General features: G+C 38.7%; 6 protein-coding genes, 3 long non-coding RNA genes and 1 pseudogene across 16 annotated transcripts; 4 read left to right on the forward strand and 6 right to left on the reverse strand.

The window, feature by feature from the left end:
- Positions 1–12,424: 12,424 nt before the first annotated feature.
- Positions 12,425–14,486, reverse strand: LOC121049144. Its single transcript, XM_040505722.1, has 4 exons — positions 14,424–14,486; positions 13,501–13,824; positions 13,120–13,191; positions 12,425–13,006 (listed from the first exon to the last, which is right to left on the reverse strand). The coding sequence occupies exons 1-4, from the start codon at positions 14,484–14,486 to the stop codon at positions 12,815–12,817; spliced, it is 651 nt and encodes a 216-aa protein (XP_040361656.1). The 3' UTR covers positions 12,425–12,814.
- LOC112164591 lies at positions 14,345–17,358 on the forward strand. 8 transcript variants are annotated; one of them, XM_040506415.1, is made up of 5 exons: positions 14,347–14,969; positions 15,286–15,367; positions 15,901–15,940; positions 16,038–16,087; positions 16,967–17,358. In XM_040506415.1, exons 3-5 carry the CDS (start codon positions 15,920–15,922, stop codon positions 17,271–17,273), a joined length of 378 nt encoding a protein of 125 aa, XP_040362349.1. In that variant the 5' UTR covers positions 14,347–14,969; positions 15,286–15,367; positions 15,901–15,919; the 3' UTR covers positions 17,274–17,358. The 8 variants fall into 8 exon arrangements, 5 of the variants coding, with proteins under 5 accessions (XP_040362347.1, XP_040362345.1, XP_040362349.1 ...); XM_040506414.1 differs by having other exon boundaries at positions 14,352–15,367; XR_005799859.1 differs by lacking the exons at positions 14,347–14,969; positions 15,286–15,367 and adding an exon at positions 16,257–16,326 and having other exon boundaries at positions 15,374–15,940; positions 16,745–17,358.
- A 17,363-nt stretch (positions 17,359–34,721) lies between these two features.
- On the forward strand, positions 34,722–35,800 carry LOC112164595. The gene is made up of 2 exons (XR_002922393.2): positions 34,722–35,254; positions 35,583–35,800. It is a non-coding gene; the product is annotated as an uncharacterized LOC112164595 (long non-coding RNA).
- Positions 35,801–36,031: 231 nt separating this feature from the next.
- Positions 36,032–38,235, reverse strand: LOC112203156 (wall-associated receptor kinase 3). The gene is made up of 2 exons (XM_024344165.2): positions 37,977–38,235; positions 36,032–37,398 (listed from the first exon to the last, which is right to left on the reverse strand). The coding sequence occupies exons 1-2, from the start codon at positions 38,050–38,052 to the stop codon at positions 36,191–36,193; spliced, it is 1,284 nt and encodes a 427-aa protein (XP_024199933.2). The 5' UTR covers positions 38,053–38,235; the 3' UTR covers positions 36,032–36,190.
- Positions 38,236–48,984: 10,749 nt separating this feature from the next.
- LOC112165415 (wall-associated receptor kinase 2) lies at positions 48,985–52,022 on the reverse strand. The gene is made up of 3 exons (XM_024301901.2): positions 51,123–52,022; positions 50,754–50,939; positions 48,985–50,268 (listed from the first exon to the last, which is right to left on the reverse strand). The coding sequence occupies exons 1-3, from the start codon at positions 52,006–52,008 to the stop codon at positions 49,247–49,249; spliced, it is 2,094 nt and encodes a 697-aa protein (XP_024157669.1). The 5' UTR covers positions 52,009–52,022; the 3' UTR covers positions 48,985–49,246.
- Positions 52,023–52,940: 918 nt separating this feature from the next.
- LOC112165416 lies at positions 52,941–55,622 on the forward strand. The gene is made up of 4 exons (XR_002922840.2): positions 52,941–53,198; positions 54,412–54,587; positions 54,799–54,903; positions 55,104–55,622. It is a non-coding gene; the product is annotated as an uncharacterized LOC112165416 (long non-coding RNA).
- Positions 55,623–70,560: 14,938 nt separating this feature from the next.
- LOC121049535 lies at positions 70,561–72,084 on the forward strand. The gene is made up of 3 exons (XR_005800664.1): positions 70,561–70,744; positions 71,134–71,241; positions 71,797–72,084. It is a non-coding gene; the product is annotated as an uncharacterized LOC121049535 (long non-coding RNA).
- Positions 72,085–74,510: 2,426 nt separating this feature from the next.
- On the reverse strand, positions 74,511–90,557 carry LOC112203157 (annotated as a pseudogene).
- Positions 90,343–92,425, reverse strand: LOC112203158 (wall-associated receptor kinase 3; the record flags this gene model as incomplete). Its single annotated transcript, XM_040505723.1, is given in 2 exon segments — positions 90,343–91,676; positions 91,679–92,425. Coding segments are annotated over 2 exon segments (1,053 nt in total), but the record flags the coding sequence as incomplete, so codon positions are not given.
- Positions 92,426–109,787: 17,362 nt separating this feature from the next.
- On the reverse strand, positions 109,788–112,774 carry LOC112165414 (putative wall-associated receptor kinase-like 16). The gene is made up of 3 exons (XM_024301900.2): positions 111,876–112,774; positions 111,557–111,736; positions 109,788–111,052 (listed from the first exon to the last, which is right to left on the reverse strand). Exons 1-3 carry the CDS (start codon positions 112,771–112,773, stop codon positions 109,839–109,841), a joined length of 2,292 nt encoding a protein of 763 aa, XP_024157668.2. The 5' UTR covers position 112,774; the 3' UTR covers positions 109,788–109,838.
- Positions 112,775–133,913: the final 21,139 nt, after the last annotated feature.

A 133,913-nucleotide genomic window follows, 5' to 3' on the forward strand; every position in this document is an offset into this window, starting at 1 on the left:
GATCGAATTCGAAACGAGAACCAAATTGGTTGGATTTTCTACAACCACCATAAAACATTACAATCTCTCCATCGAGCGGTTGGTTTCTCCGAATTCATTTTCCACTTCATGGTTGCTTTAGAATGAACTTAAACAATTTAAAAGCAATGTATAAGTCATACAACTTTATGAATAAAATTGGTATAGTCCAATGTGTTTGTAATTAAAATTAATTTTTTTATCTTATGTCCACGCACATCCATTGATGGAATATATACAAACGTGATGTGAAAAAATAAGCACGTTTCATGGTTGCCACGCCATCGGTCAACCAATAAAACATATAAGTGACTGCGGTTGACCAATCCGATTGGATTCGAAAATATGGTGAAATTGGCTAAATTTTTTACCACACTAATAATTTATTGTAATAAACTCATCCAACGGTCGGTTTTTACATTTTTTTTTGAATTGATAGGGGTTGCTCTTTGGAGTGTATGATATATAAATATAGGTTTATAAGAGTAACTACGTTTGACCTAGTTGATCGAATTCGAAACGAGAACCAAATTGGTTGGATTTTCTACAACCACCATAAAACATTACAATCTCTCCATCGAGCGGTTGGTTTCTCCGAATTCATTTTCCATTTCATGGTTGCTTTAGAATGAACTTAAACAATTTAAAAGCAATGTATAAGTCATACAACTTTATGAATAAAATTGGTATAGTCCAATGTGTTTGTAATTAAAATTAATTTTTTTATCTTATTTCCACGCACATCCATTGATGGAATATATACAAACGTGATGTGAAAAAATAAGCACGTTTCGCCGTTGTCACGCCATCGGTCAACGAATAAAACGTATAAATGACTACGGTTGACCAATCCGATCGGATTCGAAAATATGGTGAAATTGGCTAAATTTTTTACCACACTCATAATTTATTGTAATAAACTCATCCAACGGTTGGTTTTTCCATTTTCTTTGAATTGATAGGGGTTGCTCTTTGGAGTGTATGATATATAAATATAAGTTTATAAGAGTAACTACGTTTGACCTATTTGATCAAATTCGAAACGAGAACCAAATTGGCTGGATTTTCTACAACCCCCATAAAACATTACAATCTCTCCATCAAGCGGTTGGTTTCTCCGAATTCATTTTCCACTTCATGGTTACTTTAGAATAAACCTAAACAATTTAAATGCAATGTATAAGTCATATAACTTTAGGAATAAAATTGGTATAGTCCAATGTGTTTGTAATTAAATTTTTTTTTTTTTTATCTTATGTCCACGCACATCCATTGATGGAATATATACAAACGTGATGTGAAAAAATAAGCACGTTTCGCGGTTGCCACGCCATCGGTCAACCAATAAAACATATAAGTGACTACGGTTGACCAATCCGATCGGATTCGAAAATATGGTGAAATTGGCTAAATTTTTTACCACACTCATAATTTATTGTAATAAACTCATCCAACGGTCAGTTTCTCATTTTCTTTGAATTGCTATATGTAGCTCTTTGGAGTGTATGATGTATAAATATAGATTTATAAAAAATTAGTGTCTTTAAAAATTTATTTATCAATAAATTAGTATCTATATATAAATATAGATTTTTTTGGTACAATATAGTTATATAAATCTATTATCTTTGGTTGTATTTGATCATTATCCATTGAATTTCCAAAGCTTGATTAAAAAAAAAAAATACTTGTGTCTTTAAATATTTATTTATAAATAAAGCCCGCAAGGCCCGGCCCGAAAAAGCCCGCAAGGCCCGCTTTATATGGACGGGTTTGGATCCTTTGATTTTTAATAAAGCCCGACCCGCAATTATTTAAAAATATAGCAATGCCCGGCCCGTTGACGACCCCTATGTGTGTGTGTTTATATATATATGTAGATATGTGTGTGTTTATAAATATATATATATATAGACACATATAGATATATATATTTGTGTGTGGATATATATAACACACACACAAATATATATATCTATATGTGTCTATATATATATAGAGATATATATATATATATATATATATGTGTGTGTGTGTGTTTATATATATGTGTTATATATATATATAAATATAGATATATATATATATATGTGTGTGTGTGTGTTTATAAATATATATACACACACACATATAGATATATATATATTTGTGTGTGTGTTTATATATATATGTGTGTGTGTTATATATATATATAACTATATGTGTGTGTGTGTGTGGAAGTTCTTATACTTCTATATAAAATATGTGCTAATGTGCATATATATATATTCTACATATCGGTTGACCAATCCGATCGGATTCGAAAATATGGTGAAATTGGCTAAATTTTTTACCACACTCATAATTCATTGTAATAAACTCATCCAACGGTCGGTTTTTCCATTTTCTTTGAATTGATAGGGGTTGCTCTTTGGAGTGTATGATATATAAATATAGGTTTATAAGAGTAACTACGTTTGACGTAGTTGATCGAAATCGAAACGAGAACCAAATTGGCTAGATTTTCTACAACCCCCATAAAACATTACAATCTCTCCATCGAGCGGTTGGTTTCTCCGAATTCATTTTCTACTTCATGGTTGCTTTAGAATGAACCTAAACAATTTAAATGCAATGTATAAGTCATACAACTTTAGGAATAAAATTGGTATAGATCAATGTGTTCGTAATTAAAATTAATTTTTTTTATCTTATGTCAACGCACATCCATTGATGGAATATATACAAACGTGATGTGAAAAAATAAGCATGTTTCGCGGTTTCCACGCCATCGGTCAACCAATAAAACATATAAGTGACTACGGTTGACCAATCCGATCGGATTCGAAAATATGGTGAAATTGGCTAAATTTTTTACCACACTCATAATTTATTGTAATAAACTCATCCAACGGTCGGTTTCTCCTTTTCTTTGAATTTCTATATGTAGCTCTTTGGAGTATATGATGTATAAATATAGATTTATAAAAAATTAGTGTCTTTAAAAATTTATTTATCAATAAATTAGTATCTATATATAAATATAGATTTTTTTTGGGTACAATATAGTTATATAGATTTGTTATCTTTGGTTGTATTTGATCATTATCCATTGAATTTCCAAAGCTTGATTAAAAAAAAAAAAAACTTGTGTCTTTGAATATTTATTTATAAATAAAGCCAGCAAGGCCCGGCCCGGCCCGAAAAAGCCCGCAAGGCCCGCTTTATATGGACGGGCTTGGATCCTTTGATTTTTAATAAAGTCCGGCCCGGCCCGGCCCGCAATTATTTAAAAATATAGCAAGGCCCGGCCCGGCTCGGCCCAAGCCCGGCTCGACCCAAGCCCGCTATGAATGGGCCGGGCCGCGCCCGGCCCGACCTGTTGACGACCCCTACAAAGAGGAGGAGAAGAAGGAGCCTAAAGTTGAGGAAATCATCGTAGGATGGTCTCAGACTTGGCATTGTGGAAGAACTACGGATAGTTCATAGACTGTGTCTATGTGAATTTCCAGTTCTATGTGGATTGTCCCCAGAAAATGGGTTCTTCATTCTAGCATGACCCAGTTGCTCATACTGCATTCTGGCATTGGTTCCGGCTAGAGGTCAGCTGGTGGTCCCCACCATTATTATATACAAAGAAGCCACACACAAAATTGAACTGAGACAATTATTGTAGAAAGCCACCCCTCTACAGGGCACTGACCCTATTAAACGTGGAGATAATGACCACTTACCCATAGAATACCAAATACAACCCCATACACTCCACCAACTCATTTTCAACCCCAATCACACAAAAGTTTTCTCTTTTTCTCCCAACTATTCTTTTCACTTAATGTTTATCCCATTAATACCCCTCTCTCTTACTTTTACTATTCTTTTATTTTTTTAATTTTTTTTTTGATGAAACGTGGTGGGCCCATCTTGAATTTATTTGTCTAGATATAATTGCAGCTAAATTGCATCCTCTATTCGACGGTAAACAGTTAAAACCTTACTATTCATAATTTCGATTGTTGACATACTTGAATTAAATGCTATTTGTAAAAACACTAGCAAAGAATTGAAGAAAGAAAGAGAAAAATTGAAAAAACTGAAAGACTATAGAGAAAGTCTTAACAGAGAAACTCCCAACTACTGGAATATTATTTATAGACTCCAAACTAGGATCTATAAAATAGAAGAAGATATTGACAATCTCTTATATATACTTGAAGAGGAACAAAAACCTCTTAATTATTTGAGCATTGGTTAGATCCGCACATCACTGGTATCAGAGCTCGTAAAATAGCTCAGTAGGGGAATTCCCAATGGGGACAATGTCTAATTTAATAATAGAGAGACTGAATTCTCTATTAAAATCCTCTGATGATATCAGAACCTGCAGAAAGAAATATCTAGATATCAAGATCATCTAGAAAAAATACCTGTTATAATCCACCAATTAGAAAAATTGGAAAACAAACTGGATTATATCAAGGAACTTCCAAAAACGGAAGAAGAAAGACTAACAAGTGTTAGTAGAAAAATCAATGAACAGCAAAAAACGCTGGATTCTATGAAAAATATACTGAAGGACAAGAAAGTGCCTACAGTAAAAACAAAGAAAACTAATGGACCAGAAAAGAATCCTGTTCCAAGCATGATATTTTTCTGGATCCATCAGCTGGTTCTACTAGTAATCGGTATGAAAATCCGAAAGAAACTCGAGATGTCAAAATGATGAGCATCTTCAGGAAAAAGAAAGGAGTACAACTCCTAAATGCTGAAGAATTCGAATTCAACAAAATTGAACAAGAGGTAAAAAACGCCTCAATTCCAAAATTAGATTTCAAGCAAATCTATAAAAGGGGAAAATTTGATGTGTTGGACAGCCACCACTTCAAATTATTGGAATTTACAACCCCCTCAACAACAGGAGAGACAGATCTTCTGTTGATCACTCCTGAAGAAGTTGCCCGAGCAAGAACAAAAAATTATCAATTTATGCATATTAGAGCAGTCCAAGTAGGCATAAAACTCTTGGCTCGAGAAGGCATAAATTGTTCAGTCCTATGTGTCTTACAAGACAATAGACTAACAGATTTTCAAGCTAGTCTGTTGGGAACCCTTGAGGCATCTCTGTGCAATCAAGTGGCTTATTTCAACTGCTTCCCAAATTTCTCAACCAGCTTGAAAGATGCAGCTCACTGTCTAAGACTGAGAGTCAAGACAGATGGCATATCCATGAAAAAAGATATGCAAGAACTGGCTATAGTATACAGAATATACTATAAATTGATGAGTACCACAGTAGAACCTAAAACCAGGATATCAAATATCCCAGGTCTTACTACTGGTTTCCTCACCAGCCAAAAGAACCATTCACAACAGATTCACAAGGTTACTTGGAATGAAGTAACTTTCCCGATTGAATGGAAATTATCTGGTCCGAAAAAACCAGCAGAAAATGCCAAAGCGGCAATATATGAAAGCAGAAAGACTGGAGATATCAGTCTAAAATTTGACAATCACAGAAAAAGTGACGTCTGTCCTGAGAACATCAGGATAAATAATAACCTTCTTAGAAGAAGTTACAGCACTAGAGAAGCTAGTGTTAGTGGTACCAAATACTCTGAAGAACCATCAGAGTCCATTACTGAAGAAGATTTAGAAGCTGATCTGAACAGACCAGTCAATATGCTTAGAGCACAAAAGCTCTATGAACTATATGCTGAAGCAGAAAACTGCGAAAATCCTGAACGATTAGAAAAACTAATCGAAGAAATGAAAAGGTTCAAACTTGGAAGGGAAAGAAAACTCCTTCCCTATCAAGATATTGAAATGGAAGATGGAGAAAGCTCCAATTCCAAAACAGTCATCACAAGAGAGAAAGGAAAAGTAAAACTTCCTTTTCAGAAAGCCCCTACGGGCAAAAATGGAGAAAGAAATTCTCAAAGATTTGTCCCAGAGGACAAGATACCCAGAGTACCAATTTCCAATTATGGAATATGGCTAGATCTGGATAAAGCTCTAGACAAGAGAAAAACTCTTGACCAATGGGTAGACAGCCTGATGATGGCATCTGCTCTTACCCTCGAAAAATTTGAAGCTCCCGATCTTCAAATGTACTTCGAAACTACTCTCACAGGAGTAGCAAAAAAGTAGTACTTCTCTTTCAAAGAGACAGCCAGAGGAAAAGAATGGCTGGAGGATCAAAACTTCGAAATCTCCGTATGATTTTGCAGTACCTCTGTACGATCAGTTCTGTGGAGATCTTTCAAATCTGAGTGAAAAGGCTAAAGAAACGGCCAAATCAAATATCTATGCTCTCAAAATCTGTGACATGAGATATTTTGAAGAATACTTGAATGAATTTCAAGAATATTACTGTACAATTGGTGAACTAGAAAATACTGATCTAGTTAATCTGTTGCATAGAAAACTCCCTGAACCATGGAGAACAGCTGTGAGAGAAAGCATAGCTGAAAAACCAATTGAAAGATTTTCAGTTGGAGGAATTGCCAATAGAATCAGGCAATTACTAAAAGAACAATGCAAAGCCAATCTTAGAGCTAAGATGGCCAAGAAACAACTCAAAGGAGTTGAAAATTTCTGCTATGGAATACTGGATATGCCGACCAACTGGGGATGTCATGAATCCAAATTCCACAGAAAGAAGAAAGAAAAATACTACTCTAAAAAATTCAAAAAGAGTAATCAGAAAAAAGATTGGAAATTCAAGAAAAGTTCCAATTACAAGAAACATTAGGATGAAGATCCTAAAAAGAAATTCTTCAAGAAAAAGAAGAATACTCATCAGCATTAACAACCAAGCAAGAAAGCTTGCAGATGTTGGTTATGTAAAGCTGAAGGGCACTATGCCAACGAATGCCCGGAAAAGGGTAAAAGATCTACTAAAGCTCTCTTTGAAGAATATGAGCATATAGTAGAAATAGCAAATATGAAAGGCTACGAAATAGCCTATTCTGATGATGAAAATGACGACATGACAGTTTACTCTGCCTGGTCTGAAGAATAAGAAGAAGATTCATCTGAATCTGAGTCAGATTCTGAAGTAGAATACTTCGAATCAAGACAGATGAATGTTCTAAGGATCAAAAACTGGGAAGAAAGTAAGACAGAATCTTTAACGTCTTCTTATCAGGTGAACCCTGGTACATTCGTTTGTGACTACTGCCTATGTCATGAAAAGAATGGTCTCCCTATGTTTTGTGAAGAGTCAAAAAAGACTTATCACAAAGAATGCTTCATAGCTGAAGCAAGAAGGAAAACCAAGAATGGCCTTGTCAGCCAATTGGTAGAACAAGAATATGAAGAATATTTCTTTGAACAAAAAGAGAAAAAGGTAGAAGCCTTGTTCCAAGAAATTATGGAACCATCTTCCTCAAAAATAAAGGAAGAAATCATCGATGAAGAAAAAATCGATGAAAATGAAAATTTTGAATTGGTTGAACCACTAGAAATTGTTCCAGAAGAATGTAAACCGTTCATTCCAAAGGAACAAGCTCAAGAAAATGAGCTTCAACAATCGAAAGTCGTCTCTACTAGTAGATACAGCAACTACATAGAGATTGGACTAAAATTCCCTGATCACAAAAAATATCATCTACATGTCTTTGTAGATAATGGGTCAGGCTTTACAGTTGCAAAGAGATTTGCAATTCCAGAAGAACTCTGGAAAGAAGATAAGAAAAAGACAGCTACTGGTGTTACTTTTGATGGAAGCCATCTCACCATGAATAAAGTAGCAAAAAATGTTCGTATCACCATTGGTGGAGGAATATTTATCATCCATAATGTTTGGCAATCTGAAGGCCAAGGATCAGATTTCCTGTTGGGAAATGATTTTATTCTCCAACAGAGATTCATTCAGGATGAAGAAGCGATAGGCTTCAGAAAAAGGGAACGAGTGTTCTGGGCAGACCGACTTACACAGGCCAAAAGTGTAGTAAGTCCTGGTTTTACTACTCAGTATCAGAGATCGCAACCGAATAGTGGTGATCTTACCCCCTACAAACCCAAATTCGAACCGATACTCCAAATCAAGCAACAAGAAGAATTACTTGTTGAAGAACCTTCTGAAGAAGAAGAAGAAGAAGAAGAAACTAGTGAAGATGAAGAAACTAGTTTCATCCATGAGCATAACCTCAAGCATTTTCAGAATAAGCTTGAGTCTCAGAAAGTTCCAACTCTTGAAAAAATCAAGAAACTACTCTAACAGAATATCGATGTAGACCCTCAGAAGTTTTGGGAAAAAGACCCAGTGGTCTGTGAATTAAGATTACATGATATGAATGCTATCTGTCATATTAAAGCCATTCCTCATTACAAAGAGGAAGATCAAAAAGAATTTAGAAAAGATATTAAAGATCTCCTGAACAAGAGATTAATTCAACCTTCCACTAGCCCTCATCATGCTCCAGCATTCTACGTGAGAAATCATGCAGAAACTCTAATAGGAAAAGCTAGAATGGTGATTGACTACCGAGATGTCAATAAAAAGACTGTCAAAGACGGTTATCAAATTGCTCAAGTAAGAGTACTAATCAACTAGCTCAGAGGAGCTAAAGTCTTTTCGAAATTCGATGCAAAGTCGGGTTTCTGGCAAGTCAAGATGCATCCTGAGAGTATACCTCTCACTGCATTTGGAACACCTCAAGGACATTACGAATGGTTAGTAATGCATTTTGGTCTCAAGCAAGCTCCCTCAACTTTCCAAAGAAAAATGGACAACATCTTCAAACATGTTGCGGAGTTCTGCGTCATCTACATTGATGACATCCTTGTCTTCTCCAAAACCGGAGAAGAACACATGAAACACCTCCATGAGGTTGTAAAGCTGATAGTTCAGCATGGAATTATCCTAGGTGAAAAGAAAATCTTCTTTATCCTTGATGAAGTTGATTTCCTAGGAATAAATATCAAAAATGGAGTGATAAAACTTCAACCTCATATCCTTGAGAAGATCTGGAAATTCCCAGATAGAATTCCTGATGCTAAGAGTCTAGAGAGATTCCTTGGTATCATAAATTATGGGAGAGATTTCATTCCCAAAATCTCAGGGTTAACAACAATGTTATCTCCTAAGACAAGTTTCAAAAGAAAATGGAACTTCACAGAAGATGATGAAAAAATTGTGAAGCAGATAAAAAATCTCTGCAAAAACCTCCCTCCTCTACAACAACCAGAGGAAAATGATGAAATTATCCTCCAAACAGATGCAAGTGATAATTACTAGTCCGGTGTTGTTCTGGCAAAAACACCTGAAACTAACATTGAAAAGATCTGCAAATTTTGTAATGGCAAGTTCAGCCCTGCAGAACTAAACTATCCCACAGGGGAAAAAGAAATTTTGGCTGTCAAGAAAACAATTTTAAATTCTCCAGCTTTTCTTGGAAAACCCTTTACTGTCCGCGCAGATTGTGCCAGAGTAAAGAATTTCAAAAATTTTAAACTTGATAAAGCTGCTGATAGAGGAAGATTAGCTAACTGGCAATTGTTTCTTAACCTATATGATTATATTGTTGAATTAATTGCAGGAAACAAGAACTATCTTCCGGACACCTTAACTAGAGAACTGGCAATGTTCAGCCAAAGAGATGACGACGAAGGTCGCAATCTCAGAAGCAGAAGAACTAGGAAAGAACATGAAACTAATGAGGATCCTAAAGAAAAAATCCTCAAAAGGTTCCTGCTAAGTCCGAAAGGCTTGGCCTCAACTGATCAATCTCAGGGTAAAGAATTGGCTAGCCCGTCTCAAACCGCAGACGGTAAAGGCTCATCAAGACCGTTGACGGTTGCTGCTTTGCCAAAAAGCAGACCAACTCCAACTGGAGTCATAAATGTTTTTAATTATGAATTAAGAACCTTTGATGCTCCTGTGTTCAGAACTGGCAGGAGACTAGCTTACCACCAAAAGGCAATCCTAGATAACCTTTTATTTGCCTTTCAAGAAAGAAGCAGTGGTCTGATGTTCCCAGCTCTCTTTGCACTAGCTGAAGAACTCTATGAAAATGCAAGGCCACAGTTTGAAGAACTACAGCAGAGTGCTGTTCGAAAAGAAAAAATCCACTTCCTAGAAAATCCAGAAAGTGCTAGAATTCCTATCATGGCACTTAATGAATTAGACTGGCATGAATTCCATAGTCTGATTGGAAGTCATAATTCTGAAGATCGTATTCCTCCAACCCTCTTTATTATTGCAGGACCATATGTTGGAAGATACTTAGTTAATGTTCAGAGTGAACATCCTCAAGAACACAAGCTTTGGCTTGTTGAAAATGGTTTTGTCCATAATCTGTGGACTAAAACAAATAATGATCTCAAAGGCTTGCCCCCTATCATTGTCAACACAGTCAAAAATATTAGAAAAAATGACTGCATGCTTCGTCTGAAGTTTAGATCCACTCCTCCAGAATGGATCCAGAAGACAAATGGTGAGGTTGAGTATATTTCTCCATATCATTATGTGAGAATAATTCAAAGAAAATATCTTCAGCCTGCCTGTGTTGGGTACAATGGCCAGCCAAACTCAAGCATCCCATGGATGAAAGCCATGGCTCTGGAATATATCAAGAAGATCATCTCTGAAGATATCAACAATACCTTCCTGGCAGCAAGAGAGAAAACTATTATCACTGCTTACGATCATCCTGACGTAGTCAGCAGTGACCTGTTCCTATCTCTCACCAGAAAAGAGATAGACTCGACACTGGCATGCTTACAGTGGGTTGAAAGGCTTGAAACAGACAACCACTACAAGATGTATGTAGATACAGATGTCGAAGATAATGCATCAACTGCTCGAATGGCCCAGGCAGACAACGACTCATTTGTCCTTGGTCACAATTCAGAAACAGACGAGAATATGTGAAGCAGCAAGTGTAGAAAGCACCGAAAGTACTTTTGGACTTTTCCCAAAAGTTGCTTTTGCTTTTCAAAAAGACAGGTGAAAAACATTTCACCTAAGGAATCTGCTTTTCCCCCTCCGACCTCCACCAGCAGGAGCACTCAGGAAAGCAGGAAATCACGGAGTCATTCTGTACATTTTGTTGTTTTCAATTGTAATTTGAGTTCCGCTCCCTATATAAGGAGCTTTAGCTTCCCTTAGAAGGCATTCGAAAATTGAGACAGAAAAATATTCTCTCAACCAAGAAAGCCATAGTAGCAGTGTGCTCTTCCTTCCTGTCTAGTGAGAAGTAGTGTGCTTTCATTTCAAGTAAGTACTGTAATCATTCTTATGGATAGCTAAACAGCTTCTTAGCTGTTTACCTGAGAATGAGGCTCTGAATTCTCAGCTTGTAATTATGTTTATATGAATAATTTCAGTGTGTTCACCCACTTCATCAAGTTTTTTTTAGCAAGTTAGTTTCTGTTATCTTAATCATGTTCGGCCAGTATCTTATACTATCTTTAGGTTCAGATTTCCTGGTTTTTAGAAATTTTTGCCTCAGCTTAGGATAGAAACAAGCAGCAGTGATTCCGCCTGTTAAAGTAACCGTTAGGTGAAAAACTTGGGCATGTTGAAGGCTAGTTTTGTTTTTCTCAGAAGTTGGAACAGGGTTTTCTAAGAAAAAGTAGGGCTGGGCACGGTCCCAGACCGGCACTGCTTTTACAGGGATCGGGACCGAAACCGGCAAAGCTAAACCCGGACCGGACTTGCAGATGCAGAGAATAGGGACCGGCCTAAACCTGGACCGGTAATTGTTTTACAGGAACCGAGACCGGGACTGGGACCGGCAGTCTTAATTCGGGCCGGGACCGTAGTTGCAGATAACAGGGACCGGGATAAACCCGGACCGTGACAAAACCTGCCCGTTTTTCGAGTTTCCGGTTCCAGTCAATCTTTGCAGCACTGTTGCATTTTGCTGCTTGACCTGCTTCTGTTTAGAGAGTATAAAGAGTAATGTAATATGATTCTATGAACTAGCAACAAGGCTGAAGCGCAAAAAATAAAACCAATAAACCATTCTGCAAAGTGCAATCTGCACTAGCAGCAAGGCTGCAAATAAATCCATCTTGCAAATAACAGTCATTCAATGATTTCAATCAACATAGTTACACAGCAAGTTCAACAACACATATTGTCTTAACAACATAACAAATTAAAAACGAAAACAATGTTCGACAAGACAACAAGTGAACAACCAAACTTCCATCAGTTCCATGCTGCCATGCAGCTGCTCCTCCAGTCCTCCGTCTTCAAATTTTTTTCCCTACACATTTCAGTTTAAAAAGACATTGTATTACACATTTATACATTATATAGTTATACATTTATACTTTGCACCAATGCAACATCATAGAAATAAAAACCAAAAAAAGGCAGCAAGGCAATAAATTGATATACCTTTAGCTTTTCTTGGTGGCAATAAATCCGATGAGGTTGCCATCTAGTATTCAAGTCTGTAAAATGTCCAGAAAATACAAGCTGGATGATTAAATAATGGTTATGAGATTAATACACTTGCTAAACACTTTACATTTCAATACATATTGGTCTTTTCTCGTCTTTTCACTAGCCTTTATTGTTTCAATCTCTTTCATTTCACTTGTCAAAGAAATAAACAAGACGCTATGTCACAAAACAAAAGCCAATGAAATATCTGAAACCAAACGTTGAGTGTAGTCTCCAAAGCTAAGAGAAGCTAATATGCAATCACAAATTATACAACCAAACCAACACACAGCTTTATGGGATCGAAACCAAACCAACCACAACTCAAACCCCGACTTGTACATATAACCCAAACTTCGATTCCAAAATCTCATACCAACCACCAAAATTCAGCTCATATCAAACAATGTCTCTTACTCAGTATATTTCTGTTGACAAAAACACAATCTCTAAACTTTCAGTCCACAAGATCCAAAGCAATGAAGCACAAATTCTTACCTGCAACTTATCTCCTTGTTCAACTATGTCAATCAGCAAAATCCAATCCACCTCCGCCTTCTTCAGATTACAAACATTCTCTGTAATCTCAATAATCTGATACTCCGAGATCTACCTCCAAAAAAAAAAAAAAAAACAAACAAACACCCACAATCAAATTCCACAAGCCATTACTCAACTCCTCAAACAAAGCCAATAGAACAAAACCCAGATGATAAAGCTACCTTCTTGGGTTCGACCTCAGCTCTCTTATTCTCAACTTGGTGGTGCAACTGAGCTGCAAGCTTCTCACAGACCCGAGGAAAGACGAGATATAAGACGGTGCAGATTCTGCATAGCTTCGGTAAGTAATCTAATTTGCCAAGCCACAGGTGCAGAGTATCCTAAAACAATAAATGAATCTCGTAAACATCAATCAACACACCTAAAGTAATTCCTCAAATCAATCCAAGAGTTCAATAATTTCATTAGCCCAAATCTTCAATCAATACTCCAAAAACCAAACACAGCATAACATAACAACAAGACATAAAATAGCTGCATAACAACTGGTAATGCTAGAAACCCAAAAAAAATATACAGTGAAAAACTAAGAAGAAGAAGACCTGAAATGATGATTGAAGCAGCGCCCACAGAGATTGAATCTTCAATCGGATCGAAATCGAAATCGAAATCGATTTCTCAATCTTCAATCGGATCGAAATCGAAATTGAATCTTCAATCAGATCGTCTTTCTCTAGAGGTGAGGGCTGAGGGCTTAGGAAGACCGATTGTGAGGAACAGAGGGGCTGACTGGCTGACTGACTGAAGGTTGAGGAAGATCGATTTCTGGGAGAGAGTCGAGAGACCGAGAGAGTTGGAGGCGGACTGGCGGAGTCTGCGAGAGCTGAGGAAGATTGACTACGGGTTTTAGATTTTAGGTCTATTAACTAATCACATGTGATGGTGTCCATACTAACACAATATACTTCGAAAACAAACCAATAATTGTACGACACGTACATAAGCTCGGGTTTTCCGGTCCACGCAGTCACCTCTAGTCAAGAACCGAACCCGGACCGCCAAGGACACTTAGGAACAGAACCGGCCCGAACACACTTATTTTCAAGAACCGGGACCGGACCGCCACACTGATTATAGGGACCGAACCGGCCCGAAAACACTTATTTTCCTTCTAAAATCCGGATCGAACCGGTCGGTCCGGATCGGTCCCTTCCGGTCTTTTGGTCTTTCGGTCATTTTTGCCCACCCCTAAGAAAAAGTGAGTTTTGGACCCAAAAGTCAACATAAGATACACTAGGCACTACTTTAGAAAGGACTACCCTTATGAGTCTTTTCCCTTAAAAGTTGTGTAAATTGGCAAAATACAAGGATGATGGATTGAATGGGCAAAATACCATGAGTTTTTGGGCAAACGGGCACAACCCCTTAAACGTGGCTGCACAGTGGCTATGGCTGGTAGACGCGCACATGTGTGTCCTTTGGGGTCATTTTGTCACATATCTTGTGTGTGCCTTTTGTCTATAACCTCTGAAAGCCTCCCAAAGGAGGCGGCGCTAGGGTTTTGAGAGAGAATGCTCTCCTTGGCCATCGGCGATTTTGATTATGACAACAATTATTTGTTGCTTCTATAATCTGTTGTGGAACTCTCCTTTAAATAATGGATATGAATTTATGTTGTCTGAGTTTTCACGCTTTTTGTTCGACATTGCCCTCCATCGATCAACACCACTTTCATTTTGCCCGCCCATTTTTTTGACCAAAAATTAAACTTCCCCTACTCCCCTCGATACAAAAATGAAAACCCAGAGACCAGGTCTCGAAGGTGGACGACGGCGGCACGGCGGGCGGAAGCTTTATCGCTTCTCTATCTCCTCGAACAATGGTCTTGGTCTCTCCACATCACTCGAGATCTCGGTCTCTCCTCGTCGTCTCTCTCTCAAGTCTCAATCTCTCCTCGACGGCTCCGGCCCTCTCCTTCGCTCCTCAACGATCGAAGGTCTTTTTAATCCTCGTAAGTTGACAGCTCTAATCGAAAGCAGAGAAATGGAGCAGATCCAGTTCAATCCTGGAGGTCTCTCTTTTATCTTTTATCCTTTCTTCTCTTTCAATTCATATATCATTTAGTTGTTTGTTATGCTGCAATTTGCGAACACCCAGAACCAGAAATTGGTCCAACGTAGATACAAATAAGGTAGGACAAAGGCTTTATGTGCCTCCTGAGCTGGAAACGATAATTCTTTGTCCGTCTGTCTCTGTGCGACTGTTGTTTGTTTTATTTTTGGTATCTTTGATCCTCTGCTGTTAGGTCTTGTTCTTCCTTTTCTTCCACTTCTCTGCAAATCTTCATATCTACGCGGATTGACCATCAAATTTTCGCCAACGTTTGGCCCTCTGGGTCAATCACGCAATCTCAATTTACATTGGCTTTTGAATGGTGGCTTGGTTTGCTCATCAATCCTAGTCTGAAAGGTAATTTAGCTCTGTTTCTCAGTGATACGTATTCAAATTTATATAATTAGCATTCTTTGATTTAGAAATGTATAATTTCCTATGAACAAATACGATGTTCATAAACAATTAAATTTGGATGCTCTATCTTTTCTGAGGTTCAATTGAGTTTTACACCATTGAAATAAGGAGGCCTGCACAGCTGTTGTTCATAATTCATGTGTTATTGGCTGCTATGGGATACTGGGGATTAGATTCTATTGATAAATTGTCAATTTTTCGGGTTTGTTGTGAAAGTTCTGATAATTGTGCTAGCTATTGATGTTTCAAAGGTGAATTTAGTGTCATGGCTTTGTTCACTTTCTTAATTAGAGCCAGATACTTGGATAACATGTCTATGTCTATGTTGTTAGACTAGTTCTGTTTGTAAACATATACCGTTTTATTGAAGGTTGGCTAAAGAAGCCTGAAAATTATAAAGATTTAACATTCATTATGTGATATGCTCTCTCCCAATGCTCTTCACTAACAAAGTATATGGGTTTTTGAACTAGTTTGGTGTTGAACATCAAGATGGGAGCTTGTGCGTCCAAGGTCAGTGTTCTTTTCATTCTTCCGATCCTTATGTTTTCTTCAGCGGCTTAAGACTTCTCATATGTCAATTGATAGTAATAATATATCTTCCTCCCAGGAAGTTTGCGGGCAATTGTTGGACGATAGTTCAATTTCTATGCTTAAAATGTATGCAAAAGAAGTCTATTCACTTTGATATTTCTCCTCTGTACTTCCTAGCTTCTTTTTTCCTTCCTTTTTGTTTTATACTGTGTCTTCCTTCTCTTCCACATTATATTACATTCGTTGCAGATATAAAGAGAAGTTTACCCATTTATTCTCACTTCATACCTTGCAGATTGCGCCAACAAAATATAGGGGTTCATTGGGAACAAAATGTGATTTTGACATAATGTAAATGGAATGCGGTAGGGCACTACGAAAAGTCTGAATCATTGGCTAAAAGCATCAACAAATCAGAGAGAGAACATGAACTTGTAATTGCTGCAAGTTGTATATATCTAGAACATCTATCAATTACAAACTTGATACAGAGTAGTTTTTTTTGTGCTATAATTGAGATATTTCAGTCTATATCATCTAGGACATCTTTCAGAACATCTGGAACATCTTTCAGTAGTTTTTTTGCTGTTAGTTGTATATATCTAGAACATCTTTCAGAATCAGGCATTTCTTATTCTTTTCTTACTTTTGTGGTATTTTTCTTCAGTTAAAATTTTCTGTTATATATATATATATATTAGATAATTGTTTTATTTATTGTTATTTTTGTTTTGTTTGATAATTATTAAGAGATAAGAAGGATTTGGTTTTGGTTGTTGACAGTGGGTGAGAGAAATGAAAGAGAAAGATAGCAATCATGTCCTTCGCCAAAGCAATCATGTCCTTTGCAGCAATCATGTTCTTCCATTAGAGAAACTCAAAAAAGATTTCTAGTAATCTGAACCAATTGAAGCTGCTAATTGAGTTTGTTATCTTGTCTGCTAATAAAACTAGACTAGTGTTTCGATGAGGTACTTAATGAGTTTGCTCTACTTGTGTTTTCAGATTTGGTCAAGAACCTTGGTACCATTGCAAGGTTTGGCACCAAGAAATTCATGGAAGCCGCGGCTCTACTTGTGTTTTCAGATTTGGTCAAGAACCTTGGTACCATTGCAAGGTTTGGCACCAAGAAATTCATGGAAGCCTTGGCAGCGTGGCTGCTGGACCTGATTTTAGCATGATTGGTCAGTTTGGTGTTGGGTTCTACTTTGCATATCTTGTTGTTAAGAAGGAAGAGGAAGTTGATGAAGAGAAGGAAGTGGTCATGTTTCTGGCCTCGATGTTTTTGACCTTTTTGTTTAGGCAGGGTTAGTATGTTCATGTTGGGATGATGATGGAATGAATTGGTTTTGGATATTTAATCAATTAATGGATATGTTTTTGGATGTGTTGATCAATTAGTTTTGGTTAGATGCCATATGCAGAATGTATGTACTGTGACTCTCTCATACCATTTCATTCCAAATACAAACTGTTGTTTAACAATTGTCTTACAATGGAATATCATGACATGGAATTCAAAAACTGTTGTTTGAACAATTTAACTACAATACTTATCAAACAGTTTCAATTGCAGTTATTTAGAGAAATCTGTAGTATTAAATATAAGCAGACAATCTTTCTTCATATTTCGATTGCCTTGTGTAAATCCACTCAACAGTTAACAACTATTCCTTGATGTTGAAGATTCATAGAGAACACTTTTTCTAAAAGCAATGTTCTCTGACTTGTCCTCACAAGTCTCCAGTCTTCATCTTCTGCTGACTTAATTTGTATTCCACAACAGCAATGGTTTTCTACTATTGTTTTTTCTAGTGTTTAGAGAACAGGTATTTAGACATCTGCTCTTGTACTATCTTTCTTCAGACGACAGTTTTGTCCTGTTGTCTGACCACCCCCATCAAACGGCACAAGCTTTATCAACAGCACCCAACCTCATCAGACGACAGTCCAAAACTGTCATCTGATGCCATTACTGATGTAGTGGAACCTAAGGAAATCAAAAGAAATTTCCTAAAAAGCTGCAAGGAATAATCAAACACATAGAATGATAAACTCTAGTTAGTCAGTTATTTCATTGGAATTTCTCCTTGTGATGAATCTCTCTCTGTGTTTGTGAACGCCTTTCCAAAGTTATCAAACACATTTCTAGCTAGATAGTTCCATGTATTCCATCAATTCTTTGCCAGTATTAATGTCTACTTCTTCCACTCTATGATTATATAGTAACGCATATGTCCGGCCAATATCTGCACTTATTTGGAGTGTTGGCTCAATTTTTTTTTTGGAGAGTGCATGCCTCAATATTCTAGCTCCATGCATGGCTACATCTTTCCTTGTAGTCCTTTCACCCCTTTTTTAAACTTGGACATCTTTCCTCGTACAAATCGGGACTTTTTCGAGATTTTTTGTGCCGTCACTTGAAACAAGTGTTAAATACCATTATCTACAAACTGTGATATTATGACTTGAGAAAATTTCAAGATTAGCACTTTGGAGGTGACATGTCCGGGAGTATTCGAGGCATGTTAAAATGTGTCAAACCTGCCAGCACCATTTTTTCTTGAAATTCTCCTCAACCATAATCTTATTATTGAGAATAAATAATTTTTAGGAGCTGCTCTAAGAAATGGATCGATCCTTCAAGATATTTTGGGCCGGGATATCCTTGAAGATATTTTGGGCAAGAGTTGTGATTGGGAAAGGAAAATATCTTTTCCCTAAAAAAAAAAGCGGGAGACCATCAACGGTCCACCAACCCGATTAAACCCTCCACATTCTTCTCCAGTCCTCCGTCTCCGGTAGCCGCCAATCTCTTCAGAAACAGGTTCGATTTGTCTACTTTCTCTGTGTATTACCACTTTGGTTTCCCTTCTCTGTATATCATTCTACTTCATTTCTCTGCTTACAATTGAAAAATTTCCTGAAGACGACCAAAATTGTTTGTACTATCAAGTTGGTGGACATTGATTCAATGCTTACAGTTTAACTTCAGTTTAATTCAAAGGTGGTCACTTGTTTGTGCAATTCAATTTCATGAAGTTGAATTCTTATTTACTTTTGAGTAGGTGTTAAAAACTTTGAGTAGCATTATTCCAGTAGCTTCTTTGGTTATACTATCTGCAGTATCATTTCATCCATTCTAAATGTGCTCCCATTATGTTTTGGAGTTTTTCAACTATTTTTGATTCTCTTAACAAGGATTACCTTTTGAAATTTGGAGGCTCGAAGAGCTGCCACTCATGTTGTTTGAAATTTACAGAGGATACAACTTTACTCGTGTCTTTTGCCTCCAGTATGCGTTCCCAATTCGACAGGCAACTACTTGATATCTGTAAGTCCTTCACTATCACTAGAATTATAAACTAGATTGGAATTTCTCCTTGTTATGAAAGTCTATATCTTTAATTTTGGACGTTTTTGAAATCTGATTATAATTTCCTTCCCGGAATCAATACAATTATGCCTTCTTGCTTTAGCTTAAAGAACAAATAGTCATATTGTTAACGAAGAAGATTAGTTTTTCTGTTAATTAGAGTTAATTGTTACTTAGTCTGTTATTTGCATGCTTATGTGATTAAGTGGCCTACAGCTATTTTACACGTGTCACAATTATGCTCATTTGTATAAATAGCTGTACTCTCTCTTGCTTTGAGTTAGTTGAAACAGAATCACAGTAATAGAAAAATCTCTCTTCATTTCTTCTCTCATTTTCTCTCTAGCTGTTACCTCAAGAACCCTAGCTTTCATGGTATCAACAGCTCAGATCGTCACCTAGGGTTTGCTTATACTTGCGTCTACTTCACAAGCTCACTGTTCTTGCTTACTTCAGTGCTCGACGTGCTCTTTCTGCAATCTTCAGATAAGTTTTTGTGTTCATCAAGAAGAAAAAGTTTGATCTACAATTTTACAGAGTAAATTTCTTGCTTTGAAGCTTCGATTTGGTATATGGAAGTATTTAGCTAAATGATTGTGTAGCTGTGAGGATCTTTATAATTCTTGTGGTTTCGAAACCCTAAATCTTGAAGATTGTTAGTCTGAAATCATTTGTGAACTATAATTGCAAAATTGAAATCGTTATCAGTTGGTATTACACTATGAAGTGTCAAAATTTCTAGTTGTTTGAAGGATTGTGAAGATTATTGAATCTCTGCTACTTTGTGAGGTTTCAAAACCTGATATCTACTAGTATTACATAGATATACACTCGATTCCTAGATTGTGTATCATTTCTTAAGCAAGATGACTGCATCCACACCACAAGCCTCTACAATTACCACTCAGACTACTGTGTACCTTCCAAATGTCTTGCTTGATGAATCCAATTATCCTATATGGCTGTTTCGATTAGAATCCTTTCTTAAAGGTCAGAATCTGTATGGATAAGTTGATGGCTCAAATCCATGCCCCACTCAGTTTGTCTCTGCATCCGATGGTTTTGGAAATATAGTATCATTTGAGTATACTAATTGGAAAATACAAGATCAGAGTATTGTGAACATGATAGGTCAAACACTTAGTCCTATGGCCATGTCATGTGCAGTGGGAAGCAAATCTGCACAAGACATGTGGAATAGACTGAAACTCAAGTTTGCTGCACCAAATAGACAAAATATTTTGCAACTCAAGTCTAATTTGCAAAATTTGAAGAAAGGAGGTGATGATATTGAAACTTACATGGATAAGATCAAGGCTGCCAGAGATGCACTTGAAACAGTGGGAGTGTTTGTTGATGATGAGGATATTGTTGTTATAGTGTTGAGAGGTTTGCCTTCAGAATATGCTGCTATCAAGACTGTTATCAGGGCTTAGTTTGTTGCTTGTTCTGTTGGTGAGCTTAAGACATTACTTAGGGCTGCATAGATTAATATAGAAACTGAAGTTCAAGCATCATCAACTTCATCTCTTACAGCAATGATGGCCAAAAATACTATTTCTGTCCCTGCATTTGACAACACTAATTAATGGTGCTTCCACCTCAAGCTCACAGTCTCAAGTTCCTACTATGCCACCTGGCTTTGGTCCTCTATTAACTACTTCACCCAACAACAATATTCACCTGTCATCACAAGCTCCATATGCTTCCATTCCAGCTATACCATATGGTGGCATTCCTCAGATCAATTCATTCTTCATGACTGACCCTAGCCAATCCATGACTGGTTTTTATGTTGGTAGACCTACTGTTTTTTTTGGCAACAACAATGCCAGGTTCAATAACAACACTGGAGGATACAGAGGAAACTCCAATTTTCACAATAGCATGAATAAAGGAAATGCAGGGTTTCATAATACCTTCTTCAGACCAAATGCAGGAAGGACTGGACTCACTTGTGAACTATGTGGCAAACCAGGTCATGGTACCAAAACATGTAGGAGTCTACCAAATTTTCAAACCTCTCAGCAAGACAACTCAAGCATCACTGGATGTCAATATTGTGGTAAACCAAATCACACTGCAGACAGATGTTACTACATTTTTGGCTTCCCTGGTCAGCAACAACAGTCTGCTCCACAACTTCAAACTATGCAAACCATGCAAACTCAACCATCTCAACAGTTTCAAAATGCTCAACAAGGTTTCCAGCAGCAGGGAGTAGCAATGTTTGCTTCATCTTCAAGTAACAATACACCTCAATATTGGTTAGCTGATTCTGGTGCAACTAATCACATGACAAGTGACGTGCAGCTTCTCAACAACCTTGCTCCATATAATGCTACAGATTCTGTGTAGATTGGTGATGGTAAATTTTTAAATATCACCCACATTGGTAACTCATATCTGGGAAAATTGAAACTGAATAATGTGCTTCTTATTCCTGAACTTGCTGCACGTTTACTCTCAATATATTAGTTGTGCAAACAGAACAATTGTTCTATTTGGTTTGATGAGTTTATGTGTGTAATATAGGACAAAGTGCTGGGAAAGGTGCTGTACAAGGGACTGAGTAATCAAGGCCTATATCCAATACCTTTTGATCTGCTACTGATTCTTCAAGAACAAGATGGTACAAATAGCGGTCAGTTCAATCAACAAAATAAATCTACTAACCTTGGAAGAATTGTCAAACATTCTTTGTGGCATCAAAGGTTTGGACATCCTACAAATGAGATAGTTAATAGTATGTTAAATAAGTGCAACATTTCAAGTATACCAGACAAGGACTCTTCGGTTTGTGAAGCCTGTCTTCTTGGAAAATTTCACAAGCTACCTTTTCCTTCATCTCAGTCTAGAAGTCAAGTTCCATTTGAGATTGTTCATTCAGATGTTTGGGGTCCTTCTCCTCATCTTTCTATAGATGGCTACAGATTCTTTGTATTGTTCATAGATGATTGTACTAGGTATACTTGGATTTTTCCAATGAAAAATAAATCTGAAGTACTTAGCTATTTTCAGTCTCTTTGTGCTTTTGTTGGCACTCAATTTTCTACTTCAATTAAATGTTTGAGAAGTGATGGAGGAGGGGATTTATAGGAAATAGATTTAAAGAATTTCTGTGTAAACAAGGCATTACACATCAGATTTCTTGCCCCTACACTCCACAACAGAATGGAACTTCTGAAAGGAAGAATCGACACATTAGAGAGACTGCTATCACTTTATTACAGGATTCTCGTCTTCCTTCAATCTTCTGGTACCATGCATGTGCAATTGCTGTATACTTGATAAATAGGATGCCTACAGCAACATTGGATATGAAATCGCCATTTGAGAAACTCTACTGTAAAGTTCCATCACTAGAATTGCTTAGAGTTTTTGGATGTGCCTGCTATCCACTCATGACTCCTTACAACAGTAACAAGCTTCAACCAAAGACTACAAAGTGTGTGTTCATTGGCTTTGCAGCAGGATACAAGGGTTACATTTGCTATAATATGTCAAGTAAGAAATGTATTATCTCTAGACACGTGTTCTTTGAAGAAGATCAGTTTCCATTTGCAAATTTGCAGACTACTAGCTCTTGCTCTAATATTGCTCAGTCTCACAATTCTCAGCATCTTACAGCACCTGTCCTATTCAGCACCACCTTACATTAGGTACCTATCTCAACCACTGTATATGATCATAATCATCATCATACTAATTCATCATCTCCAGTGTCTGTTGCCACTCAATCTCCTAGCCTCTCACTTGTTTCTGGTCACAATGAAAATGTTCCTCAAAATGCTTCTCCTGTTTCTTTAATTCCACCATCTATTGGTTATGATCAGTCTATCAATCCTGCATTTCATCCTGAGTCTAATACTTCCATCAGTTTTGGAGAAGATACTGGTACTATTACAATTAATACTCAACCAGGCAATGGTTCTGTCTCTGTTCTTTTTTACTGTGCTCCAAATAGTTCCACTGCACAAATCTCCAGCTCTAATATCTTACATCCAATTCAAGGTCTCTCTGAGTCTACAGTCAATGATCATACTATGCTCACCAGAAGTAAGAGAGGAATTCTGAAAAAGAAGTGTTTCTTATCCATCTTGAATAATACATCTTTTGATGATCTACAAACCTCAGAGCCTCAGAATTATAAGTTAGCTATGCAATGTCCAGTTTGGAAAAAAGCAATGCAGGAGGAGTATGATGCCTTAATGAAACAACAGACCTGGACCCTTGTTCCACTGCCTCCAAACAAAAATTTGGTGTCCTGCAAGTGGATTTTTAAGATAAAGCGAAATGCTAATGGTTCAATATCTAGACACAAGGCTCGACTTGTAGCCAGGGGGTTTAGCCAGGAATATGGTGTTGATTATAATGAAACATTCTCTCCTGTGGTAAGACACACTACTGTCAGATTAATTTTGAGCCTAGCTGCATAATCTGGATGGTCTCTACACCAAATGGATGTAAAAAATGCTTTTCTACATAGCCTTCTTAATGAAGAAGTTTATATGACTCAGCCTGGAGGATTTGAAGATATCTCTCAACCTCATCTTGTTTGCAAGCTCGAAAAATCATTATATGGTCTAAAGCAAGCACCAAGGGCTTGGAATGAAAGGTTCACTAATTTCTTGCCTAGTCTTGGCTTCAAATGTTCATATGCTGATCCATCATTATTTGTCAAGACATCAAGCAGTTCCAAAGCCTACCTTCTGTTGTATGTGGATGATATAATTCTTACTGGTAATTGTGAAGTTCTTATCTCTGAAATCAAGTTGGCTTTACAGGCTGAATTTGATATGAAAGACTTGGGTAGACTTCATTATTTTCTAGGTCTTGAAATAAACTACACTTCTGATGGCTTCTTTGTCTCTTAACACAAGTATGCTATGAGCTGATTCATAAAGCTGGATTGGATGATTGTCACACACATCTAACTCCTTGTCAATCTGGTGTGAAGTTGTATAAAGATGGCAGTCCTCCTTTGAATGCAACAGATATTCCATACTTTAGAAGCTTAGTGGGTTGTCTGTAGTATCTCACTTTCACAAGACCTGATATAGCCTATAGTGTCAATTCTGTATGTCAATTTTTATACTCTCCAACTGAGGCTCATATGTTGGCTACCAAAAGGATTCTTCGATATGTCAAAGGCACAATCAATCATGGCATTTATTTCAGGAGGGGTTTTCAACAGCTACAACAGTTTCATCTTCAAGCTTACTGCGATGTTGATTGGGCAGGTGATCCCAATGATAGGAAATCTACGACTGGTTTTGTCATTTTGCTCAATCATTCTCCTATTTCCTGGTGTAGTAAAAAGCAAACAGCTGTGTCTCGCTCCTCAACTGAAGCTGAATATCGAAGCATGACAGACACCACATCTGAACTTCAGTGGCTACAACACTTACTTCATGATCTTCACGTTGAGCTCCATAGCATTCCAACTCTTCATTGTGACAACATCTCTGCTCTAGCTCTGGCCACTAATTCTGTTTATCATTCTAAGCTAAAACATATTGAAGTTGATGTTCATTTTACCAGAGACAAAGTTAAAGCTGGTTCTCTTCGTTTACAGTTTGTCACTTCCAAGGAACAGCTTGCTGATTTGTTTACCAAGGGCTTGTGTTCTCCTCAACATCTCCACTTGTACTCCAGCTTGTTGTCTGCTCCCATCCATCAAGCTGAGGAGGGGTGTTAACAAAGAAGATTAGTTTTTCTGTTAATTAGGGTTAATTGTTACTTAGTTTGTTATTTGCATGCTTATGTGATTAAGTGGCCTACAGCTGTTTTACACGTGTCACAATTTTACTCACTTGTTCACTTGTATAAATAGCTGTACTCTCTCTTGCTTCGAGTTAGTTGAAACAGAATCACAGTAATAGAAAAATCTCTCTTCATTTCTTCTCTCATTTTCTCTCTAGCTGTTACCTCAAGAACCCTAGCTTTCACATATAACTTACTGTGGCAGAACAAAGCAACCTGTACAAATAGTTCCATCAATTATTTGCTTGTATTGATGTCTAATTATTACACTTGATTATAATGGGATGGCAATCTATTCAGTATCTGCACTTATGTGGAAAGGGGATCGAGTGTTGGGTATATTCTTTTGGAGAGTGCATGCTTAAAAATCCATAAATTATGGAGAAGACCAGGTTAACCTTGTATATATATACACATACACACAGAGAGCTTCCTCTCTAGACTACTAAATTTCTAATCGATCTATATGCTGTGCTAGGCAGGGGCGGATCCAGAAATTTTTTTTAGGTAAGGCAAGTCAATGGCAGGAGGGGAAGGGAGGAAAATTAGAGAAAAGTTGCAGATTTTGGAGGCAATTGTGAAGATTTTGCCTTGGTCTTGCCCTGTTTTTGTCTTGATTTTGCCTAATTTCTGTCATTTTCTTCCCCAATTCACCTTGTTTTGCCCTATTTTTCCATTTTCACATCCCTTGCCTACACCAAATCAATGTAAAATCAAAAATCCAGTCTAGGCAAGTGCCCAAGCTGGGCTCTATGTGGATCCGCCCCTGGTGCTGGGTCATCCCTTCTATATCGGAGTACTAGTCATTAGCGTCCCAAGTCAAGCACGAGTGGTTGCATATATCGTTATTTAACTAAGATCTAGTCCATTCCAAGCTTAATTTGAAAACATAATTCATATAATCATGTTTTTCTACTTTGCACTATTAAAATAAGCCTCATAGGATACATATTTTTTTCTGTATCTTTTGCTTTAAAGAATATGGATAACTGTATCAAAAACTCATTAGATACGGTGCAGTCACGGAATGAAAATGTGTATTCTCTATTGGGGGTTCTACTTTCTAGTAATCAAAGGATACAGATTTCATTTCCGTATCTCTCCAATAATATGGGTCCCGTCATATTTATTTTTATTCTTATTAATTCTTTTTTATTGGAATAATAATTCTGTTTTTTTTCTTGAAAATTAATATTAATTATTTTCTATTTTCAGAATATTGTTATTTCTTTTTTATCTTTTTGTCATCTTATTATTTGTTCACCACCGTAATTATTTGTATTTGTAGTCTGAACCGTATTTTTTTAGAACTACACGTAGAATAGCAAATGGGAGATCCCAGATCTTGTTGCCAATCTCGCTGCTGGCTCCAGCAACCAAATACTCCCCTAAGGCCCACCATATATACCTTCTCTCTCTCTCTCTCTCTCTCTCTCTCTCTCTCTCTCTCTCTCTCTCTCTCTCTCTCTCTCTCTCTCTCTCTCTCTCTCTCTCTCTCTGTTTTCTCTTCATCTTTGTGCAAATCCATATCAAGAAACTGAGTCGTGGAAGTGCCCTACCCTAAACCTAAAAGTGCCCTACACATCGCCACCACGATCGACTCAAAAATTACGAACCCTCCGCTGCTTCACGCCTTCACCGCCTTAAGAAAATGGTCAAATCCCAAAACATGCCGACCCACCGAGATGACGTTGATTGCCGATTTGATATCCCCATAGACATAAATACAACCTGAAGTCAGAATTTATGTGTGTCTTTTACTTGACCGGTAATGTACCTTGGGTTGATATGTTCTGTTCTTGTAATTTTGCTGAATTCTAGGTCCTAGCTGTTAGGCTTTTAGTTTCATTCTCTGAGCTGGCTACTCAAGCATAGTTTTACTTTGTCTCTAAACTCTTCCATTTTAGTTGTTTGTTCACTTGTTGCCTTCTCAATCTGCAGCAAAAGCCTTTTTATTTTTTTCCTACTTCTTGTCCATCACCACCAGAGGTTCAGACAAGCCAAGCTAGAATAATTAAGGCATATACATCCCAATTTTATTAAACTTTGAACTCTAATATATCCCTCTGTATGTTAATTTCCACTTGAAGGTATGATCGATAGTGATTAATTTTGCATTTGCAATTTGAAAATCTGAAGTTCACTAGAGAAGCTAACAACCAATTGCATTCAAAGCTCTGCGTATTTTGGTGACTGAAAAACATAAAGCAACTGAAGGCCTAACAATTGACCAAATTTTTCACGGTCCCAACAAAATATCAATACCAGAGCCCTAAACTGAAGACACTTCTACTACAGAAATTATCTCAGCATCGCCTAAAAGGCCTATTGGCCGTGCCTTTGATTAAGACCGATAAATATTGTTTTAGCATACTGATATCTAGCTAGATCTACATTACAAACACTGCATCAATGTTAACGAGTCAAATGACTATCGCCCATCAGCATATGAACACATTGACATGTCTATTCGCATGCTAGACCCACTGGCAGTACCAGGACCACCACCAGCATCAACATTCACAGAGTAATCCTTGGAAGTATTAGGTGATCCGAGCAAGTGCTTAGTCTCTTCTGGAAAGTAATGATCTGCAGAACCCCATGGATGCTTTGTCATAATCATTCCTTCTAGCTCCACGGCTACTTCTCTCATGGTAGGCCTTTCTTCCCCTTTTACCCTCAAACATCTTCTTGCAAGTTTGGCCACATTTTTCGCCATCTCAATATTTCCTTCATTCACTATCTCATCATCAAGCACTTGATTTAAGCAATCTTTTTCCATGGAAGCAACAAAGATGCTTGCTAAGAATTTATCTTTAGAAACTGCCACTTTGCTTGTTAAAAGCTCAGCCAAGAGAACCCCAAAGCTGTAAACGTCACTCTTTTCTGTTAGTTGGTTTGATTGCAGATATTCAGGGTCCAGGTTGTTGAAGGAATATCGATTTAGTGTGCCTTATCAAACTAGGAGTAGCAATAGGAGAGAAGGTTCTAGATTTCCCAATCCTACACGGATTGGTATTCCTTGTAACATTAGAACTAGTACTTTGTAATCCCTATATATAGGGCTCCTATTCTCAATAATATGACACACAATTCTCTCATCAATCTCTCTCAATACACATATCCTTAAACACGTTATCAGCACGACTCTAACCACAAAACAGAAAACCAAAACTCATTCACAAAGCAGCCCCTAGCCCGAGCTAGCCGAGCCTTCGCTGCAGCCCGCGCGCCCGTGCGCTTGCAACCTTGCACAGCAGCCCCTGCTGCCCCCCTTCCTGCAGCCCTGCGTTCCAACCTGCTGCCATCGAAGCATCACTGCTGCGCAAACAAGCCAACGCACACCCACTGCATCTTTTTCCCGTTCCTGTGCACATCCGTCTTCTTGAAAGCCTCGAAACGTCTAGTTCGGAAGCTCAGATCGAAAAACTTTCTTCATCAAAGTTGTTCGTCTCTGTCTCTTCCATCTAAACACCGAATTTCAGCCTTATCGGAGTTATATTGAGATCTGTACACCAATCGAAGTACAAGCTGTTCAGAACAGAATCTGCTCCGAATTTTTCAACAAGTAAGTATTCAAAAGAGTAAGTTTTGAAGTTCCTATAATTCGAAATTTAAATATTTCTTCTTTTCTCGGGACTTGAAAACCTCCCTTCTTCTACATCCCACCTTTCTTATAACGTGGGTTCGATTCTTGAAAAGCGGAATCGTGGGGATTCACGCAATTAACGAACTAAGAGCGTTCGTAAGACTTCGGACTAAGAGCGTCCGTAAGCATCGATTTAACGAACTAAGAGCGTTCGTAAGCTACGGACTAAGAGCGTTCGTGAGCATAGATTTTGACCATTTAAACATCATTGTTTCGGTCTAATCCAAATATTCTTGGAAATCGATTTCTTGGTAGCATTAAGGCTCAGAAATCTTATATTAGTTTTCGTGGAAGCATTGACTCCGAAACTAATACGTTCTTGCTTTCCTTTCAGGATGTAAGACTTGAACGAGCTCGATTTTACTCCATTGGATTCAACGGGCACAGGATATTTATTTGCCTACAATCCAAGAGCCCTGTTCTAAAGGAACCGCTCAAGACTCACAAACTGAGATAGAAAATTCCAGGGCATTTACCCTGATGAAGAGCCACATGAAGATGGCCCTCCAGTTTGAGTACATGAATGAGGATAACGCTAACAACCTTTGGGTTGCGCCTAGTGAACGTTTTAGTAACATTCACAACTTTCCGAACATAGAAGCACGATGGAATAATATCTGCTTCACTATAACTTTGAAAGAGTTATGAAATATTGTTCGGAGGCTCTCTGCATCATATTATTTATGCATGCTTGTGGAAAAACACAAAATAACAAATTGATTGAGAAAACCCTAACATGACCATAGGAGTCATGACGTTGAGGGTATAGGGTTGGACACCATGGCGCCATTTTTGGCCATGATTGCACTATTCCAACGCCATTGGTTCTAGGGACCATATGTATTGTGTCAATACACCTCAATCAAGAGAGCATCCTCTTCATGATATTTTATGGAGTACCTGATCAATGGTAATACATCGAGCTATAAAAGACTTTAAATCTGGCGATGAAGATAGAATGCCGCAGATTTTTATTTAGAATAGTCTTTTAATTTCCAAGAATTATGTAATGGCAATTATGCCTTAATCAATAAAATGACTTATTGGATTATCTCTTTTCTTCTAGGCGTACTCAATTAAGTATGATGTCTAGGAAAGTAATTGAGATTAGTGGTACTTAAGAGAGCTTTGCTCCACCGACATCTCTCTCTACTTCCCTGGTCATATTTAATTGGAATTACCGAACGAATTGAGTGACTACAATTTGTCTAATGTTTGATTTTTCTTTGGATTAGATTATGGTCACGAAACTTTGATGTAATCATTGGCTATTATTAATAAAGTATCGATTTATTTTATCTCATGTCATGGACATATTTTTTGAACTTTATTACTTCAAATATATAAGAGCCAATGGTTTTCATGCGGAAACGCATTGTGAGAATGGACAAGAGTTCCTTTGCATCACCTCTAATGACTACGGACGTAAAAGAGTCTTAGAGAAACTTATGTGTCGATCTAGTGGGTTGTATGCAACCACTATTCGCATAATTGAATCCAATCATGTTATGAGAGATGATTTATGGGATTCTGACACATATAGGCTTTGGCATGACCGTCTGGGACACCTAGGTCGTGATATGATGATCCGTATATTAAAGACTTCACACGGACATCCATTCTTCAGAACGAAGAGAAGTAAAAACCAAAAATTGGTTCGAGGAGATGCACCTGCGCCTCACGGCGCCAAGACTGTGCAAGACCGGCCACTTAGGGCCGGCGCCGTCTACCCCCTACGGCAACAACATGGCATTGACGCCATGGATCATTGTTTGACTCCTCCTTCTACTTCTAAAGTCAATTGTGACTTCATGGCTAAACCAAAATCCTCATTGGTTGTCTCTAAAGCCCATCATTCGTTCTGCAAAGCCTGCTCTTTAGCAAAATTAGGATCGAGACCATCCTATGCAAAGGACACTAAAGAAAATATACCATTCTTGCAAAGAATCCACGGTGATATTTGTGGACCTATTCAACCACCATGCGGACCATTTAGATATTTTATGGTGTTGGTTGATGCATCGACACGCTGGTCACATGTCATGCTATTGTCCGCAAGGAACGCTGCATTTGCTAAACTCCTAGCACAAATAATTAAGTTAAGGGATCACCACCCTGATCATCCTATTAAGTCTATAAGGTTAGACAATGCTGGGGAGTTTACATCAAAGACTTTTGATGATTATTGCATGTCCATTGGGATAGAAGTTGAACATCCAGTTCCTCATGTTCACACCCAAAATGGTCTCGCAGAAGCCGCCATTAAACGACTACAAATGGTCGCTAGGGCATTGGTAATGCGCACCAATCTCCCTATTTCTGCTTGGGGCTATGCAATATTGCATGCAGCTGTGCTTCTTCGTCTGAGGCCCACTGCCACTCAACCCTTTTCTGCGTCCCAGATGGTGACTGGGTATGAGCCTAATGTCTCACACTTACGCATATTTGGGTGTGCAGTTTATGTGCCTATTGCGCCGCCACAGCGCACCAACATGGGTCCTCAACGACGATTAGGCATTTATGTTGGATATGATTCTCCAACCATTGTCCGCTATTTAGAACCCTTGACAGGCGATCTCTTTACCGCAAGATTTGCGGATTGTCACTTCGATGAGACAATCTTCCCGTCGTTAGGGGGAGATAAGAACATAAATGTTCAACAGGAACGACAGGAATTGTCGTGGTCTGTCCCCACTCTGTCTCATCTTGATCCCCGAACCGCACAGTCCGAAATTGAAGTGGGAGAATTCTCGATCTTCAGAACGTAGCAGAATCGATGCCTGATGCGTTTTCTGATATCGCTAAAGTGACGAGATCACACATACCTGCTGCAAATGTGCCTGCAAGGATTGATGTCCCTAAAATTAGAGGACATGACGCCACCTCAAGGGCACTTGAGCATGGCGCCAACGTCCACAGTGGTAGTGACGTTGTGGCTAGGCCCACGGCTCCTGCCAGGAAGCGCGGGAGGCCAATAGGTTCGATGGATTCTCGCCCAAGAAAGAAAGCGAGTTTGGCACAAAATAATCCATTAATCATCGATGTAAATAATCCATCTCATGAGAACATTCCGGATTATGGTTATGTCCAAGAGACATCATTGGGGGATGCTCCAATGTCAAAACCAACTCCAGAGAATAGAGAGATCTCCATAAATTACACTAGTGTACATGAGATGATGGATAGAAATTCTATGGCGATTGATGATGCATTTGCATATCATATTGCAAAAGGAATCATAGAATATGATGATATCGAATCTCGCTATGTCGAAGAATGTCAACGAAGAGCGGATTGGCCTAAATGGAAAGATGCGATCCAGGCTGAATTGGATTCACTAGCAAAGAGACAGGTATTTGGGCCTATAACGCAGACACCCCCAGATGTAAAACCTGTTGGCCATAAATGGGTCTTTGTTAGAAATCGTAATGAGAAAAATGAGGTGGTTAGATATAAAGCCCGCTTCGTGGCGCAAGGTTTCTCACAACGCCCTGGAATCGACTACGAGGAGACATATTCTCTCGTAATGGACGTTATAACGTTCCGCTACCTTGTCAGTTTGGTAGTTTCGGAAAAACTTGACATGCAGCTTATGGATGTGGTTACAGCATATCTCTATGGGGATCTAGATTCAGAGATATATATGAAGGTTCCAGATGGACTTCAATTATCCAAATCAAGTGGCTCTAAACCACGGAGCGCGTTTTCAATAAGATTAAAACGCTCACTATATGGATTAAAACAATCCGGACGGATGTGGTATAACCGTCTAAGTGACTACTTGATTGGGAAGGGATATATTAATAATGAAATATGCCCATGCGTGTTCATTAAAAGAACAAGTTCTGGATTTGCAATCGTAGCAGTTTATGTTGATGACATGAACCTAATTGGAACTCTAGATGAGTTAAAGGAAACTGCTCAATATTTGAAATCCGAATTTGAGATGAAAGATCTTGGGAAAACACGGTTTTGTCTCGGTTTAGAACTCGAGCACCATAGTGATGGCATTTTGATCCATCAGTCTGCATATACTCAGAAAATCTTAAGGCGCTTTAATGAAGATAAAGCAAAGCCTGTGAGTACTCCCATGATCGGTCGTAGTCTTGAGCTAGGAAGAGATCCGTTTCGTCCAAAGGATGAGGACGAAGAGCTATTAGAGGCAGAAGTGCCCTATTTAAGTGCAATAGGCGCATTATTGTACTTAGCTCAATGCACAAGACCAGACATCTCATTCGCAGTGAACTTGTTAGCTAGACATAGCTCTGCGCCTACACGTCGCCATTGGATTGGTGTAAAGACAATCTTTCGGTACCTAAGAGGTACGATTGATATGGGCCTATTTTATCCCTACAGAGAGAAGGGGAATGACGGAAGAATGGGATCGGACCCCATTAGGCATGGAGCCACAGTCCACCATGACAAGGTGGCCGGCCATGTTGCCGCCAACGCCGTCATCACCACCAGGGGTGGCCGACCTCACCCTATCCCCCTTCATCAAACGACAATGATGTCTTAATGGGTTTTGCTGATGCAGGGTACCTCTCTGACCCTCACAAAGGTCGCTCCCAAACGGGTTATGTCTTTACCATGGGAAGCACTGCGATATCTTGGAGGTCTACGAAACAGACCCTTGTTGCTACTTCCTCAAATCATGCAGAGATTATTGCTCTACATGAAGCCGTACATGAATGTATATGGCTAAGGTCTATAATTAGACATATCCGAGGAAGTTGTGGTTTGAACTCTACCACAGATGAACCTACATGCATTTATGAGGATAATGCAGCTTATATTGAACAAATGAAGTTAGGTTTCATCAAGGGCGACAACACCAAGCATATATCGCCTAAGTTCTTCTATAATCAGCAACAACAATCACTTCTAAAGATTGAAGTGAATCAAATCCGATCAGAGGATAATGTAGCGGACTTATTCACTAAGTCGCTACCTAAATCCACATTCGAGAAACATGTGAAGAGCATCGGATTAAGAAAGTTATCCGAACTCCCACGATTGTAGCAATCAGGGGGAGATATCAACATCAGGGGGAGTTATGATGTCTACATGTTCGATCTCGAAGAGTGAAGGACGTGTTGTGCTCTTTTTGTCCTTCGACCAGGGTTATTTTTATCCCACAGGGTTTTTGTTACCTGGCAAGGTTTTTAACGAGGCAACGGATGAAGCGTCACCACCAAGTTTGAGCGGCACAAAGGGGAGTGTTGAAGGAATATCGATTTAGTGTGCCTTATCAAACTAGGAGTAGCAATAGGAGAGAAGGTTCTAGATTTCCCAATCCTACACGGATTGGTATTCCTTGTAACATTAGAACTAGTACTTTGTAATCCCTATATATAGGGCTCCTATTCTCAATAATATGACACACAATTCTCTCATCAATCTCTCTCAATACACATATCCTTAAACACAGGTATCCTATTGTCCCAACTCCCAAGCACTACAGTTTGTATTCCAGCTTCACCTGAAGAAACCAATCGTGAAGCTCCAAAGTCTGACACTTTTACCGTATATTTATCATCTAACAGAATATTCGCTGCTTTGACATCTCAATGTATGATTGGTGTGGAAATTGAGGAGTGTAAATGGGCTAGTGCCTCTGCTGCTTCAGCTGCTATCTTCATTCGTAATTCAAATGAGAGTGATGATCTTTTCTTATGAATGTGCTCATGAACAGTGCCATGGGTGATGAACTCGTGTACAAGTATAGGCACTTCTGTTTCTAAACAACAACCTAAAAGCTTCACAACATTTTTGTGGTTGATTTGAGAAAGAATGATTACCTCGTTGACAAATTGCTCACAAGGTTTGGAGCCTTGCACTCATCAATATCTGAAATGGAAGATAGGAAAGGAATATATCACAAATCAATTAATTAGCTGAATGCTTGAGTATGTAAACTAAAAATTGCAATGTTGCATATATATTAGCTGAATGCTTGAGTATGTAAACTAAAAATTAAAGATCACCTTGGCAACCATCTGGATGGTAGGGGTTTCCTTCGTAACCAGGCAAGCATTGGCACAAGTAACCTATGGACCCATTGTCAGGCCTGTTGAAGCACCTGCTTTTAGCCTTGCAAGCGAAATCCTTCCTCTTTTGAGCTTCATCACAGGGGTCTTTCTCTTTCCCAATTGCCCAATTAGCAATCCAGTGGAATCTGTTCAGTGTTGTTCAATTCATCAAAACTCGCACAGGAGAAATTGAAATGGCCTTGCTCTGCAATGAAGGCGTAGCCGCAGGGGTTAAAGTTCCATATACCCGAATGATTATTGAAGCTGGGGATTGTACACCCAACTCCGGAGCAAGAGTTATCGACATTGCCAAGCCTTTTGCATAGGGACATACACCCGGTAGTGAACTCTTCTTCCCCAGTACGAACAGAGACTGCTTCTGAAATCTCCTTAACAAACAAGCAGGAGACCACAACCGTCGTCCTTTCCTCTCCTCCTCTCCATGTCTCGGCGTCTCCTTAGAGAAAAAGGTTTGTACTTTCTATTTTGCTGATTCTGTTTCAGTACGTGGATAGAAAATTTTCCCATCCCTGACTAAAATTGCAGTTTGCAATTGGGTTTCTTTTTAATTTGGCAAGAATTAATTCAAAGCTTTCTGATTAAATGCAAGCAATTGTTTGCTTTCTCGTTGGTCTATAATGTCCATTTGGATTACATGAAAGTCCATTTCTTTGAATTCTCCATTAGATTGAATACAAAGAGGGAAACTCAGAAACTTTAGAATTTATAAATTGCATGTAATGCCATCTTGGTTGTCAAAAAGATGATATTTTTTTGACAGGGATTACCTTGGGGCAGTTTGCAGGCTCAGAAAGATCGCAGTCATCTGGGTGCTACTTACATATGAGCTTTGCTTCCAATAAAATGTGTCCCAATTCGAGTGGCAACGAGATCTGTAAGTCCTTCACTATCACTGGCTAGAAACTATGTTGAGTGACTTAAGTCTACTGTTTCATAGGAATTGCTGCTTGTGATGAAAGAAATCTTTTAATGCGAGGTGTTTGTTTATAATCTTATACACTGTGTGCTATGCCTTATTGCTTGCATATGTGCTTTGCTACCAATAAAATGTGTCCCAATTCAAGTGGCAACGATCTGTAAGTGCTTCACTATCACTAGAAACTATGTTTGTTGCCTTGATTCTGCTGATTCATATGAATTCCAGCTTGAGATGAAAGAAATGTTTTGTTGTACGGAGTTTGTTTGAAATCTTAATTCCTGTAGTGTACACTGCTATATATGCACCAAGTACAAAACCAGGGAATGAAAACGCAGGGTGACACTTAACTTACATTTCACATTACAGTGTGCTTACATATGATTTTATTGTATGGAGACTGCTTTAATTCAAAAAACCATTCCTAAATAATACATAATAAATACACAAGGAGCAACACGCCAATCCACTATCGTCCATCACCATAAGGCATTAACATTTGTATTTGCATGCTGTCATACCCTGTACCAGTAGTTAAACCACTAGAACTACCACCACCTCCTCTAACATCCAAAACATAAGCATCTGAATCAAGTAACCCAAGCAAGTACTCATTTTCCTCTGGACAGAAACCAACATTAGTTCCCCATGGGTGCTTTGCTGTAATCCTCATTCCCTCTAGCTCCATTGCTACTTCTTTCATGGTAGGCCTTTCCTCCCCTTTTACCCTCAAGCATCTTTTTGCAAGACTGGCCACATTCTTTACTGACTCAATGTTTCCCTCGTTCACAATGTCATCATCAAGAATTGGATTCAAGCAATCTTCATCCACGGAAGAAATAAAGATGCTTGTTAAGCATCTGTCCTTAGAAAGTGCCATTTTGCTTGTTAGTAGCTCCACTAGGACAACACCAAAGTTGTAGATGTCACTCTTTTCTGTTAGTTGGTTCGATTGCAGATATTCAGGGTCTAGGTAACCGAATGTCCCTAGCACTAAAGTTTGTATTTCAGTTTGACCTGATGGAATCAATCTTGAAGCTCCAAAGTCTGATATTTTTGCTGTATAAGCATCATCTAAGAGTATATTTTCTGCTTTCACATCTCGATGTATGATTGGATTTGAAGTTGAGGAGTGTAAGTATGCCAGTGCTTCTACCGTTTCAACTGCTATCTTCATTCGTAATTCAAATGACAGTGACGATCTTTTTTTATGAATATGCTCATAAAGAGTTCCATGGGTGATGAACTCATACACTAGTAAAGGCACTTCTGTCTCTAAACAACAACCTAGTAGCTTCACCAAATTTCTGTGGTTTATTTGAGAAAGAACAATCACCTTGTTAACAAATTGATCACTTTGGGTTGGGGCACCACCTTTTGACTTCTTTATGGCCACCACTTTGTCATCTGGTAGTATTCCTTTGTAAACTGTTCCATAGCCTCCTTCTCCAAGGATTCTACTCTCGTGGTAATTGTTTGTTGCCTTCTCAAGTTCTTCTGTGGAAAAGATTTTTGTTGTCTCCACAGTGCCTCCATGACTAGCAAGTTGTTGTAGTAACGATAAGCCACCATTCTCTTTGAAGTACTTTTCTTTGAGTTTAGTGTATTGTCTTCTCTTTATCCCGCAACATATCCACGAAATCCCCACAAAAAAAATCAATAAGCCTATACTTACACCTGCATGTAATTGAAATCACGGCCAAATTAGATTTAATATTTTGTCTGTGTAGTATACTTTAAATAGACATAAAGATAGTTTATCTTCTTGTTTTAGTATTTTCTGTCTGGTTTAGCTGGGCTTTGCCTATTGAGCTTAGGATTTGTCGGTTTTACCTTCCCCTTTTGTTAAAAGTTAAAATTCTGTTTTTTCTAGTGGAATATGTTCTTGACAAAAGAAAGACTCTGGTTTCTAGCTATTTGAGCAGAAATGTTTTTCACAGTAGGTCCCCTCTTCTCTCTCTCTCTCTCTCTCTCTCTCTCTCTCTCTCTCTCTGTTAAAACGTTCAACCGTATATTGGTTAAAAATGGTTGGTACTGAAATTGGAGAGAAATTTATGAAAGAAAGTGACTGAAATTGGAGAAAGTGTGTACCTCATAGCAGTTTTATCCTATGTACTGTCTTTTTTTAAGAAAAAATTTATGGAAATTCTGGGCTACGATTCAAATTAGCTTAAGGTTACTAAGTTTGGATGCATAGTTACTGTTGAATGAGTTTGTGTTTGAATTCTAGGATAGAGGCATGTATGTATACTTACTCAATGAAATAATAAGCAGGAGAGTCATCTTTGAGTTATTTTTGGGATTCTCTTTGATGCAACTCTTGTCATTCATGCTGTCGATCTTGTATCCTTTTGAGCACAAACAAGTGTAACTTCCCGCCAAATTTTTGCACTCTCCGTGGTTGCAGAGATTTGGATCCTTGCACTCATCAATATCTGAAAACAAATGAAAACACACATATACCAGATTGGTTGATCAGGTCATTCAGGTTAAATGGCAATTTGAGCTTTATTTCCCATTTGTTGTGTATATGTAAAGATCACCTTGGCACCCATCTGGGTGGTATGGGTTCCCTTCATAACCTTCCAAGCACCGGCAAATGTAACCATTCCTATTTGTGGGATTCAGACACTTGCTATTTTGCTTGCATACGAAATCCTGCCTTATTTGAGCCACATCACATGGGTCTGGCTCGTCCCCAATTGCCCAATTAAGAACCATTGGAAGCCGTGTAGTGCTGTTCAGTTGTCGAAAACTTGTGTTCCCGGAGAACTTGAACTGTGTCTTTTCAACAATGAATGTAAAGCTGCAAGGGTTAAAGTCCCATATACCTGAATGATTGCTATAGCTATCCAGTGTCACAGTACGGTTATGCAGTCCGCTAGGAATGTTTGTTTGGCAACACCCAACCCCGGAGCAAGAATTTCTGATCAACGCTTTCTAGGCTGTTACATACTGACATGCACCCAGTTATGGACCAAAATGTGCCTCGAAATCCTTTGAAAATTGCGTGAGTGTCACAACCAACGGCAATGAATTTGTTTTTGGTATCAGAGATGGTGCAAGGAGAAGGCAGCCGTAGCACAGGGCTGTTCCTTCTGGTTCTCAGAGCTGAGGAACTATAGCAATCTCGAGCTATCAAATTTTATATTTGCAACTCTTCCGCAGCAAGGGATATGTTGGTAATGATGACAGTGCCATTTTTGGCCAAATATGCTACTGGGGGATCGGTTGCTTGGCTACAATTGACAAAGAAGGCATTTCCTCAGTAACAACTTTCGGCCATGCCAAATGGGTAAGGACTGGAAGATTACCACATTTGTCAGGGCAGTTAGGCAGCAATTGAGGTGCTGCTGCTGTTGTTGATACAATCAGTACTCCGATGATTACGAATGAGAGTTGGATGATGAGCAAGATACCCTGCAAGGCCGCCATGATACCACTCGCAGATGAAAGCTGGAAAATAATGTATTGCTTGCGAGGAAAGTAAATTCAAGCAAGGTCCTTTTGTAGGCATATGGAAGGATGACTTGGTAGTATCCATGCAGCTAATGGAAGTCTTCTACCTCGTACCACTGATTTGTCTGTGTACACAGCAATATCCTGTTATTTCCAAGAAGCAAATACAACAGGACAGGACGAACTTGGTAAAGGATGAATCAATAGGGACGGCGAGACACTAGCAACCAACTTTAATAAATAGATACAGGTTGTGCAGAACCAGCATACATGTATGCGTGGTAAATTGGTTCCAACATCAGTCAGGTATTGCTTCTTATGAGAGCAACAAGTTTATGATCTTACTGATTTCTAGAAAATCAAGGTTTTAAATTGTCACGCCCCAGATTTTTTTTATAACAACTCAAATCTGAAACATGAATTAAACAACTTAAACAAATAAACGTTCTGAATTTTTTTCCATAAACAACCACACCACACGCCACTCAAATTCCAAACCTCGAAAACCTCGAGTTAATTATTACAACACACTCTCTCCAATTTAAATGTAAGCTCAAATGAGCATAACACACCTCACAAAAGAAATTCAGATTAACACAACACAGCTACTCTACGCAGCTCGATCACCTTCCTGATTCTCCTGACCTGTAGGATTACCCGCTACACTGTTTGAATAGTGTACCGGGATTGCAACAACACAAAACTCGGTAAGCTTTTTGCAAAGCTCGTATGAGTAAACAAGAATGAACGGTTGATTTATTAAATCATATTTCTTTCAACTCAAGTAAACAACCAACAATCTCAACATCCACAAAGAAATCCACAATCCCAAAATCAGTCACTAAAATCATCTACTCTAAGGCCATGTTTGTTTCCTAGAATCTGGGCATTGGGAAAGGAAAGTGTTTCCTTTCCTGCCTTTGGGATAGCCAAGGAAGGGAAATTGGTTCCCAAAGGAAAGGAAAAAGTCAAGGCCAATTTGATACCCGAACTCTCAAAAGTATCAATGTGATGCTCAAAGTTGTATTTTGACATCAACGTGATACTTCCGTCAAAAATCTCTAACGGCTCCGTTTGTTTGCTGACGTGGCAAGCACGTGGCCCCCCCAAAAAAAAGTGCAATGACCAATTTACCCTTTTTTTTGTTAATTCATTTTTTTTTCTTTTCATTTCTTTTTCTTCTTCTTCTTCTTCTAGGATCGATCGCTCTCTCTCTCTCTTCCTATCCCAATCTACTCATCTCTCCTTTCTATCACAAAAAGGCAGATCAGAATCCACAAACGCAATCCTTCTTCCTGCCTTCCCACTTTGCAAAGTCCATCAATCAGAGTGTTATAGACGATCACATCTAGTTCAGCGGAAACCCCCTTTACCCCTCCACTCATCTTTTCAAACACCTCCAAGGCAGCATCTATTCTCCTAGACTTGCATAACTGATTAATAAGAATACCAAAAGTTATAACATCGGGCTTAATGCCCATCTCTTCCATCTTCGCCATAAGCTCACTCATTCTCTTAAAATCATTAGCTCTTCCCAAAGCTGTCAAAAGCGCATTGCACGAAGCAGCTTCTACAGCACCACCCATCTTCATGACATCATGTAAAACATCCCAAGCAATACAAACCTTCCTATTCCTACACAAAACAATGACCAATTTCGTAAGTATTGTGTTATTTGGAAACACACCATGCTTACCAAATTTCGACACCAACTCCACAATTTCTTCCTCACTGACACTCCTCCCTATCTGCTCTCTCCTCAATAATGAGCCGATCACAACATCGCCGGTAAAGTCATCAACCCGAAACTTTGCTCCTGGGTGAAGCATTTCGTCGAGCACCTTCAATGCATCATCTACTCGCCCAATCTTCAGCAACAACCTAATCACCACATTGCAAATATGAGTAGTTTTCAACCCCAAATGAAGCTCGTTAAACATTGTGAGAGCCTCGTCCTCCATCCCAGCCGCGCCCATGGACCGAACAAGCAGACCTGCGGCCTTGAGATTCAGCGGGACATTCCGGTCCTTGGCCATATTGTAAAGCTCAAAGAGCTTCTTTTCCGAGGTGGGCTCCCGCAATGTGAGCTCCAAAAGGGCCTGGAATGCAGAGGAGAGCAGAGCCTTGGATCCTGGAGGGGTTCCGGCCACGTTTTCGGAGACGTAATTGAAGAATTTGAGGGCTTTGGAGGGAGCGCCAAGGCGACGAGTGATGAGGAAAAGGGAGCGAAGAGAAGGAGAGGTTGAGTTGGGGAAGAGGAGGGTGTGCAGTTGGTCAAAGTTCCAGTCTTTCTCATTGGGAGTTGGAGGACTTGGGTTATGAGGGAATTGTCATCTTGGGGTGGTTGGTTCGGATCGGAATTGGGATTGGTGCAGAGGTGGTTGGTTCGCTTCGCCATCGGAATCCACTTTCATGCATCGCAGGTGCTTCTGGTTCGATCTGCCTTTTTGTGATAGAAAGGAGAGAGGAGTAGATTAGGAAAGGAAGAGAGAGAGAGAGAGAGAGAGCGATCGATCCCAGAAGAAGAAAAAGAAATGAAAAGAAAAAAAATGAATTAATAAAAAAAAGGGTAAATTGGTCATTGCACTTTTTTTAGGGGGCCACGTGCTTGCCACGTCAGCAAACAAACGGAACCGTTAGAGATTTTTGACAGAAATATCACGTTGATGTCAAAATACGACTTTGGGTATCACATTGATACTTTTGAGAGTTCGGGTATCAAATTGGCCTTGGCAGCATAGTTTGGGGACGGTAGCTGAAGTTTTCTCAACTTTAAAACACCTATCTTATGAAATAGGGAAAATTTTACAAGTGGTCACTCAATTATGACTCATTCGATACTTTGGTCACTCAAGTTTCAAATATATCACTTTGGTTACTCAACTATTACATTGTCAATCACTTTAGTCACCCAAGGAGTATTTTTTTTAATGAAAAAAAATTAACAAAGTGACTACAGTGATTGACAGTGTAATAGTTGAGTGACCAAAGTAATATATTTGAAACTTGAGTGACCAAAGTGTCGAATGAGTCATAATTGAGTGACCATTTGTAAAATTCTCTCTATAAAATATGTACTGGTTGAACTTGCTATACTATCCCCAAATTTTACTGATGTACATACCTCCAACAATATGGAGTATTTACTACATCACCAAGCATAAGTAACACCTACTTTGGGACATCCACAAGACATGGCAAGGCCCAACCGAGACATGCATCGTGTAGCCCTATGTTCAGGCTACGCGGCGGTATCCGGAAGTCACAAATCCGCCACCGGGAAGCCACCTTTCCGCCCTTGCCAAGATGCCCCCATAACATAGCTTTCTACATGTTGAATAGACTATAATAGTAACTTTGCTTGTCCCACATCGAAGAACAAGTAAATGAGAAGCATTCCTTCATCTATAAAAGGAATGCCTCCTCCCACAACTCAAGACATTCATTACATCTCTTGTAATCTTGTTAGGCCGCAAGGCTCGACACACTAGTATAGCTTTCAAGTGGACGTAGTCTCCCGCTCATGCGGAGGCGAACCACTATACATCTTGTGTCAATCTCTCTCTCTCTCTCTCTCTCTCTTTCTTTATTTATAGCTAACTAGAGTCCCCTCGGATTCTAACGTTAACATTGGCGCCGTCTGTGGGAAGCCGACACACAAGGGCTTCGTCACCTACCACGAACTTTGACCCGAAAATGTCGAGTCGACGCTCATTCAACATCAAATTGGGTCCGGTCAACGCCCTGCGGGTCCGGTCAACGCCCGGCGGAGCTGGTCAACGCCCAGCGGAGCCGGTCAACGCCCGGCGGAGTCGGTCAACGCCCAACTCACAAAAGTCAACGCCGAACAGGGCTGATCAACATCTGGTCAACGCCCAACAATGGTCAACGACCATCAAAAAAAAAAAAAAAAAAAAAAAAAAAAAAAATTTGGCACATCCCTTCCGCTGGACAACCTCCGCTAGACATCCTTGGCTAGACGCCCTCTGCTGGCCATCCACGGCTGGACGCACCCTCCAAGCATCATCCTCCGCCAGCTCCAATTGACAGCTCGTTGCCATGGCACCCAGCGTTCATTTCTCCGCCAACCACCTCCGCTGGCCAAACGCTCCGCTCCGCCAGCCTCCGGGCACCGCTGGAGGGTCACCGCCGAGCGGCACCGCTGGAAGTTCACCGCCCAACTTCGAAGTTCACCGCTGGAAGTTCACCGCCCAACTTCGAAGTTCACCGCTGGAGGGTCACCGCCGAGCGGCACCGCTGGAGGTTCACCGCCGAGCGGAAGTTCACCGCCCAACTTCGAAGTTCACCGCTGGAAGTTCACCGCCCAACTTCGAAGTTCACCGCTGGAAGTTCACCGCCCAACTTCGAAGTTCACCGCTGGAAGTTCACCGCCCAACTTCGAAGTTCACCGCTGGAGGTTCACCGCTGGAGGGTCACCGCCGAGCGGCACCGCTGGAGGTTCACCGCCGAGCGGAAGTTCACCGCCCAACTTCGAAGTTCACCGCTGGAAGTTCACCGCCCAACTTCGAAGTTCACCGCTGGAAGTTCACCGCCCAACTTCGAAGTTCACCACTGGAGGGTCACCGCCGAGCGGCCCCGCTGGAGGGTCACCACTCGAAGTTCACCGTCGAACTTCACCGCTGGAAGTTCACCGCCCAACTTCGAAGTTCACCGCTGGAGGGTCACCACCGAGCGGCACCGCTGGAAGGTCACCGCTAGGAGTTCACCGCCGAGCACCTCCGCTAGCCTCCAAACCGGCATAAGATAAGTCACCATTTCTTATCTTTTACGTTCTTTCAAATTGAGCTAATGCCATGCCAATCACATGCTTTTACTACTTCTAAGCATGCTTATAGAATATCACACTTGATATGCTTTTACATGCTTCCATAAACTTTTGAGCATGCCAACAACATTTCGTAGATTTGGCAACACTTTCTAGACCTCACATGCTAGATATGCCATGCTTCACATACCGATCTCAATGACCCGTTAGCATATCTACAAAAAATGCAAAAATGATATTAGCATCCACATTACAAGTACATGCTATACACATATGCCATGCTTCTATTTTAATTGCAAAATTAAATAAGTATGGGACACTCAAACAAAATTTTATTACTTGCTCTATGTGTTTATCATTTTTTTTCATTCAAACCGCCAAGCGGTAAGGCAACGCCTCATCATGACAATGACCGCTACGCGGCATTGCAGTCAAGTTTCTCTTCCGAGAAAACAGCTAGGGACTAGTTAACACAGCCCACGGCAGCCATTGATCCGGCAGTTAACCCCGACGCTTGGGTATCTAAGATTGGGCTCGCTACCCAACACCCTCTGCTCCGCGCAGCTCCCCTCATCAAACAATTTTCCGACCATACGGAGGTCTATAGCCAGGAGTGGGGGACTCCCTGGCGGGCCTAGCAGGGGCCCACCCGAAAGGGCAAAAGCGTTCGCTCCAACCAATTCTAGATGGACGACGCACTCGCACTAATTATGCTTGATATACGGCACAAAGCTACGCTTTGGTATCAACCCGCAAGAACACCCTCCTTGACTGGGGACTTCGGGGACTTGTACATACAGCCTAGCATAATTAGCAACGGTCACGCTCATGCCTCAGGGCATCACCTTCGAGCTACCCGTTAAAGCCTCAGCGGCACCGCCACGATTTCGCGCTCGTGCCTCGCGGCACCGCCAGGCTTTCGCGCTTGTGCCTCAGCGGCACCGCCACGATTTCGCGCTCGTGCCTCGCGGCACCGCCAGGCTTTCGCGCTTGTACCTCAGCGGCACCGCCACGATTTCGCGCTCGTGCCTCGCAGCACCGCCAGGCTTTCGCGCTTGTGCCTCAGCGGCACCGCCACTATTTCGCGCTCGTGCCTCGCGGCACCGCCAGGTTTTCGCGCTTGTGCCTCAGCGGCACCGCCAGGCTTTCGCGCTCGTGCCTCAGCGGCACCGCCAGGCTTTCGCGCTCGTGCCTCAGCGGCACCGCCAGGCTTTCGCGCTCGTGCCTCAGCGGCACCGCCACGCTTTCGCACCCGTGCTTCAGCGGCACCGCCACGCTTTCGCGCCCGTGCTTCAGCCGCACCGCCGAGCTACCGCTCACGCCTTCGCGGCACCCTTGAGCTTCCGCTCACGAGCTTCCCGCTCACGCCTTCGCGGCACCCTTGAGCTTCCGCTCACGAGCTTACCGCTCACGCCTTCCCGGCAACCCACGAGCTTACCGCTCACGCCTTCGCGGCACCCTTGAGCTTCCGCTCACGAGCTTACCGCTCACGCCTTCGCGGCACCCTTGAGCTTCCGCTCACGAGCTTACCGCTCATGCCTTCGCGGCACCCTTGAGCTTCCGCTCACGAGCTTCCCGCTCACGCCTCCCCGGCAACCCTTGAGCTTCCGCTCACGAGCTTACCGCTCACGCCTTCGCGGCACCCTTGAGCTTCCGCTCACGAGCTTCCGCTCATGCCTTCCCGGCACCCCGAGCTTCCGCTCATGCCTTCCCGGCACCCCGAGCTTCCGCTCATGCCTCCCCGGCAACCCTTGAGCTTCCGCTCACGAGCTTCCCGCTCACGCCTCCCCGGCAACCCTTGAGCTTCCGCTCACGAGCGCTCACGAGCTTCCGCTCATGCCTTCCCGGCACCCCGAGCTTCCGCTCATGCCTCCCCGGCAACCCTTGAGCTTCCGCTCACGAGCTTCCCGCTCATGCCTTCCCGGCACCCCGAGCTTCCGCTCATGCCTTCCCGGCACCCACGAGCTTCCCGCTCATGCCTCCCCGGCAACCTTTGACCTTTGAGCTTCCGCTCACGAGCTTCCCGCTCATGCCTTCCCGGCACCCCGAGCTTCAGCTCACGCCTCCCCGGCAACCTTTGAGCTTCCGCTCACGAGCTTCCCGCTCACGCCTTCGCGGCACCCTTGAGCTTCCGCTCACGAGCTTCCCGCTCATGCCTTCCCAGCACCCCCGAGCTTACCGCTCATGCCTTCCCGGCAATCCTCGAACTTTACACACGTCTACTCGACACACCACACGTTAATGGAACATTGAATTCTTCTACCATTTGTCGCCCGTGACAAATTGAATTCTTTTCGCGTTCCATTAATATGAGCGACAACCAAACAAACTTAAGCGTTCACGTATTCATCATTCACGAATTACAAACGTTTACCTTCGCAGCGCTCATACAACTTACATTTATCATATGCAATCCATATGCTCACACGACCATACGCGCTCTCGAGTTTGTACGTCATATTTGATCGTACTCGGCGCCATACATCAACATGTATCACGCACCCCATACGTTCATTTATGCCAACGCATATCATTGCAACTCATATTTGTTGCCCAATGCAACGAGCATTCTACATATGCCTGTTTTTTGTCTTTGTTGTGCAGGTTAACGAGTCCCTTCTTGCTTACGGAGTTCGGGGACTTGTAGGGGCTCCGTGCCGCCCGGTTACTTATGCTTGATGACTTCGTGGTTATAACTCCCCAACCAAGAAGCTCCTCTTACTCGGGGTCATAATTGAGTGACCATTTGTAAAATTCTCCCTATAAAATATGTACTGGTTGAACTTGCTATACTATCCCCAAATTTTACTGATGTACATACCTCTAACAATATGGAGTATTTACTACATCACCAAGCATAAGTAACACCTACTTTGGGACATCCACAAGACATGGCAAGGCCCAACCGAGACATGCATCGTGTAGCCCTATGTTCAGGCTACGCGGCGGTATCCGGAAGTCACAAATCCGCCACCGGGAAGCCACCTTTCCGCCCTTGCCAAGATGCCCCCATAACATAGCTTTCTACATGTTGAATAGACTATAATAGTAACTTTGCTTGTCCCACATCGAAGAACAAGTAAATGAGAAGCATTCCTTCATCTATAAAAGGAATGCCTCCTCCCACAACTCAAGACATTCATTACATCTCTTGTAATCTTGTTAGGCCGCAAGGCTCGACACACTAGTATAGCTTTCAAGTGGACGTAGTCTCCCGCTCATGCGGAGGCGAACCACTATACATCTTGTGTCAATCTCTCTCTCTCTCTCTCTCTCTCTTTCTTTATTTATAGCTAACTAGAGTCCCCTCGGATTCTAACGTTAACAACTGAAATTAACGTGCCTAGATGAATCTTTTCACAATTGGTGTGTTTTGTTTTTCAGCTGTGTTTTCTTTCCGATAGACTTCTACTTTATATAGATTTGTGTGCTTATACATTGATTAGACCAGTTCGATAAATTAATATTCTTATTTCAAGTTAGCTTACAACTCTAAGGAGCTCGTCAGCTGGTGACATTTCGATTCATTAATGTACTGTGCAACTCCCTGGCAACTTCTGTCATGCCTACAATAAACATAATTGAGAATCCGGATCCGCTTTACAGAGCTCTATCTTTTGAAACCACGTCTCTTCATCTTAAAACACAAAAGACTGAGAGTGAAAGGTTTTTCTATCCAATCGAATACCAATGTTAAGGCCCAAAAGCCCAAACTCAATACCGATGGGCCTAATAGGATCTGAACAGAGACCGTCTCCGATACTTCCTTCCCGTACGGAGGAACAAAACAAGCGGGGGACCACAACCGTCGACCTTTCGTCTCCTCCTCCCTGGGTCTCGCAGCCAAATCCACTGGCGGATCCACATAGTTGATGGGGAGGGCTCAAGCCCGCCCTAAAATTTTGAAGAAAAAAAATTTCTATATATAGTATCATTAAAATGTTGTCGTTTTGATGTTGAAGCCCACCCAAAAATAATTAGGGACCAGTCTCCAGTCTCCTCTTCGTCCATTAATTCCATTACTCATTAGAAATTGAGCCCTCATTTTCTTCTTCTCTAAGGTTTTTCACTCTAGTTTCTATAGCCTATCAGTCACCGCTTGTTTTCTTCCAAATATTCTCGCCTCTCGGCCTTCGTTGACGTCAATACAATACGATACTTCTTATATTTGTACATAGTTATACCGAAAAAAAGTTTGGGCTTCGCCCAAAAAAAGACACTTGAATATCTAGCCCACCCCATTTTCTAATCCTAGATCCGCCACTGGCCAAATCCCATCTCCTAATATCAAAGGTTTGTAATTTCTATACAGCAGTGTTTTTGTTAGTATGATACGAGTTTCTGAGGAAACTGATGACCGGAAACTAAACTGGAACTTTGCAGGTTATCCCACTCTGTTTCTGTTTCAATGGTGTATTCCCCCAACTCTGACTACATTGCAGTAAGCACTTCAGCTTCTCGCTGAGTTCAGCTTTTTGATTATATGTAAATACATACTTTTGCTTTCTCGTTGGTCCGTGATTCATTCTTCATTAGATTGAATGGGGAAGCTTTAAATCTGTAAATTGCATGGCTTCTATTGTCATACTATCTTCGTTGTCGGAAAGATGATATTTTGACAAGGATTACCTTTTGCAGGCACGCTGACTCATATTGTATGAGATTTCCCAAGGCAAGGTTCTAGATGAAGGGGGCGGTCCAACTTACTTGTCTGTTAATTTGGTTCCAGTCCTTGAAATGGCTACTATTTGATCAGGAAGTCCCTCACTATTAGTAGAATGATGAACTATATATGTTGAGTAAATTAATCATAGGAATGCCTGTTCATGATGATAGTCTACACCCTTGATTAGGATGTACAGTTCAAAATTAAGCTTAAAAATCAATACTGTTATATGCCTGCTTGTTTTATTGCATTGCGAACAAAATGTAGGGAAAGAATTCATAACAACATCTATATAAGACACACTTAATTTACATTCTCATTAACAGTATGCTTACATACGCTTATTTGATAAGGCACTGCTAGAAATGAAACAAGGATTACAACCGTCCCTAAAGATACGTGGTATATAAATCATGAGGAACAGTGGAACACGCCAACTATCGTCCATCACCACGTGGCATCAACATCTGGATTTGCATGCTGTCATAACCAGTAGTTAAACCACTAGAATTGCGATCACCTCCTCTAACATCCATAACATAACTGTCTGAAGGTGACCCAAGCAAGTACTCATTCTCCTCTGGACAAAACATGGCATTCTTTCCCCATGGATGCTATGCCGTAATTGTCATTCCCTCTAACTCCATGGCAACTTCTTTCATGGTAGGCCTTTCCTCCCCTTTTACCCTCAAACATCTTTTTGCGAGACTCGCCACGTTTTCTACTGTCTCAATGTTTCCCTCATTCACTATGGCATCATCAAGAATTTGTTTTAAGCAATCTTCATCCATGGAAGAAACAAAGATGCTTGCTAAGCATCTATCATTAGAAAATGCCACTTTGCTTGTTAGTAGCTCCACTAGGACAACTCCAAAGCTGTAGACATCACTTTTTTCTGTTAGTTGGTTTGACTGCAAATATTCTGGGTCTAGGTAGCCAAATGTCCCGAGCACTAAAGTTTGTATTTCATTTTGACCTGAAGGAACCAACCGTGAAGCTCCAAAGTCCGACACTTTAGCTGTATAATTATCATCTAGGAGTATATTTGCTGCTTTCACATCTCGATGTATGATTGGCGTGGATATAGAGGAGTGTAAGTATGCTAGTGCTCCTGCTGTTTCAACAGCTATCTTCATTCGTAGTTCGAATGACAGTAGTGATCTTTTTCTATGAATGTGCTCATATAAAGTGCCATGGGTGACAAACTCATATACTAGTAAAGGTACTGCTGTCTCTAAACAACAACCTAGTAGCTTCACCACATTTCTGTGGTTGATTTGGGAAAGAACAACCACCTCATTAACAAGCTGTTCACTCTGGATCGAGGTACCACCTTTGGACTTCTTTATGGCAACCACTTTGTTGTCAAGTAGTACCCCTTTATAAACTGTTCCGTAGCCTCCTTCTCCAAGGACTCTACTCTCATGGTAATTGTTTGTTGCCTTCTCTAGTTCTTCTGTGGTGAATATTTTTGTTGTCTCCACTGAGCCTCCATTATTAGCGAGTTTCTGTAGTAACAATAAGCCACCATTCTCTTTAAAGTACTTTTCTTTGAGTTTCATGAATTTTCTTTTCTTTATTCCGCAACATATCCATGAAATTCCAACAAATAGAACTAAGAAGCCGCCAGTTACACCTGCACATATATAGCAACAATCAATAATAATGGTGGTTATTGAGGCAAAACAGACTTTATTTCTAATGGCGATATAGGGAGATTTGTTATAATGGGCTCGCAATGAAATTCTTTAGTTTTTTTTATTTGTTTCTTCTTAATTAGTAAATATTTTAGATCAATCAAACTTTCTACGCTTTTAAAAGGTCAGTAGTATAAGCAGGGGAAAACATCTATAGGTAAAAGCTTCTTCCAATATATATTCAAATCACTGAAAAGGAAACAGAATACTTAGTCCGCAAATTTAATGCATATTCTCTCTCTCTTTTTTAATTTCTGTTTTAAGAAATAGACATGAGAACTTCAGTTTGGGTCAAATTTAGCTGAAGGTAAATGAATTTGTGTGCATAATTGCTCAAATAAAGTTTAGGTTAGACTTTAGGCTTTAGGCTTTAGGCTATGATCATATGATGCGTGTAGCGTGCTATTATGGAAATTGTACATACTCAATGATACAATAAGCAGGAGCAGGAGCGTGGTCTTTGGTTGATTTTTAGGAACCTCCTTAATACAACTTTGATTATTGGTTCCATTGCTTCTGTACCCTTTGTCACACAAACAAGAGTAACTTCCAGGTGAATTTTCACACCTTCCATTGGTGCATGGGTTTGAAACCTTGCACTCGTCAATATCTGAAAAGAAAACCAGGAAAACTCATTTGTGTACAATCAGGTAAATTCCCAAATTTGAGCTTTAATTTCCTGCTGCAGCAACTGAATCACACAAACACACACCCTCAAATATATTAAATACAAAAAAATTAAATGAAAAGTGCGCACACACATACACTATAAATTGTTATTTGCATATTTCACCTTGGCATCCATCAGGAAGGTAGGGGTTCCCTTGATAACCCGGCTGGCATTGACAAATATAACCAGATAGCTCATCGCTGATGGTCCGATTGACACACTTACTATTTGCCTTGCATGCATAATCATCTTTCTTTTGAGCTTCATCACATGGCCCTTCCCCAATTTCCCAATTAAGAATCATGGGAAGCTTTTCAGTGTTGGAGAGGTCTTTAAAACTTGTATTCGGGGAAAACGTAAACTCGTCTTTTTCCACAAAGAAGGCATAGCTGCATCGATTGAACTCCAGTATGTATGTATGATTATAGTAGCTAGCCAGTGTGAGAGTGCAGTTCTCAAGTCCTCTAGGGATGTCAGTTTGGCAACACCCAACCCCGGAGCAAGACTGTTCAACGCTGTCAAGGTTGTCACACATGGACATGCATCCGGTCATGATGTTCCTCTCTTCGTCTGCACGGTAACCTCTGAAAAGTGCATAAGTATCGCAACCAACGGCAATGAACTTGTTTCTAGTATGAGAGACGGTGAAAGGAGGCACGGTGAGCAATGGTTTGTCGGACTCAGTCGGGCCCTGGCTGTCGTAGCAATCGTAGGCTACGTAGTGCATTATTTGCATCTCACCTTCAGCCAGGTATATGTTGTTAATAACGATGGGACTATCCTCCCACGTTGCTGTCGGGGGTTTAGTGGATGTGTTACAACTAACAGAAAAGTTTTCTGTCATGTAACAATCAGGCTCTATGCCAAATGGATATGGAATGGTGAGGTTGCCACAGCGGTCAGTGCAGCCAGGCTTGGCTTGAGGCAGGACGGCTTCAGCTGCTACTGCTTCTTCGGCCGCGGCCGCAAATGTGAAGAGAACCAGTACCGCTACCAGTATGAATTGCATACTTAGTAACCTGCTTGCACCAATTGATTTAGTACTCAAATTGAGAGGTGTAAATGTATAAACTGTATTTCTTACGAGTGAAGTTATGCTTGCAAGCCTCGCTTTTTGTAGACAAATAGAAGGAAGACTTGGTAATGAAATGTCTTGGTCGTCCCTCTTAATTACTTCCCGAACCCACTCGTATGTATTTTATGTATTAATTTAGATGCAAGCAGTAAATAGAGTTAGAGATTATATCAATGAGACAATGAGTGATGGCGTACGTCCTCAAAGTCAAGCACAGGTGGTGAGATCAATCGGTCTCAAATTTTGCCCCCTCAGCCAAGCCAGAATAATGTCCATTAGGGACCCTACTGCGTACGTGTGATTTGTTTTCTGATTAGGCAAAAATTATTTTTGTTCAAGTACGTTGATATGGTACATATCTTTCAATTTGAGCGAAAATTTGCACCCGCATGAGCCATAGGTGCATTAGCTCAACCTACTCGAGTTGAGAAAGGAGTCGTGGTTAAGATTTCAGTAATGTTAGGTGAACCACTTTTTGGAGAACTATTTAGAGCCCACTTTAGGTGACAGCTTATGTGGCGTATCCATATCATTAAAGCATAATTTCTGATTTTTATATTTCTATGTTTTCTTAATTACAAAAATTCCTTTTTTTTCTTTTTTCTTTTTTACTTTTTTTATTGGGCAAAATATTGTTTAGTACCCTGTAGTTTGGGTCGAACATCAACTCAGTCCCTCGACTTTCAATTTCATCAAAAACACTCCCACACTACCATTTCTCGTCTAATAGATCATTCCGTTATAATTTCGTCTAATTCAGCCGTTAAACTGCTGACATGCAGTTCTGACGCAGCACAAGTGGGTCCCACATGAAAGTCAAATTCCCAAAATGACCCTGCCTCTATTCTAACCCATATCAGAGCCTCAAATCCTATTGCGGCTCCCCATTACGTGACCCAAACCCCTAACACAGTCTCAAATCAAGCCTGTTTGGAGAAAGTAAAAAAATCTGGAGAAAACATAAAGAATCGAATGCGCGAAGAAGAAGAAGGCTAATATGATTGAAAGCGACACCCAAAAGATCGATAAGGAGAAGGTTAATTGAAAGCTGGAGAAGATTTAGACATGGCCGACAACGTGCTCGAAGTGAAAAACAAAGGATGGAGATGAAATCCCTCATTACGGTGAGTTTGTGTCTTGGGTTTTGCATTATGGTGGTCAAATCTTTAGGGTTTAGGGATTAAAGAGTTTCAGGTTTAAGGTTTGAAATTAGGGTTCCAAATTTCGAAATTGGGAAAAAGGGTTTCTGGATTTCGTTTCAAATCTTGAAAATTGGGATTAAAGGGCTTCGGTGTTAGAGTTTGAGGTTGAGGGTTTCAAAATTTCAGAATTGGATTTAGAAGATATATAGGATTTAGGTCCTCATACCAATTTTTGGTTATTGTTGCTGTATTTTTCTGATATTTTCATATTTTAGCTGCTGAAAGTTAGTGTACTTTTATGATCTTTTCATACTTTGTCTTCATTTGTTTTATTATGCAAGGTGAATATGTCTGTGGATTGCCATTTTGGTTGGATTGTTATGTTTACAACTGTGCCTGTCTAACTTAATTCCTGTCATGGGTTTTATCTCTATGTTCCCTACGTGTTAGCTCACATGTTCCCTACGTGTTTTGGGCATGGGTGTTATCTCTTCTTTGTTTTTGTTTGTTCTTGGTTCCAAGTTTTATTGCAATTACTTCTGTTCGAAAAAAAAAAAAAAACTTAATTCCTGTCACAGAGGCTCCGTCTTGTTGAAATATTTGACATAGAGCAACTTCAGATGCTCTATGCCACGTCTTTGATTGGTGGGTTACTTTCTTCTTGCTTTGGGTATATAATCACATATGCCATGATGTAGATTATTGAACTTCATATCTACTTTCAGAGGGCCATCCACTCTGGCGACTTTCATAGTTGTTTATGCCTTGTTTGGGCCAACATGTCCTGGAATTTATGATCAAGGTAGAGGTGTCTATAATCTATTTTACCCAATATGTTAATAAAATACCCTATCTTCACTTTTCATTGTTTTTCATTTCCTGACATGTTTATCTTACAAGTTGGAGCCTGTTTTGTGTCACTAACTTAAAACCAACCATGGCTATGCACGGGTTTTCCTTTGCTTTTCCTATTCCTAGCCAGTATACAGATTGCGTTCATGATAGAGAAGGTATTCTATTGACATTGTTTTGTTTTTTGTTTTTGTTTTCTTTTTGCTTTAAAGAATTTGCAAGCTTTAATTATTTAACGCTATTGCCTTGATGGAACTACACCAGTTACTTTTCGCTTGGCATCTTTTGTTGCTGTTCTGTTGTTCATTATGTGCATTTGCTTATGGTTTCCTCTTTTCTACAGGATGTTTGGACTGAATTGGGCCATCCTTGTGGGATACATCAAAAGCAGGTATTGTTGATGTGATGTCTAAATGCCAAGTTGCTTGGGTCGTCCTTCTGGTAGAGTTATACGTTTTGCATGAGGTAAATAATTGCACGCACAAGATTACACCAAGTACAAAGTGGGAGCATGTAAAGGTAAAATTGCTTTTTACAATATAGGACTGTATCTAGAATCATTGGTATTTAAAAACTGTTAAATAAAAACTTCAAATAGTGGACTAAGGATTTGGGTTAGATGCCTTCATACCTCCTAGTGTACTGCATGATGTTACATTACCCTTTTTGAACTGGGTTTATTGAAGTGCATGATTGAGACTACGGTCGTAACAAAAGATCTTTCTCACAGGAAATTCTTAGGGATTGTGGTCGAGCTGCCATCCACACACAAGGTTCTACAAGCAATCCGTTTGGATCTACTTTTGTACATGGTTAACAAAACATTGCACTTGAGGTGAGTTGAGCTCTTAATTCATCTAGTTTATGTTGTCAATCCCCATTCTGCAGCACGAAACCAAAGCTGTAATTGGTAGTGCATCAATTACTTTTATGCCAATCTCCAAGTCCTGTAGTGCATCAATTTATTTGCTTATTTTCCAAGGCAGTATGGTTGTGCATGAGGTTGCTAATAAAATATTTGTTTATAATTTACAGGTGATGAAGAATGGTTACATTGCAACAGTGAGTCTCTTTCAGTCATGACGGTGATAAAATGGTTGAATTGAAGGCATCCAGAAAAGCTGTTGCTGCCAGAACTTCTACCTGTACCAAAGTTGCTGCTGCCACAAATTCTAAGTCCACCAAAGCTGCTGCCACTGCCACATCTACCTCAACAACCACAAGGCCTCCTACATCCGGTAAAGTATCAAAGGACCAAGCTCCAACACCTTCCAGATCATCTCAGAGGATTAGGCAGAATTCCAAACAAGGGGGAAAGTAAGAGGAACTTTGAGGAATGATAAGCAAGCCTAACATTTTTCATTTTTTTGTGCAACCTTGGTGTGTGCTACCTAGGTTGCTGGCTCTAATTTGTTGGGAGGATGATTAGAGCTATTTGAAAGGCAAACATTTGGGCTGCTTATTTTTTGGGTATTTTAAGAATGATGTTGTTAAACTTCAAATGAAGAGTGGGTGTTGCTTTCGGAATCAATAGCAGATTAGTACTTTGCAATGTATATTGATTACTTTGAAGTCAATGTTGTTACTTTGGAATGTATAAGTCAATGTTCTTACTTTGTGTGCAATTCTGCATATAGATTATTATGGGTGGGAACATATAGGCGTAATGGTTTTTTTCTTTTTTGTTGGCTCAAAAATTTAGGCATAATGGTGTTTGGGGCTGCCATATGGGTTAGAATAGAGTCAGGGTTATTTTGGGTAATTGGCTTCTATGTGGGCCCCACTTGTGCTGAGTTGGAATGCCATGTCAGTAAGTTAACGGTTAAATTTAACGGAATGATGACGAAAAATGATAGTGTGAGGGGTGTTTTTGATGAAATTAAAAGTCGAGAGACTGAATTGATGTTCGACCCAAACCACAGGGTACTAAAGAGTATTTAGCCCTTTTTGATTTTATCTTTTAAACCCTATTTTTTTTCTTTGTGATATTATCTGGGCAACGTCTTCTCTATAAGACGTTTTCTTTTCTCCTCCTCTCACCCCTCCTCTACCCTCTCACCTTTTCTTCAATTGATCAACGCCTTCTCAATTTGATCTCGGTTTCTTCACAAGTATCATCAACCAATATCAAATTGAGAAGGCGTTGATCAATTGAACTAACCATGTTTTGGCAGAGGGTTTGTTGACGATACTTGCGAGAAAACCGATATCAAATTGAGAAGGCGTTGATCAATTGAAGAAGGGTTGAGGAGGGGTGAGAGGAAGAGAAAAGAAAACAACGTCTGATAGAGAAGACATTGCCCAGATAATATCACAAAGAAAAAAAAAATAAAGTTTAAAAGATAAAATCAAGAAAGTAAAAAAGACAAAAAGAAAAAAAAGGAATTTTTGTAATTAAGAAAACATAGAAATATAAAAATCAGAAATTATGCTTTAATGATATGGATACGCCACATAAGCTGCTGCCACCTAAGGTGGGCTCTAGGTGGTTCCCCAAAAAGTAGTTCACCTAGCATTACTCTATGATGAAAAGACGAAATAATCTTATTTATATGGTCTCCATCTGATTTTAACAGTAATTTGATCGAATTTGGTCTTTAATTTTTTGTTTTTTTAACACATATCACTATAGATGACTGGCGGGGATATGAGTAATTAAAACCAAAAATTTCATCGATAATTTTATGCAACTAACGAATTATTCTGTGTAAATTTGACAAGTCGTTTTCCGTTTTAGTTGATGACCTTGGTAACAAGTTGTAGTAGTAGTTGCAACTTGTTTTGCTTTACTAGTTTATGTCAATTTCTAGACATTAAGATCATGTCAAGCTGCCAATTAAGTAGATTTAAGTTGTCTTAAACGAAATTTTCCTCTCGCAATACGTAGATGACTGCTGGAAATCCTCCTTGGAAGATCTAGAGGGTATGATCGACAGCATGCGTATTCAAGTTAATGTCGAGATAATTGATTAATTACCACATTGGAAGTGAAGTGTTGTCCAGAATATTAATTTCAATGTATACTACTTTGCATGTTTTATGATATTATCATCATGCATGTGTTCTTAACTTGCATATTTTCTTTTCCATTTGAGTTGAATTAGTACTTCAAGCGAGGTTCGAAATTTTAGTACTTCGAAAATTTCAAGTGTCGATGAAAATTTCAATATATTTCTGTTAATATGGTACTCAAAAACTAGTTTAAAAAATATTTTAAATATCACTCTAATATATGTAAGAAACTAAGAACCAATTACAAAAAAAAATTGAAATTTTCTAAGGTTGCGCACAAAAACTCTTATTTTCTAAGGTTGCTGCTTATAAAAACTCTGGTTTCCTCTTTTGTCTAAGGCCTAGGAGGAGTATTGGCATCAAATAGTTGTATTATTGATGATGAGTAAAGCAGTATTCCCTAGTCAGCCTTTCGTAGTCATGACATGGGAAGTTTCTGGACAACTTCATTCTATGCTCTAGCTAGCTTTCTTTTCAAGACTACTGGGTCGTCCCAGGTTATTTCCTGAAAATTAATAAGGGATAATGCTCATACACCCCGATTCTACCAAAATACTTCCCCAAAACCCCAGCTAATTATTTCCTTTCCCTTTCACACAAGTATCTGTCTCTTTCTTTCTCACTTGCACAAACTCTCACTTTTTCTTCCAGCTGTACCCTTGTGATGTTTATATATATTTAATATTTCTGTTACGATTATGAAACGTGGTGGGCCCATTCTCAAAATTATTTAAACAGAAGTCTGTTAGTTTTCATCTTCCATTCAAAAGATAAACAGTACGATTTACTATTCATAATTTCGATCGTTGACAGACTCGAATTAGTAGCTATCTGCAAACATACTGAAAAAGAACTGCAAACAGAAAAAGAAAAATTGAGAAAATTGAAGGCTTATAGAGATAATCTTAATAGAGAATCCCCCAACTATTGGGATATCATTTATAGACTTCAAAATAGAATTTATAAAATAGAAGAAGAGATAGAAAATCTCTTATATGTTCGGAAAGAGGAACAAAAACCTCTTGATTACTTGAGCATTGGTTAGATCCGCACCCAACTGGTATCAGAGCTTGTAAAAGGCTCAAAGGAGAACCCCTCCTTAATGGGGACAATGTCCGAATTGTTACTAGAGAAAATAAATTCTCTACTAAAAGCTTCTGATGAGAAATATCAGAAGATGTTACTAGAAATATCTAGATGTCAGTCGACACTAGAAACAATACCTGCTATAATCCACCAATTAGAAAGATTGGAAAACAAACTGGATTATATCAAAGATCTTCCAAAAACGGAAGAAGAAAGACTGACAAGTGTCAGTAGAAAAATCAAAGAACAGCAAAAAACGCTGGAAACTATACTGAAGGACAAGAAATTGCCTACAGTAAAAAAGAAGACTAATGGATTCAAACCATTAGAGAAACCAGACTCAAATCGTGTTCCTAACATGATTTTTCTGGAACCATCTACTAGTCAGACTAGTATCCGGTATGAAAATCCGGAGAATACAGAAAAAAGAGAAATGAAGATGTTAAGCATCTTTGGAAAAAAGAAAGGAGTTCAACTCTTAAATTCTGAAGAATTTGAATACAATGAAATCGAGCATGAGGTAAAAAACTCCTCAATTCCAAAGCTAGATTTCAAACAGATCTACCGACGGGGAACATTTGACCTGATGGACAGCCATCATTTCAAAATACTTGAATTCACAACCCCCTCAACAACAGGAGAAACAGATCTCTTGATGATCACCCCTGCTGAAGTTGCCAGAGCACAAGCAAAGCAATACCAATTTATGCACATTGGAGCAGTCCAAGTCGGCATAAAACTATTGGCAAGAGAAGGCATCAACTGTTCAGTCCTATGTGTCCTGCAAGACAACAGATTGACAGACTTCCAAGCTAGTCTGTTGGGAACTCTAGAAGCATCACTATGCAACCAAGTAGCATATTTCAACTGCTTCCCCAACTTTTCAACCAGCTTGAAGGATGCAGCCCACTGCCTCAGACTGAGAGTCAAGACAGACGGGATCTCAATGAAAGAAGAAATGCAAGAATTGGCAATAGTATACAGAGTGTACTATAAACTGATGAGCACCACAGTGGAACCAAAGACAAGGATCTCCAACATCCCTGGTCTCACTACTGGATTCCTCACCAGCCAGAAAAACCATTCACAGCAGATTCATAAGGTTGCTTGGAATGAAGTAACTTTTCCTCTTGAATGGAAACTGTCCGGTCCAAAAAAGCTGCCGGAAAGAGCAAAAGCAAAGATCTACGAGAGTAGACGCACTGGAGAAATCAGCCTCAACTTTGAAGATCACAGAAAAAGTGATGTCTGTCCTGAAAACATCAGGATAAACAGCAATTTTCTGAGAAGAAGCTACAGCACCAGAGAAGCCGGTGTCAGTGGTACAAAACCCACTATTGAAGAACCAATATCAGAAGAAGATCTGGAAGCTGATCTATGCAGACCAGTCCATATGCTCAGAGCTGAGAAGCTCTATGATCTTTACAAAGAAGCTGAGAATTGTGAAAGTCCTGAACGATTAGAAAAACTAATCGAGGAAATGAAAGAATTCAAATGCAGAAAGACAAGAAAAGTCTTTCCTTACCAAGATGTTGAAATGGAAGAAGGAGGAAGCTCCAGAACTTTCATAAAAAAAGAAACAAGGGAAATAAAACTCCCAGTTCAGAAAGCCCCCACGGGTAAAAAAGGAGAAAGAAATTCTCAAAGATTCGTCCCCGAGGACAATCTGCCAAGAGTTCCGATCACGAACTATGGCATCTGGTTGAATCTAGACAAGAGTCTAGACAAAAGAAAAACCATTGACCAATGGGTAGATAGCCTGATGATGGCTTCTGCACTGACCCTTGGAAAATTTGAAGCACCAGATTTGCAGGTGTACTATGAAACTACTCTCACCGGAGTAGCAAAAAAGTACTACCTATCTTTCAAGGAAACTACCAGAGGAAGAGACTGGCTTGAAGAGATAAAAAATTCAAAGTCTCCGTATGATTTTGCAGTACCCCTGTACGATCAATTCTGTGGAGATCTCTCAAATCTGAGTGAGAAAGCCAAAGAAACGGCAAAGTCGAATATCTATGCTCTCAAGATCTGTGACATGAGATATTTCGAAGAATACCTGAATGAATTTCAGGAATATTACTGTACAATTGGTGAACTAGAGAATACTGATCTAGTTAATCTGTTGCACAGAAAGCTCCCTGAACCATGGAGAACAGCTGTGAGAGAAAGCATAGCCGAAAAACCAATTGAAAGATTTTCAGTTGGAGGAATTGCCGACAGAATCCGGCAACTACTGAAGGAGCAATGCAAAGCCAATCTTAGAGCTAAGATGGCCAAGAAGCAACTCAAAGGAGTTGAAAATTTCTGTTACGGAATACTGGATATGCCCACAAACTGGGGATGTCATGAATCCAAATTCCACAGAAAGAAGAAAAAAGAAAAATATTACTCGAAAAAATTCAAAAGGAGTAATCAGAAGAAGAATTGGAGATTCAAGAAAAGCTCCAATTACAAGAAGCAACAGGATGAAGATCCAAAAAAGAAATTCTTCAAGAAAAAGAAGAATACTCAGCAGCATAAACAACCTAGCAAGAAAGCTTGCAGATGTTGGTTGTGTAAAGCTGAAGGGCACTATGCCAATGAATGCCCGGAAAAGGGTAACAGATCTACTAAAGCTCTCTTTGAAGAATATGAGCAAATAGTAGAGGTAGCAAACATGAAAGGCTACGAAATAGCCTATTCTGATGATGGAGATGACGACAGGTCAGTCTATTCTGCCTGGTCTGAAGAAGAAGAAAGTTCATCAGAAGAGTCTGAGATAGATTCTGAAGTAGAGTACTTCGAATCCAGACAAATGAACGTGTTGAAAGTCAAAAACTGGGAAGAAAGCAAGACAGAATCCTTCATGTCTTCTTATCAGGTCAACCCTGGTTCATTCGTCTGTGACTACTGCTTATGTCACGAGAAGAATGGTCTCCCTATGTTCTGTGAAGAGTCTAAGAAGACTTATCACAAAGAATGCTTCATAGCTGAAGCAAGAAGAAAAACCAAGAATGGTCTTGTCAGCCAATGGATTGAGCAAGAATATGCAGAGTATTTTGCTGAGAAAAAAGCGAAAGAAGTTGAAACTCTGTTCCAGGAAACCATGGAACAAGCAAAGAATGTTGCAGCAACTGTAGTCCAAGAAACGACTATGAAACAACCATCTTCCTCAGAAATAAAGGAAGAAATCATCGGTGAAGAAACAATCGATGAAGATATTGAACTGGTTGAAATACCAGAAAATGTTCATCTCTTAGAAAGACAAGAGATAGCTGCGGATACTGGTACATGGGATCTACTTGGCCAACCTTCCGGCAAGTTTGACTACAAAGTCAGATATGATCCTCCCCCTGGTTCAGTAATCCAGACAGCAAAGAGATAACTCCTACAGATTGGGATGATGATGACAAATCACCCACTCAGGAAAATGTTCCAGAAGAATGTAAACCATTCATTCCAACGGAACAAGCTCAAGAAAATGAGCTTCACCAATCGAAAGTCGTCTCTACAAGTAGATACAGCAACTACATAGAGGTCGGACTCAAGTTCCCTGATCACAGGAAATATCATCTACATGCTTTTGTAGATAATGGATCAGGTTTTACTGTTGCAAAGAGATTTGCAATTCCAGAAGAACTCTGGAACGAAGACAAGAAAAAGTCAGCTACTGGTGTTACATTCGATGGAAGCCATCTCACCATGAAGAAAGTAGCAAAAAATGTTCATATCACCATTGGTGGAGGAACATTTATCATCCAGAATGTTTGGCAATCTGAAGGCCAAGGATCTGATTTCTTGTTGGGCAATGATTTTATTCTCCAACAAAGATTCATTCAGGATGAAGAAGCGATAGGCTTCAGAAAAGGAGAACGGGTGTTCTGGGCTGACCGCCTCACACAGGCATTCAGTGTGGCCGGTCCCGGTTTTACTACTCAGTATCAGAGATCGCAACAGAATAGTGGTGATCTTACCCCCTATAAACCCAAAATTCAACCCATACTCCAAATCAAACAACAAGAAGAACTGCTTGTTGAAGAATCTTCAGAAGAAGAAGAAGAAGCTAGTGAAGATGAAGAAGCTAGTTTCATCCATGAGCACAACCTCAAGCACTTTCAGAACAAGCTTGAGTCTCAACAAACTCCCACTCTTGACAAAATCAAGAAACTACTCGAGCAGAATGTGGATACAAATCCTCAGAAGTTTTGGGAAAAAGACCCAGTGGTCTGTGAATTGAGATTGCATGACATGAATGCTATCTGCCATGTCAAAGCCATTCCTCAGTACAAAGAAGAAGATAAGAAAGAATTCAGAAGTGACATTGAAGATCTCCTGAAGAAGAGATTAATTCAACCTTCCACTAGCCCTCATCATGCTCCAGCATTCTACGTGAGAAATCATGCAGAGAAGCTAAGAGGAAAAGCTAGAATGGTTATTGACTATAGAGATGTCAATAAGAAGACTGTCAAAGACGGATATCAGATCGCTCAAGTCAGAGTCCTGATCAACCAGCTCAGAGGAGCTAAAGTCTTTTCGAAATTCGATGCAAAGTCGGGTTTCTGGCAGGTCAAGATGCATCCTGAGAGTGTACCTCTCACTGCATTTGGAACACCACAAGGTCATTACGAGTGGCTAGTAATGCCTTTTGGTCTCAAGCAAGCTCCCTCAATCTTTCAAAGAAAGATGGACAACATCTTCAAGCATGTAGCGGAGTTCTGCGTCGTCTACATAGATGACATCCTGGTCTTCTCCAAAAACAGAGAAGAACACATGAAGCACCTCCACGAGGTAACAAAGCTGATAGTCCAGCATGGAATTATCCTAGGTGAGAAGAAAATCTTCTTTATCCTCGATGAAGTTGATTTCCTAGGAATAAACATCAAGAATGGAGTCATAAAGCTCCAACCTCACATCCTTGAAAAGATCTGGAAGTTCCCAGACAAAATCCCTGATGCTAAGAGTCTAGAGAGATTCCTTGGTGTCATAAATTATGGGAGAGATTTCATCCCTAGAATCTCAGGGTTAACAGCAATGTTATCTCCCAAGACAAGTTCCAAAAGGAAATGGAACTTCACAGAAGACGATGAAAAGATCGTGAAGCAGATAAAAAACCTCTGCAAGAACCTCCCTCCTCTTCAACAACCAGAAGAGAATGATGAAATTATCCTCCAGACAGATGCGAGTGATAATTACTGGTCCGGTGTTGTTCTGGCGAGAGCGCCTGGAACTAACATTGAAAAGATCTGCAAATTTGTAGTGGCAAGTTCAGCCCTGCAGAACTGAATTATCCCACAGGGGAAAAAGAAATTTTAGCTGTCAAGAAAACAATTTTAAATTCTCCAGCTTATCTGGGAAAAACCTTTACTGTCCGCACCGATTGTGCTAGAGTAAAGAATTTTAAAAATTTTAAACTTGACAAAGCTGCTGATAGAGGAAGATTAGCCAACTGGCAATTGTTTCTTAACCAATATGATTATACTGTTGAATTAATTGCAGGAAACAAGAACTATCTTCCAGACGCATTGACCAGAGAACTGGCAATGTTCAGCCAAAGAGAAGACGACGAAGGTCGTAATCCCAGAAGCAGAAGAACTGGGAAAGAACAGGAATCTGAAGAAGATCCAAAAGAAACCAAGGAGAAAATCCTTAAAAGGTTTCTGCTAAGCTCAAAAGGCTTGGCCTCAACTGATCAATCCCAGGGTAAAGGATTGGCTAGCCCGTCTCAAACGGCAGACGGTAAAGGCACATCAAGACCGTTGACGGCTGCTGCTTTGCCAAAAAGCAGACCAACTCCTAGTGGAGTTATAAATGTTTTTAATTACGAATTAAGAACTTTTGATACTCCTGTGTTCAGAACTGGCAGGAGACTAGCGTATCACCAGAAGGCAATCCTGGACAATCTCTTATTTGCCTTTCAAGAAAGAAGCAGTGGATTAATGTTCCCAGCTCTGTTTGCATTAGCTGAAGAACTCTACGAGAATGGTAGACCACAAGGTGAAGAGCTTCATACACAGCAGAGTGCTGTAAGGAAAGAAAAACTATCCTTCCTTGAAAGTCCAGAAAGTGCTAGGGTCCCTATCATAGCACTCAATGAATCAGATTGGTATGAATTCCATAATCTGATAGGAAGGCACAATCCTGAAAACCTAGTTCCTCCAACCCTCTTTATTGTCTCAGGACCATATGTTGGAAGATACCTGGTAAATGTTCAGAGTGAACATCCTCAAGAACACAAGCTATGGCTTGTTGAAAATGGTTTTGTCCATAATTTATGGACTAAAACTAATGATGATCTAAGAGGCTTGCCGCCTATTATTGTCAACACGGTCAAGAACATCAGAAAAGACAACTGTATGCTTCGTCTGAAGTTCAGATCCACACCTCCTGAATGGATCCAGAAGACAGATGGTGAAGTTGAATATATTCCTCCGTATCATTATGTGAGAATTATTCAAAGAAGATATCTTCAACCAGCCTGTGTAGCATACAACGGCCAACCGAATTCTAGCATTCCCTGGATGAAGGCCATGGCTCTTGACTACATCAAAAAGATCATCTCTGAAGACATCAACAACACATTCCTGGCAGCAGGAGAAAAGACAATTATCACTGCTTACGATCATCCTGACGTAGTCAGCAGCGATATATTCCTATCTCTAACCAGAAAAGAGATAGACTCGACAATGGCATGCATGCGTTGGGTGGAAAAGCTTGAAAATGACAACCACTACAAGATGTATGTTGATACAGACGTCGAGGATAATGTAACAACAACTCGCATGGCCCAGACAGACAACAACTCCTTTGTCTTTGGCCACCATTCTGAAACGGACGAGAACATGTGAAGCTACAGGTGAAGAATCAGCACCAAAATAGCAACTGTAGAACTTTAGACTTTTCTAAAGCTACTTTTGCTTTTTCCTTTTCAAAAAGAAAAGGTTAAGTGAAAAACATTTCACTTTTTCCTTTTGCTTTTCCCTGACCGACCTCCACCAGCAGGAGCACTACGAAAAGCAGAAGTCACGGAGTTGTCCTGTACATTTTTGTATTTTGAATTCTAGTTTGAGTTCCGCTCCCTATATAAGGAGCTTCAGCTTCTCTTAGAGGGCATTCGAAGTTTAGATCAGAAAATTGAGTAGAAGAGTCTTCTCTCAAGAAGTAAGAAAGCCATAGTAAGCAGTGTGCTTTTCCTACCTATTCAGTATGCAGTAGTGTGCTTTCATTACAAGTAAGTACCTGTTTTTCATTCCTATGGATAACTAAACAGCCTTGTGCTGTTTATCCTAGAATGAAGCTCTGAATTTCTAGCATGTATTTCTGTTGAATAATAAAAGGGAATACCCACCCATGTTTGTCAAATGTAGCAGAACTAATATCTATCACTATCTAGTTTGCATTATATCTGTTATTATCTCTTAACCGTGTTTTCCGTCCAACACCATCTACTTCATATGTGCATCTAAAGTTTGAAAGGTCTTTTTCACCAGAAAAACTCAGTTTTAAAACCAAGATTAAGACAAGCAGCAGTGATTCCACCTGTTAAAGTATCCGTTAGGCAGGAGGCCGTTAGGAGAAAAACTTGGGTATGTTGAAGGCTAGTCTTGTTTTCAAACTTGCTTTAAAATAAAAGTTTCAAAGTTGAACAAAATCTCTAAAACTCAGGATAACACATAGGAACAACCCCTTTTGGTCTTTTTCCAAGCAAATAGTAAAATACGAAAAGGTTGGAGCATTTGGGAACAATACATAGGATTTTTGGGCAAAAGGGAATTACCCCAATTAATAAAACACAAACAAACATGGAAATGTATAGTCATGCGGGATGGTGGTTGTCATTCATTGACTATCAAGTATCACCATGTTGGGACCATTAGCCATGCATTAACTTCTGGCAGCAAGTGTGGAATAATGGAATTTATATTGAGAATATATATATCTCACATGGAAAAAATGGGACATTGCATATGGGTTTATAAGAGTTTGAGTCACTCAATTAATTGCCAATTGGTTTTAGATGTGAACCCCAGATTACTTTATCATGGAAAAATGGGACATTGCCTATGTGTTTATAAGGATTTGGGTCACTCCATCCATTACCAATTGATTTTGAATGTGAACCTCAGATTATTAAAAATTAATAAAACACAAATTACTTTATCAATATAAACCATAGAAATGAATGCTCTAGCTAGCTTTCTATTCCAAACTGGGTCGTCCCAGGTTATTTCCTAAAAATTAATAAAACACAAACAGACATGGAAATGTATAGTCATGTGGGGTGGTGATTGTCATTCATTGTCTATCTTCCTCTGTCATAGTGTCTCTTTAGTCGTCGATTCAATAATCACACCGCGTGATGTACCTTCAATCAATTAGTCATGGATTTAATTTCTGCTGTCTATGAGGAAGACTCGCTTAGAACGCGCCCCACGCGCGAGAGGAAAAAAGAAAAAAACCGGAGGAGTTTTTCTCTCCCGGCCGAACGCCGGTGGCTCTTCCGCCACTGCATTCCGGCTCGGGAGGGGAGGTTGTTTCTGAGTTAAGATGGGGGTCCATGGCAGCGGCGTGGCTCTGGGTTGGTGGATGGGTTGTCGGCTCTGGTTTGGTCGGATCAATCTCGATTTGCTATTCTGGTTCGTGGGTGTTGGCAGCGGTGGTGCAGCGATGGATTTGGTGGCTCCAGCGGTGGTTTCTTTCGCCATTGTCCCTGCGTGTTGGGTTGTGGCTGTCCGAATCTACTGCAGCCGTGCCGATCCCGGAAGGGACTGTCCCGATCTCGCTTTTGGATCTGTGGGGGGTTGTCTACCTGGTACTGGGGGTTGTTTTGTGGCGTTGTCAGGGTGGGGCTGCGGCGAAGGGGTTCGGCGGGACGCTGTCTTGATGCGTGACATCGGCATGGTGGAGTTGGGGATTGCTGGCGGCCGGTGGATCTGCTTGTTGTGCTTGGCCTCGCTGGGATGGTGGTCTTTGGGTTGGGCCTAGTTCTTGGGCCGCTATGATATTGGTTTTGTATCACGCTGGTAGTTCTTTTGATGTTTGTTTTCGGTGGTTGTTGGTTGTTAGTTGTTTTCGGTGGTTGTTTTGATGAGAATAAGTCCCTCCTCTTGTGAGCGAGGGTTTGGATGTTTCTTTAGGTCGTGGCGGTGCTTTCTGGTTATCAATGGGACAGTGAATCACCCCTACACGTGGTCTGGCTGTTTTGGACACGGTGTCCTAACGGGTGAAAACAGTTCATCGTTTATTGATGGCGAGGTTGTACCGCTTTACTTAGGTATGGTTAAGGGTTAAATTTGGTTAGGGGTTGGGTCTTTTCAGCTCATGTAAGTCACTCTTGGTGACGGTCCAGTAACTCTGGCCTCGATGTTGTGCAGTCTGTCAGGTTGCCTGGTTATTTGGATATTAATAGATTGGTTCATTTCTCTCATTATAAAAAAAATTTCTATAGTAGGACAGGGCATATGTCCTTTAAGTCATTCTTGAGTGAAAGTTAGATAACTTAATTGTGCTGCATTAATTTTGGTTACCGCAAATATGGTGTTCCGTTCCCGCTTAGAAATTCAGGTGTACTTGCTAAACTGGAACTAGTTCAAGTCCTCGTTGAGGTCGTTATTTGACAATTGGTTTTGGATGTAAACTCCATATTACTTTATCATGGAAATATGGGACTTTGTCTATGAGTTTATAAGAGTTTGGGTCACTCTATCCATTACCAATTAGTTTTGAATATAAACCTCAGATTACTTTATCATTATAAAGTATAAACCATAAAAACGAATGCTCTAACTAGCTTTCTATTCCAGACTAGGTCGTCTCAGGTTATTTCCTAAAAATTAATAAAACACAAATTACTTTATCAATATAAACCATAGAAACGAATACTCTAGCTAGCTTTCTATTCCAGACTGGGTCGTCCCAGGTTATTTCCTAAAAATTAATAAAACACAAACAGACATGGAAATGTATAGTCATGTGGGGTGGTGATTGTCATTCATTGACGATCTTCCTCTGTCATATTGTCTCTGGTCGTCGATTCAATAATCAAGCCGCGTGATGTACCTTCAATCAATTAGTCATGGATTTAATTTCTGCTATCTATAGTAGGACAGTCTTGAGTGTAAGTTAGATAATTGTGCTGCATTAATTTTGGTTGCCGCAAATATGGTGTTCCGTTCCCGCTTAGAAATTCAGGTGTACGTGCTAAACTGGAAGTAGTTCAAGTCCTCGTTGAGGTCGTTCCTCTAATTATTTCCATGAATTAATTGCAAGCATCTCCACCAGACGAACATGCATGTTCGTGTGTCCCTACTTGGTTGTCCTGTAAATAGTTACCGGCCACCACGTACGCGTGAAGCACGTTGTTAGAAAAACCATTTCATATTTATTTTATGTGCTTATGAAATACCTTATGACATCCAACCCTGACATATCTTATTCTTCACCATGCTAACCAAGACCAGGATATGTGTGGCATGCAGATCCGTGAATTCTCCGCTCCAAATTGGCAAATTGCCAATTTTGCCAATTTATATTATTTTTTATTTCTAATTTCTTAATTTATTGTCTCTTCCTTTTATTTATTTTTAAGAATAATATAATAAAACAGAGGAACACATAATGCAGAAAAACTAAACAAGCTGCAACATTAAGATTTATGTAGATCTCTACATTAAGTGGGTAGTTCGTTGGTGGTGGTCATGGTGGGGTTGGGCCGGGCTTGGCTGACAGGTTGTGATCTTCTTGTCAAGCAACTAGGAACGTGTTACTAGTTCAAATGACTGCTGCTACTTGATATATCTGTATGTCATTCGATAACTATCGCTAGAATGATAAACAATGTAGAGTCATTATTCCATAGAAATGCATGTTCTTGATGGAAGTCTAACTCCTTTTTATTAGTATGTTGTTTGACATCATGTGTAAGTATAACAACTTCTAGCTATGATTAAAATTTGCAGAAAGTACAAAATGAAGCATTAAATTAGCTAAAGCATCAACAACTTGGTTAATTACTCTAGGCTCTAAGAAAATGCAATTGAGAAATCTCATACAATTATCCCATTCCACTCTAAGCTGTCAAGGTATCATACAAAGAGAATAAAGGAATGTGAGAACAAGAGATGAATCACCTAATAACCATACATACTTTCAGTCGTGAACTCAAACAATTCAATAACTTTGATTATTGTTATTACCTCAACGATGGTGTTTTTCAAGAATATAAGGGTGAAGTTCTTGGTGCTTTCTCTTCCAATTTAGATATCCCAAGTTCGATCGATTAGAGCTGAGGCAAATTCTAAATATCAGAGTTGTCATTTATTTGATAATACAAATCCCAAATGTAACAGGGCTGGCCGAACCCATGGACTATATATGCAACTAACAAACAGACCAAGAACTGAATTTCACCCCTACAACATAAACCCAAGAGTAAAGTAATGCTTTCTACGGCCACCCAAGAGTAATATTTGGACAGTCAAAGTTGGCTCAAAGAAACTAACTGTAGGCCATTTTCGCTGAAGCTCATGGTCAGACAGCTTCTTCTAATTAAAGTCCAAGCTTTTTATAGGGTTCATGTTCTTCTTAGCTGCTACCCAAGTTCCAAAATCCAAGTATTAATCATAATGTTGCCAAAAAAGAAAGTGTTAATCATCACTAAATTACTACAAATAGCAAGTGATTTATTAATGTTAATTATTTGGTGATAATGGATACTATATGGTATGCATGCAATGCTACCGTTCAGAGCTTTACACTTCAATCTGCTGGTTCCTCAAGAATAATATTTTGGGCTATAGGGGAGTCAGTGACTGGGTTAGGATGATCATATTAATTGAAAATATTGAATTGCAGCTCACATTAGATTTAGGATGACCACAAACTGAAAATCCAATTACATACATATAACTCTCTTTCACTAAAGAACAGAAGGGAAAAGACTACTCAATATTCATTATTCAATGAATACAACAATAGCATTTAAGTCCTCCAGCAATATTTTTTTAAAGTTTAGGACAGTACCATTTTGAAAGATGACAGTGACTTTTCTAAGAATATGACAGTGACTTTTTTGAAAAATGACAATAAATTTTCAATTTCTCAGTGGTTCTTTTTTGTTTGTCTATAATAGTTTTTCTATTCGTCGCCAATAGTGTTTTCAATTCATGTCAACAACTATTTGAACGCAATGACATTTTTATAAATATTGCTGTTTTTAATATTTTAGTGGTTTTATAAAAAAAAATATTTAGTGACCTAGAAAATAATAAAATAACTAAAAATGGCATTTGTCATTTAACAAATTTTTATCACCGATGTCATCAATACTGCCGAGCCTTGTAGCGTGGGCTTGTAATTAATAAAGGCATTAAAGTGATTAGTGATTGATTGTATGAGCCTATGAGGGATGAACGGAGAACAGAACGATGTCATCAATACCGGGCCGGGGCGACAGGAGTTGTGATTAATCCTTTGGGAATGGAAAATATCTTTTCTTTTCCCAAAAAAAGCGAGAGTGCATCAACGGTCAACCAACACGATTAAACCCTCCACATTCTTCTCCAGTCTTTATCTCCGGCAGCCGCCAATCTCTTCAGAAACAGGTTCGACTTGTCTACTCATACTCTGTATTACCACTTTGGTTTTCCCTTCTCTGTATATTATTCTACTTCATTTCTGCTTACAATGGAAAAATTCCTGGACACGACCAAAATTATATTGCAGAGTCGGTAAACATTGATTCAATGCTTACAGTTTAAATTCAGTTGAATCCGAAGGTGGTCACTTGTTTCTCCATTTCAATTTCATGAAATTGAATTCTTCATTACTTTTTAATAGGTGTTAAAAGAGCATTATTCGAGTAGCTTCTTTGGTTATTCTATTTGCACTTTGCAGTATCATTTGATCCATTCCAAATGTGCTCCACTTATCTTTTGGAGTTTTTAAACTATTGTTGATTCTCTTAACAACGACTATCTTTTGAAATTTGCAGGCACAAAAAGCTGGCACTTATGATTTTTGAATACAAAAGCTACAACTTTACTTGTGTCTTTTGCTTCCATTATGTGTTCCCAGTTCAACTGGCAACTACCTGGTATCTGTAAGTCCTTCACTATCAGTAGAATTATAAACTTGATTGGAATTTCTCCTTGTTATGAAAGTCTATACCTTTAATTTTGGAACTTTTTGAAATCTAATTATAATTTACTTCACGGAATCAATACAGTTATGCCTTCTTGCTTTCGCATTATGAAGAAATAGTCATATAACTCACTGGGGCACAACAAAGTAATCTGTACAAATAGTTCCATCAATTCTTTGCTTGTATTGATGTCTACTTATTCCACTTGATTATAATGGGATGGTAATCTGTTCAATATCTGCACTTATGTGGAATATGGATCTGGGTGTTGGGTTTATTTTGGAGAGTGCATGCCTTAAAAAACCTTAACTCATGGAGAAGACCAGGTTAAACTTGTATTTGTACACGCACACAGAAAAGTTACATACAATATAATTAAACACCACACAAACTGATATAGGTTTACATTTCAAACACTGCATTACTATTAAAAAGTCTACTAACTCTATCGCCCATCAGCATATGACATTAACATTTCGATTTGCATGCTGTCACACCCACTGGTTGTACCAGGACCACCATCACCATCAACATTCACAACATAATTCTTGGAAGTATTAGGTGATCCGAGCAAGTGCGTAGTCTCTTCTGGGAAGTAATGAGCTGTAGAACCCCCTGGATGCTTTGTCATAATCATTCTTTCTAGCTTCATGGCTACTTCTCTCATGGTAGGCCTTTCCTCCCCTTTTACCCTCAAACATCTTCTTGCAAGATGGGCCACATTTTCTATTACTCTCTGGTCAATATCTCCTTCATTAATAATGTCATCATATAGAATTTGGTTCAAGTGACCATCTTCCACCGAACCAAAAAAAAAGTGTTAATGTTTATAATCAGTGACTCTAATTAACGTGTGTGTGAGAGAGAGAGAGAGAGAGAGAGAGAGAGAGAGAGAGAGAGAGAGAGAGAGAGAGAGAGAGAGAGAGAGAGAGAGAGAGAGAATGCGACACGAGATGTATAGTGGTTCGTCTCCCGCCTTAGCGGGTGACTACGTCCACTTGAAAGCTTTAACTAGTGTATTGGGCTTTGCGGCCCAAAGGGATTACAAGAGATGTAATGGGATGGATGCTTAAGTTGGAGGAGGGGTCCCTTTTATAGGTAAGGGAACCCATCTCCTTTACATGTTTTCCAATGTGGGATGCAATCAACACTATTCTAGTGCATAAAGGCTCATTATGGAGGCAACTAGGCAAGGCCGGGAAGGTGGCTTCCCGACGAGGTATTGGCCGCTTCCGACTACCGTGGCGTAGCTTGAACATTCGGCTACGCGATGCATGTCGCGGTTGGGTCCCACCATGGCTCGTGGGCCCCCCTCAGAGGGTGTTACTTATGCTTGGTGACATAGAAAATAGTCTTGCTAGTAGAGATATCTACAAGTCCTCGAAGTCCACAAATAGGAGGAGTTTCTTGGTTGGGGAGTTATAAACATGAAGTCATCAAGCATAAGTAATGTCCGGGCGACGCCCAGTCCCTACAAGTCCCTGAACTCCGTAAGCAAAAAGGGACTCGTTAACCTGCACAACAAAGACAAAAGCACGCATGTGTAGAATGCTTGTTGTATTGGATAACAAATGCGAGTTGCATTGATATGCGTTGGCATATACGAATGTGCGAGGTGCGTGATACATGTTGATGTATACATGTGAATGGCGCCGAGTACGATCGGTTATGACGTATAGACTCGAGAACGCCTATGGTTGTGTGTGCATATGGATTGCGTATGATAAATGCGTGATGCGCGCAAGAAAGCGAACAAGGTCGAGTTTGACGAGGTTACACTCATGAGGTGTAAGTTGTATGAGTGCCACGAAGGCGAGAGTTTGTAGCTCATGCACGATGAATATGCAAACGTTTTGGGTTAGTTTGGTTTTCACTCGTGTTAATGGAACGCGAAAAGAATTCGATTTGTGGCAACTGACAAATGGTATAAGAATTCAATGTTCCATTAACGTGTAGTGTGTCGAGGAGACATGAGTGTAAAGCTTAGTAATGCCGGAAGGCAAGAGCGTGAAAGCTCGGGGGTGCCGGGAAGGCGTGAACGGAAAACTCGAGGTTGCTGGGAAGGCATGAGTGGGAAGCTCGAGGGTTGCTGGGAAGGCATGAGTGGGAAGCTCGAGGGTTTCCAGGAAGGCACGAGCGGGAACTCGAGGGTTGTCGAGAAGGCATGAGCGGGAAGATTGATGGTTGTAGGGAAGGCATGAGCGGAAAGCTCGAGGGTTGCCGGAAAGGCATGAGCGGGAAGCTCGATGGTTGCCGGGAAGGCATGAGCAGAAAGCTCATGAGCGGGAAGCTCGGGGTTGCCGAGAAGGCATGAGCGGAAAGCTCGAGGGTTGCCGGGAAGGTATGAGTGGGAAGCTCGGGGTTGCCGGGAAGGCATGAGCGGAAAGCTCGAGGGTTGCTGAGAAGGCATGAGCGGGAAGCTCGATGGTTGTCGGGAAGGCATGAGCAGAAAGCTTGTGAGCGGAAAGCTCGAGGGTTGCCGGGAAGGCATGAGCGGGAAGCTCGGCGGTGCCGCTGAGGCGAGAGCGTGAAAGCTCGGGGATGCCGCTGAGGCATGAACGAGTAGCTCAAAGGTGATGTCATGTGGCATGAGCTTAACCATTGCTAATTATGCTGGACTGTATGTACAAGTCCCCGAAGTCCCCAGTCAAGGAGGGTGTTCTGGCGGGGTTGATACCAAAGCGTGGCTTTGTGCCCTATATCAAGCATAATTAGTACGAGTGCATTCCCACAGATGGCGCCAATGTTAATGTTTAGAATCGGTGACTCTAATTAACGTGAGAGAGAGAGAGAGAGAGAATGTGATGCGAGATGTATAGTGGTTCATCTCTCGCCTTAGAGGGAGATTACGTCCACTTGAAAGCTTTAACTAGTGTATTGGGCATTGCGGCCCAAAAGGATTACAAGAGATGTAATGGGATGAATGCTTAAGTGGGAGGAATGGTCCCTTTTATAGGTAAGGGAACCCCTCTCCTTTACATGTTTTCCAATGTAGGATGCAATCAACACTATTATAGTGCATAAAGGCTCATTAGGGAGGCAACTAGGCAAGGCCGGGAAGGTGGCTTCCCGACGAGGTATTGGCCCCTTCCGACTACCGTGGCGTAGCTTGGACATCCGGCTACGCAATGCATGTCACGGTTGGGTCCCACCATGGCTCATGGGCCCCCCTAAGAGAGTGTTGCTTATGCTTGGTGACATAGAAAATGGCCTTGCTAGTGAGATATCTACAAAAAGTGTGCAAGGCATCTCTTTGCCTTAGGCCTTGCAAAAGAAAATGCCACTTTGCTTGTGAGTAGCTCTGCTAGAACCACTCCAAAGCTATAGACGTCACTCTTTTCTGTTAGTTGATTTGAATGGAAGTATTCAGGGTCCAAGTATCCAAATGTTCCTTGCACCATTATTGCTAGTTGAGTTTGATCAATAGGAATGAAACGTGAAGCTCCAAAATCTAACACTTTGGCTGTGTAATTGTCATCTAATAGTATATTCATTGTTTTCACATCTCGGTGTATGATTGGTGTGGAAGTGGAGGAGTGCAAGTATGCTAGTGCTCCTCCAGTTTCTGATGCTATCTTCAATTGGAGTTCCCATGAAAGTGATGACCTTTTACCCTTTTTCTTGTGAATGTGCTCAAAGAGAGTGCCCTGGGTGATGAACTTTTATACTAGTAAAGGGACTTCTGTCTCTAAACAACAACCTAATAGCCTTACTACATTTCTATGGTTGACTTGAGAAAGAACAATCACCTCATTAACAAACTGATCAGTTTGAGTCGGGGCACCAACTTTGGACTTTTTTATTGCAACCACTTGGTTATCTAGTAATATGCCTCTGTAAACTATTCCATACCCTCCTTCACCAAGGATTCTACTTTCATGGTAATTGTGTGTGGCCTTCTCAAGTTCTTTTGTAGTAAATAGTTTGGTTGTCTCAACAGATCCTCCTTGACTAGTGAGTTTTTGTTTTAACAATAAACCACCATTTTCTGTAAAGTACTTCTCTTTGAGTTTTATGAACTTCCTTTTCTTCATCCCCAATACATCCATAAACTTCCAACTAATAAAATCACAAATAGGCCTACGGAAATTCCTGCACATATATAGTTCAACAGTCATTATAATTTATTTTTGCATACCACTATTTCCTGAGGTAAAAGTTCAATCGGTAATGATGAGGAATAACTACGGGAGGGATTAGGAAAGTGCAAGTCAAAGAGGTCAATAGATCTATGGAAAAAAAAATGCGTACAGTACCTGACTTTTGACCTATTAGTAACTTTCGTACCTCAACTTCAAAAAATATCACTTTGGTACCTGAAGTTGGGACCCTGACCCAACATTAGTGCCTAGAATACTGTTGGCTGTTACGGCGTTAGTCAATTGACATATAATAAAGGATAAATGGGTAATTTGAGTCTCTAATGTTATTTTTTTTTCATCCACTGTCTGGTCCAAATTTGCTCTGGGCACCCATCTCACCATTCTTCGCCTCAATGACATCAAACGCTCCCCATTTGGAAGCTGGCCTCTAAGACCCCGACCCGAAGCCGAAGTCGTTATGTTGGCTAAGTTCGAAGGCTGTTGTCGGCGTCGACCCAAACTCGAATTCTCCGTCAGCGCCGCGAGTTGAAGGGCCGAGTCCGTTCACGGTGGCTTCTGTTTGTTTATGAGCCTTGTTCGGCCTTGCAGTAGGAGCGCAGCCGCCGACCTCCTTCATCTCCTCTCTTCGACACACCTCGAGGTGCGAGCCTTATCCGGTGCTGCCGCCGAGCCATCCTTCGCGTCGTGTCCAAGCAAGGACATCATTCTGTCTCTTCTCTCTAGGCAATCCAAATTAGTTTTGATTTTCCAATATGACCTCAGATCTGATCCTAATGTCAATTCTGGTTTGATTGATTCGAAAGGCAAGATCTTGGTTTCATTAGTGCTTTGATCCCACATGTTCTTGAAGGTTTAATAGCAAATATGAGCAATTGATTGATTTTCCGCATTATTAGGTATATAATTGCATATTTTGATTATTCGGTTTGATTGAAATTGTAGATTCTGGATTCCTGAATCCCATTTCGGTTAGGATTTCTTTCATGTTCTTCTTTCATCTTCATCGCCGGAGCTGCTCCGTCAGTAATGTGTGCTTGGAAGACCCGAATTTTGGGTTCGAGTGGAAGCCCTGTTTGTATTATGCTGGAATCCCCGTATATGCACAAGTCGAGGTATACATACATGAAAATGAAGCAAAGCAAGAGTAACGAAGCACAGCGAGGTTAAGATTAGCACACTTGTGATGGCATTTCCGATGGAGAAACAGGTTGATTTGAGCTCGAAGATTAGTGAAGTGCGACGAGAGAGAAAGAGAGAGGAAGAAGAAGACGAGATTGAGTGAAGGGACAGAAATACCCCTAAAAAATTGCCAGGTGGCAAACGGCGTAACAGCCAACAGTGTTCTAGGAACTAATGTTGGGTCGGGTCCGAACGTTAGGTACCAAAATGATATTTTTTTAAGTTGAGGTACGATTGAAGTTGAGGTACGAAAGTTACTAATGGGCCAAAGGTCAGGTACTGTTTGCATTTTTTTTTCCCATAGATTAAGGGGTTATTAGGTGATGCCCCTAAAATATAAAAAATAGGGGTTTTGCCCGTTTGCCCAAAATCATGAGGTATTTTGCCCAATCAATCAACCAAGTTGGTATTTTGCCAAATTACACAAACTTTAGGGGAAAAGACTCCTAAGGGTAGTCCTTTTTAGGGTAGTGCCCAATATATCATATGCTGACTTTTGGGTTCAAAACTCACTTTTTCTTAGAAAAACCTATTCAAACTTCTGAGAAAAACAAAACTAGCCTTCAACATGCCCAAGTTTTTCACCTGACGGCTCCCTGCCTAACTGTTATTTTAACAGGGGGAATCACTACTGCTTATTTCTATCCTAAGCTGAGGCAAATCTTCCTAAGAAACTGAAAATCTAAACTTAAAGGTAGTACAGGATTAAGGCCGAACACAAATAACAACATAAAACTAAAAAATTAAAATACTTGACGAAGTGATGAGCAATATGAAATTATTTATTTATTTAAACATAATTACAGGCTAAGAATTCAAAGCCTCATTCTCAGGTAAACAGCTAAAAAGCTATTTAGCTATCCATGAGAACGATTACAGATGCTTACTTGAAAAAAGCACACCACTTCACACTAGACAAGAAGGAAAGAGCACACTTGCTACTATGGCACACTTGCTACTATGGCTTTCATACTTCTTGAGAGAAGACTCTTCTGCTCAATTTTCTGATGCCTTACAAATTGAACCTAGAGCTCCTTATATAGGGAGCGGAACTCAAACTATAATTCAAAACACAAAAATGTACAGAACAACTCCATTATTTTCTGCTCTCGTGAGTGCTCTAGATGATTGAAGTCGATTGACGAAAAGCAGATTCCTTTAGGTGAAGTGTTTTTCACCTTCTTCTTTTCTGAAAAGCAAAAGCATCTTTAGGAAAAGGCCAAAATTGCTTTCGGTGCTTTTTACACCTGCTGCTTCACATGTTTTCATCTGTTTCAGAGTTGTGGCTTAGGACAAAAGAGTTACTTTCCATCCTGGCTTTTTTTTTTTTTTTTTTCTGTTTTCTTCCACGTCTATATCTTCATACATTTTTTAGTGGTTGTCATTTTCAATCTTTTCTATCCACTGCATGCAGGCTAACGTGGAGTCTATCTCTTTTCTTTTAAGATATAGAAAAAGGTCACTGATAATAACCTTAGGATGGTCATATGCAGTAATGATAATCTTTTCTCCTGCTGCCAGGAATGTATTCTCTGTATCTTCTTCGATGATCTTCTTGATGTATTCTAGAGACATGGCTTTCATCCAGGGAATGCAAGAATTTGGTTGGCCATTATATCCCACACATACAGGCTGAAGATATCTTCCTTGAATAATTCTCACATAATGGTATAGAGAAATATAATCAACTTCATCATTCCTTTTTTGAATCCATTCTGGTGGAGTAGATCTGAATTTCAACCTAAGAATGCAGTCATTTTTTCTGACATTCTTGACAGTGTTAACAATGATGGGAGGTAAACCCTTGAGACCATCATTTGTTTTTGTCCAGAGATTATGGACAAAACCATTTTCAACAAGCCAAAACTTGTGTTCTTGAGGATGTTCACTCTGAACATTGACCACATATCTTCCAACATAAGGTCCAGGTACATTGAAAAGAGTTGGGGGAAGACATGAATCGGAATTATGACTTCCAATAAGATCATGAAAGTTGAACCATTCTGATTCTTTTAGTGCCAAAACAGGAACTTTAGCACTTTCCTAATCTTCTACATACTGGATTTTTTCATTCTGGACAGCACTCTGCTGTATTTTTCATAAAATTCTTCAAACTGTGGTCTGGCATTTTCATGGAGTTCTTCAGCTAGGGCAAATAGAGCTGGGAACATGAGTCCACTGTTTCTTTCTTGAAAGGCATATAAAAGATTATCTAGAATAGCCTTTTGGTGATATGTTAATCTTCTGCCAGTTCTAAACACAGGGTCTTTGAAGGTTTTCAATTCATAATTAAAAACATTTATAACTTCAGATGGAGTTGTCATGCTTTTTGGCAAAGCAACAGCCATCAACGGTCTTGATAAGCCTTTATCGTCTGCCGTATGAGACTGGCTAGCCAATCCTTTACCCCGGAATTGATCAGTTGTGGCTAGTCCTTTTGGACTTAGCAAAAATCTTTTGAGGATCTTATCTTTAGGTTGCTCATCATTTTCAGGTTCTTTCCCTGTTCTTCGGTTTCTGGAGTTGCGACCTTCATCGCCTTCTCTTCGGCTGAACATTGCCATTTCTCTTGTTAGGGCGTCTTGAAGATAGTTCTTGTTTCCTGCAATTAATTCAACATTATAATCATATTGGTTAAGAAATAATTATCAGTTTGCTAATCTTCCTCTATCAGTAGCTTTATCAAGTTTAAAATTTTTGAAATTCTTTACTCTAGCACAATCGGTGAGTACAGTAAATGATTTTCCTAGAAAACCTGGAGAATTCAAAATTGTTTTCTTGACAGCCAAGATTTCTTTTTCCCCTGTAGGATAATTTTGTTCTGCATGGCTGAACTTGCCGCTACAAAATTTACAGATCTTTTCAATGTTAGTTGCAGACATTTTTGCCAGAACAACACCAGACCAGTAATTATCACTAGCATCAGTTTGGAGAATGATTTCATCATTTTCTTCTGGTTGTTGAAGAGGAGGGAGATTCTTGCAGAGGGCTTTTATCTGCTTCACAATTTTTTCATCATCTTCTATGAAATTCCATTTTCTTTTGGAACTCGTTTTAGGGGATAACATTGCTGTTAATCCTGAGATTTTGGGAATGAAATCTCTCTCTCTCTCATAGTTAATGACTCCTATATAAAAATCTTTCTACACTTTTAGCATCAGGAATTTTGTCTGGAAATTTCCAGATCTTCTCGAGTAAGGGTAGGCAAAAAAGCCCATAAACCCGAAAAACCGGCCCGGCCTGGCCGGTCAGGTTCGGATCGGTCCGGGTTTTTAAAAAAAAAAATTGTAAGTTTTTACTGGCCCGGGCCCATATATATAAATTTCCGGCCAGTCCCTGTTCTAGACTTTGAAATCTATTAAAGCCCGTTGGGCCCGAATACTTTAGTAAAATATCATATATGTATATGTTTTTTTTATTATGTGTCATTAAAATATCAATTATCTATAACTTATTCCCTCTATGGGCCCGAGTACTTTCTCTTTCTTTTTCTTCCACCTCATCTTCCTCTTCCTTCAGTTTGGCCAGTTCCTCAGTTTCCAATCCCAGCCTAAATCCAAGCGGACCCAGCCTCTCATCTCTTCTAAAAGAAGTAAAGAACCCTTTTCTTTCTTCTTCCTCAGTAACCTCAGTTCCTTTTTCCCTTCCCTGTGATCCTCTTTAGCTTTCTATTTTCCAATTTCATCAGAACATCACCAATTCAATTATTCTGATTTAAATTCCATTGAAATTGAAACTAGGCTTTCCCGATTCTTCTTCTTTCTGCTCATTCACAGTCTCATGCTTGGTGAGGATTCCTGTAAAGGAATTTGGTGGCGTTGTTTCGGGGAAGCGAAGGAAACGAATCGGGTCTTTGAGTGGGTGGAGGAGGTTGAGAGATGGCGGAGCGGGATGGTCTTTGATTGATGTTTTGGTTCGATGGTTCTGGAATGAGGGATTGATTTTCATGTGGCTAAGCTTTGATGCTTGGAGTTCTTGTTGTTGGCGAGAGGGGTGGGCAAAAAAGCCCATAAGCCTGAAAAAATTGGCCCATTTTTCTAGGTCCTGGTTTAGCCCGATTTCCGTTCTTTGAAACTGCAAGCCCGGCCTGAAGAAAGATAGCCGGTCCTTGCAAATCCAGTGCCGGTCTGGGACCGTGCCCAGCCCTATTCTCGAGGATGTGAGGTTGGAGTTTTATTACTCCATCCTTGATATTTATACCAAGGAAATCAACTTCATCTAGGATAAAGAAAATTTTCTTTTCTCCCAAGATGATTCCATGCTGAATTATCAGCTTTACAACCTCATGAAAGTGTTTCATGTGTTCTTCTCTGTTTTTGGAGAAGACGAGGATGTCATCAATATAGACGACGCAGAATTCAGCAACATGTTTAAAGCTGTCATCCATCTTTCTCTGGAAGATTGAAGGGGCTTGTTTTAGGCCAAAGGGCATTACTAACCATTCGTAGTGTCCTTGTGGTGTTCCAAATACAGTGAGGGGAACACTATCTGGATGCATCTTGACTTGCCAAAAACCTGACTTTGCATCGAATTTTGAAAAGACTTTAGCTCCTTTGAGTTGATTAATCAAGACTCTCACTTGAGCTATTTGATAACCGTCTTTAACGACCTTTTTATTGACATCTCTGTAGTCAATTACCATTCTAGTTTTTCCTCTAACATTTTCTGCATGATTTCTCACGTAGAATGCTAGAGCATGATGAGGGCTAGTGGATGGTTGAATTAATCTCTTGTTCAGGAGATCTTCTATATCTTTTCTGAATTCTTTTTTATCTTCTTCTTTGTATTGAGGAATGACTTTTACATGACATATAACATTCATATCATGTAGTCTTAATTCACAGACCACTGGGTCTTTTTCTCAAAATTTCTGAGGGTTGACATCTATATTCTGTTCGAGCATTTTTATTTTATTTTATCAAGAGTAGGGATCTTCTGAGATTCAAGCTTATTTTGAAAGTGCTTAAGGTTGTGTTCATGGATGAAACTAGCTTCTTCATCTTCACTAGTTTCTTCTTCTTCTTCTTCAGAAGATTCTTCAATAAACAATTCTTTCTGTTGCTTAATTTGTAGGACAGGTTCAAATCTGGGCTTATAGGGCATATGATCACCACTATTTCGTTGCGATCTCTGATATTGGGTAGTAAAGTTTGGACCGACTACACTTTTTGCTTGGGTTAGTCTGTCTATCCAAAACATTCTTTCTCCTTTTTTGAAGCCCATTGCTTCTTAATCTTGAACAAATCTCTGTTGGAGAAGGAAATCATTTCCCAACAAGAAATCTGATCCTTGGCCTTCAGATTGCCAAAGAGTATTGATGATAAATGTTCCGCCACCAATAGTGATGTGAACATCTCTAGCTACCTTTTTCATGGTTAAGTGGCTTCCATCAAACTGAACATCAGTAGCTATTCTTTTATTATCTTCTTTTCAGAGTTCTTCTGGAATTGCAAATCTTTTTGTAACTGTAAATCCTGATCCATTATCTACAAAGGCATGTAGATGATACTTTCTATGATCATGGAATTTTAATCCAATCTCTATGTAGTTAATGTATCTACTGGTAGAGATGATTTTCGATTGTTGAAGCTCTTCTTCTTGAGCTTGTTCTTGTGGTATGAATGATTTACATTCTTCTGAAACATTTTTTGGTTTAACCAGTTCAAAATTTTCATCGATTTTTTCCTCCTTTATTTCTGAGGAAGAGGATTCCATAATTTCTTGGAACAAAGTTTCTTTTTTTTTTTTCTCTTTTTGTTCATATAAATATTCTTCATATTCTTGTTCTACCAATTGGCTGATGAAGCCATTCTTGGTTTTTCTTCTGGCTTCAGCTATGAAGCATTCTTTGTGATAAGTCTTTTTTGACTCTTCACAAAACATAAGAAGTCCATTCTTTTCATGACATAAGCAGTAGTCACAAACGAATGTACCAGGGTTCACCTGATAAGAAGATATTATTGCTTATGTCTTACTTTCTTCCGGTTGGTTCCGCCCAAATTTCCAGCCCTGGTAAACTTCCAATCTTTTTTGTTTTCATTCTTTCTGAACCGTTTTGAGTAATATTTTACTTTTTTCTTTTTACGAAACTTGGATTCATGACAACCCTAGTTGGTAGGCATATCCAGTATTTCGTAACGAAAGTTTTCTACTCCTTTGAGTTGCATCTTAGCCATCTTGGCTCCAAGATTCGCTTTGCATTGTTCTTTTAGTAATTGCCGGATTCTGTTGGCAATTCCTCCAACTGAAAATCTTTCAATTGGTTTTTTAGGTATGCTTTCTCTCACAGCTGTTCTCTAGGGTTCAGGAAGTTTCCTGTGTAACAGGTTTACTAGATCAGTGTTTTCTAGTTCACCTATTGTACAGTAGTTTTCTTGAAATTCATTTAGATACTCTTCAAAATATCTCATGTCACAGATTTTGAGAGCATAAATGTTTGATTTGGCCGCTTCTTTGGCCTTTTCACTTAAGTTTGAGAGATTTCCACAGAATTGATCGTACAGGGTACTGCAAAATCATATGGTGATTTCAAATTTTTTATTCCTCTGGTAGTTTCTTTGAAAGACAAGTAGTATTTCTTGGCTACTCCCGTGAGAGTAGTTTCATAATACACCTGAAGATCTGGTGCTTCAAATTTTCTAAGGGTGAGAGCAGAAGCCATTGATTACACGCATTTTTATGCACGTAATTACGTTCAAACACTAGAATTAAGCTAATCTCCAAAGTAATTATTATGTAATTAATTTATTTTTATTTTTATTGTAGTAAATAAGCGGAGTTGTGGATTTCGGAAGAAGTTGTGCAAAATTGGAGCTAATTGGAGTTTCCGAAAAAAGGACGAATTGTCGACACGGTCAACTATGGTCAATGCAAGCTAGAGAGCAAAATCCGACTAGCCTTTGCAATAAGTATGGTAATATTCGAGTTGTGATAAGTGGGAAGGAAAGAAAAATAGAAAAGAAGAAGAGAAAGAGATGCAGCATCATTCATTAATTAAGTGAGCAATTAACATAATTAATCAATGAAACAAAGCACTAGCAGCATAATTGCTTAATTATGAATCCCAAAACCACATGCACTATCTTTCTTCTTTCTTTAACCATTCCAGCCTTTTCTCTTCTTAGAGCAAGTCCACCAGTTCCTCTTTGACCGGGCAAAGCATGGATTTGGTGAGGTGGTGACCGGCCAACCCCAAAATCTCTCTTCCACCAACATAAGCTTGACCGGGCAAAGGATGAATTTTCTTGACCGAAGTCAAGAAAAAAGGCAAGAGGATGACATCTTCCTTGACCCAGCCAAGGCCTGTGCCAGCTCAGCCCACACCCAAACGTGGGTGACGTCAGCGTGTTGTGTGGAGAGAGAGAGACGCGATGAAGGACGATGAACAGTTAGGGTCTGATTTGCTCCACCTGGGTTGCTTCGATCTCGGCTTGGGAGCAGCGGATGCGCGGGCTGACGCCACGGAGCGGCTGGGCGAGGCGAGGCGACCTCGGGGGAGGGGGGGGGGGCAGGGACCGTGGCCTGAAGACGCCGGAGGAGGGAGAAAAATCCGGGTCGGGTCGGAAGAGCCGGGTCTGGGGGAGCGCACGAGAGAGAGAGAGAGAACCGAGGGGGGAATGAAAACAAGAAAAAATTTCGTCATTTGAAACAAAAAGGAATTTTTTTTGGCTATTTATTGAAAATTTCCATATTTCAAAAATTCATAATAAATTCATTCGAACTCTGAATATTACGTTCCATATATGCACCAGATCGTATCGACGAGCTCTACAACTTTCATGAAGGAAGTTTTCCCAAATTCCAAACGTATAAAAAGTCAATTTTCACAACCTTCTAAATAACGTTTGTTTCGAAAACAAAAATCGACTAGAAACCGAATTTCTCGTACAACAACTAAATAACGTTGTATTGTACTTATTCCTGATTTTTCATTTATGTAAGAAAAAATTGATGAATAGTGAAAAAATGAACTTGACTGGTCAAGAAAAAAAAACGGGTGGAAATCCATGTCCAGTGGCAGTGAACAGTTACTTGACTGGTCGACGCCTTGACATTTCTTGATTACGGGTGAACTTACTCTTAGCCACACAACCACCACCATGTGCCAGACCACACTTTTCCTCCTTCTCACGAAATGATCCCAGCCGCCCAAAATTAAATCAATCTCTTCTCTTTCTTTCTTGAACGACCACGATTCCCTATTCTTTCTCACCCTACAGCTGCACCCATATATATTCCTTCTACCCTAGAACAGTAGCTGCACACTAATATATACTCCACTAGATCTATTTTCTCTCTTCCTTCTTCTCTACAGCCGAAACACACACCACCTCCACTCCATTTCTATTCTCCCATTTTCTCTCCCTTCCCAATATCACTCTCTATCATTTTTCTCAAAGATAACCAAGGGGCTTTCACTACACACCATCAAGGTTTCATCACCCCACAAAGAGATTTTGGTTTGGTAAAGAGTGGAGGCTTAATTTCAAATTGGGTTCATATTTGCTTATAGCAAATTGTGAGCCTAGTTTGTGTTCCCTCGCTCCTCTATCATTTCTCTTAATTTCTTATGTATTTGATGATATATTTGATAATAGGTTGTGAGTAGTTCAATATTGGGAGTTAGGGTTGTAAAGTCCTAACTCATCTTGTATAAATATTGATGCTTTAAATGAAATAAATGCAATTTCCATTGTGTATACTTTAAATCTAAATTTATTGGTCCTTAGAAGCATGTTTCTAGGCTTTGTCACCCTTTGAAATTATGTTGTGGGCAATTGTGATGAATAGATTAATAAATTGACAACTTATTAATCTTGTGGCATCTAGGATTTAAGTGTGGTGACAATTAGCTAGCTTAATTGTAGCTAAGCTTGCTTGTGTCTCTATTATCTTTCTCTCTAGGTCTCTAATTTTGTGTATACTTTAAATCTAAATTTATTGGTCCTTAGAAGCATGTTTCTAGGCTTTGTCACCCTTTGAAATTATGTTGTGGGCAATTGTGATGAATAGATTAATAAATTGACAACTTATTAATCTTGTGGCATCTAGGATTTAAGTGTGGTGACAATTAGCTAGCTTAATTGTAGCTAAGCTTGCTTGTGTCTCTATTATCTTTCTCTCTAGGTCTCTAATTTTGGATATTGCGGTCTTAACCGGCGTAATGCCCAAATTAGAGAGTTGATTGTGGCCTTAACCGGCATAGTCAATACCCCGAAAGGATAATTGGTTTGGTAGCCTTAACCGGTACTAGATACGAGACTCGACACATATAGGAAAAACAAGCATTTGTGAAATTGGCATCGATATTTATAAGATAGTTAGTGTGAATCACCCGACACTCCCATGTTCCCATTAATTTGAAAATCCAAATTTAATTTATTGCTTGATAATTAGTTGTTTGCTTTTATTTTAGTTTGCATTTAATTTAGTTAATTCCCAATTCTAAACTCCCAAACAAAATTCTACATTCCATTGTGCATAACTCATTTGAACTACAAGTTAGTGGCTTTGATTAGGCTTAGTGTGAGCTAGGCCGAGCATTACCAAGGCTTGGTGCCTTGTGAATATTATTTTACTTTATTTTATTTTTATTTTTTTATTGTATGCTTTTAAGTTATTCTAGCGCCAATTACCTCGGTTAGGTCTAACACCTAATCCCCGAGGTACGATAATCAAGGTTCAAATACTTCCTTTACTTAACAGCGATTCGTACGCTTGTGAGATTTTATGAACCAAGTCAGCCATCATGAGGCTGTCTACCCATTGGTCAATAGCTTTTCTTTTATCTAGAGCTTTGTCTAGATTTAGCCATATACCATAATTTGTGATTGGCACCCTAGGCATATTGTCTTCTGGGACAAATTTTTGAGAATTTCTCTCTTCTTTTTTGCCTATAGGAGCTTTCTGTATAGGGAGTTTTAGTTTTCCCCTTTCTCTGATGATGAAAGTTTTGGAATTTGAGCTTTCTCCGTCTTCCATTTCTATTTCTTGATAAGGAAGGACTTTTCTTACCTTTCCTACTTTGAAAATGTTCATTTCTTCTATTAGTTGTTCTAATCGTTCAGTATTTTTGCAAGATTCTGCTTCATCATAGAGTTTTTTGCTCTAAACATATTTATTGGTCTGTTCAGATGAGCTTTTAATTCTTCTTCAGTAATGAGATCTGTTGGTTCTTCAACAGTGAATTTAGTGCCACTAATACTTGCTTCTCTAGTACTATTGCATCTTCTGAATTTTCTATTTATCCTGATGTTTTCAGGACATACATCACTTTTTCTGTGATTATCAAAATTCAGACTGACATCTCCAGTCTTTCTGCTTTCATAAATTGTTGCTTTAGCACTTTCTGGTGGTTTCTTTGGACCAGCTAATTTCCATTCAATAGGGAAAATTACTTCATTCCATGTAACTTTGTGAATTTGTTGTGAATGGTTCTTCTGACTGGTGAGAAAACCAGTAGTAAGGCCAGGGATATTTGATATCCTTGTCTTAGGTTGAACTGTGGTACTCATCAGTTTATAGTATATTTTGTATACTATTGCAAGTTCTTGCATATCTTTTTTCATTGATATACCATCTGTCTTGACTCTTAGCCTCAGACAATGGGCAACATCTTTCAAGCTTGTAGAGAAATTTGGGAAACAATTGAAATAAGCCACTTGATTGCATAAAGATGCTTCAAGTGTTCCCAACAAACTAGCTTGAAAATCTGTTAGTCTATTGTCTTGTAAGACACATAGAACTAAACAGTTTAAGTCTTCTCGAGCTAGGAATTTTATACCTAATTGGACTGCTCCAATATGCAAAAAATTGATAATTTTTTGCCTTTGCTCTTACAACTTCTTGAGGAGTGATCATTAAAAGATCTGTTTCTCCAGATATGGAAGGAGTTGTAAATTCCAATAATTTGAAATGATGGCTATCCATCAGTTCAAACTTTCCTCTTTTATAGATTTGTTTGAAATCTAATTTTGGGATTGCGGAGTTTTTTACCTCCTGTTCTATTTCATTGTATTCAAATTCTTTAGCATTTAGGAGTTGTACTCCTTTCTTCTTTCCAAAGATGTTCATCATTTTGACATCTCTTGCTACCAAGTGTTTTGGTTTTTCATATTTGATACTAGTCAAACTAGTAGAAGGTTATAGAAAAATTATGTTTGGAACAGGATTCTTCTCAGGTTTCTCTGATGGTTTAAAGCCATTAGCTTTCTTGGATTTAATTGGAGGCTTTTTCTTATCATTTAGTAAATTTTTCATAGAATCCAGCATTTCTTGCTGTTCATTGATTTTTCTACTAACACTTATTAGCTGTTCTTCTTCCCTTTTGGGAAGTTCTTTGATATAATCTATTTTGTTTTTCAATTTTTCTAATTGGTAGATTATATGTGGTAATCTCGAGCTGTCGCAGAGGAACTAATATCGCCTAATCCTCTATTTAATTTAAAAAAAAAAAAAAAAAAAAAAAAAAAGATTATATGTGGTAATCTTTCTAGATGATCTTGACATCTAGATAATTCTTTTATCAGATTCTGATGTTTCTCATCAGAGATTTTAATAGAGAATTTAACTTCTCTAATATTAATTCAGATATTGTCCCCATTGGGGATTCCCTTTTGAGCTTTTTCAACAAACTCTATTACCGATGATTTGCGGATCTAACCGATACTCAAATAATCAAGAGATTTTTGTTTCTCTTCAAGAGTATCTTTGATATCTTGAATATTTTTCTCAACTTTGTAAATTCTTTTCTAGACTATAAAGATAATATCTCAGTAGTCAGGAGTTTCTCTTTTAAGCCTTGCTCTTTAATCTTTTAACTTTCTCAACTTTTCTCTTTATTTAGCTAACTCTTTATTGGTTATTTTGCAAATAGCAATCAAATCTAATCTGGAAACGATCAAAATTATGAATAGTAAAAATTAACTGTTTACCTTCGAGTGTAGAGGATGAATTTTAACTGTAATTGCTATCTAAACAAACAATATCAAGAAATGGGCCCACCAAGTTCCGTCAAAAGAAAAAGTATTGTTCACTGTAGTAATAGTAAAACGGAAATAATAAAAGGAAAGGATGGTGAAAGAGGAAATGGTAGGTAATGGAATAAATATTAAGTGAAATGAATAGTTGGGAGAAAAAGGAAAACTTTTGAGTGAGTAGGGATAAAAATAAGTTGGTTGAGTGTATGAGATGTATTTTGGTAGAAAGTGGGTGTATGATCATTATCCCTAAAAAATAAGCCTTACAAAACTAGAAAGAGTATATTAAGTGCATACCCAATGAAAGAATTATGAGCAGGAGACGGTCGCTGGAATTGTCTTTGATGCACTTTCCATTCGGGCCATTGTTTTTGTAGCCATTGGGACATAAACAAGCGTAATTCCCTCGTGAATTTACACATACTCCATTTAGTCCATTGCAGGGGTTTAAAGCCGTGCCCTCATCAATATCTGAAAAGAATATCATATGATATTTATATCGATCACATATCTATAATGTAAATTCCCGATTTTCAGCTTTAGTTTCCAAATGCAACAAACTATATGTAAGTTAGGAAAGGCAAAGACATGTCACGAATCAATTAATTTGGTAAAACTGCAATGCTAATATACTGATCTATCAACTATATATGTAAATGAAATCATTGATCATCATCACACCTTGGCAACCATCTGGATAGTAGGGGTTTCCTTCATAACCAGGTAAGCATTGGCACAAGTAACCTACAGACCCATTGATAGGCCCGTTGGCGCACCTGCTATTAGCCTTGCAAGCGAAATCCTTCCTCTTTTGAGCTTCATCACAGGAGTCTGTGTCATTTCCAATAGCCCAATTAAGAACGCTGGAAGCCAGTAGTTTTTGTCCTGTTTCTTTAAACTTGCAGCAGAGAAATTGAACTGTCCTTGCTCTGCAATGAAGGCGTAGCTGCAGGGGTTAAATTCCCATATATCCTTATGACCGTTGATAGTATCCAACGTCGCCGAAGTATTTTTCAACCCTCTGGCCAGGGGCGGCCCTGGGGTTGTGCAAGTGGTGTGGCCGCATTAGGCCTCCAATCTCGGAAGGCCTCAGATCTCAGAATATGTATATATAACATATATTAACAAAAAATGTCAAACAATTTAATGAAATGCGAAGTAGTCCAGTTGGCCAAGTCACTGTCCATTTTCCACTCATGACCTGTGTTCGATCTGTAGTTATCTCTATTTTATTTATGTTTTTTTAATTTTTTTGCTTTTCCTTTTTACATTCTCATGTCTTTTCATTTCTTTTCGGCTAATTTTCCTATCTATTATGTTTTTCATTCTTATATATTATTTTTATTTGCCTTGTTATATTAATTTAACCAAATTTTTATAATATATTTTTTTATGTTAGAATTAGTAAGGCCTCATTTAGATTTTTTGCTCCAGTCCTCCACAACTTCAAGTCCGGCCCAGCCTCTGGCGATGTTAGTCTGGCAACACCCAGCGCCAGAGCAAGAATATAATATATTGATCAACAATGTCAAGCCTGTTGCATATGGAAATGCACCCCGTATCGAACTCATCTTCCCCTAGGAAGCCTTGAAAAATTGAACAAGTGTCACAACCAACAGTGTAGAACTTGTTTTTTGGTATCGGATATCGTACAAGGAAAGGGCAGGTCGAGCGAATAATCCGTGCTGGATGTCACATTGCCCTGCTAGTTGTAGCAAGCTTTAGCCGCGTTGTTGGATATTTGCAACTCACCTTCATCAAGGGAAATGTTAGTAACAATGATATTGCTGACTCTTAAATATGCTGTTGGTGGTTGGGTGGTATTGCTACAATTGATAAAGAATTCTTCTCGCAGGTAACAACCCTCCTCCATGCCAAATGGGTATGGAATTGTGAGATTGCCGCACTTGTCTGAGCAACCAGGCAGGGCTTGAGCAGCAGCTGCTGTTGTTGTAGTAGTACTAGCCACCAATAACAGGAGCAGAACTGCTACCAATGAGAGTCGCAACGCCATGATCTGATCTACGACCCCAAATCAAGCAGGCTAGGGTCGGAGCTCGGTTTAGAATGTAGAAATTCAGGTGTGCTGAAGTGATTGCAACTGAAATTGATTGTAATTGGTTCAAGTCCATGAAGGTTGATCGAGGTCGTTGTCCCTTTTATTTCCATCGAGTAGGTGCAATTACCATGCAACTCCATTTGTCATATTCATCCCGGAAGTCGGCGGTTCAATAACCACAGCGCTGGATTTACTTTCCGCTATTTCCGTCCAGCCATTTTTCACACGTGCAAATGGAAACAGGAGTTACTGTTGCTCAATTATGCTGCAATTTCGATTTCCCGGAAGTTGTTCGTGTGGTCGTCATGTAAATATCACCACGCGAAAAACATGTTGTATTTTTTTTTTTTTTGGATAACAACCCAGATATGTATGACATGCAGGTATAGATTAGAGGTATCAGGAATGGATAGAGATTGGGCTTTTTCGCTGTATCAAACATTTAACAATTCATAAGCACTGTTTCCTCGTGTGTGAAAGCCCAAACCCAATTCCTCACAATCAGCCCAGTACGAACAGAGACTGCTTCTGAAATCTCCTTAACAAACAAGCGGGAGACCACAACCGTCGTCCTTTCCTCTCCTCCTCTCCGTGTCTCGGCGTCTCCTTAGAGAAAAAGGTTTGAACTTTCTATTTTGCTGTTTGTTATATTAGTATGTTTTCGATCTCAATCTGATTCTGTTTCAATACGTGGATAGAAAATTTCCCCAACCCTGACTAAAATTGCAGTTTGCAATTGGGTTTCTTTTTCAGTTGGCAAGAATTAATTCAAAGCTTTTTGATTAAATGTAAGTACATTGTTTGCTTTCTCGTTGGTCTATAATGTCCATTTGGATTACATGAAAATCCAAATGGACTGGCTACATTTTTTCCTGTCTCAATGTTTCCCTCGTTCACAATGTCATCATCAAGAATTTGATTCAAGCAATCTTCATCCATGGAAGAAATAAAGATGCTTGTTAAGCATCTGTCCTTAGAAAGTGCCACTTTGCTTGTTAGTAGCTCCACTAGGACAACTCCAAAGCTGTAGACGTCACTCTTTTCTGTTAGTTGGTTCGATTGCAGATATTCAGGGTTACCTGGTTCGATTGCAGATATTCAGGGTCTAGGTAACCGAATGTCCCTAGCACTAGAGTTTGTATTTCAGTTTGACCTGATGGAACCAATCGTGAAGCTCCAAAGTCTGACACTTTTGCTGTATAAGCATCATCTAAGAGTATATTTTCTGCTTTCACATCTCGATGTATGATTGGATTTGAAGTTGAGGAGTGTAAGTATGCTAGTGCTTCTGCTGTTTCAACTGCTATCTTCATTCGTAATTCGAATGACAATGATGATCTTTTATAATGAATATGCTCATAAAGAGTTCCATGGGTGATGAACTCATATACTAGTAAAGGCACTTCTGTCTCTAAACAACAACCTAGTAGCTTCACCACATTTCTGTGGTTTATTTGAGAAAGAACAATCACCTCGTTAACAAACTGATCACTTTGGGTTGGGGCACCACCTTTTGACTTCTTTATGGCCACCACTTTGTCATCTGGTAGTATTCCTTTGTAAACTGTTCCATAGCCTCCTTCTCCAAGGATTCTACTCTCGTGGTAACTGTTTGTTGCCTTCTCAAGTTCTTCTGTGGAAAAGATTTTTGTTGTATCCACAGTGCCTGCATGACTAGCAAGTTGTTGCAGTAACAATAAGCCACCATTCTCTTTGAAGTACTTTTCTTTGAGTTTAGTGTATTGTCTTCTCTTTATCCCTAAACATATCCACGAAATCCCCACAAATAAAACCAATAAGCCTATACTTACACCTGCATATAATTGAAATCATGGCCAAATTACATTTAATATTTTGTCCGTTTAGTATACTTTAAATAGACATAAAGATAGTTTGTCTTCTTGTTTTAGTGTTTTCTGTCTGGTTTACCTGGGCTTTGCCTATTGAGCTTAGGATTTGTAGGTTTTACTTTTACCTTCCCCTTTTGTTAAAACTTAAAATTCTGTTTTTCCTAGTGGAATACGTTCTTGACAAAAGAAAGACTCTGGTTTCTAGCTGAAAGGTTTTTCTTTTTTGAATAAATCCTCTTGTTTTTTTTTTTTCCTTTCAAAAAGTTCAATCATATATTTGTTAAAAATGGTTGGCACTGAAATTGGAGAGAAAAATTTGTGATCGAAAGTGATTGAAATTGGAACAACTGTGTACCTCATAGCAGTTTTATATTACTGTTTTTTAAGAAAAAATTTATGAAATCCTAGGCTACGATTCAAAGTAGCTTAAGGTTACTAAATGATTATTTTCTCCCAGATGAAGCAGCAGGCATTGTTTGGATGCATAGTTATTGTTGAATATGAGTTTGTGTTAGAATTCTAGGATAGGGGCATGCATTTTACCCTGTAAGTATACTTACTCAGTGAAATAATAAGCAGGAGAGTCATCTTTGATTTATTTTTGGGATTCTCTTTGATGCAACTCTTGTCATTCATGCTGTCGATCTTGTATCCTTTTGAGCATAAACAAGAGTAACTTCCCGCAAAATTTTTGCACTCTCCATGGTTGCAGAGGTTTGGATCCTTGCACTCATCAATATCTGAAAAGAAATGAAAACACACATATACCAGGTTAGTTAATCAGGTCATTCAGGTTAAATCGCAATTTGAGCTTTATTTCCCATTTGTTGTATATATGTAAAGATCACCTTGGCACCCATCTGGGTGGTATGGGTTCCTTTCATAACCTTCCAAGCACTGGCAAATGTAACCATTCCTATTTGTGGGATTCACACACTGGCTATTTTGTTTGCATACTTAAATCCTGCCTCTTTTCAGCTACATCACATGGGTCTGGCTCATCCCCAATTGCCCAATTAAGAACCATTGGAAGCCGTGTAGTGCTGTTCAGTTGTTGAAAACTTGTGTTCCCGGAGAACTTGAACAGTGTCTCTTCAACAATGAATGCAAAGCTGCAGGGGTTGAAGTCCCATATACCTGAATGATTGCTATAGCTATCCAGTGTCACAGTACGGTTATGCAGTCCGCTAGGAATGTTTGTTTGGCAACACCCAACCCCGGAGCAAGAATTCTGATCAACGCTTTCTTGGCTGTTACATACTGACATGCACCCAGTTATGGACTGTTCTGTGCCCCGGAATCCTTTGAAAATTGCGTGAGTGTCACAACCAACGGCAATGAAGTTGTTTTTGGTATCACAGATGGTGTAAGGAGAAGGCAGCCGTAGCACAGGGCTGTTCCTTCTGGTTCTTAGAGCAGAGGCGCTATAGCAATCTCGAGCTATAAAGTCTGTTATTTGCAACTCACCCTCAGCAAGGGATATGTTGGTAATGATGACAGTACCGTTTTTGGTCAAATATGCTATCGGGGGATCGGTTGGTTGGCTACAATTGACAAAGAAGGCATTTCCTTGGTAACAAACTAGGAACCAATTTACCTGACGTCCATAAACCTGAATGATGTAGCCTGTAGGAACCAATTTACCACACGTCCATATATCCTGGTTCTGCACAACTTGTATTTATTTATTAAAGTTGGCTGCTCGAGTTTCGCCGTCCCTGTTGACTCATCTTGTACCAAGTTGGATGTCCTATCCTGTTGTATTTGCTTCTGGGAAATAACAGGACATTGCTGTGTACACACGCAAATTGGTGCAACGAGGAAGAAGAGTTCCATATAGCTGCACGGATACCACCAAGTCTTCCTTCCATATGCCTACAAAAGGACCTTGCTTGAATTTACTTTACTTGCAAGCAATACATTATTTTCCAGCTTTCCCCTGCGAGTGGCATCATGGCGGCCTTGGAGGGGATCTTGCTCATCATCCAACTCTCATTTGAAATCATCGGAGTACTGATTGTATCAACAACAGCAGCAGCACCTCAAGCGCTGTCTAACTGCCCTGACAAATGTGGTAATCTCACAGTTCCTTATCCATTTGGCATGGCCGAAGGTTGTTAGGAACAGGCTACACCAAGTCTTCTTATGATGAGAGCTACAAGTTTATGGATTTTATTGACTTCTAGAAAATCAAGGTTTTAAATATAGGTAATGGCAAATATACGTAGACTTATCCCTAGTCCAGAGAGATGTAAGGATTTATTTATTTATTTTTAAGTATGAATACGGGTCAAATTATCGGAAAAAACATGACAAACTTTGCTACATCTGAAACCCTTAAGTTAACCAACAAGCAATAGTTAACAAGATGAGCTTTATCAGATTGTCTATGCATGAGTGAAATGATGAGCATTGAAGGCGTTGATGATTGGCAAGTTTAACTTGCTAATTTGTAGAATTCAATTCATAAAAATCTCAGTCTGTAAGTTATTTTATTCATACATTACTTTATTCAGTCACCGCTAATACATTTTAAAAGTTTCTGAATTGGATGTGCCAATAAGTTAGATTGGAGGGGATCAAACTCATAGCCAAGCGTAATTCTTATACAATATAGTGTTTACAACACTATGCCAAAAACTGCATCACACTACACTTTTTAGACAACGAAAAAAAAATTTCCGTTGTGTGATCACTGAAACTGCTTCACACAACAGGTTTAATGAGATTGGAGTTGTATAAGGAGGTCGTACATCAATTTTTTTGGGTCCAAGATTATTGTACAACAGTTTTAAGGATTTTTCTGTTGTCTGAATGTAAAAAAAATTTCCCCCTCACCTTGCTCAAATTTGGATCGAAATTTGAACTGACCTTGTACAACAGTATAGTTATATCTGTTGTATGAGAGTAAGTTGCAAAATATTTCCCTCCATTCTCCCATTTCCCTCCCATCCAGGCAACAAGAGGAGGCAAATTGAAAATTTAAAAGTTGCATTCAGACAACACATAAGTGAAAAACCATGGTCTGATGCCTCGTACGTGCATCCATCAACTAATGGCTTATCTAGCCATGTGTCCTGGACCACTACACATTCCGACCAACTTGGAAAAAAAAAAAAAAAAGCCTACAAAATCATTCACCTCACAACTACCAGCCCTAGACACACTGACTCCAAAACTTCATGGTCAGACTCAGACCCCGACTCTCTCTTTCCAAAACTCCACTGCGACTACCAGCCCGACCCCAACTCTCTCCGACACTGAAGCCCTCGACCCTAAATCCTCCGCCTCCGAAGCCCTCGACCTTAAATCCACTACCTCCGAAGCCCTCAAGCCTTGAACCCCAACTCTCTGGTACCAATCCGAAGCCCTAAATCCGAGATTTGTCTTCGAATCTGGTAAGCCCTAAAATTTGGGGGTTTCTGGTTTCTCGTCTTCTCGTCCTCACTATGCACGAGTTTCGATTTCACAAATCACAAATCACAAATCACGGTCTTGATTTCTGATTCTTCACTTTTGATTTCTGGTTTTGATTAACCGGAGGATTTCGGGTTCTTCACAAATCACAAATGACACTTTTGATTTCGGGTTCTTCACTTTTTATTTTAGAGTTTTGATTAACTGGAAGGTTTCGGGTTCTTCACTTTTGGGAAGATGGAGTATTGTGGTGGAGATGTTCTCAGCTCCGCCCCCGATATGTGCTCACAGCCGGCTTAATCAGCTTCAGGCAAGGGAATTCTCAGTTAGGCCAGAAGCTAATGAGAGCTCGTGTGGTTGTCCACAGTAGCACTTATGGTTGGCACCGCATACTACTACGGGGAGAATCCATGGAAGAAAAGTTAAACTATTGATTTCTATTGTTTCATTCCTTTTATGATGTTGCTAGATGTTGTTTCATTCTTGTTGAAGCAAAATTTGGTAGTACCAGAATTAAAAAAAAAAATTTAGAAGGTAAAGTGAATTCCATTTTAGAATTGAGGGCTGACCAGAAGGAACAAGGCTCAAGCGGTGAAATAAGGCAAAGTTTTTCTGTTCTGATTTTAGTACATCAGTATTACTTACTAATCTTGAAAGATGTAGGGACAAGGGACTGGTGTTATCGTACATACTATACTGGTGTCTGGTTTTTGGTATCGATCTTACAATGAAGGATGTTGACAAGTATCCTTGCATTGCATCTTTCAAGCTCATTCTTTTGTAAAAGATGCACATGCATATTTACCAAAACACAGTCTTGTTCCTAAACATTGAATTATATAGAAAATTTCAAATATGGGAACACTTCACAACTCAGCATAGTCCAGCTCTTCTTTTATATTGAACTCATTTCATATTATTGATTTCTATATTAGTTGACCCGTATTCTAATTTGTTTAGCTTATAAACTATCTTCTCATTTCGCAGCTATGATCAATGATTCGCTTTTTAAAGTTTCTAGTATGATAATCTTTACAGGTGTTTCTAGCTATGATTTACTTAATTGTATACTTAGGTAATTACGAAAAGAAGGCTGCATCACTATTAACTAATACTTGAATAACGTTTTTCTTGAATGTAGAAACTGCTGCTTTTCTTTGATTTTTCCAACTATGGATGTGCATTTGATTTATCATGTTTCTACATCTCATTTTCTTTGAATTTATGTTATAATTTTTGGTCCTCTGTTCAAGTTATGAACATCTTGTTCGATTATGTGCGGCGTCTAATCTCGCTGACAAACATGTCTGGAGCTCACAATTTCCCTTTGTAGTGAAAATAAAATGAAATTGGGAAGCACCTAGATTTTGAAGAAGAAAAATTGAGCCAAAAAAGAAATTAAGGATTTTTGGATGATGTTAATATGGGAAAATATTTCTTTTTTCTTGGTGATGTTGCTCTCGTTGTTAGTTGTGGCCCCTTGATGAATTGATCTTATAAATTATACCACTTTGCAATTATTGATGAACATATCTGATACAAAAACATATTTATGACGTTAGTGCTAAAACTGTTTAAGACTGTTGGTTGGAAACGTTGCTTTCATTTGCATGGCTATTGCTCTTGGCAATTTCTCTGGAATTAATAAGGCTCTAATTTTGTTTGAACTTGCAGTGTACGTGTGTAGGGCTTTCAATGGAGGAGCCCTTGAGGAATCTATTATAGCCCTTGTTTGAGTCTTTGTGAGCAGGTCTCAGTTCTACTGTTTTGGTCGAATTCTTTGAGTTAGGCTTAGTTGTGTGAACTTTGGTAATTAATTTTTGGTTTTCAATCTCAGGGCAGTATTGCAGATGGCGAAGAACCCAAATCAGCAGCTGTTAGGGAACTACAACAAGAGATTGGGGTAATATCTGCTGACAATTAATGGCATGTTGTTCTTATTAATGGCAATGATGCACACACTTTATATAAGACCTACCTTTTTAAGCTCATAACTTGTTTGTCAAAACTCCTTTCTCTACTTCTGTGTGTATTATAACAATAAATGTCTGCAGCCAACTCATTTCTGCCATTATGAAACATGTTCCCAAGTTGTTATGTTCTTTAATTTCTTTATATGTACTCTGCTGTTTATCCTTGTGTGATATAGATCATTTAGGTTTCTCTGGCTTTAGTCACATCTAATAACCTATGAAACATGAGTGTAGCAGACTATTAATTACATTTTTCAAAAACTATCATAAGAGCAACAATTTTCTAGTATTTTCTAGAGTTTGGGTCTTTACGACTGCTGATATACATGTTCAACATACTTGCTGACTTCTTTCCTGCCTTGCAAAAAAAAAAAAAAAAAAAAACTGATTTTTGATTTACCCTGCACTACGTTTTGAAACAAAGCTTCTCAATTGTTGAATTCACTTGAAGCAAAGCTTCGTTCTTTGACTACAGCTACATTGAAGTTACGAGTTTACGAACTCAAAAATAGATCACTCAATGAAGGTCTGCCTGTATTAAGAACTAATAGATGCTCTTGGCTTTTAAGTACTTATGACGTTTTAGCCTTCGCCATTTACCAAAAGCCTTTGGCAATGACGTTCTGATCTGAACAAAATCTTTTAGCTATGCACAGTTGGTCAAATTTCCCTTTTTTTTCCTACAAGAGTTTGCTTACAGTAAAGAGACTTTACATGTTAAGTTGATGCCAATTTCAGTTTTGCTAATGAAAAAGCTGATCTCTCATACTTTCGAATCAAAGTATGGGTAAACTTTTCATTTGTTTTAAATCTAATTCTTTTATCTGATTACTCTTTTACTCATGGTTTGTGAACTTGAATTTGTATGTTGTCGAAAGTCTAGCTATGCCTATGAAAAGTGAAAACCAACCATTACTTCAATGTACAAGGTTTATATATATGTTTACTGATTTGGCTTTTCATTAAATTTTATATGGATTATTTACTTGAGATCAAATTTTACTCCCTGATCATGCCCCTTGTTATTCGCAAAATGATTAACTAATTCTTTTGATATAATAAACTGATTTCAGTGGGAGAGGAGAGGCAGCAACCAATACACCCAAGCGGATATTGATCAAGTGCGAAATGAGTGGGGGAAGTTTGTTGTCAACAAATATATGCATGAGCCATGAAGTAGTGCGCTTGTTGCTGGTCCATTTTTGCTAAGGAAAGCATCTTTTTTTGTGCTTCTCTGCTGGTACATTGTCATGCACCATGTGTTGCATGTTTTGGAACAATCGATATATATGTATTAGCTTTTTGATGTCCCAAGTAGATGGGCATGCACTAGAATGTTTTTCTTGTTTAAAATGTTAGGTTCAATGATTAGTGGTTTGCAATGTTTATATTTGATGGTTTGCAATGTTTATATTTGGTATGTAAATGGATCAATGCACAATTTAATTCAGGAATGGGATATGTTCAAATAATCAGACAACAGAACATATATAGTGATAACTGCCTATTGTCTGAACGGCCAAAAATGAGGACAAATCACACTGCAATCATTCATATCACACATCGGTTTTTAACAAATCACTGTCTTCTAATCTACACTCACACAACAGAAGCAATTAAACTCTGTTGTCGCAAAGTTAATCAGACAACGGAATAAATTGAATTATGTTGTCCCAAAGTTAATCAGACAACAGATATAGTCCAAGAACTGAAGTTTGAATATCAGTCAGACAACACACAAAATAAAAGTCTGTTGTCTGAGAAGCTCAACATACAACAGCTTCAACACTAGCACTGTTGTCTGAAGGCAGCGCCGCAACTGCCGCGCAGCTGCGCTTGGCATCTGCCGAGCCACCTGCCGAGCCATCTGCCGAGTATCACACAACATGTTTAACACATACACGTTGTCTGTATGTTTCTCAGACAACTGTGTTCCACCGTTGTCTGATTTTTCATCAGACAACGGTCACCTCTACAACGGTAGCACTCCAAATCAGACAACAGTTTCTGTCTGTCGTCTGATACCACTTTTGGCATAGTGCAACCCTCATTCTTTATATGAGTTAACCGTATTTTAAAGGATTAGAAATTTGAATTAAAATAAATATATTGTCGTAAAACTTAACTAAACAAAAGAAAACCATGGAATGACTTCAATTAATCACGTGGGTCAATATATGAGGTCACTAGTATTCTCAATGTATATGTGTCAAAATATCTCATTGAACATTTATTGGTTGACTTGGCCAAAACAAAGAAATAAGGAAGACATTCAGTAGTTTTACATTAGAGTTGCACCCGCAGGTTTTCCAGCAATCAAGAAATGCCCAGTAGTAGAAATTTTATTTCCACTCTGTATAGTTTGCTATTCTTATCAACCGAAATTAACATGCCTAACATGAATCTTTTCACAATTGATGTGTTTTGTTTTTCAGCTGTGTTTTCTTTCCAATGATTTCTACTTCATATAGATTTGTGTGTCCATACATTAACTTGTTCTAAATCAGTCTACGATTGTAGGGAGTTTGGAGTCGGTCTCTTAATATTGTACCGATTCATTAATTAATGTACCATTGATTTTTCTAGAGTTCTTAAACATCTTTAGGATCCACTTTATAGATAAACCTTAACAATCTTGGGCTAATATTTGTTTTTGTTTTTTCGGCTCTATTGAAACCACATTTTTCTATATCTTAATGTCTTCCAACTAAAAACAAAAACTTTGATTGGGAAATACCAAATATGAAGGCCCACACTCAATTCCTATGGGCCTAATAGGATCGGAACCTTCCTTCTTGTTTCTTATTATTATTATTTTTTTGAATAGGAATTGATTGCATTAATAATCAAACCATGGAAACAGGCTAGAGCTTACAAAGCTTACATAAGTAACTAGTCGATGACCAAGAGAACCTATCTAAGCCTAAAACTAAACTCATTACGAACTAAGGGACGCTCGCTGAACACAAGCCTAAACTAAGCAAGATAAAACCTCGCTTCCTAAGGCAAAATCAATCATCTAGCCTATTTTGCCAACACACAATTGTGGTACAAAAAACAAACTAGAAACATCTTAGAGAAGCCTATAGAGATTTAACCCTCCTTTACAAGACTTGGATTCAGAATGTCTAAATTATACGAGAAACTAGATAAGAGCCAACTCCTTCCCCTTAGAGTTGGAATTAGCTCCATCTTCAGCATCTAACAACCTTGGCAACAGGTTGGTCTTCGTGTTGTTCCTCTTGGTCTGCTTACTTTGGTCTTCATCTTTCTTGACCACTTTGCTTTTTCCTGCAGTACCATAAGGCAGTTTGTTGAGACTTCCGACAGGACGACCACGCTTTCTCTATGGTTTCTCCATCGCACTAGTATGTGCGTCAACAAGCCCCATAGTCACAGCATCTAGGTTGTTTTTACCTATAGCCAAACTGAGACGAAGCTTTTTAGGAGAGATGAGTAACTCCTCTCCTTCACGGTGACGACGCCCCCCTGTAATGGCTGGGACCTCCTGTCGGGGCTCCGCAAGTTCTCGAATATGCACCTGTCTTGTGGCTCGGTTCATGTTCCCAGCGGTCTGCTGTAGGAGGACCTCTGGAATAACTCGAGGAACCTGGGCTTGGAAAACTAGGGTTTGGCTATTTGTCCAACCCCTAGCTGCAGTCACACTTGTTTCTGGTCTACCACGCACACTACAAGAGAAAATGTCATCGGCGACAACCCAAAGTTATCGTAAAAAGTCTAAATTTCTCGTTGAATTCAAAATGCAACGACTTTGGGTTGTCGCAATCAGTTGTCGCCTTATGTGTTTTACTGATTGTCAAAAGCAACGAAATTACATGGTTATCGCTTTTTCAATATGCGACATATTTGATTCCTCGCATATCACAAATTGTGAGACACACATGTGTGTTACTAAAAATTATATGCAAGACTTTATATTTGTTGCTATTTTTAATATACGAGGCTTCGTTTACGTGGCATATTCCATATGCTAGGCTTGGATGCTTGTCGCATTTTCAATAAGCAACGCAATTTGTTCCTCGCATATGACATCTTGTGAGACACATAAGTGTGTTACAAAATGCTATATATGAGACTTTATGTTTGTTACAATTTGTAATATGCGAGACTTCATTTACGTTGCATATTCCGCCTGCGAGGCTTATATGTTTGATCAAAAATTTATATGCGAGACTTTTTTTTGTTGCAACAAATAACTGCGAGGTTTCATTTTTGTTGCATATATTAATATGTGACATATATTTATTTGTTGTAGAAAATTATATGCGAGACTTCTTATTTGTTTCATATAATTTCGTCGAGGAGCTAATTGCGTCGCGTGTTAAAAAAGCAACAACTGTTTAATTTCGTCACTTTTGACAATCGGTAAAACACATTAGGCGACAACTAGTCGCGACTACCCAAGGTCGTCACATTTTCAATTAAACGAGAAATCATTGTTTGTTGCAAATGATTATAGACGAGGTTAGGTTGTTTGTCTCATTTAATAATAAGCAAAATGCAACAAATGGCTACATATTTCTTGCTCAAATTAATTTAGTTATTTATTTAAAATTTTAAATTAATTTCTATATTAAAAAAAACATTAATAATATTTATCTACAAATAATAATATTAGAAGACTTATTATTAATCATAAACCAAATAAAGTCTACAAATATTGTACCCGAAAATAATAATAGCTAATCTAAAAGGAAAAAAATAGATTACCAAGACTAGCTAAAACCTAAACTAATTATTACTCAAAACTTCTCCAAGTATCAAAATTCATCATCTTCATCAAATTCCTCATGTTCCAAATTGTCTGCATTGTTTGACACTATCTTCATCTCTTGGCTCTCCTTAAGGCATGTTAAATGAAAGGCACAGCTCTCCCACGATTCATACTCTTTTGTTTCTTCGGCTAACTGAATTCTTGTTGTATTTTTCCTTCATAAATAATGTGAAGTCAAATATATATACTCTAAGATTTTTAATCCAAGCATAAAATTGAAAAAACATAACAAAAACATTTTGGAGAAAAAAAAATATGTAGGTGTAGAGAATACATACAATATACTCTGGATTGGTGTAGAGTTGATCACATAGCCATTGTCAATCCTCTCTCGGCCTCATACCTAGACATTTAGACAAAGGTACAGACAAAAAAAAAAGGATTAATTTCAGTTTACCCCCCTGAGGTTTGGGGGTGAAATCATTTCACCCCTTTTACTTTCAATTTTGAATTTTTACCCCCTAAACTTTTCAATTTCAATCAGTCTTGTCCAATTTTTACTGTTCCGTCCAAATTGGACGTTAAGTTTGACTTTTGAGGGCTAAAATGGTCATTTTAACATAAAAAATAAAAAAAAATAAAAAAAATTAAAAAATAAATTTTTTTTTTTTCTGGTTTTTAGTTTTTTATTTTTTTTGTCTTCAACCTATACACCACAAATTATAATAGGTTTATAAAAACAAAAAAATATTTTAGGTGGTTGAAAACCGCTAACTGGTCTACGATATTTGTAATATATCTCCGATAAAGTGAAGAATTTTAGAATATATCCCCAATAAATTGAAGAAATATCTGTAAAAAATAATTTTATACTTATCTGTAAATAAATATCTATATATCCCCAATAAAGTGAAGAAATATTTGTGTAAAATCATTTTTGGTCTGCGATATTTGTGATATATATCCAATATTTATCTGTAAATAAATATCTGTAAAAAATGATTTTACACAGATATTTCTTCACTTTATTGGGGATATACAGATATTTACTGGATAAAGTGTAAAATCATTTTTTACAGATATTTCTTCACTTTATTGGGGATATATCCTAAAATTCTTCAATTTATTGGATATATATCACAAATATCGTAAACCAAAAATGATTTTATACAGATATTTCTTCACTTTATTGGGGATATACAGATATTTATTTACAGATAAAGTGTAAAATTACTTTTTACAAATATTTCTTCACTTTATTTGGGATATATCCTAAATTCTTCACTTTATCGGAGATATGTCACAAATATCGTAGACCAGCGAGCGACTTTCAACTACCTAGAGTATTTTTTTGTTTTTATAAACCTATTATAACTTGTGATGTATAGGTTGGAAATAAAATTAAAAAAAAAAACAGAACAAAAAACAAAAAAAAAGGAAAAAAAAACTAAGAAACAGAAAAGAAAAAAAAAAAAAACTTAAAAACAGAAAAAAAAAAAATTTTATTTATTTTTTAATTTTTTATGTTGAAATGACAATTTTAGCCCCCAAAAGTCAAACTTAACGTCCAATTTGGACGGAACAGTAAAAATTGGACAAGACTGCTTGAAATTGAAAAGTTTAGGGGGTAAAAATTCAAAATTGAAAGTAGAGGGGGTGAAATGATTTCACCCCCAAACCTCAGGGGGGTAAACTGAAATTAATCCAAAAAAAAAAACAGACAATCAAAGTTCCATTCATAAGTTAATTAGGCATCCATACATGAACTGATATAGAAGATAAGCTCCATTCATCTCTCACCCCTAGATCAATCAAAGTTCTGAACGCTAAATCTACCATAATCACAATTTCAAATAGATAAACAAAGGAGAAGTATTTTGTCATGATATTAAAGATAATTCCATGTGTCTCATCAAATTTTTAAACGCTAAATCGGAATGATACATAGAAGCGTCATATCAAGCACATAAAGATCCAAATCGGATAATTAGAAAAAAAAACGTACCATTTTGACTGTTGGGTTTGGTTCTTAACACCTTGAATTGTAATTCGACAGAATAGAGAACGTTCCCTTTATATCGTCTTCCATCTTTTTGGGTTAAGAAGAGTCATAATTAGGACTCCTCTCTTTCCTCTCAAGATCCCACCTACTTTTCCCGCTTGTGTGAGAGAATAATGAGAATGACAACTCGAAGATTTCTGCTCCTTTTTGAGATAAGAACGAGAAGAAGTTGTTCCGTTTTGAGTTCTTTTGTTTTTGAATGAATTTACAAATAATGGAAGAAGAAAAAATAACAGATTTATCAAAGGAAACAATAGTGATATATGATCGATATATCAAAGGAAACATTAATAATCATAATTATAGAATTACAACTATAATTTATTTCCATATATGGAGAAAAAAAATAATAATCATAATTAATTTCAGAATCATAATTACTTTCATATATGATCGATATTCAAAGGAAATAATAATCATAATTATAGACATACAACCGTAACTTATTTCCATATATATAGTAAAAGAAAGTACGTTCTAAAAAAGAGAGAGAGATTCTCTCAAAAAAAAAAAAAAAAGGAAAAAAAAGAAAGAGAGACAATAATCATAACTATGGAATTACAACCATAATTAGTTTCCATATGTAGACAAAAAAAAAAGCAAAGAAGAAAGCACGTTTTCACAAAAAAAAAAAAAAAAAAAAAGTGAGAAAAAGAAAAACAAGCATATCGAACACATGACCACAACCATATATTGAAAGAAAGACAAAATTAATTGCACTAGTGAAAGTATCATATTTTCTATTACACTTATCTAATTTTGAAAAAAAAAATATATGGAACACAAAGTAAAAGTTGGAAAACAATATATAAACTCAGTTCATGAATTTTGTTCATTGAATCTGAGCATCAAAAATACCAAACAACATAGATTATCTTATAATTCAATTAACTTGGCTCATAATTATGGCCACTATTTATGTCACTATTGAGCAGTAATTCTTCTTCACTAGGAGCTCTGTCATGCTCCAGCATAAGATCATCATGAACAGAATCATCATTATTATATTCACCGTCGATTATTTGCCGCACTTTTTTCCTTCAGGAAAAATCTCTTCAGAAATCAATCCCTGATCATATAATGTCTTAGCATGACTTAGAAACAATTTCTAAAGCTCTTCGATATGTCTTTGATCTATGCTTTCAGTACTCTCTTCTTTCATGATTTCTACATGCTCACTACAAAACAAAATTTATTGTTAATATTTTCCACAACTCAACCATTACATTTTTTCCAGTTAGACGTACTCTTTGAGCAAATACAGAAACCCTTGCGTCGGGTTCACTTCCCAATTGATTTCGTTCTGGTAGATTAAAGGTTGTCTCGACAGCTCGAAGATATATTAAACAAAATACTAATGATTCGTACGAGATATGAGCCTCAGCAATAGAACCTTCAGAGAGTGCTTTGTTGTTCACATAATTTTTATATGTTCTCAATAACCTACGAATTAAAACTAGTTAGTTAGTTTAGAATACACAGTAGAAAATATAAATAAGTCCAAACAAATAATATGCATTACCTCTCAATTGGACATATCCAACGGTATCCTATTGGCCCAGCAAGTTTAATCTTGCGTGGCAAGTGCATGGCTAAATGAACCGTGATGTCAAAGAAAGTTGGGAGGCAAAATTTATCAATAAGCTTCGATGGATTAGATCATATTGTATCAAACAGAGAAGTAAATAACAAATAAAAGTTGACTAGGATTAGAATCATAATCCAATAAGGAATAGATTAACTAATGAAAGCTGTCTAAGTAATATAATTCAACTAGGAAAGATAAATTTCACCTCGACAAGAAAGTACAAACAATATATGATGAAGTTCTAATATATATTTTCACAAACAATAAAAGAAAATTCCTACAAGTCGTCGCCTAATTGGTTTTCAGCAAGGAAGTTCAAGTTGTCACAAAATCATTAAGGACACCCAATAGAAATTGTTGCCTAATTGGTTTTTTGCGAGAAAAGTAAAGTTGTCACATAAACATTAATCGACAACTCATAGAAATCGTCACGTAATTGGCTTTCAGTGAGGAAGTTCAAGTTGTTGCATAAACATTAAGCGACAACCTGTAGAAGTTGTCACATAATTAGTTTTTTGCAAGAAAATTAAAATTGCCACAGAAACATTAACCGACAACTCACATAAGTCGTCGCCTAATCAGTCTTCACTGAGGAAGTTCCAGTTGTCACATAAACATTAACAGACAAACCATAGAAGTTGTCGCTCAATTGACCTTTTGTGAGAAAATTAAAGTTGTCACGTAAAAATTAACCGACAACTCACAGAAATTGTCGCCTAATTGATCTTAGGTAAAGGAAGTTCCAGTTGCCACATAAACATTAAGTGACAACCTATAAAACCTGTCGCCCAATTGGATTTCAGCGAGGAAGTTAAGGTTGTCACATAAACATTAACCGACATCTAATAGAAGTAGGCGCCTAATTAGTTTTCAGCGAGGAAATTCAAGTTGTCACATAAACATTAAGCGACAACCCGATAAAATTGTTGCCAAAATGATTTTTAGCAAGGAAGGTAAGGTTGTCACATAATCATTAACCGACAATTCACAGAAATGATCACTAAATTAGTATTCAGTGACAAAAATGTAATTGTCACATAAACATCAAGTGACAATTCACATAAGTTGTCGCCTAATTAATCTTTTGCGAGGAAGTTAAAGTTGTCACATAAACATTAACCGACAATTAGTAGAAATTGTCGCTTAATTGATATTTTGTGAGGAATTGAGTGTCACATAATATTATATGGGCGACAGCTGTCGATTTCTTGCAAATTCCTACTTTATGCGACAAATTGGTTGTTGCCAATGGGATTATGTGCGACAACTGAAATTTCCTCGTATTTGCCAAGCTTTTGCGACGAATTTTAGGTTGTCACAATGAAATTCCTCACTTTTGCTATTTTCTCTTGTAGTGGCAGTACCGCCAAGGCTGATGGCGGCTCCACCGTCCCTATTGTCCCCTGATCGTCCTCCAGCAACTCCGGCCCGGAGCATGGCAATCCCACATGGGTAACGAGCCCACAGCAGTGACACCGGCCAAACAATTTGTCGTATTTGAATTGTACAACAAACTGGACCTCATCCTCAACCTGGAACCGACGCCGGAGCAGCAATGGCCTCGCATATGCAATTTCCACCCGAATTAGTAGTGCTCTCGTCCGGAAAGCTGTCCGATCAAATTCCATAAACTCCCCGATTGTGCTGCCTATAAGGCACATGATCCTTTCCGACCGAAACGCCGGAGGAACACCCAGTAACGTCATCCAGTACGATGACTTCTCCAGCGGCACTGACATCACAGGGCTCACCCCATCATACTCTGCCAGCGCTATTGGGGCTCGATTGAAACCCCACGGACCGCCCTTCCAAACCCTAGTCCTGTCGATTGGATCCGAGAAGGAGATCAACACACGATCATCTTCACCCGCTTCATCGATACGAAGAATACCATTAGTTCTCCACGCCGATCTGAACATCCCCATGAAAGACCGGTGTGCATTGTCCCTTGCAGTCAATAACTTTCCGATCATAAAAACCTCTGGTTGTCGCAGTCCCTTGGACGGACGCAGATCAACAGGCCGCTTCCCATCCGCAAGAGCGAGGGAGGAGGCAAGTCGTGCTGCCATTGCATCAACAGAGGTCATCCTTTGTCGAAATTTTTTTTTTCACAGACGCAAACCCTAACCCTAGGGGATTATTGCGGCTTCTTGGAAGAGAATTGACAATAAACTTGTCTTTTTTCCTTCTTGTTTCTTATGAACACTAGCATTGTATCCTGATTTTATTATTTTTGGAAACCGGTCTTCTATGAAATAATTTCAATCGTGTATCGAATATGTTTTATCATGCATATCTCTACTAATTTATCCTTGGACATCGTATAGAAAACAACATAATAAATTTTAATGATAGAAATGTTTATCTTTTCTAATTATCTTTGATAATTTGTTCTACAAATATTTCAACCATTCAATAGATTTCTTTCAATAATTTTTAATTTGACTGAAAATTTGTAGGAATAATTTGCTCAAGTTCTAGTGGTATATCGTTAATATCTTGGGCTCTATTTTTCTGAAACCACTTTTCTTAATGCCTCTTAAGATTTTAATTCTCAAAAAAAAATAATGCCTCTTAAGATTTTAGTTCTCAAAAAAAAAATAATGCCTCTTAAGATTCCAACCAAATATGAGGGCCAATTCAAATATCAAACGCCCAACACAGGGTCCTATTAGGCCTCTCCTTCCTGTACGGAGAATAGTATACCGTCGTCCTTTCATCTCCTCCTCTCTAGCTCTCGGCGTCTCGCAGAGTCTTGCCTCCTTATAGACCTTATTGTGCTTCTGAGAAAGCCGAGGACTGAAAACGAAACCGGAAATTTGTATGTTATCCCACTTTGCTTCTGTTTCAATGGAACTATGGATGATTCCAACTCTGACTAGATTGCTGTTTGCACTTGTGCCTCTTTTTGAGTTGTTAAGAATTAATCCAAAGCTTTCTGATCAAATTTAAAATGCATTCTTTGGTTTCTAGTTGTCCGTAATGTGCATTTGAATGAGGTGAAAGTCCAATCCTTTGGATTCTTGCAGAAGCATTATATTTATAAATTGCATGATTTTTACTATTATAACATCTTCGCTGTTGAAAAGATGATATGTTTTACGAGGATTAACTTTTCTGGGCAGGCCCAAAATGATGATTTTCAAATTGTATGAAATTTACAAAGGGGACTGTTCTCGCTGGAGCCTGGAGGGGTCTGACTTGTGTGTGTTTGCTTCCAATATGTATTCCTAGCTCAAATGGCTACTGCTTGATATCAATCTGTAAGTCCTTTCTTTGTCTGTAGAATGATAACTATATTAAGTCGATTGCTCCATATGAATACCTGTTCATGATGATAGTCTAAGTCCTTTAATTAGGATGTTATTTCAAGTTAAGTAAAACAACTTTCCTAGAATCAATACTGCTCTACCTGCTTGTTAAGTTGCATAAAGCACAATAGCAGGAAAAGAACAAGTAAGACCACACTCAACTTACTTATCACATTTATAGAGTGCTAAAATACACTTTTATTTTGTGCACTTACATTCATATCAAAATGAAACAACCATTATTACCTACTAGAGAATGAATATATAACAGAAATATCACAAGCGACACCAATATATCAACTATCGCCCACCATCATGTGGCATTAACTGTTCGATTTGCATGCTGTCATACGCAGTGGTCGTACCACTGGTTAGACCACTAGAACTGCAATCACCTTCTCCATTACCCACAACGTAAGCATCTGAATTAACTGACCTAAGCAAGTATTCAGTCTCTTCTTCGCAAAAATTAGCATTAAATCCCCACGGATGTTTTGCCATGACACTAATTTCTTCTAACTCTTTCACAACTTCTTTCATGGTAGGCCTTTCCTCCCCGTTTACCCTCAAGCATCGTTTTGCGAGATTGGCCACTTTCTTTACCGTCTCATTGTTTCCCTCATTCACTATGCCGTCATCAAGTATTTGATTCAACCAACCTTCTTCCATGGAAGCAAGAAAGATGCTTGTTAAGCATCTATCTCTAGAAACCGGCACTTTGCTTGTTAGTAGCTCCACTAGGACAACTCCAAAGCTGTAAACATCACTCTTTTCTGTTAGTTGGTTTGATTGCAGATATTCAGGGTCCAGGTATCCAAATGTCCCAAGCACTAAAGTTTGTATATCAGTTTGACCTGAAGGAACCAATCGGGAAGCTCCAAAATCTGACACTTTTGCTGTATAATCATCATCTAACAGAATATTTGCTGTTTTCACATCTCGATGTATTATTGGTGTGGAAATTGAGGAGTGTAAGTGGGACAGTGCTTCCGCGCTTTGAGTTGCTATCTTCATTCGTAATTCAAATGGGAGTGATGATCCTTTTTTATGAATGTGCTCATAAAGAGTGCCATGGGTAATGAATTCGTATACTAGTAAAGGTACTTCCGTTTCTAAACAACAACCCAATAGCATTACCACATTTTTGTGGTTGATTTGAGAAAGAACAATCACCTCGTTAACAAATTGATCACTCTGGGTCAGGGCACCACCTTTCGACTTCTTTATGGCAACCATTGTGTCATCCGGTAGTATTCCTTTGTAAACTGTTCCATAACCTCCTTCTCCAAGGACTCTACTCTCATGGTAGTTGTTTGTTGCCTTCTCAAGTTCTTCAGCAGGAAAGATTTTTGTTGTCCTCATCGAGCTTCCATGACGATCGAGTTGTTGCAGTAACAATAAGCCACCATTCTCTTTGAAGTGCTTTTCTTTGAGTTTAGTGAACTCTCTTTTCTTCATTCCCCAACATGTCCACGAAATTCCAAGGAATAAAACCAAGAAGCCCATAGTTACACCTGCAAATAATTGAAAATTCATGATCAAATTTGTTTTAATTAGTTTGCTTTTGCATATTCTATATGATACTGTTTAGAGGTATAGGATGGTTGCTTCTTTTCTGTCCTTTTATTTTTGCCTTTGATTCTAGTTGGGATTCCCCTCAGCTCATTATTGCATTTTCCTTTGATTCTAGCTAGTTGCAATACCCTTTAGGGGAAAAAAAAAAAGGCTTCTATTTCTGCAATATGGTTTCAAAAACTGACAGAGCATCTTCTCTGTTCTCTCTCGTGTAAACAAACACAATAGAGAAAACGTCTTCCTTTATATATGGAAATGACCTGTGCATTCTCTTTTTATTACTTCTCTTTGAAGAAAAAGTATGAGAATACTAGGTTAATTAGAATTTGGAACGAAAATAGATGAAGCTATATAAATTTGAGTCCGTCATTACTGTTCAATAAAAGTTTAGGCTATACATGATCATGGGATGCACATGCATGTTAATATCTAATTATACATACCCAATGAAACCATAAGCAGGAGAACGATCTTTGAGTGTCTTTCGGAATCGTCTTTGATGCAAGTCTTGTCATTCATGCCGTCGTTTTTGTATCCTTTGTGACATGAACAAGAGTGATTTCCTGGAGTATTTAAGCACTGTCCGTTCTGGCAGGGGTTGAAAGCCCTGCACTCATCAATATCTGAAAGGGAAATTAGGAAAGGAAAAGCCTATCAGAGATCACTAAATTTGGTAAAATTGCAAATCCACTAGTGAGCTATAATTAATTTCTGTTGATAAATCATATAATATAGCTGAAGGTAAATCAAAGATAATCATACCTTGGCAACCACCTGGGTGGTACGGGTTTCCTTCATAACCAGGCAAGCACTGGCACAAGTAACCTACAGACCCATCAATAGGACGGTTTATGCAATTGCTATTAGCCATGCATGCGAAATCCTCCCGATGTTGAGCTTCATCACAGGGGTCTGTGTCATTCCCAATGGCCCAATTGAGAACAATTGGAAGCTGTTTAGTGACATTCAGTTGTTCAAAACTAGAAGAGTTGAAATTGAATTGGTCTTTCACTGTAATGAAGGCGTAGCTGCAGGGGTTAAATGTCCACACATACGAATGACGGAAGTAGCTACCCAAACTCAGATCAAGATTGTACAGTCCACTGGGGATGTGAGTCTGGCAACACCCAGCGCCAGAGCAAGAGTTGTTATCAACACTGTCAAGGCTGTCGCATACTGACATGCACCCAGTAAACGACCTCGACCCATTTTTTCCCACTCGGTAGCCTTGTAAAGCTGCGACAGTGTCACAACCAACGGCAATGAATATGTTTTTAGTATCAGAGATCGTATATGGAAGAGGCAGGGTGAGCCAAGGGCTGTTAGTCGTATTTCGACCAGATGCGTCGTAACAATCTCGCCCTACATAGTTCAACACTCGCAACTCACCTTCATCAAGGAAAATGTTAGTAACAACGGCATTCCCATTTTTCATCAAATATGGTGTTGGTGGTTGGGTGGTATTGCTACAATTGATAAAGAATTCTTTTCGCGATCGCAGGTAACAACCCTCCTTCATGCCAAAAGGATATGGAATTGTGAGATTGCCGCACTTGTCTGGGCAGTCAGCTGGGAGGGCTTGAGCAGCAGCTGCTGTTGTCGTAGTACTAGCCGCCAATAATAGGATTAGGACTGCCGCCAATGGGAATTGCAAGGCCATGATCGACATGGCATGCAGCACTAGCTTGTTTGTGGAATGTAACAAAGGAGTATTGGTATCAAATAGTTGTATTGTTGATGATGAGTAAAACAGTATTCCCGAGTCGGCCTTTTGTAGTCATGGCATGGGAAGTTTCTGGACAACTTCATTGTATGCTCAAGCTAGCTTTCTATTTTAGACTGGGTCGTCCCAGGTTATTTCCTGAAAATTAATAAAACACAAACAGACATGGAAATGTATAGTCATGTGGATTGTGATTGTCAAGTCTGAAATAATGAATATGAACCATAGAAACGATCAAATAAAGGAATAATAGAAACGACCAGTACCAGAGGTCTTCCCAAGTTGTGGGACACTATTCCTGTAAGAAGAATATATATATATATATATATATATATATATATATATATATATATATATATATATATATATACAGATTTTATCCAGAGCGATGCCTCACTCTGAAATTTCAGAGCGAGGTTAGGGTTTAGGGTCACTTTTCGGTCGCATTTCCACATCTCGACCGTTCAGTTTTTAGCTACTAATGTATAGATCATCTCTGCAAAATTTCAACCAAATTGATGGTCGTTAAGGCATTGATAACTGCCTGAAAGCTAGTACGGTTCAGGTTGGACAGATTCAGTTCGTCCACTGGTTTAAGTGAGTTAGATACCTTAAAGATCATCAATTTGGTTGAAATTTTGTATAGATGATCTATACATTAGTACCTAAAAACTGAACGGTCGAGATGTGGATATGAGACCAAAAAGTGACTCTAAACCCTAACCTCGCTCTGAAATTTCAAAGCGAGGCCTCGCTCTGGATAAAATCTGTATGTATATATATATATAGCTCTTGCACTAAGGGATCCTTTTTTGGTCTTTTATAGAGATAGAGCATTAAACCAACTTTTCGATCATATTTTGGCATTTCAACCATTCAGTTTTTAAGTCCTAATGTGTTGATCATTTCTGCAAATTTTCAGACAAATCGGTGATCGTTAAGGTATCAAACAAGAATAAATCAATGGAATAACCAAATCTATCAAACTTGAACCGTTCATACTTATAATCTTAAGTCGCCGTTTTGAATGCCTTAACGATAATCAATTTGGCTGAAATAACGATAATCAATTTGGTTGAAAATTTGCATAAGTGATCTACACATTTGGACCTAAAATCTGAACGGTTAAGATGTTAAAATATGATCGAAAAGTTGGTCTAATGCCATATCCCTAGAAAAGACAAAAAAAAAAGAATCCCTCACTAGAAGGGCCATATATATATATATATATATATATATATATTAATGGAATAATCGCCTCATTCATAAATCAGTCAAATTAGTAACTATTTACTCCATCTAAAATGAAAAAGTGATATTTTATTTTTCCTTTTTTGTTAACAATAAATTATGTTTTTTTTTTTTTTTAAAGTTGAAAAGGTCATCCATTATGCAATTCAGCAAGCAGTACAATAATGACTTGCCAGTTAGGGCTGTTAGAAAAAGCCATTACATAGAGCACACAGCAGTAGCACACCCCTCACACAAGCATACTACTAAGTACACCCCTAACACACCCACCTTTTTTGGTTAAGCGCAAAAACAAGAAACAGACCTACCCCAAGAACAAATAAAATTAACCAAGAAATAGTTTGTCTCTTGTCGATGTTCTCCTCTCAAACAAAGAAAAAAGCAGGCTCATCATCCTTTCGTACAAAGGAAGAAAGCCCATTATGAAAATAAGACTAAAAATAAAAACTAAAAACCCAAGATCCAAAAGAATTCACCCCAGGCCCAACAACTTGTTTGGAGCCCAATAACTTTTCTCCCATGAAACCCTAGCATCAAAGCAGTCGCCCCACTCATCGGGAACACCGTCAGCACTGCCGTCACTGCAAAAGCCATTACCGCCGCCGCAAATGCCACTGCAACAATAGCTCACTTCAGAAAACGACAAAGTTGGTTCTAGTTCCGGCAGGGGAAATAGTACTCCACCACCATCGCTCAAACCCAATCTCAGTCCAACTTCAATGATCGCCTCCACCAAAGAAGGACTGGAATTACCTTTGATCTCATCATCCTCGACCGCCAAAGTAGTGAATCGACGACCACCCCAATTTTGCCATGCTAGACTTTGCTATTATCATCGCAACCCGCAAAGCCCCAAACACCGATCCCTGCCCTCGCAACCATTAAACCTGTCGACAACCGTTGTGACAATCTGGATCCGACACTGTGACAATCTGGATCCCACGCCACCCAACAGCCTCCACTGCCGACACAGCAATCTCTTGGCTCTCCTGTAAAGCAACACCAGCACTAAGATTCCTTTCAAAACACACTGTGCCTACAAAAACAATGAAGACAAACACGACGAGGCCGAAGCCTGAAGAAAGCTCCATGAGTGGAGAACATGTAGGTGGTGACGGATGCAGGGGCGCGCCACTCCACAAACCCTAGCAAAGCGCTAGGTTAGAGAGAGAAATGTTGAGAATCGGTCAATACGTGAAGTCAAAAACACAAACAGGCACAGGACACCAAGAGAAATAACCACAAAGATACGAGCACAAGAACACAGATTTAAGGTGGTTCAGCAAAACTTTTGCCTACGTCCACTGGGCAGAAAAACTATCTTCCACTATATTTATAATGGGTACAACCAGAAAGAAGAAGAAAATAAGGACTCTCTCTTCTCTTCCTATCTCTCTCTTCTTTTCCTTCTCTCACTCTCTAACTCCGAGAATGAAATACACTTTGCTCTCTGTCTTTGTGATGCAAAACTAAGAGCAGAACCCCTCCTTATAAAGCCATAAGGATATCAGCTTTCTTCACCGATTAGGAAACCTATTCCTATTGGTGGTAGGCAATTATGCCTTCTCCTTCTCTGTAATCAACAAGGATTACAGGTAATCCTACATCAATAAGGATTTTCCTTCCTCATTGGAACTTCATTCATCAGTAAGAATCCAAAACCTACTGGGTAAACAATTCTCATACTCTAAGACAATTGTCTTAGGAAAGACTCATGGGCTAGAAACCCAACAAAAATCTTTTGAATATAAGAAACTTGGTACACCAAGTAAGATGGTAGTACGTGATCAGTTTTTCAACAATAAATTATGTTAGATAAATTGAAAAGAAGTAAAGAATTCTGATCTTAGAAATTATGCTACCAATTGCTAAGGTTAGTCTTTAACTATGATACCGAATCGTCTCTTTTAACTTGAAAGCTGTAACAATATGCCATGTCTTAATCTACTAGGCAGCTCACCAGTGCGATGCTGTGGTTTGTGTCGAGAAAAAGTTGTTTGCAAACAGTAGACTATGGGGATCTTGTGGGTTTCAAAAAGTTGCTTCCCAATCAAGCATATGTGCTGCTTGTGGGTTTCTTTTCAGTTCCACTCTCTAGCAATCCACAATAGACTTTGTTCAAATTCAAAGAAAGTGGTTAAGGAGGAAGAAGTATTGGAACCCAGTAACCAAGATTTTAGTTTACCATGGGGATTAAATGCTTGATGACCCATCTAGGTTTTGTCCCGTATTTTATGAACAGAAAAGCTCAAGACTCTTATGCTAAAGAGTAGAACCATTGCTAGTCAGGGGTAAAACAAATCATTTTACCATTCACTTTGTTTGTTCTTTTTGTGGATTGAGTTTTAGAGCATCTTTAGCAGACTCTCTATTTTGGCTCCTTAGCTATTTTAGAGAGCATATTTAGCTTTTTAACAATTTTAGCAGCTGCACCAAACTCTTAAGTATGTGGCTCTCAATTTTATCTTTTAGTTATATCGCTCCTAAATATAGAGAGTGAGTTAACAATTTTAGCAGCTACACCATACTCTTAAGTGTCTATCCATTTTATTTTTTAGCAATCTTGCTCCTAAATATAAAGAGCGAGATTAGACTCTCTATTATTTTTGTTAATTTAAAACATTCATTTCAAGTGATTCTATGTAATTTATAAATATATTTAAACTCTTTTTCCATCATTCAATAAATAATATAAATTCAAATTTAGCTAAAATAGAGAGAACTGATGCAGACATATTTCTAAAGTGGCTAGCCAAAATGACTTTTTAGAACTTAAAAGTAACTAACATTACTAAAGATGCTCTTAGTATAGTTATAATTTTGGTCGAGATAAATTTGTTTTTTCGTGCTGAATACTAATAAATGGTAATTCATCTCTCTCTTACACACACACACATATATATATATATATATATATATATATTCTCGTCAGCTCGACATTAACTCAGTTAGTTATCATGGTCATATACAAATTAATTAAATCACATAGATTATAAACTACGTACAATTGAAAACTATTTTGTATCCTATATCATATCAAACGTACCATTGATACGTGTTTACTCCTCACGGACACGAACACCTAGCCCTGTGTACACGCATTATATCATATACACAACCTTTCTTTCAAATGTCTTTACTAGTCAATGCCGTCCAAAGTGTGGCAAATGTGAAAGATATCTGTTTTCTGCAATTGGAATACCAAGTGGTAATGCTGAAAATTAAACGAGAGGACTAAGTCTTTAATAATTTATTTGCTGTGTAAAGTCAAGCAGATGGTGATATAACCAATAGTTTCCACAACAGATTAGTTAGCATTCCAAGCAAGATTTTTTTTCCTTTCTTCTTCATGCTATTGACTTGAGAAAACGAAGACCAACAAAAACCATTATTAAAGAAAAAACACACACACACACACATATATATATATATATGTAAATTGAGTTCTGCTTTGAAAGATAGGCAAAATAACCTACTAGTAACCTAGCTGGCCAGCTTCATTTCATAAAAGAGAAGATTTCACACAACTAATTAAATTACAACTCATACATTCGGCCAAGAAGAATATTTACAACTCACATTACCTTCAGTATGCAAACCCAAACCAAATTAAGAACAACGCAATACAGCACTAGCTATGAAAGGAGAAGCTAATATTAATCAACTATTGCCCACCCATCATCGGGCTTCATTATTTGGGCTTGATTCGGCATGATCTCGTCGTAGTCGATACTGGTTATTGATAAAGTAATCTGGAGTTCACATCCAAAACTAATTGGCAATGGATGGAGTGACCCAAATCCTTATAAACCCATAGGCAAGGTCCCATTTTTCCCATGTGGGATGTATATATTCTCAACACGCCCCCGCACGTGTGGCGAATTTTCAAGCCATGCACGTGGACAACTTTGGGTGACGTGGAGCCCGTATGGCCGTTAGGCATGCACACGTGGGTAACCCGCTCTGATACCATGATAAAGTAATCTTGGGTTCACATCCAAAACCAATTGGCAATGGATGAAGTGGCCCAAACCCTTATAAACTCATAGGCAAGGTCCCATTTTTCCCATGTGGGATGTATATATTCTCAACAGTTATAACTTCTAACATCAACAACGTAAGCATTTACAGGTGACGTCGCAAGCAAGTAGTCGGTCTCTTTGTGAGCGGGTAGGCATCAGGCTTCCCCTCTGGATGCTCTGCCATAACTTGCAATATCCCCTCTAGGTCCATGGCTACTTCTTTCAGCGTAGGCCTATCCCTCCTTTCAAACTTAAACATCTTTTGGTGAGATGGGCAACTTGTTCAACTATTTCAAAGATTCCCTCTTTGATTATTTCAAGACCAAGAATGAAGAATCTGATCCAAGAGATTCTCTAACATCGACGTTACAAAAAAGCTTGCTAGGTTTCTCTCTGACTCAAGCTTCTTGTCAGAAATTGCCACTTTTGACTCGTTATTAGCTCCACAAGGACAACGCCAAAACTATAGACATCACTCTTCTCTGTCAGTGTGTTTGACTGGAGATATTTAGGGTCTAGGTACCCAAGCGTACCTTTCACTATTTCAATTAAAGCTCCAAAATTTGACACTTTGGCTGTGAAATTCTCATCCAACAGTATATTCGTTGCTTTCACATATCGGTGCACAATCTGCATTGAAGTAGAGTACTAGTGCAAGTATGCTAGGGATCCTGCTGTTCTGATGCTATCTTCATTCGTAACCCGAAAGAAAGCGGTCCCTTGCCATTCTTTTTATGAATGTGCTCATAAAGAGGAGAAATTTTGATAAATGACCTATCTTACATATTCAAATTGATTTATCAAAATTTCTCCATAAATTATAAACAAGTAAACTAGTGAAGGTGTTGGGTTTCCAAACAACAACCTAGGAGCCTCACGACATTCCTATGGTTGATTTGAGAAAGAACAATCACCTCATTAATCAATTGATTACTTTGGGTCATTGGGGCATTACCTTTTTGACACCACCTCAAATTTGCTATAAATGTATATAGCTAGACTGAGTTAAAAAAAATAATTAAAAAATAAAAAAATCATTATGGACTTGATAATAATGGAGAATGGCTCTTGGAAAGTTGTAACTTGGAAGTTTGCTGAGATAAATAACCATATATACCTTCGCAACCGAGGTATGGGTTCCTTTCGTAGCCTGGCAAGCACTGGCAATAGTAACCAAACTCCCCAGACTCGACATTAGTGGTCCGACACACTTGCTATTTTTCGAGCATGCATAGTCCTCCCTCTTTTCAGCAGCATCGCATGGCCCTTCCCCAATTTCCCAATCAAGAATCATCGGAAGCTTTGCAGTGTTGTTCATGTTAGAATATGTGGACTTAACATTATCTGAATCACATTGAGATAAAACCAATTGATTTAATCCTATGTAAATAACAAGAAGTACATGAATATAACTCTATTTTCTGATTATCTATTGAGGTGTATATCTTTCAATAGAAGTAGGAAACTCATTAGTAATTAACCTGAATTACATCAAGTGTTTGTGATAATTACATTAAGTCTCCTATTAAGATAAACATGAAGCAAGTATTGGACTCCTTATGGGATGAGTCCAACTCGGGTTTATTGGCCAATATAAATAGGGAGCAAAGTCCCTGTATTCATCACCAGTTTTTAGCATTTTGTTCAACCCCATTCTGAAGCTTTTGGTGTTGAAATACAGAAGGCTTCTCGCTCCAGTTCTACTGCTATTCATCCTTGTTCCAATTGCTCAATATGTCGAACCTAGGCCAAGCTGTTTCTGCAGGGATCCAAAGTGTTATTAATCCATGCCAGGTGGAGTCCTAGTTCCATTAGGAAAATTATTCTGTAGATTTGTGTGGATGTTGTGCAGCGGGTTTATTTGTTCTTGATATGTAGTTGTATGATTTGATCTTGTGGTTGATGTGTTCTGTTATTGCATTATGTAGTTTAACAAATGGTATCAGAGCTTAGAAATTTCATAAAACACATATCATGCGTTTTTGTTCAGAAAACCATACTGTGAAAATTATTTTCTGGAAAATAAAATATATTTTCTATTTAGAGTAAAGCAAGCCTTAAGTGTTGCTAACCCGGTTTTAGTACTAATCCAATTCATTAAGTAAATAGGCCAAAACCCGAGTCCAGAATTAATATATTAGTTAATGTTGTAAAACAGAAAAGTTTTTGAGAGAGAGAGAGAGAGAGAGAGAGAGAGAGAGAGAGAGAGAGAGAGAGAGAGAGAGTTTGGACACAGAGAATGAGATATATTCTATTCATCTCACTATGAGGTTTATGTAGGGATACATCTTGTGTACAAAAGGTAAAACATCAATCACTCATACAATTACGAATGTGTCAATCGCCAATTAGAAGCATGTCAATCGCCAATCAATAGTAATGGCATGCATCAAGCAATACCTATTGCATGAATAGCCATATCATTTACAACACTCCCCCTTGGATATTCCATGTCAATAGTGTTGGTTCTGCTATGCTCTTCTAAGTTGCCTCGTCAAAAACCTTGCCAAGTAATAAAAACCCTGTGGGAAAAAACAACATTGGTCGAAGGAGAAAAAGAGCACAACGCGCTTGAGTGTGGATTAGTAGTATCACAGCTTCAGAGATAGGTGGAGTCTTCTTATCAGCACCATAAGTAGGTAGTATGTCTACGAGAGGGATGCATTAGAGTTGCTACACCAAAACCTTGCCCAGTAAACTCAGTGGGAGAAACCCGTGGTCAAAGGAAAAAGATGAGCAAATGCATATATATGACGAATCAAAGCATCTTCTGGATGCAGTAAGTGGGGTGAGGGTGACCATGCTAAAGATGTGCCTCGTCAAAACCTTGCCAGGTAACAAAACCCAGTGGGACAAAATAACCCTGGACGAAGGACAAAAAGAGTACATGATGGTCAAATGAGTATGCTTCAAGATACTCCCCCTGATTTCGACTCCCCCTAAAAATTACATATTAGGTAATTCAGATAGTTTACGTAAACCAATACCTTGGACATGCTTCTAGAATGTAGACTTTGGTAGTGACTTGGTGAAGAGGTTTGCACGATTGTCTTCAGATCAAATCTGCTTAACTTCAATCTTCTGATGCTCCTGTTGTTGCTAATTGAAAGAGAACTTCAGTACAATATGTTTGGTGTTGTCTCCTTTGATGAAACTCGTCTTTATTTGCTCTATGTAAGCAGCATTATCCTCGTAGATAATGGTTGGTTAATCAGTGGTGGAATGTAGTCCACATGTGCTTCGAACATGCTTTGTAACGGCTTTTAGCCATGTACATTCACATACTACTTCGTGAAGAGCTAGTATCTCAGCATGATTCAAAGAGGTAGCAACAAGTGTCAATTTCGTAGACCTCCAAGAAATTGCAGTATTCCCAATGGTAAAGACATAACCAGTTTGGGAACGTTCCTTGTGCGGGTCTGATAGATAGTCTATATCAGCATATCCAATAAGATAAGCATCATTCTGAGGATCAACGGGGTTTGATCCATTCCTTGATGCGTAGGGATAGAATAAGCTCATATCCGCCGTACCTCTAAGGTAGCGAAAAATGTCTTTTATGCCATTCCAGTGGCAGCGTGTTGGCGCAGAGCTATATCTAGCTAACAAGTTCACATCGAATGAGATGTCCTATCTAGGGCATTGAGCCAAGTACAATAATGCGCCTATTGCACTTATATATGGGACTTCTGGCACCAATATCTCTTCATTATCATCTGCAGGACGATACGGTTCTCTCTAGACTTCAGACGACCATGGGTGTGCTTGCTTTTATCCTCATTAAAGCAGCTTAACATCTTCTGGATGTGATTTGGTTGATGGACCAAAATTTCATCTGCACTGTGCTCAGGCTCCAGGTTGTGACAATAATTTGTTCTCCCAAGGCCTTTCATCTCAAATTCCAACTTCAGGTGCTTTGCGGTTTCCTTGATCTCTTCAGGAGTATCAATCAAATTCATGTCATTGACATAGACCGCCACAATTCCAAACTAGGAACTTGCTTCCTTAATAAACACGCATGGGCATAGTTTATTATTCACATATCCTATCCCGATTAAATATTCACTTAGACTGTTATACCACCTCCGTCTGGATTGTTTCAATCCATAAAGTGAACGCCTCAAAACTAATGAAGAGCGTCTTCCGTGGTCTAGAACTATTTGCATCAGGCATATTAAGTCCTTCAGGAACTTTTATGTATATCTCTGTATCGTGATCCACATAGAGATAAGCTATGACCATAATCATAAGCTGCATATTCAGTTTTTCAGAAACTACCAAACTGATAAGGTAGCGGAATGTTATGACGTCCATTACGGGAGAATACGCCTCCTCGTAATCAATCACAGGGTGTTGAGAAAATTCTTGCGCCACTAGACGAGCCTTGTGTATCACAATCTCATTTTTCTCATTACGCTTCCTTACAAATACCCATTTAAATTCTACGGGTTTAACATGGGGAGGTGTAGGAACAACAGGTCCAAACACCTTTCTCTTTGTCAAGGAATCTAATTTGACCTGGATTGCTTATTTCCTTTTTGGCCAGTCATCTCTTCATTGATATTGATCAACAAAGCAGGGTTCGATTTCATTGCTTGTTATAGTTTCGGTGGCCACCGCAAATACAAACACATCATCGATGATAATCGCATTCCAATTCCAAATCTCACTAAATTTACCGAGATTTCTCTATTCTCAGGAGTGGGTTCAAATGTTGGAGCGTCCCCCAACATGGTCTCTTCTAGGACGTACCCATAATCCGGATTTATCTCGTGAGATGAATCGGTTTGAGATTGCGATGTCAAGAGGATTCGTTTGTGCCAAGTTTACCCTCTTTTGGGGATAAGAATCCTTCGAACCTAATGGTGTACCTTGCTTTTAGGCAGGGACATATGACTGGTTAGCCGCCATGGTCATACCTCTTCCATCTAGGACGACACATCCTACAGGGACGTCTATCCATGCAGGCACATTTGCAGGTATATATGATCTCGTCACTTTTGCTAGATCAGAGAAAGTGTCTGGCATATTGTATTCTATACTCTATAGATCTAGAATTGTCCGCACTTCACTATTTTCTTGTGGTTTGGGGATCAAGATGAGACATTGTGGGGATATTCCATGTTAATTCACGTGGTTCATCAGGAACGGTGACGTTCTTATCTCCCCCTAACGGCGGGAAGACTGTCTCATCAAAGTGACAATTAATCCGCAAATCTAGCGGTAAATAGATCGCCTATCAAGGGCTCTAAAGAGCATATAATGGATGAGACTCATAATCGACATGTATGCCCATCCTTTGTTGAGGACCCAACTTTGTACGTTGTGACAGCACAATTGGCACGAAGACTGCATACCCAAATGCACGTAAGTGCGAAACATCAGGTTCGTACCCAGTCACCAGCTGTAACGCGGAGTAAGGTTGGTAGCAGTGGGCCTCAACGGGACCAACATAGCTGCATGCAAGATTGCAAAGCTGATAAGCTCATAAATGTACGTGATTTTGTATTGATTTCTTCATGTTTTCTTAGCTAGTTTTCCATCTATTTGAGTCATTTACTTTATTTTTATGTTTTGTAGGTGTTATGGATCAAAGTAGAGGAAAGGAAGCTAAATCAGTAAATCTGCCTGTGCATATCAGTCAACTTCAACATGAAACTGAGAGCAGTTCAGAATGAACTAGACAGTGAGCTTTATATGCTTGGAAAGCTTTGGATGTCTAGTTTCCAGAACTTTTAACGATTCATTCATATATTTTTCTACAAAAAGTTATGGCCGATTTAGTATAGCAAGGTCGAGCAGTCCGAGAATCTGACACTTTGACGGAAATCCATGATTTGAGGCGCGAATTCCTTTTAGAAGCCCACCGACGAGTATTAACTGAATATCTCTATTTATTAGAGATATATGACATATTTTTATGGGGGAAAATTATTAGGAATTTTAAAGGAGAAGCTACTTGATTCCTAAAAGGAAAAGAAGTGAAAATCTCCTAACCTAAGCACTAAAAGAGGAACGTGATCAGTTTGGACGTGGACGGCCGCACAAGAGAAAGAAAGAACGACATCTTCTGCCATCATCCAGCCACCATCTCCTCCTATTTCTTTCTTCTAGTTTTTGTTTTGTTCATGACTATGTCTATCTAAATACTTTTGTAGCTAGGGGCGATTTCAAAGCCCCAAACATGTTCAATTCATATTGATAACAATTCAGTTTTTGGTTTTCTATATTATCAATTGAGTGTTTGTTTCACTGTGTCTACAAGATGAATCTTTGCTTGTTTGTTTAGGTGCGCAACTAAATGAATAGGTTAGGGTTCTAATGCTAGGAGTAACACTAGATTCGTATATGCCGTGTGTTGATTCCAATTGAGTAGCAAAATGTTTTCTTGAATTACATGTGACTCAAGCCCTAGGTTTAGCAAGACTACCAATGTACTTGTGATCCTAGATTTATCCAAACCCTTTTCTTGCTTAATGATTTTGATATGTTAAACTTAGCGAGCTTGTGTCTAGGTTGCATAATCGGAAATAGATTAAGTGGTGAGCTTGTATTCACTTAACGAGGAACTAAGAAAGGGTAATGGGTTAATTCGAGCTTGTGAGTTAACTTCGGGTAAATTCAATTGAGAATTAAGATTCCATAACTGAGATTTGATATGATTGAGTGTGTTTGGTGGTGGAAAATGAGTCCTTAGCTTTGTTTCTGTCAATAGTTTTAAAGTTATAAAATCTGTTCTGCTTTGTTATCTTACTGTGTTCAGTTTTACGTGAATTATTTCACATATCAAATCAACTCTGATTGTTCTGAAATTTTGTATGCATGTTAATAAATGTGTCTTTAGTGTTCTTTAAAATTTATAGAAAATTACATCGAGTCTAGGTTAGTTAAATAATTTATTTTCGTTAACTGTTCAGTAGCATGGTTTAGAGTAGTTTGTGACATTTGTTTAGCAGTTTAGGAACAATCTTCAGCGGCTAATGACCCTTGCTTGATCACTATATTACCAACGATGATATTTGAGTGCAAGGTTTAAGTTGTACATCTTTTAAGACGTACCAAAAGCCCCATGCAGAAATTAGAAGCTTGGTGCGCATTACCAAGATTCTATCTGCGAGACCGTCTTAGGTGTGAACATAGGGAACTAAATGTTCATCATCTATCCCAAGGGATATGCAATAATCATCGAGAGACTTCGATGTAAACTCTCCGGTATTATCAAGTCTTATGGACTTTATGGGATAATCCGAGTAGTGAGCCCTCAATTTCATGATCTGGGTGAGAGTTTAGCAAAAGCAGCATTTTCTTATGGACAATAGTGTAACATGTGATCACTTTGTCGATACATCAACCAAAACCATTAATATTTAACTGGTCCACATGGTGGTTGGATATATATGTCCACAAATTTCCCTTGCATTCTGTGCAGAAAAATGGTGGTATATGTACTAGTCTTTGCATATGATGGTCTAGTATTTAATATTTTTAACGAGTATGGCATAGTGTGTCATTATATACAAGACCCTTATTCAGAAGGGGATGCACCTGCGATGAGTTGAGGATACGGTGCATCATACTTTGACCTGGGTGTCCCAAACGGTCATGCCATAGCAAGTAGTTGCTTGAATTAGTTAGCTTCTAGCTAACATATTTCAATTTCTCCAATGTATTCTTCTGGCCACACACTTGGAGGTTATGCAAAGATATTACACTCATTTTTCTCAGTGGTTTCAACGTAATAACTGTTGGTTCGAATATCCTTAATACTCAATAACGCTCTTCTGGAACGTGGAGAATATAATGCCTCATTAATGGTAGGTTCAGTACCATTGGACAACATACAGTGGGTTTTGCCATAACCCTCTATCAGGTTGGATTGGCCTGATTCGGTTGTCACAGAGGGATGAATAGACAATAAGTTTGAAAAATATCTCCGATCTGGGAGTATGGTGTGCGTAATAGCACTTTTAACCAGACAACAAACTTCCCCACAGAATATGCCTATTCATTTATTTAATTCAATGGATCACATGTATAAATAAGTTTATTGAATTAAATATATTTGAACATAACCACATTTCTATAATCCAAAATAATTGAAAACATAAATCACCAAAATCCGAAGATGTTTCATTCATTAAGATGAAATAGATATGGCACAAGGGGCTAATTATACCCATGTCTTCGAGTTCTAATCCTTGGTATGTTCAGTAACTGCCTGAAAATCCATGATCTCTAGTGTGGAATCGATAGAAAATGACCCTTCAATAAAGTTGGTATTTCGAGTTCCGCGACCGGCGTAATACTCATCTACTGCTTCAGTTATCGCACAACAGGTGCGGGACCAGCAGTCAATTCCTCCACATCGATAACAAAGATCATGCTGATTCTAGTGGCGACAGGGCGGACTAGTGGTCCTTTCAACTCGGGCTTACTGAGTGATGGCATCATGGTTCCTACCACATGGGCCTTGGCCACGTGGAGCCTGATTACGTGGCCTCTTGGGCTTTGGCCAAGTGGCAGACGGTCATATGGGCTAATTTTGTTCTGCCAATCATGTCTTGCTTCAAGCAAGAAAATGGTCATCTGATGGTGAAAGTGCTCTTCCAGAGCGACCCAAAGAGTTTGTGTATCCTCTTCATCAGATACTCAACTTGGAGTGTTTTCTCCATATGTTTCCTTTTTGAAAATTATGGCACTCATATTAAAAGCCTCAATGACGAAATTGTTAGCATTGATTGTTGATCTAATCTTCTTTGCAGTCAGATGAATTTTCACATCTTGAGTTCACTTTAGATAGTTTCTTCTGGAGACCTCCAAAGCAACAAAATCAAACATGTTGAGATTTGACATTTCTTACAAGAAAGGAACAAAAAATATTAGTGCTTTGGGTAATATCATCCATAAGCAAGTAATGAGAACTTCAGGTTCTATAACATGGTATGAAAAATCGGATTAGACATGTAAAATCTACTGGTTTTATCATGTGTGGTGAATTTATGAAGGAAACTTCAAGTTTCTTAAACGACATTATCGAAACTACAAGTTCGATATATGTATGAACTACTGGTTCATTTAGAACTTCTAGTTTATTAGGTACCTACATTTTCTACACATATATTCTAGTGCGAAAATTTAGACAAGTAACTCAATAATATTGAATAAAGAAAATTGAAATAATCACTACACCACAAAATGCATCACACGACGGTGAAAAAACGTCGTCTGATTTGAAGACTCACCGTCGTCTATCTCGATGTTGTCTGATGAAAAATCAGACGACGGTGAATTCACCGTTGTATGATACAAAGTCAGTCGACGTATATTTCTTAACACCGTTGTCCAAGAACTCGATAGATGCCGGACGCACCCATGCGCAGCAGTTCACACAACAGAATTTGCTTTTATGCCGTTGTGGGTTGAATTTTCATACAACAGTTTTGTAGTTTAGCTGTTGTGCGATTAAAAGTAAGACAACTGTGTTCTAGTATTTTCTGTTGTATGATAGCTATCAATGCGTTGTGTGAATACCCAGAATTTTTTTGTTCAGACAACGTTGGTTGACATTTCTGAAAATATGTTGTGTGATTGCTGCAAACATCCATTCTCTGAATTGATTTGTGCATTAATTTGGTCCATTTTACCCAATGAACAGTGAATATATCTATCAAGCAATCCATCATAATATCTAACATTCTGTACATAAAACTGCAAAAGGCAGTATTTTCCAAACAAAGTTGTCCAAATTTCAAGCCAACAATAAAAGAAGAATAGCATTCCTAACTAGCTACACGAATCAAAAGCTGATATAATATATTTTCACTTCAACAAAACCTTCATGTGTCACTTTACCAAGCATCTTGTGCACTATACCAAGCATCAAAAACATATTTAAATGTTGTAGTAGCTGCACCATATATCCCCAGTTGTATGCAGAACTCGCTAATAACCTGCTACCATATATCTCATCCTTCTTCCCAATTAGTACTTCCCTCTTCAAACAAAAGCTGCTACCATATATCCCCAGTTGTATGCAGAACTCGCTAATAACCTGCTACCATATATCTCATCCTTCTTCCCAATTAGTACTTCCCTCTTCAAATAAAAGAAGAATAGCATTCCTAACTAGCTACACGAATCAAAAGCTGATATAATATATTTTCACTTCAACAAAACCTTCATGTGTCACTTTACCAAGCATCTTGTGCACTATACCAAGCATCAAAAACATATTTAAATGTTGTAGTAGCTGCACCATATATCCCCAGTTGTATGCAGAACTCGCTAATAACCTGCTACCATATATCTCATCCTTCTTCCCAATTAGTACTTCCCTCTTCAAACAAGATTCATTCTCATAAGTTAAGCATACATCTGCTAAAACAAGAAATCATATATCAATAAGATTCCTATCATAAAATATATCTATTTGGTTTGTAAAGATGAGAAAAATATATCAATCAGCCCGTTCTCTCTGAAATTTCATTGAACACAAACCTTAATTTTAATAGCCAATTGCGGATGGTCTAGTAGTGTAAAATCTGAGGAATATACCTTAATAAAGAGGGGGCAAGTGAAACTCTATGTTGTTCAATTTAAAGCAAATTTGCTACCACTATGATATATAGTCTGCTTCTCCAGTTATGCTAAATTTGAATCTTTGTAAAGGCAGGGACAAATTTCTGCGAAATAACAACCATATAAGCATTTCTTTAAGCAGTGTTTTTTCTTAACAGTTAATGAAAGTATATATTTTATAACAAAACAACAAACCTTTGGGGACATTTAGAAACTTAACAGTAGACCTGAGACTATGGGTCACATCGTGCAACAAAAAGCTTCGGCTACTAAGGCAAGAAAGCAAGAAAACAAATGCAATGAAATTTAGATATTGAATATTTAAACATTAGAATACAAGAACTACCAAGTGCAAATTCAAGCTTCAACTGCTACATATATAGAAATGCTTCAGATACAGATGCCAAAGTATGCAGTGCCAAAGTATCGTTTCAGATGATGGTGATAAATTACCTAATGTATGTAAGAAACTGACCAACCAGTCAAATGCATACCAGAAGGCAAGAGCAGTGTTTATATCTGTCTAACATCCCACCTGCATAGAATGTGTTGATCAAGATCCTTTGATAGTTCAAGACCTTAATTAGCAACCAGTAGTATTCATTGAATTTTAGTATAATTCAGGTACTAACAATTCTAGTCTTCTCTCATATGATAATGATTAAGTGTTGGTGGGGATGTCAAGAACTAATTAAAGATATATCTTTCCAGAAAAATTTCTCTTTGATATAGCTTAGAGGTATATAGCTTACCATAGCACCTTTTTAGCTTGACAACCAACAATTAGCTTAAGTTCAAATTCACAATGATATTACCTATAATTTAGGCAGAATCATGAAAAGCACATCAATCAGTCAAATGGATGCCTTAATGCAAGAAAAGTTCCCCGAGTGGTGTATCACAGCTCAACAATCCTCCTGAATGGGTTGATCAAGACGGAATTCATTTCTCAAGTTGGAGTTAATCAAATTTATGTTTCGAAGGTAGAAGAAACCAGAAACCAGTATATATACTCATAGGATTGGGTAAGAAGGTGCAATATTAACATTACAAAGCAATTTGCTCAAACCTGAGTTGCTCAGCTACCTTTGCTCCATTTGCAGAACCTCATCAATCATTGTGATTCTGAGTCAGTTATGTTTAAAGCTACCTGTACATAACTTTTTGTAAGATTTAATTCTACAAAAAAAAAATGAATTTTATACTACATAACAAAAGTGTGAAACTCTAGTTCATAATGATACATACAACTAGAGTCTGATCCTACCTAAGTGTCATCATGTCTTGCGCAATCTAGCCACTGCAAACTTGAGGCAGGATTGAACAGCCTCCAATAGGGGTGCTTGATATCTTTAACTTGATTGACTATAAGTAACGTCAGCACGTCCCGGCTAGCGATTATCTGAAGATTCCAAAGAACATAAATAAACAAAGTTTGCTCTGCCGGTCGCAATTAAAAAAACTAAATATGGTTCAAGAATACGTGAATATATATACATTCATCAATTAATTACGTAGCTTAGGTAACCGCCTCTTGAATTGGTCAAAATGCTAGACAAGGTGGATATGATTGATTGACAGATCTACCAGAAAGCATGGTAACTATTTTTCTTCTTTTTCGAATGAAAATATGTAATGTCACTAACACAATTTCATTTCCAGTTGAAGATATGATATAAGGAAGGAAAATTTTATGACACGATCATAAAAATCTGAAATAAGCAGAAAAATATTAGATACATCAGATAACAATTACAAGGAAAGAAAACTTACCACTCCAAAAGAATCGTGCAGCTCCAACTTCTGAACTACCATTATAATGAACTGATTTTGCATCTTCACATCCCTTCTGTAAACTTGCTCCAGACACGAAACTGCAAACTTGCAAAGTAGTTTAAAACAATTTATAGCAAAAAGATACAAAATTAGAGTAGTAATCTATAAACTAGATACTAAATGTAAAGGTTCATTCAGAATTGCATTTGGTGATTGATACCTGTTCAGTTCCATGGAGATTTGTATTTGGGCAGCTAGTCTTCCAGATATCCAATTGTGAGGTTTGGGATGTGAGAAATGTTGTGCCACTCCTTCCCTAAGCATTTTCCATAGTCTTGTTCAAGAATTGAACAATACCCGATTGTCAAAGTACGCAGTGCTTTTATCTTGTGCAGGAAATCTGGCAATACTTGTGATACTTCTTCTTGAACAGATTGCACAATAAATGAGGTTTATATGCGAGTATACTATGCTACAAGAACAACTAAAGAAGCTTACCATTAAATTCATCAAAACCATCGGCATTAGAGGGATCATCCAAATCCTGATTGTTCTTCATATGCAATTGCCAGATTCATTCATGGGTTATGCAATTACACAAACACAAAGTCTAAAGATTAAGCCTTTTCATCAAAATCACCCAATTATGAACATTTCGATTCACAAATCAGATGAACAATCATCAAGAACAACAAAACCCCCAATTAAAATCAGAAAGCAATACCTCTGGCTTGTTGTTGATCAACGACTCTCGAAGCCATTCCTAAATCTTTGATTCAAAATCAATCCTTTCTATCTTTTCCTCTGTGAAGAAGAAGAAGAAGAAACAATTCAGAGAATGAATAAGAATTTGGTGCCGAATGGCCTCCTTTATAAAGCTAGGAAGAGAGAAAAGAACATACGAAAGAGAGAGGGAGGAGAGAGAAAGTGGATCTGGAGGACTCTCTCCTCCGTCACTGATCTCCAACCACCGGGGTGGGCACACCATGGCCACCATATTCTTCGCCTTCCTCTGATGAGTCAACGCCAGGTTCCACCTCGGAGATGAGCCACAAAGAGATCTCTGCGAATTTGTTTTCTAGGGCTTTGAGGTTTTGGTTCGATTAGGATGGGGGAGAGAAAGGGATAAGGTTTGGGGGAAGAGCCAGAGAAGGTTCGGGTTCTGATTAGAGGCGGAGAAGGAAGAAGAGGACGGTTCGGTTTGGAGATGGAGAAAAGCTTGAGGTTTCTCTCTCAAATAGGAAAAATGGCCAAGGCGTTAACTTTGTTTGAGTGTGCTCTCGAGTTGGCTAAGGTAATAGGCATTAACTTTTTTTTTTTTTTTTTTTTAACTCAGACAGACAACGTATAGATACGTTTACATTGTCTGATTTGTTACATAGCTGAGGGAATAAAAGATGGAAATTTCCTGCCTCTGCAATCAAAATGTTTGGTTTCGCGCTTAGGCCAGTCATTTCTCATTCACACAACAGAAATAGTTCATTCTGTTGTTGGAACTTGCAAGCATAACAAACAATTGAAGCCAAATTTTCTCATTTTGGGGGGAATGAATGTCATTTTGGAGCCATCTCCAAATTTTGGTACTCACTTGCACAACAGGACATTAAAAACCTTTGTATGATGATTTGCAGGTATACTCCTACAACGGAAGTAACTAAACTGTTGTCCAATTTAATAGCATCTAGGGTACAATTTGGAGCCGAATTTGACTCAATGGTAGGAGGGAAATATGCCGGTCCTTTTTTTCATTCAGACAACGGATAATCTTTCTTTCCGTTGTGCCATCACCTCCTAACTAGAAGTTTTAGAATTTGAACATCTTTATACAACGAAGATTTATTAAATGTGTTGTATGATTCAATCGTAGTCAACAGACAACAGAGGATTTGTTCTCCGTTGTGTGATCACCGTTGTGTGATGCAGTTTTTGGTGTAGTGAATCTCACAAATTTGGATAAATAAAAGTCACAAATCAATTGAGATATTAATTGCATGCTACTAATTTAACATATTAACTATCACACAATTATGTGAATAAATGCTTCTGGCAATTAATTACACATATTAGATATGGTGAATCTATTTACAATATCAAATCATTTTTCCTTTTATTTTTGATTCTGCAGGACCAACACTACTACAATAAGTTAATCAGACGACGGGTATTTGTAGTTGTGTGATGACCAGCCTCACTGTGGTCTAAACGAGTGTTGTGTGATTGAAAAATCACACAACGGTGATTTCACCGTTGTCCAATATTCATTTCCTCAACAGATATTTAGTTCTATTGTGTGAATTCTGCGCAGGCATGTGCCTGGCATGGCATGCGCGGGGATGCCTCGGCATTGACATGGCCATTCAGACAACAGAAAATGAAATGTAGCTGTTGTCTGAGATTCATAACACACAACAACTATATTGTTTCTTTGTTGTCTGAGATTCATAACACACAACAGATAGAATTTTTTCTTTGTTGTCTGAGATAAGTAACAGACAACTCAATGAAATGATATCTGTTGTCTGTTGATTGATTCAGACAACAGGGATAATTTTATTTCTGTTGTGTGTCATGAATCTCACACAACAGAATTTTGTTATTTTTTGTTGTTGGTTGTTTGTTCACACAACAGCTATATTGTCTTAACTGTGGTGTGAATATTGTAATCGAATTGGTTAACATCTAGTAACTGTTGTACGAGAAGCCTTAATTTTGAATCCTTTTACAGTCATACAACATATTATTCTACATTGTGTTGTATGACTGAACCTTGGACAACTGAGATTGCCTTATCGAATTGTGTGAGGAGAACTCAGACAACATATTCTTTTTATCAACCATTGTGTGAGCATTATAAACCAGTTGTGTGATTATTTTAGGGTCTGTTGTATGAGCTTGGTTCTCACAACTTGGTTGTGAAATGTTGTTTGTTCAATCATGACCTAACTAGCTACAACAATTTTCCAGAAACAATGCTGCATGTATATTATCACAAAAACAGTACATTACCAAATGAACAATACATATAAAGCCACATTGATCCATATCATTAGTGTAACTATATAAGTTCAATTTGTCGAGTACAACTAAACATCCAAAGTAGATAATTAAACTACCAAACAAACAAAGAAAGCATTCCTAGTCTAGCTAGACCAATGCATGCATGAATCAAAAGCTGATAATTGTTTCATGTGATCGATATCTATCAGCACAAGCAAAAGTTCATCATGCTTTCCAAAAACATATGCGATGGCTTCTACACATATCTATTAACCACAAACGTAGCCCACTCATTCCTCATCTCATCAATATCCACTTGGGTATAAATATGGTTGCTTCTCCTCTCCCACTGAAAAAAAATCAAGTAACTCAAGTCAAAATTACCATAAAAAGCTTGTTGGAACACAAACAGAATAAAGAAGCTTTAATTGTACCTTGTTAACAAATGAAAAG

The sequence above is a fragment of the Rosa chinensis genome, chromosome 5 (genome assembly GCF_002994745.2).
Source record: "Rosa chinensis cultivar Old Blush chromosome 5, RchiOBHm-V2, whole genome shotgun sequence".
Classification (NCBI taxonomy): domain Eukaryota; kingdom Viridiplantae; phylum Streptophyta; class Magnoliopsida; order Rosales; family Rosaceae; genus Rosa; species Rosa chinensis.

Excerpts from the sequence above, each read along its gene's own strand:
- LOC121049144 (XM_040505722.1), bottom strand. The coding sequence starts at position 14,486 with ATGGCCAAGGAGAGCATTCTCTCTCAAAACCCTAGCGCCGCCTCCTTT. Across the intron at positions 13,192-13,500 it reads TGCTTCAATCATCATTTCAG|GTCTGTGAGAAGCTTGCAGC; the intron begins GTCTTCTTCTTC and ends GTCTTTCCTCGG. Across the intron at positions 13,007-13,119 it reads CTGAGGTCGAACCCAAGAAG|ATCTCGGAGTATCAGATTAT; the intron begins GTAGCTTTATCA and ends TTTTGGAGGTAG.
- LOC112164591 (XM_040506411.1), top strand. The coding sequence starts at position 14,693 with ATGAAAACCCAGAGACCAGGTCTCGAAGGTGGACGACGGCGGCACGGC. Across the intron at positions 14,970-16,966 it reads GATCCAGTTCAATCCTGGAG|ATTTGGTCAAGAACCTTGGT; the intron begins GTCTCTCTTTTA and ends TTGTGTTTTCAG.
- LOC112203156 (XM_024344165.2), bottom strand. The coding sequence starts at position 38,052 with ATGAATGACAAGAGTTGCATCAAAGAGAATCCCAAAAATAACTCAAAG. Across the intron at positions 37,399-37,976 it reads CCTGCTTATTATTTCATTGA|GTGTAAGTATAGGCTTATTG; the intron begins GTAAGTATACAT and ends AATTACATGCAG.
- LOC112165415 (XM_024301901.2), bottom strand. The coding sequence starts at position 52,008 with ATGCAATTCATACTGGTAGCGGTACTGGTTCTCTTCACATTTGCGGCC. Across the intron at positions 50,940-51,122 it reads CCTTCCTGATGGATGCCAAG|ATATTGACGAGTGCAAGGTT; the intron begins GTGAAATATGCA and ends TTTTCTTTTCAG. Across the intron at positions 50,269-50,753 it reads CCTGCTTATTGTATCATTGA|GTGTAACTGGCGGCTTCTTA; the intron begins GTATGTACAATT and ends ATATATGTGCAG.
- LOC112165414 (XM_024301900.2), bottom strand. The coding sequence starts at position 112,773 with ATGGCCTTGCAATTCCCATTGGCGGCAGTCCTAATCCTATTATTGGCG. Across the intron at positions 111,737-111,875 it reads CCACCCAGGTGGTTGCCAAG|ATATTGATGAGTGCAGGGCT; the intron begins GTATGATTATCT and ends TTTCCCTTTCAG. Across the intron at positions 111,053-111,556 it reads CCTGCTTATGGTTTCATTGG|GTGTAACTATGGGCTTCTTG; the intron begins GTATGTATAATT and ends AATTATTTGCAG.